This window comes from Thalia democratica, chromosome 3 (genome assembly GCF_965202585.1).
Source record: "Thalia democratica chromosome 3, ktThaDemo2.hap1.1, whole genome shotgun sequence".
Lineage (NCBI taxonomy): Eukaryota > Metazoa > Chordata > Thaliacea > Salpida > Salpidae > Thalia > Thalia democratica.
The window spans coordinates 19,560,006-19,704,184 of NC_139167.1; the positions used below are offsets into that span (position 1 = coordinate 19,560,006).

At 23.8% G+C, this 144,179-nt stretch overlaps 3 protein-coding genes across 4 annotated transcripts in view; 1 reads left to right on the plus strand and 2 right to left on the minus strand.

The window, feature by feature from the left end:
• The first annotated feature begins 36,424 nt into the window (after positions 1-36,424).
• On the plus strand, positions 36,425-68,763 carry LOC145831464 (uncharacterized). Its single transcript, XM_082938734.1, has 16 exons — positions 36,425-36,580; positions 38,083-38,307; positions 39,528-39,648; positions 46,860-47,376; positions 47,623-47,733; positions 48,819-49,065; positions 50,921-50,975; positions 51,322-51,389; positions 52,674-52,774; positions 53,829-53,947; positions 54,678-54,779; positions 56,290-56,392; positions 64,078-64,201; positions 64,848-65,068; positions 65,288-65,393; positions 67,751-68,763. The coding sequence occupies exons 1-16, from the start codon at positions 36,428-36,430 to the stop codon at positions 67,973-67,975; spliced, it is 2,598 nt and encodes an 865-aa protein (XP_082794860.1). The 5' UTR covers positions 36,425-36,427; the 3' UTR covers positions 67,976-68,763.
• Positions 68,764-80,569: 11,806 nt separating this feature from the next.
• LOC145831621 (NAD kinase 2, mitochondrial-like) lies at positions 80,570-96,425 on the minus strand. Of its 2 annotated transcripts, XM_082938928.1 has the most exons (12): positions 96,268-96,425; positions 95,341-95,495; positions 95,079-95,102; positions 93,928-94,071; positions 93,255-93,376; positions 89,485-89,568; positions 89,064-89,236; positions 88,629-88,728; positions 86,781-86,903; positions 85,658-85,722; positions 84,822-84,957; positions 80,570-81,025 (listed from the first exon to the last, which is right to left on the minus strand). In XM_082938928.1, the coding sequence occupies exons 1-12, from the start codon at positions 96,404-96,406 to the stop codon at positions 80,905-80,907; spliced, it is 1,386 nt and encodes a 461-aa protein (XP_082795054.1). In that variant the 5' UTR covers positions 96,407-96,425; the 3' UTR covers positions 80,570-80,904. The 2 variants fall into 2 exon arrangements, with proteins under 2 accessions (XP_082795054.1, XP_082795055.1); XM_082938929.1 differs by lacking the exon at positions 95,079-95,102.
• A 45,623-nt stretch (positions 96,426-142,048) lies between these two features.
• The window catches only part of LOC145832106 (ryncolin-1-like), a 2,614-nt gene continuing 483 nt past the window's right edge, over positions 142,049-144,179 (minus strand). Inside the window, exons 2-6 of the mRNA XM_082939463.1 lie at positions 144,031-144,138; positions 143,427-143,634; positions 143,196-143,329; positions 142,776-142,899; positions 142,049-142,154 (exon numbers count right to left, since the gene is read on the minus strand). Of these exons, the coding sequence (XP_082795589.1) occupies positions 142,049-142,154; positions 142,776-142,899; positions 143,196-143,329; positions 143,427-143,634; positions 144,031-144,138 (680 nt within the window). The remainder of the gene's footprint in view (positions 142,155-142,775; positions 142,900-143,195; positions 143,330-143,426; positions 143,635-144,030; positions 144,139-144,179) is intronic.

Here is a 144,179-nt window from a genome sequence, read left to right on the forward strand (position 1 = left end):
TATATTATATATATGTACTAAACATATATACATAATATTATATAATAAAATTTTATAAATAAATTTAATAAACTTTATTAATTAATATATTAACAGTTATAGCAGGTTTACCATATATTAAGCTACTTAAAAGCATAAGTTATATTTTGAAAAGTTAATATCAAACAATTAAAAGTATTTATAAAAAGTTTTATAATTATTTTTTGAATACAAATCATAACAAAAATAGTGTGCCGAGTAACTTTTATTTTAACTGCAATTACAAAAAACTTTTAGCTCTAAGTTTATTTTTATGCTTAGTTAAACTTAATTTTAATTTAGATGTTAGTATATAACTTAAGTTTTTAAAAGCTTATAAAATGAAAGTATATAAGTTATCGTTATTTTTTTTGGTTTAATAGCATAAGTTCAGTGTTTAAAAAAAACTTTATGAGCCGTAATCTTTAATATTTGCTAATAAACACACTTTAAAATTAATTTCAGCAGTTTTTACTGGCTTTAGTTTAAGCCATTTATTTCAGTTTAGCACTCTGTTTTATAAAATTGATGAAAGTATCAATAAAAATTAAACATCTTATGCGACAAATATATTTATTATATCTTACTGACGTAATAGCGTTACCACCAACGAATACTCATGTTCAACAAATTTATACATCCAAAAGTAAAATTATTACCGTATTGCTATTCTGGAAAGCCTTTTGTATATATTAGTTTTGTAGATTGTTACTACCACAATCTTAAATAAAATCATGAAATTTTGATACAAAACCACAAAAGAAAAAAATTGTTTATGTTGTGTTTGTCAGTATAATTAGAATGCATCTTTAAAATGAAATAGTTATAAATAGGTTTTATCATAAATTAAGCTACTAAAAATCATAAACTATCTTTAGAAAAGTTGATATCAAGCTATAAAAATTGTTTATATACTTTATTTTATAACTTTGATCTATAACTTTTAATTTTTTTTTTGAAAAAAATATTATGCGCCGATTACCTTTTATTTTAGATACAGTTACAAAATTTTTAAACTCTAAGTTTACTTTTATGTATAGTTTAACTTAACCTTCATTTAAATATTATTATATAATTTTTTTTTAGAGGTTTATAAAATAAAAGTATATCGGTATAAGTAATTGGAAAATTTTTTTTGGTTATGTAGCATAATTTCAATGTTTAAAAAATAATTTTATCAGTCGCAATTTTAAAAATTTTCTAATCAACAAAAACTTAAAAAGTTAATTTCTGCAATTTTTATAGCTATATTTTTAGCTATTTATTTCACTTTTGCATTGTATTATTAAAAGTACATGGTAGAACTACTAAAAATATGTAATGAATATAAATGTATTATATCTTACTGACGTAATAACTTTATCACTTACCAACACTTGTGTTCAACAAATTTATATATATATAAAAGCAAACTTATCGCCGTGCTTCTATTCTCGCAAGCAGCTTGTATAAATTGGCCAATTTTATAGATTGTTACTAACACAATCTTAAATAAAATCATGAATTGTTTAAAAAAAAGCAAACAAGATTAAAATTATTTGTGGTGTACTTGTCCAGAGATTTATTTTTAGTTTGAACAATTCTATGTTGAGAAATTATTTAAGTTAAGACTATAAGCATAAACAATAAGTAGTAGACTTTATTCAAAAAATTGGCAAAAATTAATCAGAAACTAAACAACAATTATATTAGTATTGTATAAACGATACAATAAATTTGTTTATGTATTAATTTTTTTTTAAGTTAAAAAAAATGGTTTTGGAAAGTTTTCTTTTGTTAGTATCTGTGAGTAAGTTTATCAACTGCTGATTATTGAATTAAGAAGGTTAAATTAATACAAAACTTTTTGTAAGCATTATAGTTATTTTATAATTTGCTGTTATAAGCTTTTAAGTTATTTATATTATTTTGTATATTTTACGTGAACTATTAAAACGTGAAAAAGTTTAATTAATAACTGATTTTGTAAATCAAATGAATAGTTGGTATAAAACTTATTATATTTTAATTTTTTTAAATGCTAAAACATTTTTAATCTAAACTAAAATATTTTAAAGTTAAATGTTTAAGTTATACAACTTGATACAAAAGCAGACTATAATGCTTCTACTTCTTTAGGTGAAAAAAACAGTTTTAGTTTTAATTATAAAAAGTTAGCAACCATTAATTTCTAATCAGTTTTAATTATTCTCATTTAGTCTTAACTGTAATATTTAACTTTAAAGTAGCTTATAAAGCTTAGAATAATATTTAAAAGTACTTAACATAATAATTTATAAAAGTAAAAATTTATTATTTAACAAATACTTTAAAAGAAATGAATCTGTTTTAAACTTAAATTATATTGTAATAATAAGCATTTATACTCTAAAGGAATCTTACTCAAAGTGTGAAAGTTTAAATTACATTTCAGTTATTTGTTTTGATAAATGTTTTGTTGTTGTCAATATTTTTAACTTGTGAATTTTTAGATAATATTTTTTGCGAGTAAACTATTATGATTTAATATTTTATTAGCTGTAAATATTCTTATGTCAAGTAAATTGACATTAAGAAAGGAACAACAGTAACACTACACTTTATTTTAATTAATTTGTTAAAATCAAAAGAATCGCTTTTCAAAAAAGTTCAAATTATCCAAGGTTTTATTGAGTCTCTAATAGTAAACTAAATTTTTATTTTTAAATATTTTTAACAAGTGCAGGGAAATAATAAAAATTCTAAAAATTTTTCTAAAAATTAATTTCAATTAAATTATGTATCGTAAAACAAACATTTGAATAAAGTACTTTGAGCAATAAAACAATTAAAGTGTAAAAAACAATAATTAAACACAGTTAATTTTTTCTTGTTTGATAAAAACTTACTAATATTGAATTGTTGAGTATAAGTCTAAAAAATACACTGTTTTATATAACTTTAACTTTATGATAAGGCTCTTTAAACAATATAAATTAATTTGATAAATCAGTTAACTTAAACTTATGTGATCACCAGAGAATAAGAATGTTCACAAAAACATATTTGTAGAATATACTTTCGTTTTAAATTAAAAAATACTTATTGTTACAACAAAATATTCTAACTTTTTTTATCAGTTTATAGTTAATTAAACATCAAAACAGACGTTCAAAATATTTGGTCCTAAGACCTGGTGTAAGAAAAAAACTTTCGGTTATCAAGTCGCACACCACGGATGTCTTTAAACATCTTGTCCAGGACAAATTAGTTAAACAACATATTAGTATTTTTATTGATTAATGTTTGCTATTTAAGTTATATATATATTTTTTTTTTACTTGAAATTTACAAAGACAAATCTTGAATTGTTAATTTAGATGTTTCAAAACAATTTATCTGTTAAACATGTTAAATTGTTTTTAAATAACAATTAATCCTCAACTAATTCTAAGTTTTCAGTGTAATAATACTTTGTATTCTCCGAATTTTGCTATAAAAGTTATTATCTGCTTTAATAATCCGTTTAAAGGAAAGCAAGAAAAATATACATAAACAAACTGAGCTATAAATTTTATGAATTTAAAATTGTAATTAATTGTAGCTAGCTTATAAAACAATATCCGTATTTTTTTATTATTTGGGCTTTATATTATTACTATATCACATTTAATTTATAATCGTATTTAAGTTCATCATCTTTAGTTAAACGGCATGGAAAAGACGCTAAACTGTATTTAAGTTGTGTAAGACTCAAACAACAATAAAAGTTTTTTCGTACACTAGTCTTAACAACAATTATTTTAAGGGCTTTTTTGTTCAATTCAATAAACTTGATTCTATGATATATATTTTTTTAAGGGGACATCAGAAAGTAACTTGTTATTCATAAAAAATACCATGAATCTTTATTTAGTCAGGTTACGATTATAAAAAAACGAAAACAAATTAAAAAGAAAAGGTGTACTTTCTTAAATCAAAGATCAAAAAAGGTTGTAAAACTTCACTAGGCAATATAAAAAAAGTTGTTATTTAGATCTAGTTAAGCGATTCTTAACCTTTAGTGAACTTACCCCCAAGTAAAATTCTCTTTAACAAAAATTATGTTTATTTTATTAATTGTCGTTTTAATTTATAAGTTAGTATTTAACCGTAGGATAGTTTGAGTTAAATAAACTCTTTGAATTTTAGAATATTTTTATTTAATAATCTCGAGAAATAAGTTCGTCAAACCTTTTTTTTTCCTCTAAATTAAACACTACTTTGTATATTAAAGTAAGTTTATTAATTTTCTTCTAAAAATAATAATAATAAATAACTTTTAAAGAGGTAAACATGAAAAAAGTTTAAGAACCACTGAGTTGATCAAGTTAATGAGATTATAAAAAATGGTAAAAAAAAAAAAAGACAGTTGATGAAATTTCGATCATTAGAATTTGAGTTGTAAGAGTTTGAATTGCTGGTCATTCATCATTTATAATTCTATTTTGTTCAATTTATGTAGTCTAACAAGATTCAGTATAAATTCTTTAGAAAAATATTTTAGCATAAGTTTTAAGGAGCTTATTTTATTATTGAATCATTGTTTCTTAAAGACTTTTAACAAAGTTATTGTTCGGCTTAATTGTAAATGTATATGTTTTTTTTTTTAATTTGTATACCGTAGAACATTTAATGCTTTTTGTCCTTGACTAGAACTTCCAAGGTTTAAAACTATAAATGTCCCGTTCTCAGAGGAGTTTTAATTTGACATTTTTTAAACAGATAGACGGCTAGTTAGATAATTTCGTCCCGGCAATTTAAAAAAGTTTAAAAATGGTTAGATTGTAGTTGTTATTTCTTACTATCAATATTTTTGTTAAATAACCTACATAAATTTATTTCTTGCTTTAAAACATTTTTTCTAATTACGACTAGTTAACTGTTCCTTAACATCGATTATTAAGAGTTTTCAAACCGTTTTTGACATATATAAATATTTATATATAACAAGACCATACAAAGTCTCAATAAATTTTAAAGAGATTTACTCAAACAGAACACAAAGTATATATATCAATTTACTAAGATGAAAAGCTGCTCAACTGAGGCAAAAATTAAATATTAAAGAAGCAATTTTTCCAAAAATGTTAATAATCATTCGAGCGTAAAGCTTTGTATTTCTGCAACTTAGCATAATAAATAGCATGGGCTGGTGTTAACAGGCTTAAATATATAAGATATTTTCATGTCTTAGTAACAATGGATCACTATGATGTGAGTTAAATTATACTACTTTTTTAAATTATTTGATAATTTTCTGTCTTTTTTACTGTTATTTTGGTTTTCTTTTGTTTTTCTAATCAATTGTTTTTTGTATATTATAAAATATTTATTATTTTAAACTGAATTAAACTTAATGAAGGTTTTCTTTAAATATTTATCTTTTTTGGCATGTTTTTTTTGTCAATTTTTATAGCTGTTAATTACAGAATATAATTTTAAATATTTTCATGGTAAATCCTATACTAATTGATATTTTTAATCATCTGTTTGCATTATTTAATTGATAATTTGTAGTACATCTACTCCCCTAACTAATTTCAATTAAGTTCTATTGAAATAGTTCTAAATTTAGAATTTAAAAGTAAGTTTGCATGCTTAATTATAAACTCTTTTTTAATTATATTAATATTAGTAATAAATTGTCATCATTTAAGCTATAAAGTTTAGTTTGACTAGATTTATGTAGTCTAAAGCTCATTCTATTATCATGATTAAGTAGTTTTAAAATATTCTAGAGTTTATAAGTTAGTCTACTGTACTTCAGAACAATATTTATTTAAGTTTGATTAATGTTATTGAATAAAATTTATTATTATTGAGTAAAAAAATTGATGAATATTGTTTTTTAATTACTTTTGAAAGCTTGTGCATAACTCTTTGAAAATTCCATTAGTGTGAAAGTTTCATAACATCATGTTTTCAATTGATTTATCAGGGTTGCCGAAAAATCTAGAATCCTGGAAAAATATGGAACTTTACAATTTTTTGTAAAAAACATGGAATGTGATTAATTAAAAAAAAACTCAAATTTTGACCAAAAATCACTTGTTAAACCTGAAATTTTAACTATTTTTTATTAAAGTAACAACATTTTTAATAGGTACAAAATCCTATCAGAAAAACAAAAAAAAATTGTTTAATTTTTTTTTTCTTTTTAAGTCTTGTCCTGGACAAGACATTTAAAGTTTCCATGGTGCCAATAACCAAAAGGTTCTTTGTGCACCAGGTCCTAGAACCAAATATTTTGAGCGTCTTTTTTTATTGTTCAATAAACTACAACTGAACAGCTTATTTTTAGTAGCTTCACAGTATCTTTTCAATATTGTTATACTGTTTAAAACAGTTATTTTACCTTAAGTTAAATTTTTTATTTAAACTGCACCAAAAAACTTGATTTTTAATTACTTGGAAGAAATTTATGCAGGGTTACCAAAAAACTTAAAATTCTGGAATAATCTGAAATTAAAAAATTTTGGCTAAAAAATTTGGAACAGGGAAATTAAAAAAAGAAAACAGCAGTTTTGAACAAAAACCACTAAATATTCTAAAAATTAAACAATTTTTACATGTAAAGTAATGATGAAAATAAGATTTGACAAAAAAAATCTTAATATAGATAAAAATTTTTGCTTATCATCAATTTTTTAACACTTTAATATTAGCTAACTTTAATAGTATCTTTTCAATTTTGTTATACTATTTAAGTCGGCTTTTTCATCAAACTCATTTTTATACAAAAAAAAAGACTCAATACTTGTACTCTTGAAAACCTAAAAAAAACTTGTTAAAATTACAAGAATTGGTTTTTTATATTGTATAAGTTACTTTAAGCTTCTTGAGTTTTATAAAATTTAAGTTTTTTGTTGTGAAAGCTCTACAGGATTAACCCTCAATTGCTTGAAGTAATATTCTTTTAAACTGTTTAGTATTAAAAATATATTTATTATTAAGTTGTCTCTCAAGCTATACTTTTGTTTTGGCTGTTATGTTCAAAAATCTTACTCAAATAAAGACTTTTTTGCAATAAATTGCCTGAAAGTTAAGGTAGTGATTTCTTAAATTGTTTTTTAGAATAACTAGAAATCACCAAAATTCTATCTCTACATTTTTTGAGACAACTACCTCAAATTTTCAGGAAATGTTCCTTGCAATATTTAGAAAACTCTGTTGGAACAATTTTTTTTTAATATTGCAAAGAACATTTCCTGAAATTTGAGGTAGATATCTCAAAAAATAAAGTAGAATATATATTTTTACTGAAATAGTCTATTATTGTGGTTTTAGTTTGTGCCTCCTATTAGGAACCTATTGTTGCCTCCAAATTTGACTGGCTATATCTCAAAAGTAATTTTGAATTTTTAAATCTGTAAAAAGCATTTTGTAGCAAAGTAAACGCTTTATAAAATAAGATGAAATTGTGAAAAAAGTGTTACACCCCCTATGCCCTTAAACATTTATTTATAGAAACCAGTGTGTTAAGATATAGAATGTCTTTTGTTGTAAAACTGTAACCTAACTCAATTAATACTCACTTTATTTTATTTTGTAGTATTAATAGGTCAATGTTTTGTTACTTTTATCACTTTGAATTTTCCTTAATGTTAATTTCACTTCAAGTAAAAACAATCTTAAGATGTCAACTATCATGGGTTTTTTGAGATAAGGTTTGTTATTTTCAAGTGAGTTATGAGCTAGGTAAAGTTTTAAGATGATAATTGCAATACTAAAAAGTTAGTTTTATTAAACTTGAAATGATCTTTATACCTCAAAAAAATATTATTCATGTAATCTTATTTATTTGTTTCAATACTGTTTATATTTTTGATTAATTAGTACTTGTTGAAAATAAAACTAAATTGGTGTATAAAAAAGTTATTTTGCATTTCATTCTGCATTTAAGCTTTGAGAAAATTAAAATTAAAAAAAAATATGGTTATGAATAAACAGTTCAAATTACTAATTAAAAGATCAAGAATTACCAATAAAGCTTAAAAAAGGCTAAAAATATTGTGAATTCATTGTTTTGCACTAAACAAAATATGTAAGTTTTTTATAATTTAACAACTATTGTTATATTTTGATACTAATTTTCAGTTACATTTTTATTGGAATTTTGTTAATAAATTTTATATATATAACAAAATTTTATCCTGTAGTGCTCTACAGTTATAACTGAAATCTAATTCAAATAAACTTTTACATATAATATAATTTTTTTAGTACAACTTAAATTTTATTTTTATTAAATTTTAAAAGATTCCAGGATCATATAGTTACATAATACATAATTGCTTACTTAAAGACTGTACTACAAAAAATTCTTTGTACCTTTAATCAGTTTACTTTTCCATCCTTAACTAACAATATCAGTTTAATAACTTCTTTAAATTGCTACTAAGCTAATAAATATAACGACAGTTGTTCATAGACTTGGCTGTTGTATAAATTTCGAAAAAGCACACATAGTTATTAGAAAACTCTACAAAAATAAAGTTCTCAAGTTATAATTTTGAAGTTTTACCTTTATATTAGTACCAAGTGTTATTCAAAGTCTTATAATGTAAGTAGTTCACTAGTAAATAACTGATTGTTATAGTTTTTTGTACTTAAAAACTTGTAATTATCTATTTATGTACTAAAATATTTAAAAACTATCAACATTCAAAGAAGTTACTAAAACTGTTTAATAAAATTAATTCTTTATTTATAGGTTTTAATAGATGTTGTTGTAAATGTTGCCAGTAGTAATCTTTGTTGTTCAAAAATGCAGTTTTTGTATTTAGAGATATTTCTGTAATTTAATATAGGCTAAATTAATTATATTAAAATTAACAGATGGTAGGCAAGCATCTATATTTATTATTAATAAAAAAAAAGTTTTATATAAAACGTTAAGAAATGTATTTAATGTTCTTTATATATAAAAAATATTATTTCATTGACAAAGTGCCAAACTGTACAACTTTTAAATTCTCGGCTATAACCCAAATTTATTTCTTAGATTGTTTAAAATATAAAATAGTTTAATATTTCTAATAAAAGTGTCTACAACAACTAAAGAAGATTGCACTTAACCTAAGTTATAAAAAACTTATAAAATGATAAAATATATTCATTAATCAAGTACAAATGTAGTTTTGTAACAGTTTTTTTTTCTATATAAAATGTTTGAAAACTTGAACAAAAGAAAAAAAACTAATCTAACAATTAAGTAAATGAAATGAAAACATTTAAAACTGTTGTTGTATCATGGTTTTAAATTAGAGTTTCATAAACCAAAGCTTGTTTAATTTGATTGAAGTGTAAGCTAAACTTAGAAATCACTGAAATTTGTGACTATACTAATCAAAATAGTTTGTTAAACCATTACTACAAAAACAAAACTTAAACTTAAAAACAGATCTTTAAGTAATATATATTTTTTAGTTTTTGTTTTAATTAAGAAGTAATTCATTGCAATTTAATTAAAGTATTATACAAAAACAATAAACTTTAAAAAAATAAGTATATAAATTTATAACAGTATTTTTTCCAAAAGTTTTTAATTGATTGTTTAGTTTAATCAAAAGTTATACTATAGCAAAATTTGTTTACTAAATTTGTCAAACAATAACCTAGCTTTAAAAAATTGTTTATATTTTTAGTAAGTTTCCAGTTTTTTTTATATCAAACTTTAAATTTAAATTAATGTTGTTTTGAAATTAATTGTATTTTGTACCATTAAGGGCATTAGAGGCTGAAACACTTTTTCCACAATTTCATCTTATTTTATAAAATTTTTACTAAGCTATAAGATGCTTTTTACATACTTCAAAAATTCAAAATGATATAGCTGGTCAAAGTCAGAGGCAATAATAGGTTCCTTATCGGAGGGGCAAATAACAGCAAAAATAGACTATTTCACTAAAAATATATATTCTCCTACGTTTTTTGAGATAACTTCCTCAAAATTTCAGGAAATGTCCCTTGCAATATTGAGAAAATTTTCCCCTCCCCCCTATGCCCTTAAAAAATTTTTGTTTGAGTCTAGTTCAAATTTATAAATTGAAAATTCACAATGTTAGACTAATTATACATACAAAGTTAAAAATAAAGTTTTTTTTTTTACTTGAAGTTTATTTTTATTTAACTTAAAGATAAGCATGTAGATTTAATGATTAATATAAAGTTATAATTTTTGTGTTATCTGCAATAAAACAAGTTTATGATATTATGCCATTGAACTATAAATATAGCTATCTATTGATCAATAAGCTTAATTAAGTAAACAAACGTAGTTTTTTTTTTAAGGTGTAAGCAAAATTTGTAAGTTAAATTTTTTTTTTAGTAAATTTAATGTTTGCATTCATATATCAAATGATTAATTTTTTTTTGCATCGTTTTTTATTTTTTTGAACTCTTACATTATTTTATTATTATTTTATTTATGCACTATCAAAAATAGTCACAGCTTTTAATTTATGAAAAAAAGGGATCAATAAAAAGGTACATTTAATTTATATTTTGTTTATACTTTGTTTTCATAAAGTTTTGAATTTTAGTGTTCACAAGTTATATTTTTAAATGTCTTTGAATTGTTATTGTTACTGAATGTTAGCTAAACGTTTATAGAAATTAATTTGTTTGGATGTTTAAAGATATCTCGTATACTTTTCTTAAAATGCAAAAACACTTTTTGTAATTTTTTGTAAAAAAAAAAACAAGTACATCAAGGTTTTCCAAAATCAAAGTTTTTTTACTTCTAAAGATATGTTATGATATCTTATAAACTGTCTTTTTAAGTCAAAAAGTTTTTTTGTTTATTTAAATGTTAGTTTAAAGGGCTTATGTTTCTAAAAACTTTATGTTCAGAAATATAGTTTTTACTTAAATTTTTGTAATGTTTTTGTTATGGAAATATTCTTCTATATTTGAATTTAATATTTGTTGTAAAATGAGATCACTTAAAAGTTTTAAAATGTTTTTCAAGTTGGTGTACATAATCAAATCAGTCAAGTATTTTCTTGAATTTAATTATTCTTGCTTACAGAAATACTTAACATTAATTTAAATTAAAGCTTTGTAGTTGAAGGTTACTTTCAACATTTATGACATCAAATGTGTTTTGTTTTATAATTACTTACTTATTTTAAGCATTGAAATATCAAGGTACACCAAATATTTTAAAAAACTTCATTCGTATATTTGTTTTTATCCATACCATTGTACTTTTAATTAATTGATTACTAATTTGTATCTTAGTTTCGTTATTTAAAATGTTAAATATTTCCAGAGATGTCCTACCCTTATGAAAAATTCAAATATTAACAGTTCGTAGTACTTTAAATGCATTAAGTATTTAAATTCTCATTTCAAATGTAAATTTAAAGTCCTTACAAAACAATCTGAAAAATGATTTTTTTTTCATAGATATTCAACCTCCTTTTGAGAAGCTTGAAGACTAATCAGCAAGTGGAGCCAAGAGTTTGATCATTCCCTGAACAACAAGAAACATGTGAATATGAAAATTGATGTTTGAAGCTCGAAACCACAAAGGCTTTCGTTTGCAGTCACAGGACACAAACAGGTATGTATTATAATTATTAAAACTTTGTGATACATATGCAATAAAAGTTTCATTTCGAAGTATAAAATGTAACAGACCTTCTTTATGAAAGTAATATTCAGTAAACTAAGTTTCACTCAAAGGAGTCATTAGTGCTTACAGAAAACTAAAAACTTGTTTTAAAATAAATTTAATTTTATGGATTTTTTATTTTATTTTCAATACTGATGAGCTCTTTGAATGGAACTTAGTTTTCCTTTTTAAAAACTTAGTAATTAACTTTGAAAAACAGTATGTGTATTCTCCTTTTACAAAGTAAAGCCCTATAACAGTATATTCAACAATCAAGCCTTTAATATAAAATTTATTAGTAGTTAAAGTTAAGATTTAGGGAGTATATTTTAATTTGTTAACATTTAGTATGAATATTTTAAATATGAATATCAAATGTATGATGTCTGTATCATGGTTCCTTTTTTATTTTATCATAGATTTTAAATTTTCTTTAACAGTTTTTGATTTCTATACAAAACACATAATGAAAACTTTATTTATATATCATACTATGGTAGAGCAACCACATCGGACAAAATTTGTTTACCATTTGTAAATAAACTTTCAAATCAGTGTCATTAAAAATAAAGCTTCTTTAACCCAAGTGGTTAAAAAGCTTATACTTAATAAAATTTGTTATTTGTATACATGTAGATTAGTGGTATACCGGATTCGGATTTTATTTTAAATTAGGATCCAGATCGTATGTAATTTCATGATGTTTTAACTATAGAGTTCAAAACAAATAAATAGGACCCAGTAATTTATCCACAAGGGAGATTGATAACTAATAATTTATTACTTTCGAGAAAAAACAATTACTAAGTTTTACTGCAGAGCGGATTTTTAAATATAAATTTGTAATAAAATAATAATGGTAAAAATGACAAATAATAAAAAATTGGTTTGAATTAAGTTTTCTTACGAAAAAATAAAAAATAAATAAATTAAGAATTATATTGATGCTAAACAATCTTTCATTTAAAAACTACTAAATCATAGTCCATAAACAAATACAATTAAACCATGCTATACAGTGGGGTATTGATATCTAATGGATTTAAATAGACAAAACCTTTTCAGAGTTAGAAATTATGGAGTAGTAAATTAATATTATTAAGCACATAGTTCCTATAGTTAATAAATAACGTAATAATGCTTTAAATAAAACCAGGGAGTAAACACCAGAAAATTTATGAAAGCATTGTTGTTGTTAAACAGTTTTATTATGATGACAAAGAATAAAATGGCTTTCTGTGAAAAATATTTGTTAAGCGAAAAATAGAATGAGGGTTAGATTTTAACTTGATAAATTAAAAAAAAAAGAAATATAATATATTTAGTTGAGAAATAATCAAAGAGAGTATAATCTACTAACAATCTAACTCAAAAAAAAAAATTATTATACAAATTTGAATTAAAAAAAAACTAATAATAGTGAATTACAACTGGAAATGGGTATGTTATAAAGCATGCACAACTTATTTAATATCTTAATAAAATATAATTTACTAATAAACAGACTTAAAAAGAAAAAAAGTTATAACAATTTAAGACTTAAAATGGGAATACTATTATAATGCAAGTACAAATATTCTATTTTTTTAAAAAAATTTATACCTACATGAGATATAACCTATAAATATTCATTTAATTAATGTGGGCATTGGGTTATCAGTTCGTTTCTCTTGTTTAAGGTTTTTCTTTTGTCTGCTCGGGCTATAAGGAGTCTTTCTAAGTTATATAAAGTACACATGTTAGTATGGTTTGTGTTAGATTTTATTAATTCTACTATTTTTTATTCAATTTCGTATTTTATATGGTTACTGTTAAGATCCCATAGGTGATTTGCAAGTTGGGTACAATTTTTGGGTTTGCTTTTAAAAGGTTTTGGGAAAGAGGTTTTGTGTTCATGATATCTGGACTTAAATGTTCTTTTGGTTGAACCAATGTAAATTTTGTGGTCATTTACAGATGTGGAAACTTTAGCTTGATATATGATGTTATTTAGGCAACACTTGTTATACACGGCTGTTTGTTTTTGATCTACAATTACAAAGTTTTACGTTTTTATCTGATTTTTTCATGAGTTTTTTGTTGTGTGAATTTATAGGGCCATAACATTTGGTGTGTGCAGCAGTATGAAATTTTATACAATTTCTGTTAATTATTTTGTGGTAGATGCTGTCTTTGTTAAAATGCTTATCTATTAAATCTAGAAAAAGCTTGCTAATTTTGGTTTGTACAGATTTACAGAAGGGGGGATTGTAACAAATGCAATCTCTCTTTCTAATTTTTTTATTGTTTGTACTATTGAATTGTTTGTAGGTTAAATTATATTTAAAATGATTCTTGTTTAAGCATAAATAAAAATGGTAAGAACCATTAAAAAAATCAGTCACAGTCTTTTACAACCACTTAGAATAGATCTTTCGTTTATTAAAAAACAAACATTTTCAATTCTGTAGAAAACAAAAAAATATACTAGCAACTAGAGAAAATTAAGTACCGTAAATTAAATATTTTTAGCAAAATTTAAAATAAAACTAAAAACTACCATATTATTAAAATACTGAATTTCATACTATTACTTTAAAATTAATAGAACACTTATATTTGAGATTAGTCAGTAAAATTTGATATAATTTTTAAATTTGAGAAACTGAAAAAAAGACACTTTGGAAAATTATTGTGTACTGTAACTAAGAAAAACTATTTCTATAAACAACAAACAATTAAAAAATTCTCTAGTATTGTACTTGATAAAAAAATATTTTTTTGATGACATTTTCAATTTTTTATCATTAAAACTATTCCTTAAAAACACTGTTTAAATTAATTTTTGCCTTAGTTTTTTTAATCCACCATTGTTCTGTGTAGTCTAAATTAGTTCTTATAGGGCTTTCTAAAAACTGGACTGTGTAGGCATTTTCTATTTTTTCTGGTATATTGTTTTTGTGAAATTTATTATAATGTATAATTAGAGCAAATTGATCTTTTATTTCATGGTTTAGTTCAGTTTTATTGTTTTTCCATATGTTTCTGTGGATTAAAAAAACTAAGGCAAAAATTAATTTAAACAGTGTTTTTAAGGAATAGTTTTAATGATAAAAAATTGAAAATGTCATCAAAAAAATATTTTTTTTATCAAGTACAATACTAGAGAATTTTTTAATTGTTTGTTGTTTATAGAAATAGTTTTTCTTAGTTACAGTACACAATAATTTTCCAAAGTGTCTTTTTTTCAGTTTCTCAAATTTAAAAATTATATCAAATTTTACTGACTAATCTCAAATATAAGTGTTCTATTAATTTTAAAGTAATAGTATGAAATTCAGTATTTTAATAATATGGTAGTTTTTAGTTTTATTTTAAATTTTGCTAAAAATATTTAATTTACGGTACTTAATTTTCTCTAGTTGCTAGTATATTTTTTGTTTTCTACAGAATTGAAAATGTTTGTTTTTTAATAAACGAAAGATCTATTCTAAGTGGTTGTAAAAGACTGTGACTGATTTTTTTAATGGTTCTTACCATTTTTATTTATGCTTATCTAAAATTCAATCCTGTCCGGTCTTTAAAATCAAAAGAGGAAGACTACCTTCATCCCATTTTAATTTGATTCTTGTTTAATGCATTTTGGTATAAGCCTTTGATGTTATTGAAAACTTCTTCATTTTTAGATAGTTTGCATAATCTTTTTTCAATCATTCTTGGTATATAGTAAGTATATTTTTAAGATGGTTGGAATTGTTGTCATGTAGTTAGTTTTGGCTTACGGTAGGGACTGTAGGTGTTTAGGGATAGGTCCAGGGAGACGTCATGAAATTCTGTGCTGTGTTGCCAATGTCAATTGTGATTTCAAAGCCAATTGAAGACATTTTTTTTATAAGGAATTTTTTTTATCAAGGGTGGTTCCAGAGGATTGTTTTATAATTGCAAGACCATAATCTCTATATAAGCCTATATTTTGTGGACCTGTAATTTTTCCCTTAGAATATATAATTCTATTAGATCGCAGACTCTAGCGCCCTGGAATGAACCCATAGCTATGTCAAAGTTATTGTTATTTGTTTTTTTGGTCCAGATTCTGTTGTCATAAAATATAATGGCAGGGTTGCCACTTGGTCAGGAAACGTCAGGAAAAATTTTAAAAAAATTACAAAAGTCAGGAAAAAATTGGGGGTTTTAAAAAAAAGTCAGGAAAAGTCAGGAAATTTGATAAAATTAAAAGAAAAGTCAGATTTTGTCAGTTTAAATTTACAAAACTCCTTGTTTTCAAAAGCCTTCAAATGGTAAAAAAATAAATTAAAAGTCCCAAAAAGTCAGAAAAAAATCCCAAAATTTTCCAGAAATTTACAAAAATATTTAATTTTATTTCCAATGCCTTCATCTGGTGTAAATTAGTAAAATATCCTTTATAAAACTGCAAAAATTTTCTATTTTCATATTGATCAAGTACCCTACTTGAACAAGCAGATTTTGTAAGCTTTTTAGTATTGATGATCTGTAGCAAGGACACTTCCATGGTGAAACTGTGATATATACACAAAAGTTTATCTAGCATAATTTTAGATTCAAAGTGTTTTTTGTTTAAGTAAATAATTGAGTTATTTATAACTAAGCATTTAGTTTAGTATTTTATATAACAAAAAATATGTATACTTCATCTCTTTATAATTTTTTTTTTTAAAGTTGTTTAAATTTATAAAATAAGTTATAAGAGAGGTATATGCCAAGATTAAGTTTACTTATTATTTGTATTTTTTCTAGAGTAACTTAAGTTTATAAAGTAAATAAGAGTATATTTGTATGCTACAAATTTTATACTAAATGATAAGAGAAATATTTTATACAACAGATATATAGTTTACTTTTTTATGTCTTGTTTTTACAGTTGGTTAAGTATATTCTTTTTTAAATGATTTTTAATTTAAAAATTTCATATAAAATAGTTTGGGTAGTATTTTATTAAACTAAGTGAACAGTTTATATAAGTAAAACATGTTTTAAGTAAATAATTTTTATTGTTAGATATTTTTAACTTCTAGGATATTTTACAACTTATATGCCAAGTCTGACTAAAGTTTACTTTTTTAATTAGATAAATAGCTTATTACTGGTAAAGAGTAAATTTATTTTTCGTATTAAGGTGTTAGATTAGAATTATTTGTACAGAAAACTATTACTTTATGTATTGGGTTTACAAACTCAGACTAACCATTGTTATTTTTATCAGATCAGTATTTAATTGTTTTTTTATATTTTAATTATGCCAAAGTTTACATATTTTAAGAATTTTTATATGAAAGTTCCTAATATGTTGTTTGTTTATCTAGATACATTTATGCTAGGAAATGCTAAAATTTTTTCAGACAAGCTGTGTTTATAAGGTAATAATACAATGCTGATAGAGCTGTTGTTTACAAACATCGATCATACAAGGATGGTTTAAGTGATGTACTGGAAGTTTGATGATAAAATTCAGCAAAAAACTGTTGTTTTTAACCTGTATTAAAATTAGATTGAAAGCTTTATATAGTTTTAAGTGTTAGGTTATGTATTTTATAATAAGTTTAATTTAAGAGTTTGATTTAGAAAAGTAAGGAAAATTTGGTAAAAAGTCAGGAAATTTTTCTCAGCATGATCAGTGGCAACCATGTAATGGTTTGGCAAGTGTGCATAAGGGTGTCTATTTCTTGTTTGTTGAAAGTTGTGTATTTTTCTGCAAATTTAATAGCTTTGGTGAGGTGTTCTTTTTTTATTGTAGGGTAAAATTTTTTTATATAAAAATTGATGAAGCACTTTCTAACTTCTTGAGAATTTAACCATTAGGTAAGATTTGATTTTGATCTTCTTTTGTCAATGTGGGTTTGTAAATTTACTTTAGCATAAGTTATAAATTTTATTAAGATATTATATTATTTGTACATGCATTATAATAGTATTCCCATTTTCAGTCTTAAATTGTTACAATTTTTTTTCAATTCTGTTTATTAGTAAATTATATTTTATTAAGATATTAAATAAGTTGTGCATGCTTTATAACATACCCATTTCCAGTTGTAATTTTTTTTTTCTTTTTTAATTTAAATTAGTATAATATAATTTTATTGAGTTAGATTATTAGTAGATTATACTCTCTTTGATTATTTCTCAACTAAATATATTATGTTTCTATTTTTTTTTAAATAAAACATCTTAAATCTAACCCTCATTCTATTTATCGCTTAACAAATATTTTTCACAAAAAGCCATTTTATTCTTTGTCATCATAATAAAACTGTGTTAACAACAACAATGCTTTCATAAATTTTCTGGTGTTTACTCCCTGGTTTTATTTTAAGCATTATTACATTATTAATTAATTATAGGAACTATGTGCTTAATAATTTTAATTTACTACTACATAATTTCTGACTCTGTAAAGGTTTTGTCTTTTTTAATCAATTGGATATCAATACCCCACTATATACCATGGTTTAATTGTATTTGTTTATGGACTATAATTTAATAGTTTAGCATCAATATAATTCTTAAATATTTTTTTTTTTTTTGGTCAAAAAACTTAATTCAAACCAATTTTTAATTATTTGTCATTTTTACCATTATTATTTTACTACAAATTTAAATTTGAAAATCCGCTCTGCGGTGAAACTTAATAATCGTTTTTTTCTCAAAAGTAATAAAATTATTAGTTTTATGATGTTCTCCTTATATCTAGTGTGGGTTTCTAAACTACCTTCAAAAACTCAGACTTTTTAAACAAGTACCTTGGGAAGACCATTGCTCTATACAGGGTTCCCACTCCCCTAAAAATTTTCAATATTTGAAAATTCTTAGAAATCCCTATAATTTTTTTTTTCCTTGTGATCGAAATCTGAAGGTCAAAACAGCGACACCGTAAAAAAAACATAAACAAATGACTTATTTTTATAAATCCTGATCTTTTAATTTCAGTCCAATTGTGGCTCTGTGGCACCACCTAGCGGATATTTTTTCTTTATTTATATTAAATAAAATTTTCTGAAGTTTGCTTATTAAACTAGAATTAAGCTCAAAATTTCGTAAGTTTCTTATTAAGACTGTGCTTATAAACGGTTAATGATATATTTCACTTTAAGTACTTGAAAAATATTTTATGACGTTAAATTTTTTTTTGGTATTTTCACTATAAACTTGTTATATTTTATGGACTTCCCTATAATTTTTGTTGAATTTAAGTGGGAACCATATCTATATTTTTCTAAGCAATATGATACTAACTTAAAGGAGCTGAAATTGAAATTCAGTGATCTACCAGATCCATAAAATTAGGATTCAGCCAGATCTAAGTCCAGAGATTTTTTAAAATTAGGATCCTGTGTAATTTAAAAAAAAATACCCTATTACATGTGTAGGTTTCGAAGTTACCTTCAATTACTCCAAAGACTTTTTTATTCAAGCACCTTGGAAATACCAATGCTCTATGTTTTTCTAAGAAATATCATAATAACTCAAAGGAGCTAAAATAAGTAATGTGAATTCATTAAACCACATCCATAAAATTAGGATCCAGCCAGATCTAGGTCCTATTAATTTTTTAATTAGTATCTGGTCGGTTTTGAACTTTGTTTTGTAATTAGGATCCAGCCGGATCTTATTTTCAAAATGGTATCCGGCTGGATCTGGTTACTGTTTAAAAACTCAGATCCTGATACTAGATCCAGTAAGTCTAAGTGTAAAACGAAGCGCATATCATTTATAACAGCTAGATTTACTAAGTCTCAAACTATGGTAAATTTGCTCTCTAGTTGTTTTTGTATGAAATAAGGCTGAATTTTAGTTAAATTAAATTTTTGAAAATAAATTATCCAGTCCAAAATAGTTTTATACATATCTACTCTAAAATTAAAACACTACATATTGGTCATAATTATTTATTAAAAGAACTACTTGAAGGTTTTTTTTGTTTTTTATAATAAAATTTTTTGTATAATTGAAACATGTTTCTACCTTTAGGATATTAAAAGTTAAACTTTTAATCACCATAAAAGTGTCTACTTAATTGTAAGAACTACCTCACTTTTTACTTTTTGTGTAAGTTTGATAAGTATAAGAAAATAAAATAAATAAAAAATGCTCTAAAAAAGAGAAAAAAGCTGACCTTTTTGCTTAATTATGTAATTTAAAAAAAAAGTATTTATAATTTCAAGTTTAATTTCAAAAAAATTTTTAAATCATAAAAGCTAAATATTTTTCCAAAAAAATTACAGTTTTTGTTAAGGGGATTTTTTTAATAGAATTATTATTTTCTAAAATCTAATGCTATTGTGCTTTTAAGCAGCATTTCTTGTAAATTTCAATTATGTAGCTAATTAAGTCTTTGATAAGGTACGTTGTTTTAGTATTAAATAAGCATACATTGAAATACTAATTGAATTATGGAGAAATGGTTATCAGAATTTTAGGTCTACTTAGTCATCATTGCTACTGAGACAACAATGTTTTTTCTTTAATTTAACAATTACTTTTAAAAATCCTTCAAGTTTCAGACTTCTTAAAAATTATCATCTAATTACAATTTCAAGTGCTTAATAAATGTATTTTAGCAAATATTATAAGAAATTGTATAACAAAATATTATTATTTTGTTAAACCTATTTCAAAATCCAATCTGCACTGATTTCTATTGATTAATTAATTAGAATTTACTAGCTCAAGGTTTTAAAAGATTAACACTAAATAATTTTAAAGTAGTTTTAAATTATTAAACGTTTTTATCAAAATATTTTAATTGGTTTTAATTAGTATTTTAGTTATGAGTGCCTACTCACAAATATATCAAAAAGTTTCGAAATATAATATTAAAAATTTAAAATTAAATCAGTTTAATTTAAATCTCTGTAATATTAATCATACTAGTGGGTAGCTAGTTTTATTGAAATAACAAGCAACAATAAAAATGAACCTCTAAATATTTTATTCAACATACTTTTTTAAACCAAGAGATATTACTGCTTAAATTAAAACATATCCTGAAGTAAACGTTGTAGTAGAAAAAAAAACAAAGTTCATTGTTTAAACCGTTTATGTTAAAATACTGTAAAACGTTTAAATAAAGATTTTTGAAGGTTTTTATCATTTATTTAAAAATCAATAATAAAAAGGTAAACCAATAAAATATTGGTCGAAGTATAAAACAAGCAACTCATTTTTTTGTTCAAAAATAGCCAGACTTTTCAAAGCAAAATGGCACCTAATAATACATAATAAAAATTAACAATTCTATTAAAATATTAAAGAACTAAAACCATAGTGTGTAACAAAATAAAATAAACATTTATAATCAAGTATATTTTAATAAAAAATTGATTGAACCATTTAAATTAGCATTCAAAATTCAAACTGTTTAAATAAAATGTCCCTGTTGATTCTTACAAATGACCCTTTTCTCCTTGTTCAATGAATTGAAGAAGTTCTTCTGGAAGAAGACATTGACGATGATTTCAATGTCTTCCCCCATATCAAGCCTCACTTCATGATCTGGAATGTTTGTTACGTAATAAGGGCTGTTGATACGGTTGATATCGACTGTTGAACCAACATATACCATATCTGTTTAGAAATAAATAATTAATTAATAACTTGGTAACAAATAATAAGGGTTGTTGATGTGATTCGTGTAGACAGTTGAATATACATATACCATATCAGTTTAAAAATACAAAATAATTACATACAATTAAATAATCATTAGTTTAGTCTGTTTACATAACAAATAAAAAATAAACTAAGTATCTAATAAATGATATTTATTTACTACCATGCCTGTTAAGAAATAAAACTCTCAAACGATAAATTAAAACAATTAAAATAAAAATGTTTTGGTCAGATTGTATTTATGATGTTAGTTGCCCAATTATCTTACTGAAAAAATGTGTCATATAAATATAATGAGTCACATGTGCCATGTAATAATTACTAGTAATTTATAGAAAAATTCTTATTAATAATAAAATATCTAATTTAATATAATGTCTATTGAAAATAAATGCTTGATTAGTCTTACTGGATTGATAAATTGTTTTTTTAATCATATATGCATTCACATTCAATTAGTATGGTGGCTACAAGTTAAACTTTATGTCTGTTATAATAACTAAACTAATAAACTTGTATTCTATAAAAAAAAGTTTAATTATTATTTTCTGGTAACACTATGAAATTTATTTATGCTTGTAGCTCATTTTCTGACACCACCCCACATTACTTATGATGTCACTGTACTTATTATGAACAATCAAAAATGTGTTTATGATGTCACACATGGTGTTATAATAAATCAGATTTTACTTCGTTTTATAAACCCTATTGCAAATTAACTACGAATTCACTCCATAAAAAAACTATGATGTCACATGCTATTTATTATGACTTCACACTTCCCATCAGGAATCCCACAATATTAAGCATTACTTTCAATTATGACGTAACTAACCGTCAGGGGTCAGCAGTCTGTCAGTAATTATCTCTTGAATTTGTTCCACAGTGTAGTGTTCCTTCATTACTTCTTGTTTCACTTCCGTTTCAAACATCTCCATCTAAAAATAATAACTATTGCTTATATGTAAATTGTTTTAAATTATTTATTTAAAGTTAATTTATCTTGTCATTGTTATTTTTTTAATTTATCATAAATTTCCTCAAATTAAAATACTATCATAAGTATTGCCTTGAAGTACATTAATAAAACTGTATATAAAATAATCTAAATAGTTAAATTTTAACTGAAATTTTTTAAGTCAATATGATCACCACAAACATTTTTTTCTGTATGCATCATGTAGTAATTACAGACTTTTTGATTGAAGATACGCCTTCCATTTTCATCTACTTCTACCTTATTTTCTTCTATTTTGATTGTCATTTTATGATCCTTAAGAATATTTTTTGATTTGATATTGTTTATTAGTTTGTTGTCTTTTATATCATTTTTAACCTCAAATCTCTTATTTGTTAATAGCAATATATGTAATATAGTTGTTGAAAAAAAAAACTGGTTTATTTTAGTTTTAAGTTTGTTTAGATATCACTAAATAAAATCAAAATATTTCATTAGGTTTTCAAAATTTTAGTTTATTTATAAAAGCTATTTAACAGATTGATGTATATAAGTAAATTTAACTTTATATGCAGTAAAATTAAAACCAAATCTTTTTCAGATTTTTAAATTTTTTTGTCAATAATTTTTCAAACTGACAAAGTTATCTAATGTGAATTTGAATTGTAGATATATAACAAATGTAAATAAGTATATAGTAGTATTTAACTTCACTTTTGTGTAATACTTATAAAATATTAATTAATTTGTTTATTTACCTCAAAATTTATAGTGGTACCAAAATTCATACATTTGTATATATATAACAAATGTGTAGACAATGTAAAAATAGATATATATTAAGTTTTAAGTAAAATCAAAGAATATTACATCATAAAGGTTCAGTATTCTATTGTAATGATTAAACAAACTTAAAGTACTATTTTGCAGATATTGGAATAAGCTGAAAGAATAACTTGGATTGTTGTGACTTTTGTTAGTAAAATGTTTGTTTTTCTTGAAGTATGTACACTTTAATTTAAATTGTTGTTCATCACAAGTTTAAAACTTTAATGTTTTAAGAATACATTAATGTAAATTGTTCATTTGTCTTATTTTTCAAAAAACACATATTGACACTTGTATTTATAAGCATATTTGTGTTTTGTTTTTTATTTAACTTTTGATGAATTAATTATATAATATTTTTTATTATTTTTCTTTAATGTTTGTTAAAAAAAAATTTTACAATTTACTATGCTCAAATTTTGTTGGCAGTTTAACAAACAATTAAAAAATAACATTTTAAGCTTTTTAAAGCAAGTAAAATATCTTTGTTATCGAAAATTTTGAAAACTTAAATTACTCTTTTGAGAAGTCAAACAAATAATTGTTTTATTAATGTTACTCTTTATTGTTGATTATTGTCTTTTACGAAAAAAATATTTCTATAACTCTTTTTTAATGTTTATTATTAATCATGAATTGCTATTTCAATGATATTTCTGTAGTTCCATTTTGAAAATATATTAATTACTTACCTAATGTAAGTTTTTATTAGTAGTTTTTGGTGTTATAAATTCTTAGAAAAAGTTTTTTTTACAAAGCTCTGTAAATAGTTCTTATTGAAAAAAAAACTTTGACAACAATGTGTATATTTTGAAATGGTATTTATTTAGTTGTGTTAATTTTGAAAATATTTTTCTTTAAACAATATTAATTCATGAGATATATAAATTGAGCTTGTAAACATTTTTATAGCTTATAAATTTTTAATTGACTCAATAGAAATTGCTTATCTTAATAATATATTTGGACTACAAAATAAATACTTGATAACAAACTTAAATGTTACTTTATAATATGTTTGTAAAAAATTATAAAATTGAGGCTTTATTTTTCAAAATCCTTAAGAAATTTAACAAAAACACCATCACTAACATATTTATTTTAGAAAATTGTAATATAGTTTATTTTGTAGATTCTTTTATGATTTATAAGCTATTGAACCAAAACTAAGCAAATTGAGAGATATTTATGTTTAACATTGGTATAATTTTTATAATTTAAATACTTTTCACTAAATAAATCAAATTACAAGTTAAAAAAAAATTCCTAGAACTACTGAAATACCATATTTTTAAACTTAAGTGACTAAAATTTTTAAAAGCTCCAAAGATCTAACAAATTGAATAAATATAAAAGCGAATGAAATTTTTGCTGCCTCTAACTTTCTAATAATTTAAAACTTTATATCTGATATTAAAACAGTTGAAAACTTAATGTAACCTCAAAATTTTATAAAATAAAAAAATTGAGCTATTAGTTGTAAGGCTTATTTTTTAAAGTACTAAAACAATGATAGTACTTACAAAATTTAAAATAATTTTAATTTAAACCAGATTAAGTTAGAAGTTATCAATTTAAGTACTGAAACTTTATATTTAACACAATTAATCATTTAAGTGCACTTAAAAAAGCTATAGTTTTCATTTAATACATTTATTAAATTTATATTTTGTATGATAAAATCAACTGGGAGATTTGCTTAAAAATTATACTTATTTTATTAGAAATTTTATACAAATTTTTTTACCAAGAATTGATTTTAAAAACTTTTTTAGGATTTTTTCTTTGAGAAAATTTAAGTTGAAACCAATAAAGATTTATAGGCAATAAGTTTTTATAAAAAGCTACACACTTTAGTATTATGATTTTTTTCAATATTAAAATACTTGTATGATTATTTCTTAGCAAAACAGTAATTTTATTTATTCGGTTTTCTTGACCTGGAATTTTATTTTTCCATAATTAACTCAAAATTTTAGCTTTTTTTATAAACTATTTATACAAAAATAAACTTACAATACAAACGTGCTTTCCAAGAAGAAGGTTGAAATGGTTTAAAAATTTTAAAGCAAATTTAAAAAGCTCAAAAAGTTGTAATTAAAATTAAGTATTATCAAGAGAATAATTAAGTGTATTAAAACCAAGCTTTAAGTGAAACTTATACTAAGCTAATTGAAAATAATTTCATATGATGAAGATAAGTTTTTCAATATAGTGTTTTAACTACTAAAAATTAATTTAAGCTGATTAAAAGTTTATAGTGTTTGTAAGAAGATTATTCTAAGCTTTTAATTAAAATTTATTAATAAAACACTATTATAACTTGTACTAAACTTAATTTTTAACAACATTTAAAACTGTTTTTATACTGTTTTCTTAATAAAGTTTAAATATAAGCCTTAAAGTACATAACTTATTTTCATAGTTTTAAAGATTTTTTTTGTTTTATTTACTTAAATTTTTGTAAACTTTCAACACTTTTGGGTATGCAACTCGATTTTACTTCTTTTGTGTACCAAGGTCCTTGAACCAAAAAACAATTTGAGAAATTTTTTGTTTGTTCAATAAATTTGTAAACACTTTCACAATAAAAAGTTTTTCATTTAATCCTTTTATGAAACTTACCTCGATAGTTATACGTAAGGCTAAAAGTAACAAACAATTGTTAAAAACTTGTAAGTGTTCAGTTCATCTAAAGCTGTAAATTAGAGATAATAAAATTATGCTTTTCTGAGTTATTACTAAACAACTCTGTATTATTACTCTGTAAATAGTTTTTGGTCTGTATCAACTTTACTTCAAAAAAGGGATAAGACAAGAATAAGCTTACAAAAATTATTTTCGTTTTTCAAACTCATTTTTAAAATCGTTCAATTGCTAAAAGTAAAAAAGAATATTTGCGATTACAAAATATTGCACTAAGATAGTAAGTTATTCATTTAATCTTTTGCCTCTTTACTAGTTAATGTCCCTTTTTAGCAAAAATGATCTTCGCTGGGAGGCTCTAATCTTCTTTTAACTGAACAGTTTTTAAAGAAAGTCAAACCTATGTAAATTGAATTTAAGTTAATAAAGAATGTCGTGTAAAACTCTTAAAATAAATTCAACTTTTCAATCAAAAATTTAAATGAAACAACAATAGTTCATTATTATAGAGTTAATTTCATTGAGCAAACAGAAAATATGTTGTTTCAAAAAAAAACTACTCAGTTACTCTTCCAAGTATGTAATGTGATAGTTACAAACTAATACCCGTATAACAAATTTAATAGATGATTGTAACTTTTTGATTTATTAAAAAACTTTTAATTTAATCAACTTAGTGTAAAATTGATAACAAACTTCAACATCTATATTAGTAACCATAGATATACAAACTAATTTTTGTGTTACTTTGAAAAATTTAAAGTTTTATTGTTGTAAAGCTATTGTCTTAACTAAGAATATTGCTTAATTTATTGAAATATAAACAGATTATTTAAAAATAGTATAAGTGCAAATAAAGTATTTTATTTACTACCAGATTTAGGTAACAAAAAAAATTACGACTTGTTTTGTATAACAAAATAGCAAACTTTAAAATAGGTTTTATTGCTAAAAAATACATAAACTAACCAGGTAAAACTTTTTCGTTGATGCTATAACCACAAAAGTTTTAAAAAAATTTTACTAACTTCAACTTATGGTGTTAAATATAACTATTTCGAAAGATTTTTTTTAAATCAGATTTTTTTTAAATTTTACCAAGCCAAAGTAATTAAAGTATCAACTACCTTGCTAAATTAACTAAAGTATTATCCTATTAATGATAAAAGTAATTTGAGAAATTAACTAAACAGCATAAAAACACCTTTTAAACAATTATCGAAGTTTATTTCAAGATTTTTTATGTTAAGCTAGTTTTATACATGAGTTTAGTAAGCTGTATTAATACAACAATAACTTTTACAGTAAAAGTTTTAAGTCGAGAGTAAAATATTTTTTTTTCTTTAAGTAAAACTCAACAACGTATAGGTACTTTATTACCATTCAAAACTAGCATTCAAAGTTTTAAAACGACTAAGGTACTTAAATTGTTTTTATGCTAAGAAAATTCGTTTTTCTTATTGAGGGTAATAACTTGAAGTCATTTATAGAAAAAAAGATAATGGAGCTAGATATTCATTTTAAAAATATATGACTAAGTTTCTTTGGGTTGGTTAAAAAACAAAAAGGCTTCTATTATACAAGTCAACCACTATTAGATATATTTATAGTGTTTTTAATGTATGTAAGAAAGAAAATGACCAGTAAAACATAGTTTTTTGTTTTGTAAAAGTGTTAACAGGTTTCTTTTGCTAATAAAACAATATAATTTTGTTTTAAAAACATTTTAACATAACACCCCTACTTTGTTTAGCTATGAACATAAAGTTGTTATAAAGATCTTTTATAAACTATGAACAAGATTTCAAGTATTTACTTAAAACAAGTTGTTTACTTGATAATTTACATTAGCTTACTAAGCTTTAAGTAAAGTAAAGCTATAAATAGTATATTTATAATATCAAAGGCTACTTTTATGACTTAAATTTTTTAGTTTAAGTTTTAATAAAAGTACGCTCGCATTGAAATTTTATATTTGAAAGCGGTTTAGTTAACTTATTATTAACTATTAAAGGTTTATTTAAGCTAAACTTTAAACTAAATTTCTTTGATAGCTTATATAAGAGATAAGTTGTATTGTAATACAAAAGAAAATAAAACTATTTACTTAAGAAAAATAAAAAATGACTATGATTTTAAACTATTTTAGTATTTTGTAAATAAATTTTATCAACTAAATCTTATTATGTTTTTTTAAATTAAGTAATTTTTCATAGATCTTGGCTTTGTGCTAAATTTATTTAACTGAAGCATTTCAAAAGCAGATCTAAATACCTACTACTTATAAACCCGCTTCACTTTGTAGTTTTGAAACAAAAATAAATTTTTGTAAAATTGATAAATATGTTTTTAATGAGTTTTTAGAGTATAAAAATCCTCGTAGCAGCTTATACATAAAAATATACTATAAGTTTTCCTTTTAACAAGTAGTATAAAGTTTTTGTTAATAATACTTTTTTTTTCAAATGAGGTAAATATCATTGCAGAAACAAAGCGAAGATAATTAACTTAATATTTTTTGATTGCAACAGTTTATTTTAAATCTTGTCGACGGGCCACATTTACTCGAAAAACTTTTTAGTGGGCAAGAGCTGTTTTAAAAAAATTGACATTTCGAATAAATGTTTATTAAATTGTTTCGAGATACCTTTAAACACAAATTTAGATAACATTACAATGAAAACTTTTAAATAGTCCATTATGTTATCAAAAACTTGTACAAAATCAAATATCTTAGTAATTACATTCTTTTTTTTTATTTATTAAGATTAGCTTAAAACTTTAGTAGAATTACTAACTCTAAGAAGTACAGTTATTTAATAAAAATGGGAACTTATTAAGTTTTATAGAATAAATTAACAAACCTAGCAAAAATTAATAAACATTCTATTATGATTTTACGAACCTCAAATAATATATTTTTGTTTAAACAATTTCTACATTCTAAATTTATATACAAATAGTTTAGCTTAATAGCTCTTCAGTTAAAATTATTTGTAAAAACAAAACAACAAATAGTAAAAGACAATTTTTTATGCACTTTGTCTAAAAATATATAAGAATTATTTTTTAGTTACTAAGTTGTATAAATTAGATATTGTTCAACTGAATCTTTACTATAAATTTTTTACACTCATTCTGATAAGCCTTCTTTCTACAGTTCTCTAGTACTATTAGCTACTAAAAAATTATGTCAAGTAAAGAACAGCTAAAATCTGATAAAAATGTTAAAAGTAAAAACAAAATTGTTGGAAACTATCAAGTTGTTGATAGTGGTATCCGAAATCCAGGTTCTTCATTCAATGATGAAAAAAATTCATCTATGATCCACAGACTAGTGTCTTGCCTAATGTTAATGATAACTCTTCTAAAAATTATGAATTACCGACTGTTGATGTTACCAGACGCAGTAAAAACTACCAGCTAAAAGATCGCTTGCTGATTCTAATAATAAAGTAAAACAAACTGAAAATAGATTCAAAAATAAATTGCTTAATGTAGAAGAAAAACCTTCTGAAAATATGATCACCAGACTAGTGAAAACTCAGACTCATCTGCTAATAATAAAAAATAATCTCCTGTTGTTTCGCAAAGCGTAGAAGTTAGAATATGCGAAGGTTGAAAAGAAGATAGCATGGTTTAAAAGTAAACGTGCTAAAACTCTACCTTATCATTTTGACGCTCGAACCCAGTAGTTATGAAGCATAATACAGCTTTAAAAAGGAAAACAGCGGAAAAAAAATCGATAGGTTATAAATAAAAGTAAAAATAAAAATAGTTAACTTTCAATCGCTAGATTCTTCATCCAAAGCGATTTAATCTGAGAATAATGATCTAAAAACCACTGTCTCTCCAAATGTGGGAAAAAAACTTCTGAAATTGTCAGTTTAAACAATCATGATATTTTTGTTTTTTTTTTGTTTCACTAATTTGGTTTCCAATGCAAGGCTATACTTTTCAACTGCTAGCAGCTCGAAATGTTTCTCAGGTGAAACCTCAATGATCAAAAGTGGCGAAAGTTCTCTCGACCCAAATGTTTTGGTTTAACCATTGCAAAGAAAACAAATATAGCTTATAAAACAAAAATAAAATTGATAATAATTTCCTAAGACTTGCTTTGGCAACTTGTCTAGCTGTATTTGATTATACTTTTTTGTGAAGTTATACAGCAGTTGTGATTGTAAATGTGATGTAATATTGTGGTGATTTTCACAAAAATTTAGTTGGTTTTATCTTTGTTCAAATGTAGCTAAGCTTTCTGAGTGTCTTCTTAATTCTATTTGACTTCCAGTGTGTTTTTTGTTTTGAATCCATATTTTCTATTTTTGACTTCAGTATTTAATAATTTGAAATTTTTGAGGAATTACTTTGTTTATATTCCTAATTTCTGTTTTATTTGAAGGTTTTATTTTACTTTGCCCACAAACGGTCGCTTCAGTACTTCGTACTTTAGCCCGCTTGGTCAGATCACAACAGCGGTTTCTCGCGACTATTCCTGCCTGTTGAGTCCTAATAAGGACGAAGGATTGTCTCGGATGCTGTTGTTATAGATCTCGCGGTGAAGTTCATTGTTTATATGTTTTATTTGAATAAATATTAGTGAATAAAATATCAATTATATTCAGTTTTAAGTTTTAAGTATGAATCAAATATTAAATAAGTTTGTTTGAGACAAGCTTATAAATCAGATTCTATTAAGTTGGAAGTTTTGAAGAACTACTTTAATTTTTTTTTACATAAATTTTGTTTACATTACTCATTTCTGTATCATTTAAATAAATTTTAGTGCATACATCAACCAATGTCTATTTTACTATATATAAGTAAGTAGCTTACAAGTTCTAAGCGCGAACTAAATAACATATAAGTTTGTCTAGACAAGCTTTCTAACCCGAATTTTAACCAAATTGTAAACATGCGACTAATGATCATAAAGAATTTAGTTTGGTTTTAACACCATTTTGATAATTTTTTAAAGAAAAAACTAAACTATTGTTTATAATAAAAAAGCATATTTTAATATAAAAAAACTACTACGGTATTGAAATAGAATCGAAAATTATGATGCTTAGTTCTTAGTTTGTTGGAAATTAAATTTAAACCAGAACATAAATTAGTTAAAATTTAAATTTGAAAATTAAACATATAAAAAGGGTACTTGTAAAAATAATTTTATTGTTTACTGGTGTTACTTAACTAAGCACAGTAATATAAATAGAAAAGTTAATAAAAGTGCTAAGTTTATAATAAAATAAAGTTTTAATACTTCATACGTTTGTTTAAAAAACACTGTCGAGATTTAAATATTTTTCAAACAAGTTATTTTATGACAAAAAAAAAATTATAAATTACTAAATATTAATCAAAATGTGAATAGAGAAATTTTTTATTTGAAGTTTATTACTACTTTTTCTAATTAAATGTGATTTATTATGAATGTAACAGAATTGTATTATTTAAGCTTTTATTAGCACTTTAAATTGTTTGATATAAAGCACATTAGTGAAAATGAGGTTTTTAAGTTAATTGAACACAAATATAAAAAAGTGTTATTGTAGTTTATTGAAATGCAGCTTTTTTTTCAAAAATTTGTACTTGAGTTTTAAATAAAAAATTAAGCAAAATTAAAAGACAAATTACCTTAGTTAACGTTAATAGTTTTCATGTAAAAATGTACAACAAATACTATAAGAAAATTTTACAAACTCAACTTGAATTTAAAAAAAGTATAGTATTTTGTCGTTATTTTTATCAGTTTACTAGAATACTCTTTAGTGATTTTATCTAATTAGACTTATTGTTATAAACATCTTGTTATGTACAATCTTATAGACTACTTGAAAGTTCTTTTTCAGTCCACTCAACTTAACATTTAGGAATTTTAAAAGAAAACAATAAAGAAAAAGTGTTTAATTAACCTGCTTATAACTTAATTTTTTTTATCTAGATTTCCTCTATTACTATTTAATCAATTTAAAATTTAGTTTAGGTAGTAGTCTTTTACGAAAAAAAAAAAAAACTGTACTTAAATTTCTTCTTCAATATAGTTTATATACTTAGATTTGTTCGATTAACATTTAGTTGTTCAAAAAATTTGTTTGTTGATTACGTGTAATGAAATTAAAAAGAAAAACGTATTTTATAATAGAATATGGTAAGTACTAACAAATTGTTTTCATATTATTTTAAAGATTTTGTACATTTTCCAAAAAAAAGATCTCGAAACTTTTCGTAATAGCCTAACTAAGCTAAAAAAAGGGCTCAAAATGACATAAAAATATGAAAAATTTTAAAAGTCAAAACTAGCATTCAAGCCAAATACAAAAAAAAAAATGCTAAAAACATAGCTCTACTTCCGTAAACTTTTAAAACAGAAAAACATATTTAGTTAATATTTTACCTAATAACCAAGTTAGCTCTCATAAAAAAAAATTTTAAGAAAAAAACACTGCTATAAGACAATTCGCACCATAAGTCTGTTTGAACGCATTTTTGAACATTTGCACTTTCTCAAACTATTTGTAAAAACCACTTAAACAAATCAGCACTCTGGGAATATATAAAAATTTCTCAAGTTAATTAATTGTTCAAACTTGTTAAAAATGTCCAATAAATAAAATGTCATACAAGTAAATTTTTATGCAGTTGATAATTTCATTCTGTATTTTAGAATAGGAGAAAAAGATATGTACATTTACTGTATAAACATTGAATAAAATAGTTCTTAAGTTTTTTATATTAAGTAAGTATCTACTAAAACAAAAGTGAAAGTTGTAATAATTTTTAGTATTTATTATGATTGTTGAATACTACATAAATTTATTTTTATACTTATGAAATTAGCTCCAAAGAATTGACATTAAGTTTCTTTTTTATTGTTTTAATTAAAACTCCTTAAAAATAGTTATAAAATAAATGGTGTGAGGCTTGATGACCGAAAGGTCTTTCTCCACACCAGTCCATTGACCATAGTTGCGAGTGTTCACATTTTTTTTCTTACTATCCAAACAGTGTTTAAAAGAAAATGGTCTGCAGATTGAACCTTCACATTGACCATTTATATTCCCTTTTGATTCTCTAAAAATTTATTCTGATGTTTAAATTTTAAAACATTCACATTTCATCCTAGTTTTTTGCCCCATTTAAAAAACAAAATTTATTAAAAAGCATTATATTTTATTTTTTAAAGGTTTATCCAGAAATGAGCGTTTACATTATAGAAAATTTCTAAAATTGAAACTTTCAAGTGATCAATAATAAATTGTAAAAGAAGAAATCATAATATTATACTTATAACATTTAAAAGTTATAAGTATGATAGCCTTCAATAAAAATTGCAACAACTCTTGACTCTTGGTTACTATTTTAATTATGTGTATAATATCCCAGAAGTTAATAAAACTTGTCAGGTTGGTTGTTTGCATCAAAATCTCTTTTAAATTCACTCCACAGCACTTTCATAAAGTTACAATTATGTTTTCATTTTCACACAAAGCTAACACATAATGAGATATATAGATATAAGGTTGAATTTATTAAATGAAAGCAAAATACAGCCACAAAGTACACAACCAAATGTCTATAACTGTTTTTTCTTAGTTTCAGTTGTAAAAAAAGTATAGTCTATATAATTTATAGATTTCTAAAAACTTAAATCAACTATGCAACACATCAAATACTAAAATAAATAATAATTTTTTTTTAACCTATTAAAGGCACATAAGGAGAAAAATATAATATAATAGAATAAATAAAAAAATAATTAATAAGTTATAATTTATTATTTTCATTGTTTTTTTAAGGTAAAACTAAATTTTGATACATAAAAACACTCAACTTTCTTTGTTTGCTAGAGGAATCCAAAACCCAGTACTAGAAAAATAAAACTATTTTATTAAAAATCTATTATTTTCATTTTCAAAGCAAATGTTTTAAACTTTTTCAGTTTAATCTTTCTGTTTTAAAAGTAGGGTTGCCAAAATAACCTGGAGTATGAATACTTAGGTACAAAAAACCAGAATAACCAGAATTAAAAGTTGCCAAAAACTTGTTATCCTGGAAAAACCTGGAATTTCAGAAATTTTGAAAAAATCTGTAAAAACCTGTAATTTAAAATGAACTTAAAAAATATACCCTAAAAACTTTTTTTTTTTAAATTGAAATAAAATAAAAAACTTGAAAAAAAAACAACTTTTAACAACCCTGATTAGATTTTTTTTGAAAAAACCTTGAAGTTAAAATAAATTATGTGTAAATTAAAATAAAAAAAGTTGTATTAGATACAAAAATATATTTTATAATAGTTTTAATATACTATTCAATTATTTTTCATAATGGAGCAAACTTAAATGAGCATTACAGTAACTTTTCAATATCTTTATTCAACTTGACACTGCTATTTGCTTTAAATTAAAATTTATAATAAAAACTACTAAAAATATATTACTTTCAAAATCCTGGAAAAAGAAATCAGAAAACCTGTAAATTAAAAAAAAAAACCATTAGGAACTCTGTAATAAACGTTCTTATACTGTATTAAATGAAAGCAACTAGTAAATATCTTTAATTCAAAAAAGACACTTTTGAAAGTCTTGTCACAAAATTTTTTTGTAACCTTTTTTTTACAATTGCATAAAACAAATTTCTAAAACTTTCAAGTTTCTTTTTGCCTGAGGAGGTAAACTTTTATTAAAATTAATTAATTATTAAGGTATTTAACAATAATTATTTGTGCAGTTATTTTCCTCTAGAGTATGAACTTTGAAAAACATAGCCCAAAAATGCTTATATAGCAAGAAGTGCGTGCCTAAGAAATACCAATCTAAATGGCAAATTTCACTTTAAACATAAGTGTTTTGGTTCCAAAAAAAGCATACTTTTCAGAAAGTGTGTTTTAAGATGTGCACACTCAACAGGAAAATTATTATTTAGTAGATTTGCAAACTAAGTTCTTAAACCCCCCTATTGCTTTAAGTTCTAGTTTGTGTAGCTTAAAACTACTGTAGTGTACAGAATGTTTTTAAAAGTTAAGTGTTTCATCAACTTTAAAATTTTAAAATATAATCCTTCAATATTAGCCTTCATAAAGAAAGTCAAAGTAAATATCTCATAATTTAATTGTTAATAAATTCTTATAAGTTGAACTTTAAAATGTAAGTAAAAAAAATGCAAAGAACACAAAGTTATACTGTAGATAGTTGAATTAATTTGTCAGTTCATTAAAAACTATAAGATAGTTTTTAATATCATATAAATGAAATGCTTTTAAAAGCTGACTAAAATCATATTTTGTAGTCAAGTTTACATTTAAAAGTTGTTATAAATTGACGTAAACTTCTTATTTAACATTTTAGTTCATTTAAAAGTATAATGTAGATATATTGATGTATAATTAAACTTTTTTTAGAGGACATTAAGAATGCTGTTTTGAATAAGACTATTTGCTATTTCCAAATTAAATGCACATAGTTATGAAAGTATGCATGTTGTTTAAGTTCACTATTAAACTATTTATTAATTAAAGGTTTTAATTAGTTATGGTATTTAAAAACAATAACCAAGTTTTATTTTTATTTATTTTTAGTTCAATATTTTTTGTGACATTAAAATTATCTAATAGATATACTTAAAATTAGAAAGTAACATATAGAATATTCAGTAGAACATAAAGAATTTTTATAATTTTATTTACAGTAACTTTATCAAAAAAAAGATTCTTTTTCAAAATTGCACTCTAACTGTCCTCCAAAAAGTTTAGTTCAAAATAAATTTATCTCTTACAAAATACACTTATCTAATACAGGATAGGCAACTTTTGTAGTTGGCAGGGCAAATTTACATTTTCCATCTCTCATCTAACAAAGTGTTATAGAGTTTTATAGCAATCAACTTGCATTTGTTTAAAGATTATTGTTAAATTAGATAAACCTATAAACTAGTATATTATTTGTTATGCAATTAAAAATGTTAAAATCAAATTTTTAAGAATAAAAAATATTGTTCAAAAAAAGATACGAATTACCTTTGTTATGTAAGATTCACTACTTTTTACTTCATAAGTTTGAAAATAAACTTATTCCTTTCTTGGGCAAAAAAGTAGTACTTTTAGCATAAACAAAAAATGGTTTTAATTGGTAAAAAGTTACTTGTAAGTATCATCAGCGTTGTTAAAGTTTTAAGAGTTTTATTTTGTATAATTTTATAATAATTTTTTGATAAGTTAAGGGGTTTATATATTATAATATCTTCATTTACAATAATTGTTTTTATTTATTCAATACTTGCACACTCATACTTTTAGTTGAAATAATATTCCAAATGTATGAAATTAAATAAAACAATTTTTTAAATTATATTAGCTTTTATAAAAAAAAATATAATTATTTGTCAGTTCTAATTTCTAATTTCAGAAAATAAATTAAATTACTCCAAAATTACATCAAACCCTTTATTGAAAAATGTGAACATAATACCATGTGTTTAAAATACATTTCTTTTGTCATAAGTAAAAATGATAAAAAAGTAAAATCTAAGTAAAATTTCACATTGAAATAAATTTATTGCAAATAATTTTTAACTTCTTTCTTAAACAAAACTTTTACCAAAATAAAGTTATTATATATAATTAAACTATTCTAAAGACATCAGACTTTTAAATGAACATATAAAAAGTATGAGCATGAATTTTCATGCAAATATTTAAAATGTAATTCTATTCCAGCATAGTTAAAATGAGCAATTTAAGTGAACTTAGCGATGCAGAACTGCGGAAAGAGCTGATCAAGTTTGGTCAAAATCCCGGTCCCATAGTTGTTGCCACCAGGGCAGCTTACATAAAAAGACTGCAAAGGCTGAGAAAGGAAAGCACAACTAGCAGTAAGACTGTAAGTTTTGTAAATTGCAGTTTTGGTTTTAGAATTTTATTTATCATTCGAGTACAAATATTACTGATGTGTAACTTTAGTTTAAGAATTTTGTTTGTTATATGTGAAACAAAAGTACCAATAGTACTGTTATTTGAAAATTTATAATTAGAGTTTAATATCTTGGTTAACATTTAATAAGTACAAGTATTATGAGATAAAAGTTGTTGACTTATTTTTATGCAAAATTTGACATTGGCTTTGTATGAAAGTTCAAAGTATAAACTACAAGCCAGATTTTTAGAACATACAAACTTTTAAGCTGATGTAATTTCTAAAATTTTTTTTATACATATATATATATGAAATGCGAGTTTTTCATGTTGATTTTCTCTGAAATAAAACAAATTACTAAAAACTTATTTTGTTCTTCATTTATTGATCTACGTCTTAAGTTTTTAGGAAACACTATTTATATAGTTATTAAGACTTTGTACATAATAATTTTAAAAGTATTAAGAAATAAAAACAAAAAAAAGAAGTTTTTGTAAAAATATACTAACAAATAAAATAATTCTAAATTGAAATAATTTAAACATTAGTAATAGACTTACAGTAAACAATTGAAATAGATTAGTTAAATGATTGAGGTAAAGATAAACTATTAGTAAAATAGCATGTTTTCACTTTTTTAGTTAGACTTCTATAAAAAGAACCCATCACACTCAAAAATTACTTTGAATCTTGTCAAGTTGTAAAAATTGTCTGATAGCTAAAATAAAGCCTTGTAAAAACAAAGTGGACCTGTTAAAAAAAATTGTGATCTTATGTTTAATTGAATGTGTTTTTAAGGGCTGCTGCTGTAAATGTTGTTCAATTGCCATAAAGAAGTTAAATTTATTTCAATTCCACAAAATAAATCAAAAAAAGTACAACTAGAGTCAGAAATTAAAATAGTAATTTAATTGTTATTGTTTTTGAGTTTAACTAAGTTTGGTTTAGTAGTTTAAAAGACTTGTGAGGACAAGTTATGACAATATAGCTTAATTTAAGTTCATTAAAATTTGTATAATTCTCTGAACTATTTTTATAATAAACTTTTTGAACTAATTTGGCAATTTGGTTTGTTTATGTATATTTGCTTCTAATAATTTTTTCACAAAATTATTCAACTAATTTCTTTTTACATTTGTACAGTTTCTTGACAATGGGGTTATTATGTTGCAAAACTTATAAGTTTCTTTCAGTTTTTGTTTGTATTTGAAGTAAATACTTATGCATTGCACAATTTATGTTAGGTGAATAACTATTTCTTTGTCTTTAAAGTTAATTTTTTTTTTGTATAAGTCAAAAACAAATTTGAACTACATAATATTAGGCTTAAACAGTATGGGGTTTATACCAGTTTATGCCACAAGTTTGAAATGCTGTACTCAGGCTTTAGTCTGCTACTCTTGAAATAGAACTCAACACAATTTATACACCTCTATTTTAACTAGTTGTTTTACTATGTATTTTTACAGACTCCACCTCCAAAGAAAGCCATAATAATAAAAAGCAACAACAACCATCACACACCCCCTACAAACAATGCAGTTACAAACACAAATAACAATAAAGATGAGGATTTGTCTCAACTGAGCAATGAAGAGCTCAGAAAGAGGCTCAATGAAAACGGCATCAAACCCGGTCCACTCAGCACAATAACAAGGCCGTTGTACATAAGGAAGTTGCAGAAGAAATTGGAAGTGAGTTCAAATGTTTTATACAAGTTTGGATAAGTTTGTTTGTCTTCATGTTGCCACAAAAACAGTTTTATAAATTTAATTTATAAAATTATATTTGTAGTTGAATGTTAAAAGTTTAAGATAAAGTAGAGGCAAGTTGTTAATAATTGTTTATAAAATAAATTTTGTTGTGTGAAAATTTTAAAATATGGTTATGTAAAAATTTTACTAAATATGTCTATAAGAACTTTCTAATTTCAAATTCGTTCTATAAAGGCTACCACACAACCAGGATAACTCAGGCTTGTTTTAACTTGTTTAAAAATCTCTAGCTAGATTGAATGTTTTTTTTTACTTAATCTCAGGCTATTTTTTTGACTTATAACTTTTATAAATTTTGTTATTTTTTTTAAATACTAACTTTCTTTGTTATAATTTTTTATTTTGCTAGATAAACATTGTTTTTTATTGTTAGCTCTTTTTTTTTCAGTTTTCTAATAAATCCAGGTGAACTTAGGCTAGCTTGTTAGAACCCAGGCTTATAATTTTGCTTTAAAGAGTGCCCCTGCTACATTTCATTTTTAAAAATTACATCAATATTCAAAACTTCATATTCAAAACTTTTTGTCTATAAACTATGTTGCCTGCTCGCTAACTAATACTAGACAGTTAAGTTTTATCTACATAGTTTGTATACATTTTAAAAAATACTACTTTTGTACTTATATAAACTTATTTTTAACAAAAGTTAAATACTTTGTGTTTGTATTTTAATTTAGATGAACTTTCAGTGAAGTATAAATTAAAATACTGACTTTAGTGTTAAATTACCATTTTTACATTATGTACTTATTTTGTATGTGGGTTTGGTGGTTTACAGATGAAAAATGGTAAGTAAATTTTAACGAAAAAATTAGACTTTCAACTTTGGTAATTTGTCATCAATTTATGTGAAAAGAAAACAAGTAAAGTTTATATAATAAAAACAATGTTCAACCAATGCAAAGTCTTCAAAAAGTTTACAATAAGTTTTAATTACACAACAAAGCTTTATATTTTTTACAATTAATATGCCTGAATAGAAACATAAAATCGCTGAAAATTCAGTGTAAACACAATATTCGAACAGAGTTCATCAAAAGCATCGAGCAAATCTTCAAAAAAAAGTATATATAGTACAAACTTTTTTATATAAACTTAATGAAATATACAAAATATAATTAATGAATTAATTTAAACAGGGTTCATCAAAAGCATCGAGCAAATCTACAAAAAGTTCTTCTGTGAAGACATCCACTCCAGTGAGACTTCCCAGGAAAAGTTTTGATTTCAGTTGCGATGAAAGTGAAAGTAACAATGAAGGTATGATATAAATAGTTATTTTGAATAAAAATAAAATGGTTACAATTAAAGATTATAGATATTAATGTAATAATGATGGTTTATTTAATATACATATAGTATTAAATAAAAACTTGTTAGTGTACAGTTAGTTGACATAAAAGGTAATACAAAAATGACAATGGTTATGTTTTAACATATAAAAATTTCATTATATATAATTTAAAAAAAACAACTAATTTTCGAATCCTTTACTTAGTTCCAATGCTTTGTGCATATTCTCAGTACGAAATAAAGAACGAATCAAAGTTTTTAAAGAATCACACAAAAAAACACATTGTGACGTTTCAAATAAAATTGAATAATTTTAGTTAGCCTATTTTAAAAACAATTTATGTACAAGTCAGCTTATTTTTGCTTTGTTTTTTCTTAGTTTTTAGTTAAAATTTCTGTATATATTTTTAGTTTATTTCAAAAATCACAATAAAAGTTTTCAACTTATATCTAACACGCATTATCATAAAAAATACTTGTTAGCAAGAATTTTGTTAATATTATGGATATTAAAGAAAAAAAATATATATAGAAATTGTTTAATAATAATTTGTTAGCAAAGAATTGATTTATATTACAGACATTAAAAAATGTTTAAGATGTGTCGTATATATATAGTATTATTGAATTAAATTTGTATGCATAGATTAATTAAAATAAAAGTAAATACTAAAGTTTGAATGATTTTTTGTATGTTAAAGTCATTTTAAATAAGCTTAAAATTAGTAAGTGTTTAAAGCATTTAATGCTTGATATGTGTTTAGTATTTACTATACATATATATGTAAAATAGTTTGTTTAAGAATATTTCCATTCAATTTAACTAATAGTATTTAACTTAAAATTTACTCAAGGGTAATTAGTGCTAAAAATATAAGTTGACATTCATTTTGTTTAGTAACAACAAATTTAGATACATTTCCAATCTTCTTAAAGAAAAAAAAAAGTTAACAACTAATGATACAAGTTACTTTCTTTCTATTGAAAGTTTTGATAGTTATCAGATGGTTAAAAAAATATTATTTAAGTTTTTTAAGTCTTGTTTAGTCTGTTTAAAACTTAAACATGTAAATTCATAAATTTAAAACGAATTGTTTTGTCATATAAAGATGTAAATTGGTTTGAAAAACTGACAAGATACATATTATCAGGGTTCGTGCGCGTCAGGCTAAATCAGGCTAAGTCAGGCTAAATCAGTTTTTTTGAAAAAAGTTTAAAAATGTCAGGCTAAATCAGTTTTTTTATTTAAAAATTTGAGAATCTCAGTTTTTCTCAGTTCAAATGCTTCAAATTTTTTTTGAATTGAGGAATCTTTTTAAGATCAAATTAAGATGTGAGTTTATTTCTAAATAATGATTAAGTTATTAGAGACCAAATCAGTCAGTATTTGTTAAATAAATGCTTAAAACCTTTTGTTGAATCTCTATCTTCGTTATTTTGTTTTGAGTAGATTATATACGTCATAATTATGAAAATTAATAAAAAAAAATACAGTTTAAACGTTAGAGTTTAGTTCAACAACTTAGCTGTTTGTTTGAATTTCAATACTCGTGCAAGCATTTCATTTTAAATTTTAATAAAACACGACAATGCACACGTCGTTTTGTTAAAAATCTTCTGTTTATAATGTTTTTACTTAGTGCTTAATTAAATTGAACAATTGTGTTTAGTAATATATTTTTACACTAGTATTAGATATAACACTTGTTTTAAAACTTATCACTGAATTTGTTATGTTAAGGGCATAGGGGGGGGTCAATCACCTTTTTCACAATTTTCTTATTTTATTAAGTTGTAACTAAGCTATGAGTTGCTTTTTGCAGATTTTTAAAGCTCAAAATGTTTTTGAGATAAAGCTAGTTGTAGTCGGAGACTACAATAGTACTAATTAAGACCCCTCAATATCTAAAATGACTTCTAAAGAGGATTTTCCTTACTTTGAAAAAATGTCAGGCTAAATTGGTCCCAGTCAGGCTAAATGAAAAAAAATTCGCGCACGAACCCTGATATTATACATATGCTCTCATCAAATAGTATTAAATTGTCAAACTAATAAGTTTTAACTATAAATGCTGTTAACTGATTTTTAACTACTGACAATTAAAAAAAATTATATGTAATGACAGGTTTAATGGATATGATAGGTTTTAAAGTATTCACAAAAATATTACAAAAAACATTTTAAAATGACTAGCGATTTACCTGAAATTAAGGTATTCAAAAATTGAGTTTTAAGATCTTTTTTTTTAAATATTTTGAACTATCAAAGACTATATAGAACATTTTAGTTCAAACTTTTGTTAAATGAACATAATTCAAAATGTTAATGTGCAAAAAATGCTTATATTTTTGAGTTGAAAAAAACTTAACGCAAAAATTAGATATTTTATTTTAAGTTTGATTTAATTACTGATTATCTCTTAAAAAGCTGTCAAAATTTTCACCATCAAAAAAGACACATTAAAGCACAAATCTTTTGTATGCACAAAACCTTAGTTGCCACTTAAAAATTTCTTTCAGCATTTATATTAAAAATTTATAATTACTGACTTATGCATTATATGCTGCAGTTTGATGGGTTTGACAAGTGTGATCTGATAAGTTCAACTTAGGAAACAATTTGTCACTTCTGTATCTGATCTGTGTTGAAAATATTTTATTTTTGCATCAAGAATGCATTAGTGCCTTTTCCTTTTGACATAGCTTATATGAGTTTAGTTTAAACTCAAGTTTAAAAACTTAAATGCTTGGTAAAGCTAAGATAATTGTATACTGAAATTTTTTGCATAACTTTAAATGTATTTATACTAAATTATGTGTATTTCATTGAAAAAAACTTGTAAAATTTAATTATACGTTTAATAAGTTGTTAGTTTGTAACAAGTAAAATTTACTACAAAGTTTTTTATAACTTAAATAACTCAATTAAATTCAGTATCTCCTTATGAAAAATTTCTATTATAATAAACTTTTTTAATGAAAAAACTTAGAATAAAACTTTATTTTTTTGTAGTTATAGACGCTAAAGTAAATAAATTTAAAAAATTATAAAAACAGTCACATAATATATTTTAAAGGTTTTATAAAAAAGATTTGTTGATAAGATAAGATTCCTTTTATGCAAATATGCATATCAAACTTTCACGTACATTATAAAAATAGATAAGATTATAAGATTGCTTTCTTAGGCCAATCAGTTTTTTATTACTGCTTTAGTTAAATTAATTTATTCAGTTTTCAGAACTTCATTAATAAAAAAAATGTTTTTTAGACTAACATATTTTAAACTAAGAAGTTTCTGTTAAAACAAAAAAGTTTAAGTGTTATTTTTTTCAAACCCTAAATTTTTATTAAAAATAAATAAGAATTTTTTTTTGAAGTTATGAATAAATAATCTTGTCTACAAAATGAACGTTTTAAATTCGGCAACTTTTTGTACACACACAACAGATGTTGAAAACAATTAGCATAAATATTTAATATTTCCTTACCCGTGACACCTAAACTTTTCATTTATTATTCAAGACTCATTTGGAGTAACTGAAGACATCTTGCGAATCTTTGTTTTTGAATTAAGTTGAATTAATTTGATTTCCATCAACATAAAGTTTATTTGCCTTTAATAATAAAATTAAAAATAAAAGTTTATTCAAATAACAATTTTTGCTTGAGTAGTCAGATCACACAGTGATTTAATTAATTAAAAATTCTTTTGAAATACTGTGTTTTTGAATAGTTCAAAATAAGTCGTTAAAACTTAAAATTGAATTTTTACAATTCTTATTTAAACTACTTCACAGACATTTATATTGAATAATTTGTTTTATTTTTATCTTTTATTTTCTCATAACTGAATGCAGCGTAGTTGTAGGTTTAAGAATTTATTTTTAGAACAAACTACTTATTCCAATTCCCAACGAAATTCTTAAAACTGTTTAAAATATTCAAAAAAAAAACTTAAATCTTTTATAAATTCTCCACAATTTCTAAAAATTCCTTGAAAATTTTTTATGTTTAAAAGTATATTTAATAAAACTAAAAATATCTTCATTTATTTTGAAAAAAAAGTATAATTATAATATAAGTATTATAACATAACAAAAACCAAAAGTTTAATCATTAAAAAATAAATTAAGAATAAAAATTAAAATCAACTAATATAAAAACAATATACTATTGGTTCTAAACTTCGTCATATATACAATGTCATCGTAATTATACATAATTATCTGTTTAAAAAGTACAATATTTGTAACCTTAAAACTATATACAAATAAAATTAAGTTATATCATGAATTTTTTTAAAATTCTTATTTTAAATTATTTTAAATACAGTTTAAGTTTTTCAGTTCTGTCATTTTAAACTTCCTTTTATAAATCTTAGTTGTATATATATTTTTTTGTTATTTATATTTTATCATACCGTAAACCATGACTTTTAATAATATTTTTAATGTTTTCTTTTAAGCCTTAACTTGAAGTTAAATATTTAAAACATTTTTTATTTGTTTTTTTATAATTTATTAATTTTTTTATTACTTTTTTTAGTTTCAACAATTAAAAAACTTTTTTATTGCTTAATTTTATTTACTCAGATTTTGTGTTATTTCATTTTGAACAATTGAATTTTTTTTTTGTTTAATTTAGTTTATACTTCATTTTAATACATTTTATAAAATTGAATCCTTTTTGTTATTTGATTTTATTTATTCAAACTTCATGTTGTTTAATTTCAAACAATTTAAAAACTGTTTGTTATTTATTTTTGAACTGTTAAAAGAATTTTTTAAATTTAATTTTATTTACTCAAACTTTATAAACTCAAACTTTATTTTATTTCATTGTGAAAAATTCAAAACCTTTTGTTATATAATTTTATTTATTCAAACTTTGTGTTAATTCAGTTCGAAGCAATTCAAAAACTTTTTGTTATTTAATTCTGTTTACTCAAACTTTTTGTTATTGTATTTTGAACAAATGAAAAACTTTTTGTTATTTAATTTTCAACAATTCAAAAATTGTTTGTTATTTAATTTTGAACTATTAAAAGAATTTTTTAAATTTAATTTGATTTACTCAAATTTTATAAATTCAAACTTTATTTTATTTATTTATTCTGGCGTCTAGACGCTTTAAACGTGTGTTTTCAAATATTTCGCACAGCGCGCAAATATTATCGTAATTTCGTATGAACCCCATTGTCTTCGGGGAGTTATCACTTCAAGTCAATTTAAATATTTATTTTGTTGTTTTACTTCCAGATGTGTATAGACCCCAAAAACGTGTGCTAGGAATTCAGCATTCTTGACGACTTTAATGTTTTCGTAGTTGATTTTATTTCAATTTTTGTTTTGAGTGAATTGTTGAATAACTAGTTTTTTGTATTTGATTAATTTGTATACAAAATTTTCACATATTTATACCAATGTTGTAACGTTAATTAGTATTCTAATTTTCAATAATAGATTCTTCAAATATTTTCTTATTAGGGGCTTGAATTAGTGCACAAAAATTTGAAGTTAGATGTTTTAATACTAAACTTTATAAGGGCTTGTTTGAAGTGTTGAATTGCCTTCTAAGTTTGTTTTAGTTCAATCATCCTGATTTTTATATAAGCAATAGACACAAAAAAAGTGTTTTAAAATTTAAAATATTACTTTATAGTCGCAACAACTTTAATTTTTTCCGTAACTTGTATCTATTTGAACTCTAGGGAGTTGTTAAATAATTTGTTATTCTACTAGTTTTAAAAATTTTGTACAGCATATTTTTAGCGTAGATCAAATAGTACTTGGAACATTTTTCTTCTATATAGTTCTAATTATGCACAAGTTTTATTTTCCTTTGAACTCTAATACCTTTTGGGATTTGCATTAAAGTGATTATTTCTTATACATATGAAGTTTAAATCATTAACTAAATCTGGATAAAAATATGTTTTGTACATGAGGTAATTCTTATACTAATTCCAATAAAAATTACTCTAGTTTATTTATAACTTTAAAACAAATAATGACTTTTTGTGAACTAAAAGTTTAGTAAAAAGAAAACAAAACGATAGTAATACTACTGCTTAAAAAATAAATAATAAAAACAAAACAAAATATTTTCAGAAGTTTTCGTTTGTTGAATTATACTTTAAAAGCAGAGATAAGTTTAAGTATTCAGATACTATAATGTTTGTTGACATTAACTTAATTAGTCTACTTAGGTAATTGTTTATAACTCTTTAATCTAATAAAATGCAAACATTTTATTAACTTTAATGTTGAGATTTAAGTTTCTTGTTCTTAAGGGAGTTGCCAATTAGTTAATATCTTTTGAAGATTATTATAGATATGTTATCCTTTGTAATAGTTATACATTTAAAAAGTTTTATAATATTCGTTTTAAAATTTTATAAGATTGTTTTATACAGTAATCTAACCAACAAATTTTTTTAACTCTTAATTTTCAAAAACAGTTTTACATTTTAATTTCTTAAACTTGTAAATGTTAATAAAAAAACTGTCTAGGTTAATTTGATTTCGATAGTGAAATAAACCAACAGAATATTTTCTCATGCATTTTTTATGTTGTTATGAACATCAAAGCTTTTTAGTCAGTTGTTTTAATTTTCTTTGAAGTTAATTGAATTTCAATAAACTGTTTTATAAATAGATGTGTATTTGAAAATTTTTGTGTGATATTTGTTGTCTGTTGTATTGATTAATCACGTTGCTTACATTTTTGTTTGACTGTAATTATATTGAAATGATTGCATTAAAAAAAAAAGCTTTGCAGTTATAACAAGTATGTATGAAAGATCAAGACGTTTAACTAAATAAAATGTATATTTTTCCTCTAAATAAAATTAAACAGCAATTAAATGTAGGTTATTGCATCAAACACAGATTAAAAAATAACAAAAAGTATATTTTTAAGCACTTTTCTAAAAGAGTTACTTCATAAAAAAAATACATTAAAAATGAAGTTTCAAAAAATGTGCTCAGCAAATGTTTAGAAATTTAAAGAAGCAAAAAATGAAATAAAAAATGAAAAATATAAATAAAAAATCAGTTGAAAATATCACACAATAAAATGATAGTCATTGTTGTAATTAAAAAATTAATAAATAATATATGTATCCTTATTTTTTTAAAATAAATTACATAATAGATAAAAAAACTTTTTTTCAGAACCAAACACTCAACCGTCGCCGAAACGGAAGCCCATCGTTTTCAAAAAACCCGCCACCCGAAAATCAACCAACCGTAAAAGCGTCCTCCCTAGCAACAACCACCACCGTCATCACCTTGACAACAACGGTTACAGCGACAACGGCACCACGGACACCGAAGCAGCGACACCCAACGGCGACTCCCGCGAAATCGACACTTCCACCAAGCAGATACAGACCTCGCCCCAAAAAACCCCCGAAGTCGAGACACCTTCGAAACCTGAAATTTCGAAAATCCCCCTGATCGAGAAAGACCTGCCGAAAAGCCCCGGGGTCAAGACCAGCACTCCGAAATTTCCTCCTAGCAAATCGTCGAATCCCAGGGCGGTTATTAGCAAGCCGAGGGGAAGCCCCATTCCGATAAACAACCAATCGGATGTCAGGATAAGGTTTGGCGGGAACAACAAATTTGGCGGGAACAATAACAAGTTGAACAAGAGTGGGAATAATCTGCAGAGATTGAGCCACTTGAACAGGTAAAATACTACAAATTTAAGGTAACTAAAGTAAAACAAAAATTAGTTAATTTTTGATTCAAATTGTCACACAATAAACTAAACAAATTTTTTTTAAATATTAATATATTTAAGTAGTTTTGTTCGTGTAAAATATATCATACTGTTAATAATGTACAAAAGTATTTGTACTGATTAATGTAATTTTTGTTAAGAATAAAAACCACCAATTGACACTTTGTTTTTATTATACAAACTGTCAAACAGATTTATGAAGAACACAACAACATCTAATGTGACGTCACAATTCAACAACGGTCACAATCACCACAACAATGTAGTCACCAGAGTCAGTAGCAACACTAATGTCGCACAGGGGTTTGTCGATTATTTACCAATAAAGTTTGAAAGTAAGGTTTATGGTAATGATTAGTAGCTCGAATTGAAACAAGCGAAGTTGATTTTACAACAATTTTTCTAATTGTTAAATTTGTAATATCGTTGTATATTAATTTATATTTTCAAGTTTAAATTATTCGAACAGTTTTTCAAATACTAGTATAATTATTTTCATCCACATCATTCAATGAAAAGTTTATTGATTTTCTATTAAACTGAGATGTTTTTTTGTTTTTTTTCTACAATCCAGATCCAATATATACATATGGTTTACCACATTGAATGACAACATTGTCGATGGGTTTGACGACTTTATTAATGGGTATGACTACTGAATTACTGTATAATAAATATAGATTTAATTTGTTGTCAGTTTTTATTGCATTTAAATTACAGGAGGTATAAAGTCTATAATGTTGTATTATCGAAAAACAAATATATTGACATCATTTTATCTATTGAGAGCAGTATATATTATGGAGATAGTTATCAAGATTTGTAATAAAAGCGAGTAAAATTTAAAAGTGCTGTTTTTACTATTTCGATTTTCTTTTTGGGAAATTTTTATATCAGGGTAAGTCTGTCACATCATGTTGAAGTTACTGACTAATTATTTGTGTGACATAATTCATTAGTTATACTAAATTTTTAAAAACTAATTTTTGTAACTTATTCTTGTAACTAACTACTGTTTTTTGTACTCTTGCTCCAGGCCCAGTTTCCACTCGTTTATTGTGAAGACGAAGAATTTTTTCAACAAGTTTTACAATGGGTTTGATACTAATGTTTGAATTTTTACTTGAAAGTAATTTTTTTAAAATCATACAAAGACTCCTGGTTGACAAGGTGATGAATATTAAAAAAAAAGATTACAAGTGTATTTTTATTAAAATTTTTTTTTTTAACCAAACTTTTTGATTCTTCTACCCAAATTTTGACTGGGATAAAATATTTTAATTGACCTATTTTTAGAGTTGCTACAGGTGTAAATCAGGACTTCATGATTTAACCTAAAATAACAACCTTAATAATAACCTTAATAATAACCTAAAATTCGCTTACAGAACAAACAAAGACACGTGGTTCGCAAAGGTGAAGAAGTACTTGGGCATGCAACCGAAACCCTCAACACACAGCAAGTACCAACCGTACGTGAGAAGCAACAGCAAGTCGAAAGTGAAGCAGTCTTGGCACGTGTACTGCTCCAACTTCCTGCCCTACATCATCATGCTGTTCTTCGCCTTCATCGGGATACTCTACTGCACCATGATCATGGACCATAAAGACAGTGAGACGCCTCTGTTGAAAGGGGTTGGTTTTATTAAACATTTTATTGAAAATAATTAGTATACATGTACTTTGTATAAGCATTTTATTGTAATCAAGTATCAATAAGTAGAGAAACCTCCTTTGAAAAGGTTTGGTTTATTATTTGTTATGAACTATAAAAATTAATCGGTATAATAACTTAGCATGTAAATACAGTGAAACACCACTGCTGAAAGGGGTGGGTTTTATTAAACATTTTATTGAAAACTATTAGTATACATGTACTTTGTATAAGCATTTTATTGTAAATAAGTATCAATAAGTAGAGAGACCTCTTTTGAAAAGGTTTGGTTTATTTTTTGTTATAAACTATAAAAAATAATCAGTATAATAATTTAACATGTAAATACAGTGAGACACCACTGCTGAAAGGGGTGTGTTTAAGAAATAAATTGTAAAATAAAAATAATGTATCTGTGATGTTTTTGAAGAGAATAATTCTGTAATGAATTACCACATTACAAATGAGACAACATTTTTGAAAATACAACTAATATATTTTTTTTCAATGTGATAAAATTTTGTTGATATATTACTACTTAACTGAAGATACTACTTAATAATAAAGGTGTATTTAGCCACCATTGTTCCAAGGGTTTGAATAGTTTTTCAAATATTAGTAGTTGTTATTACTAGGCATGTAATTTTGTTACCTTAAATATAACCAAATCCCAGAAGGAATAATTCAAATAAAAAACTGAAAGTTTGTGGTCGCAGAAATAATTTTATTAAAAGTTGTATTTTATTTTATTTGGCATACTTCTTTAGGTCTGTATTCTTTAAAACAAAATTTGTTTTAATTAAAGAAAAAAATGTTTTATAAAATACCTGTATACTTTTTACGTAAAGTATTCTTGTTATCTTTTTAACTATATCTATAACGAAATGCTTTATTTTCCAATTTATTAGACTTAAGGTAAATTCTATAAATAAAAGGTATAAAGTACTTTTTAGATTGTTTATAAACGTAGTTTTATTAATATAAACATTGTGTTTTTCTGTCTAGATAAAACTTTCAAAATTTCTAATAAAATTTTTTTCAATAAAAATCTTCAATGACGTTTGTATACAGATAATTTCAAAAATATTTTTTACTTATAATAACATAAGTATTTTCTATGTGCAATTTCAAAAATATTTTTAGAGATATTAACATAAGTATTTTTACAACAATATTTGCACGTATGCACTTTATCGTGAGAATTTTTGCAATATTTTTCTGTCTAAACTTTTATAAAAATCGTACTTTAAGTAGAAAAAATTAAACAAAGAATAACATAATAACATAAGTATTTTAAATTAAGTTTGCACGTATGCAATCTTATTGTAAATTTTTTTTGCAATATTTCTGTCTATGTATTTTAAGTTAAATTTTAAAGTAAAATAAAAACAAAACAAAAATAAACATCATGCATAAAGATTTATACTCTGTTTAGCTTTAAAAACAGTTTCAATAAATTTTCTTTTGTTTTACAGTTTGTTTGTATCTACTGTTAAAGCTACCTGTGAGAAAATGTTTTATTTTTCTGTCTGCTAAGTTACACACTTTATAGCTTATGAACTTTGCAATTTTAAGTCATTATAGTTCATGGAGTTTGGCACTGTGGTATTTGCAATTAATTAAAAAGATCGTAACTAAAACAACACCTGTTAATGTTTATACTTTAAATAATATTGAAACTTAATCATAGTTTGTGTTATTAATTGATTTCGCGTAAATAAAGCAGTTTTGTTGCAGTTATAAACGTTTACAGCTATTTTGAAGAACACTGATATATTTATACCATTTATATAATGATTTCATGTACTTAAACTTATTATTCTCAATATTTTCTAGGACATCAGAATGAAAACGGTGAACAAAATATTTGAAATTCTTGGAACGGCTGCTGGTGATAAAATAGATTTTTTACTAATTATAAAAATATTTGAAAAAGTTATTTTAACACAAGTTTTACTTATTGGTTTTGTAGTTACAACAAAACTTTTCAATTTAATCTAACTATTTAGAACTTTGTAAAAAGTCATATAGTCATACAGTTTTTGAAAATTCATTTAAGTGCGTTATCAAATTTTGAACTGAGTGTTAATGAAACGTAGTCACTGAAAAAAATAAATTCTAACATAGACTATTGTTTTATTACTAAAATAGTATTTTTAAAACTATGTATATAAAATACAAAAAGTAAAAAGTAATTCTATGCAACAAATACGTTTTTATTTAAAATTAATTTATAGGCAATAAAGTGTGTGGATCCTCAACAGAAGATAAACTTCGTATTTCAGATGTGCAAAGTATGGCTAAGGTTAGTGAAAAATATAATTAGTTAGAGCTATATAATTAAGTATATCATTATAGTTTTATAAATATGTAGTTTTTAGATATTAATTAAAAAAAATAAGTTATAGAAGCAGTAAGAATTAAAAAAGTGTAAAAGTTTAAATTATATGATCAATAAGTTTTTAATGTTTAAAAAAACAACTTTCTATATTTCTCTTTATCACATTGCTTACTTGAAATTTACAAAATCTATAACAAAGTTGTTTTTGTTCAAAGTTTTAAGATTAAATTTTAAGAGTTTGTTGTTACATGCAATTAAGACATGCACAATTCTTGAAATTTCTGCGACATCAAAGTTAATTTCTGGGTGTAAATAAATATTGGTTATATGCCAAAGACAATAAAATATTTGTGTTCGCATTTGATTGTTACATGTTATTTTTTATAGTAACAACATTTAAAAACATTACATGGTTTTAAACAGTTTGTAATTATATAATAAATTGTATTTTTTATTGCACCGAAACATCAATTATAAAACTAAATACAAATGATATAATTATGAAATAAACAATTTCGCATGCTTGTTACTACTGTCTATTATCAAAAAAATTTCAATTTAACAGTTGTACTTATTATAATTACAAGCTTAACTAAAATAGATTAGATCAGAAAACACTTGTCGTTTAAACGTTACAAATTTTTGTTGTTGCCAACAAAAAAAAAGTGTAATTAACTTGTATAAAAAAATAAGTTTTTGTAGTAAAATTACTAGCTTTACTTGGTATTTGTAAATAGAAATAATAAGTAATAATAAAAATAAAACACTAACGCGAAAAATTAGATGGTTTTAATTTACAAATGCACTATAATTAATTTCAATGAATGTTTTTAATAGGTATCTACTAGTTTTTTTGTAAGGTTTGAAAAAATACAACCTGCACTTACAAATGCATGGCTATTGTATGTATGTATTTTACCATTTTTTACATGAAAGTTATTAAGTGTTAGTAAAAACTAAACTCTTTTTATTTTAACAATTTATTAAGCAATGCAGATAAAATTACCATCAAACATATTTTACATTTATTGTGTAACATATGTATTATAATTTGTTAGATACAATCTATTTTAAATTTATAACATTTATTGCAATTAAGGATAATTTTTTTTAAGTTTGAATAAAATAACTTACTACCAATTTAAGCAGCTTGATAGGTGCAATAGAACTTAATAAGCTGTAAAAAAATATTAATAATTTGATTTTCAATATAAATTACTAGAAAAAAAAACAAAAACTTATTAACAGATAGAACGAACTGAACTAACAGACGCGCTACAATTAATTTGTTCTCATCAGAAAAAGTGGATGATCAATCTGTTCAGTGGTGAAAATAATATTATTGATGAGTTAGTTTGTTTACATAATTTTTATAACTTCTTTGATTTTATTAATGAGTTGGTTGATTTAAATATTTTATCAAGTACTTTGATATTATTTAATTTATAACAACTTGATCATTCATTTATGATGATGCTAAGCGAATTATTCAAAAAATATAATAATTGATAAGTTTGATAATTGTTTGTTTTTACAACTGGTAGTAAACAAGTACGTTTATAAATTCGTTTAAAAAAGCGTTTCGATATTAATAATGGGTTTGTTTTTATTGCTTTTTACACAAGTTTTAGATCTTTTAACATTAATTGATAATAGTGTTTGTATTACTATAAACATGTCAATGTAAATATTTGTAATTTTTTTTTAATTTATAAGGTCAAGTTTATAAACACTGTTAGTTTAAAATTATTATGAAGTACACTTTAAAATTAAAAAATTTACACAAAAAAGTGACCACAAGCTTGAAAAGTTAAATTCATTCTGTATCAGGTATGTAACTGACAAAAATTGAATAAACATAATTTTAATTACGTTTATGATCATCGATCTTTGTGTAAATCTATTTAATTTATCTTAACATGTATTTATGTTGTGTGGTTTAATAAAATTATCTTTAGTGTTTAATGTTTTTCACAGAAGTTATCTCTAAGATATCAATGTCTTAAGTTAAGACTACAAGTTAAACTTTGATTACATATTTTGGATTTATTAATTGAAAAATTACTGGTAAATGTAAGTTTTAAGCTTTAGAATCCGAACACTTTATTTTATTTATTTATTAGATGTAACTCATGAGTAATTTTTAACTTGTAATTTTACCGCTTTAATAGTGATATTTTTGGTTAAATCTTAACAAAAAATGTATGCTTGTAATTTTGTTATTAGTTTTTACAAATATGTTTTTAAAATACCTACTCACTACTAATATTAATTAATTAATTAATTAATTAGAATTCAACTATTAATTAATTAATTAATTAATAGTTGAATATTTAGTTGAAGAAAAAATCAAATTAATTAGTAATCACAACATAATAAATTAATGTGAATTAATCAACACAGTTGCACAAAATTGAACGAGGTAACTTACATGTCCTCACAACAAGCCTTCTTATCGATAACTTGCAGACTGAAAAGAGCTGTTTTCAAAATTCTCATGTACACGCTTATGGCAGTATTGTGTGAGTTTGAAATTTAAATTACAATTAATAGTAGTGTTTTCTTAGTTTTAACATAGTAAAATTTGATTTTATTTTTTTTAAATGTTTATTGTTTTACAACTTTTTACTTTTGTCTATTTGAATGGTGCTAAGCTTGTTTTTTTTAAATATATCTCATTAGATACATAACAATAAAAGTCAGTTTCGCATATATTGTGTAGTGGTTAAAATTTTTCAGTGTAAAGTATTTTTTCCACATTTATAATACTTTTTTTTGCTTAAATTAAAACATACAATACTGTTTTTATCAAAAATAAATAGTTATGTTTAGAAGACAATAAAAACTACTTTTAATAGTTTTAAAATGTTGCCAAGCTAGATCATTATTTAATATAAACTATCAAAAATATATAACATATGTTTTAGTATATGTTTTTGTAACACAATTTATTTTTTAAACAGAATTATAGGTAAATACCTATTAGTGTTGTTTTTCTTTTTTATACAAACAATTTTTTTAAAACTATGTTATTTTTTGTTCCTACAAATAGACATATTAAAATTCTTGTTTCTACAAATAGACATGTTAACAGTATTTATTTTCGTTTTTACTAATAGACATATTAACAATTATAATATTTTATATTTTTACCAATAGAAATATTAAACATTGTAACATTTCTTGTTTCTCGAATAGATATATTAACAGTTATTCTTTTTCTTGTTTCTTCTTATATAGACATATTAACAGTCGTACTATTCGGATGGGCCTGTTATTTATATTACAAACATTCCCAGAAGAAAAAACAGCAACTGAACCAGCAAATGTTCCGATTCGTCAATGAAATTATTGGTTAGTTTGAATAATTATGAAAATAGTTTTTATCATTAAAGTTTTCAATGAATTGCTGTAGAGTAGTTCTTAAGTGAGTTTATTTTAAGTTAGTTTAAATTTCGTCTTTAATTTATGTATTGTGCATTATATAATAAGCAAAAATATTATTTAGACTATAAAATTGAATAGTTTTTTTGACTTATAATCTAATTAACTTAGTGCCTAGTTGAAATTAATAAATTAAAACAATAACAAGTATAGTTAATCCGTGTTTGCTATTACTTAAATAGTGTAAAACAATAATTTTTTAAAGTAGTGATGTAGTAGTTATCTATAGACTTATAGGTTTGTACAGCTTTTTAACATGCAAAATAAATCACGTATATCCCAAACATATTCATAGTTTTGCATAAAAGTATATGTTAACATTTTTACTACTTTTGCAATTGTCCCTGTTTAATACTTGTATTGCCTTTAAATTTCTGATTGAGTTTTTTAAAATGCATTTAAAAATGTGATTGCTTTAAAAACTCGTGTTTGTTTTAAAACTTGTAAACATTTTTTATTAAACAATTAGTTTGTTGTTTACAATTGAACGTCAAACATTTTTTTTTGCGGTAAAAATTGTCGCCGAGAACTTTTTTATTGCTCATAAAAGATTAACGATAACTTTGTTGTTTTTCAAGAAAAAATTCTCAAGTTTAATGGGTTCAAAGTTTGCCAAAAAAATATTTTTGAATATTTGTTATCATTTATAAATAAGAAAATGTTAAAGTTGAATTTTGCAGAGTTTACTAAAGTTTTAAGCATTTAAAACTTTGTTATAATTGTCTTTAAATCATCGAATTAGTTTAAAAAGTAGTATAGAATAAAACTGTTTTTAATTTTTAAACCTTTGAGGAAACAGTTTAATTTGAACGAATTCTATATTTCAAGATCAGTTAAAAAACAAAATTATACACATAAAAATTTAGTGAACAAAATTTACTTGTTTGTTTTGTTCCAAGTTATTTGTCACGGGTATCAATTAAATCCCCATAACAAAGACTGAATAGGGTGGGGTTGATATTTATTACTGATTAGTCGATAATAGGATTTAATAATTCTTTTGTACCATTAAGCACAACTGCTGTATTTTGAGTTTTTATATAGTTATAAATACCATCTAAATACCAATAGTTTTTTATACTTGTATCATCATGCGTACAATATTGACAATGCTAGCTCAAAATGAGAGCTTAAAAGCTCAAAATATTCTTAATGTATAATAACAAGCATAAGGATTAAACTTTTATGACAAATTGGTTTGAAAAAGTATAAATAATAGGGTTGCTATATTTAGTTAGAGCTTTGTTTGTTTTTGGACAAATTAGCAACTTTCACTCACTGCCAAATGGTAACCATACCTTTTGTAATTACGTCTCACTCTATACATATATATTATTACTAAACCAATCCGGACTAAATTGGTTCAAGCCCTAATATAATATAACAAATGATTATAATAACATTAATACACTATTAACAGGAGTAGTAAAGAGACAGCATGATTTGAGTGAAACAGATGAAACCGTAGATCCGTTTATTCCGATTATACAAGCCAGGGATATGATTATTGATGCACAAAATAGGTTAGAATGATTAATAATAAATACAATAATAAATATTTGTTTGTTATTATAATATAAGTCAAGGGTATGATAATTGATGCACAAAATGAGTGATTATGTTTTATAAGTACAGAAGTAAATAGTTATTTACTTTTATTATACAAGCTAGAGATGTGATTGTCCATGCTCAAAATCGAATTTTTTTTAAATTATAAACTAAAAAAGGTTCTTTATTTATTTTAGGAACAGTTTATTTTTCAGAAAAATAAAATTTAAAATACCAAACTTCAGTTTAAATAAATAAGAATAAATTCACGTATTTGCTCATATTAATGTAAATACAAGACTCTTACACGTTCATGCATTATCCATTGTTCAACTAGATAATATAAAGACAATTGAATGACAACAATTAAGTGAGAAGTTAAGTTTCACCAATATTAAAAAACACTTATAACTTTGTGTTGACTCTATTTTTGTTTAAACGATTTGACATTGAATTATTATTTTGTAGATCATGTCTTGTTGAAAACACAGTTTTAACCTGATAATTATATTTGATAATGTATTACTTTTAATATAAGTATACATTATTAAAATGCACTTACAACTTTAACCTTGAAACTTGTGTTGACTCTAATCATCTTGAATTTATCATTTTGTAGATAATATCATATTGAAAAAACAGTTTGGCCCTAAAAATAGTATTTAGATATGATTTTACTATAAATGTTGTAAATGAGATTTTGTCGTTTAATTCACATCCATTTTTTAATTAAAACCACAGCTAACCGTTAAATAAAATAATATGTAAATCAATTTATATCAAATATAGATAAACATCAAGCTTGTTAGCTTGTGATTTTAAAATTTCTCAAAATAAAAATAAGAGTTATAGTAAGGGTATTTAATATAAAAAGTAGGATGATAATTAAAGATATACAAATAATTATGACGAAGTAATTGAATTAAACACGAAGGTAAATATTTAATTTTCAACTTGATTATAAATAGAGTTAGTGAAAAAATAATTAAGTTGTGACTTTCAAATGGTTGCCTCTTAAAAACAAAAATATCATGTTAGTTCAAAACTGCTATGCAAAATAAAAAAGAATATTATTATTTGACAAAGTTAACAAAAACAATAAGTTTAAAGATCTATAAAACTAAGAATAAATTTATTTAATAATTTTTTTTATTGAGTGTACAAAATAAAATATTGTCACAGTGTTTAACTAACATTTTTTATATACAATAATCATACAGTTTATTATAAATTAAAGTGTTTTGCGGTAATTTAAGGGAAGAATATAAAGGATTGTATTTTGTTCATTTTGAACTGTAATTTTCTTATAATTTGCCTACTTCAAGCCGGTTTTACATCATCCTAGGTATTGAATTAGTTCTGCTTTACTAAGAAAGGCAATTTAACAGCAATAAAAAAGTAAAAGGTAAAAAGTGAAGTATTGCTTGTTGATAAAAAGAAACCTTGTTTAACTTACTTTGGTTTTTTATTGTTATTGAAGTTATGTTACCTCTTGTTGACTTTAACTAAAAAAATGACTTAAAATATTACTGTGTGAATCAAATTTTAAAACCTAGCTATTTAAAAGCCTTCAACTTTATAAATATCAACGTTAATTTATTTGTTTCGATCCAAACTAAAAATCAGTCCTAAGAGTTTTAAGTATAGTAGTACCTTGTAGTAATAGAATTTTGAAAATCCTATTACTTCCTTTCAATTTTATTAATATTTTATAATCAACATGTTGTGACTCAACTGCAAAGCGGACATGTTTACATCATGTGTTGGAAAGTACAGTTTCACCGATAATACGTCTCAAGTACTATTGATCTATCTAGAAATTGTTTGAATCTAGCTATCTTGTCTACATTGAGTTGTTTACTGAATAATTTAGATCTTTTCAGTAAATACATCTCTAGTATTGTTGCTTGATACCAAAATTTTTGTGAATTTAGCTGTATTGCCTAAATTGTTTACAGAGTACTTCAGTGTTTATATCATGTTGAAAAAGTAGTTTTACATGAAGGTGAAAAAAAAACAGAGTTATGGGTTGTTTGTGTTATCGAAATTTAAATTTCGATTTGATTCAAAAGAGTAAGTTTGTAAAAAAATATTTCGTAAAAAATACATTTTTCCATGTTTGTTTCAATTTATATTACTTTTATTAATCACAAAAACTTACTTACAGTATTAACGCCAAAAATATAAAACTAGATTACAAAATAATAGTAAAAAACTACATTATGTTTTTTAATGATTTAGGTTTTCACTGAAGTAAAAACTCAATTACAAAAGCAAAATATTTCTCACTAATGTAGAGTATTAATATTTATTAATAAACTTTTTGAAATACATAATTTTGTCTACATAAAACATGAAAAATTAAGATTCATAAGTATGAGTTATGAATATTTTTTAAACTTTACTGTCTACGTGACCAACTGACAGTTAATTAAAGGTACTTGAATTTAACCTTATAAATAATATATTTTCCATTTAATTCCAATTTACGCATTTCCCGTTATAAATGACTCGTTAAATTTGTGAAGAAGTAGAGAGTTTGGTTCTGAGGTTTTGCATAATTCATCAATTTTTTAATTTTTTATCTTGTTGAAAATGTTGATGTTTGAAGTATGAAATACAAAAATTATTTAGTTCATGATTATCGTGATTAAAAGAAAATTGTTATCATTATAAAGTCTTGTGTATAGTCTACCTGAGTTGAAGAGCTATTTATAAGTAAAAAGCAAAACCTTTATGATTTATATTTTCCTATTCAAAGCAGACCTTTATACTATAATGTATTGGTAAAACCATATGAAGAATTTTGTGGTAAGCATTGTCACTTAATAGTGGCTATTTGAAAGTAAATATTAATAAAATTTAGTTTAAAAATAGATAGTTTGACCTATGTCCATTATTTGTGATACTGCTAAGATATACAGATAGTTTACCATGAATAGAATAAAATGTTTTTGTTTATTTATTAAATGTTTATTTACATCATCTTTATACCTAGATATCTCAATATTTATAAAATGTTTTATAGTAGTCTACCTAAATAAAAACTATATGTATGTGAAAGACTATAACTTTGTACTAGTTTTTTTATGCAAAACTTACCTCTATACTTGTATATAAATAGAAATTAAGAGATATGATATTTTGTGGTTACCTTTTTTGACTTGATAGCTGCATTTTAAAGTAAACACAAATTCAATTTAGTTTAAATAAATATAGACAAGTCAACCTTTATTCACAATTTGTTTTATTGCTGAGATATAAAAAAGTTTATATAGGTAATTTACCATAAATAGAAACTATACAGATATTTATTTAAAAATATGTGTGTATAGAGTTTAATCTTTGTTAACAATATCTAAGAACGTTAGAAGGCAAAGTGTACTTATTTTGGTTAAGATAAGTGGAGTTCAACCTGTTGTAAATAAATTGAATCATTTTGTGTTTAAATTCCTTAACATTAATAAATAATAACTAAAATAAACATTTGATAGATCAAATGCATAATAATCAAATTATAGTATATTAGCATACTAAGGTAAATATAGTTCTGTTTTTGTTTAAAGTTAGATCAATACTTTAGTTTACAAAAACTTCAAAATAATGTTAAACTTGTATAGATAAAATATAGAATCAAAACATTGTAGTACAATTTGTTATTTTGGTATTTCTAGGTTAACATATGTTGTTATTGTTGTTTTGTAGATATCAGCAATTCAACTGACATACTTTGTTTTATCAATTCTTATCTGTATGTGTATTTATTTAATCTATATCTATACAAAAGTTGTAATAAAACAAAACCCAGATAAACTTTTCTAAATTTTTAAACTTTATGCACAGACAAACAATGATATGTTGGAATTTGTAGTTATACACTTCTATAATGTTTAAAATACTTTTTAGTTAGTAAAGCTTTCAAGTTAGATTTGTGTAAACAATTAAGATACAAATTTATGTAAACTTATATAATTTCACAAAGCTTTTTTTCTAACTGTATCAACATGTCTACTCGTAAGATAAAACTTGAATGAATTTTTTTATAAAGTTTTTATAAAACTATAAAGAAATTAAGCATACTACTAAGTACAGCAAAACGTTTCTGTAGTTCTGAAAAGTTTAAAATTGTTTTTTTTCTTGAAAACCGTTCTGACCATGCATCAAAAACTTCGTGACTTATTTTCGAGTTAGTGCACAAGAATTAGCATATTGTGTGGTGAGTCACATAATTTCTGCTGATTTTTCAAAGAAATTGTTACTTCAGGCTACTTAAAAGTAATCCTATTACAAAAAATTACGAAAGTGATTTTTTTGAGTGGCTATGCCGAGAATTTTAGTTGAGAAAATTAAGTTGCATTTTTGATAAGTTTATAAAGTAAGCATTTGATTTTAAACAAGTGTTGGATAACACAATAGCTAAATAGCTTGTTTAGTTATTTTTTTGTTTTTCAACTTTAAAATAAGTTTTACAAATAGACTATAAAAAAAAACTAGTGAAACTATTAAATAATTAAAAGAAAAAGTTATGCACTAAAATTAATTGCAGATTTGTATAAAGATTAATTTTAAGACGAAAACTGATTATTATACTTTTATCTATAAACTTAATATTTACATAGCAAGAATATACAATGCTACCCAAGAGTTTTATTTTGACAAAAAATAAAAAACAATTTACTTGAATATTTTATTCAAACTTATCTTGTTCGAGCAATGTTTTTTTAGAAACAAACTGCAATCATAATTTACAAGAAGTCAGTTAAATATTTCAGGTAAAAAATAAAAATAAAGCAATTAGCGGCGTGTAAAGTGTTTGATTGCAGCAAATTTGAAATTTATGTACAAAGTTCAAACCAATTGTTATGTATTTCCTATTGTGTTTCGTGTGGTTTTTATTTGCTTACTTTTTGTTGAGAGGGGTATTCAACTCAGTTCATTAGAATTGATATGTGTTTAAATTTTATTGAATAAAATTTGAATATAATTTCTTTTATTAAGTAGGAAATATATAAGCATTTGGTACTTTATATAACTTGACGCCCTTTATATATTTTGACATTGAATAAACTTGCTTTAAGTTTAATTTCAATTTAATTGCGAAATGTTGTTTTTTAAATTTGTAAATAAATGCTAAGTTGATTTAGTTAAGATATGTAGTAAAAAGTAAAATTTAAAACAATGAAGAGTTCACTGATTAATAGGTGAAGAAAATAAAAGTTATGCATATCTAAACAATCAGTAATATTTAGGTCATTTAAGTGTACGAAAAAATTGAATAAAGATATTTTGAATTATAATGAAAAAGTGTAATTCAGTGTGTATATTTAAAAAATATTAATTTTAATTGAAGTTATTTGAAATAATGAACCTAATAGCTTTACTTTATATTTTTGCTTTTGATATGAGTTAGTTTTTTAAATTAGAAAAAACAATACGAAGACAGATTTTATATAATTGTTATTTTTAGTTAAATTTTATAGCAAAATAATTTCTAAAAAGTTTTATGAATACATAAAATTTGATTTTTACAGTGATAGATGTATAATGTGTGTTTTATTAGTTTCAAAAAAAGTAATAAATAATTGTTCTTCAAAGATTGAATAAAGATAAAAACTGATTTTATCACCTTTTACAAATAACAAATTATAATCCCTACAAATTTACTTGAAAGTTTAAATGACATTTTAATAAGATAATATTATCAAAAAATGTATTTTTAAGTTAAAAGAAAAGAGTAATTTATTTTAGCATGTTTTTAATTAATTAAGTTGGATTTAAATATATTTGTCAAAAAGGTGTGATAAGATGTAAAAAGTAGAGTTTCAACTAATAAAATATTTTACATTTTTATTTTCTTGGCAAACATTTGATATTTACTTTTATCTATGCAGAGTTAAACTGTAAAAAGCAGTTTAAATTTTATAGTTTCTCTAAATAACATTTTAACCTAATAAATTTTTCACAGCGTAGTTAGGTTTGTATATAGTAAAGTTTTGTTTAAATTAAAAATTATAAATTTAAAAACTAAAATATCTTTTAGAGTTTGACTCCTAAGTTGTGAAATTTTGTTTTTAAAATTTACTGCATAAATGTTAAATTAAATTATTGAAGACAATTTAATTTTATTAAAAACTTAAATTTTTAAAACAATGTACACTAATTAGTATGTAAAGTAATATAAATCAGTAATATTTACGTCCTATTAGTATATGAAAAAATTAAAATAGTATATTTTGAGTTTAGTACTCAAAATTAAAAAAATGTAATTCTGTTTGTATATAAAAAAAGGTTGATTCTGGTTGAAGTTATTTAAAACGATAAAAATTAAAGTTTACTTTAAACTTATTGCATTTCAGTTAAGTTAGTTTTTCATATTAAAAAATTAACTTATTTGTGGTAAATATTTATTAGTACGAAAAAAATTGCAAATGATAGTTATTTTTAGTTAAATTTTACAGCATAGTTATTTTTTAAAAATTGTATGTTTAAATAGAGTATTATTTTTAGAGTGATAAAAGTAAAAAGCATTTTTATAAGTTTCAAAAAAAAAAAGTAATAAATCATTTTTCTTCAAAGATTTAATAAAGATAAAAACTGATTTTATCACCTTTCGTGTTATAATCCCTACAAATAACAAATTTAATTGAAAAATTAAATGACATTTTAATATAATAATATTCTCAAAAAATGTATTTTAAAAGTAAAAAGCAAAGTGTGTAGTTTATTTTCGCTTGTTGGTTAATTAAGTTGGATTTAAGTATATTTGTCAAAAAGGTGTGATAAGATGTAAAAAGTAAAGTTTCAACTAATAGAATATTTTACATTTTTTGTTTTCTTGGCAAATATTTTGTATTCTTTTTATCTATGCAGATTTCAACTGTAAAAAGCAGTTTAAATTTTATAGTTTCTCTTATTAACATTTCAACCTAATACATTTTCCACAGCCAAGTTAAGTTTGTATATAGTAGAGTTATGTTTAAATTAAAAATTATAAATTTAAAAACTAATATATCTTTTTAGGTTTGACTCCTGAGTTGTATAAATGTATATATTTTTAAAAAGTTATCATCCAACGCAAAGAGCAAAATAGTTTATAAATATATAAATTTACAAGTTGGATCAGTCACTAATAAGCAAGTTATTAACAAGATGTTGTTATTTACATTTGCAATAAAGAGTATACCGCTCCTAACAGTACAAATTTCTCAAAACATAAAAGTTAACATCAATTTTTTTCGGTTGATTTTATTAAAAGTTTCATAAATTTAACTTTTTATGATAATGTTGAGGTATTTAAAATAATACTTACAAATCATTTGATAATATAGGTATCGAATAGGCGTAGCGTGGGGTGGAGCATTGGAGCAGTGCTCCATCAAAACTTTATATTTTATTTACAAAAATGTGAAAAATACTGTTTTTTAAGCAAAGTTTTTTTCAAACAGTTTGTTGTAGCTTTATTTACTAAATTAGTTCTAAAAAGTATCAAAGTAATTTGTTTCTTAAACGCTAGTAAAGTTTCCCTTTAACAAAAGTACCACACGTCGCCACTGGTATCAACATATCAAAACATTAAAATAAAATAATAGTTCGTATTTGTAAAATAGTATAAAATGATACTATTTATTACCACCACTAACAAATAAACCAATCACAACAGAGGACGGATGTCACGTGCGTGGAAGCTGGCTGTTGATTGGGTGGCGAGTGAAAACGAGAGCAGATTGAGAGTTGAAACACAGAGGGTGAAGGGGCAAGATCATATTGTTTGGAGATGGATACAAGTTTGTTAATTTATTTTTAATATATTTTTTTATCAGTATTTAAACAACGAGCAAATACGTAAGATCAAATTGTTTGGAGATGTGTACAAGTAAATTGACTTAAATATATTAAAGCAAAAATTTTTTAAATAATTTAGTCTGGCAATGGATACAAGTAGATTCCTTTTTTATATTACTTATAAGTGTTTAAACAACGGGCAAGATTACATAGTTTGACGTTGGAATTAAGTAAATATTTAAAAAAAAAGTTTGACGTATTGTATTTAAAAAAATAGAAACAGCTAAAATTTAGTTGATATTATTTTATCTGTGAATAGATTATATTATATACAAAAGTTAACCTTGACGATTTAAACATAGCAAGTTCTACATGATCTTGATGTATAAACTGACCAACAACTAAAATCTATAACTTATTACGAGCTTACAATAAACTATTTTGAGATCGTTGCAAATAAAAATAATTAATAATATTAATGCTAATTGACATTGCTAATAAGTTAAATGAGTATAAACTGTGTCTTTCTGTCAAAAACTTGGAACTTTTAATATATTTGATTTAAATTTATGGTTGTTAGACTTTTCACTTACAAATCTCAAAATCTAACATTTGTTTTTTAAGTTTTAAATTTCATTCTCAAACCAGGTAAAGTCCCCAGTCAAGCAACTGAACAACAGTAACAATCTTTCGTTCAAATCAAGCAACGGATCTTTCAACCAATCAGCTACCAGCAAATCTGATTTCATCCAATCACAGACCAGAAGAATTTGGCAGGGAGAAGCGTTCGTCACTAACAATCATTTCAACGCTCCTAATATCAGCCCGAGCAGTTGTTTGAAGATCAGGAACGTTTTTAATGCTGAGAGGTAAGACAACTAATTTAAGTATAATAATTTAATTGTTTGCCGTACTTCTCCTTATGAAAAAGTATATGTATAGTATATGGTGGGGCTCAATTGTTGATTTCATTTAAAATCTGTATAGTTGATGATAAGAATTTTTTATTTTAATTGAAAGTGTGCACTTTAAAATAATTTAAAGAATTATGTATTTCAGACTTTTACTTTGAACATTTAAATTTTTAGTGAAAGGAAAGATAACTGGGAACATGAAATAAAAGATGCAATTTTGGAAAAATGTGCAAATTGCACAAATATACTGAGCATCAATGTTGAGAAAAATTCCACTGAGGTAAGAAAATGTTTATATTTATTTGTTATGATCGCTACTTTTTCTTATTTTTTAAAATTCTAGCTGTTAACTGATCGATAAGGTGTTTAATTTTAAAATGCAAAAGTAAAATTTTATAAAATTATTTCATAAAAGTAGTAAGATTTAAGTTTAGGTCTGACTGTAAGTTTATTAATCAAAAACTAATTAAACTGGACAAAAATACATAGCTATTCTAGCACAGTTTAAATAAATAATTGAATTTGTTAGGAGTTAATGTTTAAACGGTTCAATTATTTAACAAAGCAATAAAATATTGAGCATAAAATTTTAAATAGGTTTTAAAATAACAAAATGGTTTATAATTTAAAAAAAAAAAATTCATTAATTTTTTATTAAAGCCCTCAATTATGTTTTAAAGTACATATTTCCTTGGAGAATTGAAGTTAATAGAAAAGTATAAATTTAAGATTTAGATTTATTAAAATGTTTTTATTTAATACAGTTCCTGTAGGTTACTGTTAATGTAGTTAAATACTTTTTTTTTATTAAACACTAATTAAAATTTATTTTATCCAAACGTACAAACTTAAATATTCAAATCATTACAGTTTTGTTTTTTTAGCATTTTTGACTTTACTAAAATCAATAAGATTTAATCATCAGCTAAGTACATAAGTGGCTTTATAATTCCATGTACAAAGATAACTATCCATCTGTGTTAATGTTTGTAAATAATTAACAATAGGTTTAAAAATCTCATTTGTAACTTTTTAATAATTTAATAAACAAACATCACATTTCCCACCAGTCTGGAATTAGTATGTATACCTATAAACTTCCAAATTATTTAAAATAAATAATAATTTGGGATGGTTCAATATGCACGAAGGGTCATTTTTGCACGTCAATATGCACGAGAGCAGGGTTCGTGCGCGTCAGGCTAAACCAGTTTTTTTATTTAAAAATTTGAGAATCTAAGTTTTTCTCAGTTCAAATGCTTGAAAATTTTTGATTGAGAAAAATTAAGAAATCTTTCTAAAATTAAATTTAGATGTGAACTAATTCTAAATAAAGATTTAGTTATTAAAGACAAAATCAGTCAGAATTTGTAATAATAAATGCTTAAAACATTTTGTTGAATCTCTAAAAAATTTTAAGAATCTTCCTTATTTTTTTTGAGTAGGTTATATACGTCATAATTTTGATTATTCACAATAAAAATACAGTTTAAACATTACAGTTTACTTCAACAACTTAGCTGTTTGTTTGAATTTGTTTACATCAACTATGTTTTTCAGAGCTTAATTGGTTAAACTGTTTTAATTTGTAATTTAAAGGCTTTATACTAAATATTTTTTAGATTAAAACTCTTAGCGTTTATTCATGTATTTTACTGTTTGTTAAAGTTATTAGAGATATTCACAACACTAAAACTTAGCTTTAAGATATAAGTACTAAGTTTTGTGAAAGTACAAATTTTAGGTAAAATTCATTTTTTTTTATAAGAACAAAATATTAAATTTTTTTTTTTAAATTTAAGTGTAAGCTTTTTAAATCTGATATGACATCAACAATCACTGTTTTTATTTAGAGTTTAGGATTTAGAATTATGTATCAGTTTTAAGTATTAGTCAAATCAAAATACTATAATAAATATTTTTTACTTATTTTAGTACTCGTGTAAGAGTTTCATTTTAAATTATAATATAACACGACAATGCACGTTGTTTTATTATAATTTTTTTGTTTATAACGTTTGTGCTTAATTAAATAGAACAATTGTGTTTAGTAATATATTAAAATTTTACACTAGTAATAAATTAGATATTTCACTTATTTTAAAACTTATCACTAAATTTGTTATGTTAAGGGCATAGAGGGGGAGGTCAATCACCTTTTTCACAAATTAGTCTTATTTTATTGAGTTGTAACTAAGCTAGTTGCTTTTTGCTGATATTTAAAACGCAAAATATTTTTTGGATAAAGCTGGTTGAAGTCAGAGACTACAACAGTACTAATCAAAACCCGAAATACCTAAAATGACTTCTAAAGGGGATTTTCCTTACTTTGAAAAAATGTCAGGCTAAATTGGTCTCAGTCAGGCTAAATGAAAAAAATTTTGCGCACGAACCCTGCGAGAGTGAAAGAAATACCGATCAAGGGTAACAGTAAAATAAATAAACAATAAAAAGAAAGTTCCCTTCTTCTCCCAAAAGTGTCCCTTCGTACATATTTGACACTACATATTATAACTACGTATTTAACAAAAAATCCCTTAAAATGTCAAAAATTAGAGTTGTATTAATTTGTACAATCAGGAAAAAGTTTTCAGTCAATTAAGAACCCTAAAAAAAATTCTTATATTAACCAATCAGGGCCTGGTGTACGTTCGCTGCTCGACCAATGAGGAGGCGGGAAAAGTTTTCGGCCAACTGCACGGCGCGTGGTTCGACGGGCGACTCCTGACGGTTAAATTTCTCAAGTTGAGGAGGTTCCAGGAGAGGTATCCCCATCAGGCGGGTCACCTGGCCCCCATGAAACATTTCCACCCCAACAAGGTTTCCACCGTGTCCCCGTTGCCGAGCGCTCCCAGTAACTGAAAATGGATAAAGTGGCTTTTTGATGAGTTGGCACGTTTTGGCGGGGAATATTTTTGGCGCCAAAATTTTTTTGAATGAAGGAGATAAAAATTAAACTTATAATTAACTAATTAAGTTTTGTTACTACTTATAAATTATAAATTTGAGGTTTTTTTAATGTATTTAAATAAAAGTCTAATTTTTGAACTAGTTTTTGGTTAGAAAATTTTAATTTTTTAGTTGGTATGCTATTAACAAATGTACAAAGACTTCTAAAAATATATACAGAATATTTAATTCATAAAATTAATACTCTTGACCAATTCAAGGTTTTTGTGTGCCGTGTGTTTTATAGATATTATGTTTTTGTGTGTGTTCACTAATTTTTATGTAAAAATGTTCATGTACATAATTTTGTTGAGTTCATGTGTATGCACTTTTTCATGTGTATTTTCTTGTATGTATATATATTTTTTCTTGTTCTAGGCCTTTAAACGTTCTCTTACATATATAAAAGTTTCAAGTTTTAAATGACCAAAGTAGTAGATTATTTATATGCCTGCTTAATAATGTGTCTAGAATTTTTTGCTTCTTTTATTTAGGTATTCGATTTTTTTCATAAAAAATATAATACAAATTTGGTGCTATAATCTTAACGCAAAAAATTCCTTAAAACTAACTTTTTTTTTACATTTTTAAAGTACGGTATTTCGTTAGCATTTATTTGGTTTGCCTAATATTTTCATACCAAAAAATATCTTTCAGCCTTTGATAATTGTCTTTTTGTTTTTTGAGATTTTTACTATTACCTCCATATTTGTAAGCTATTATTTATTCAAAATTAATTGTTCAAGTATTAAAGTAGTTTTCAAGTTTTATAAATAAATAGTTTAAAAATAGAAATATAATTATTTTTGATTAATTAGATTTAATATGTTTAAAGGCTGCTTTGAATTCTTGCATTTATTTCTTTAGTGAAGATATTTTTAATAAAACAAAAAATCAAGTTGTAACTGTTGTTTTTAACGTTTAGTTAAAATTAAGTTAATTTTTAATTTAAGTTACATTAAGTTTGTGTAATAGTATTTCATATTATATTATACAGTTTATATTACTTTTCATAAAAGATAGAAAATTATTTTGTCTTTTTATTTTGTTACAAGTTTAATACTTTTTTGCTTTTTAGTTACTCATATAATGTAAGTAGAGTACCCTCTCGCTTATTTGAGCCAACAAAACGTAAACTATACATATATTAAAAAAATATTTAAATTTATATAATATAATAAAACTTGTAAAAAAAATTTACTAATTTAATTAATAAGCAGTATTTATCTTTATTTATATGCGACTTATTTGATACTTAACATATATATTCTATTCTACTTAGCAAATTCAATTTATATTTAAGCATTTGTTTACAATTAAGAAATGGTGTAGTGTCTATATTAAATTTGTTTCTGTAGCCTTTTACAAAAATATGCATTTGGTGCTGTAGTGGATTTATTGTTTTGAACAAAAATATATAAAATATAATAAAATGTTTAATGAAAATAAAAATTGTTTATGTTACTACGCTTGCTGTGCAAAGCAAGTGTTACAGAAGAACTTAAACTAAAAAAAAACGTCAAATGAAAATTAGTGATATGTTTACTAAAAAATACAATTGAGATTTGTGTTAAGTGTAAGCTCTATATTTATCAAGTATAACTGCTACTTTTTCTAGGAAGTTTCATTAGATTTATTTTTAGATGTTTATTCATATATAGTGCAAGAGTGCTGTAACATTTATTTGTATTTTAAACTCTCATTATTTCATTATACTTTTATTACTCAACACAGTCATATTTCTTTCAGAATTTTGATTTAATCTCTTATTGTTAACAAAATTTCTGATATACTGAGGTATAACTAAATGTTTATCAATAAGTCAAGGAACATAAGTTTACAAAGTATAAAGAAATAGAGAGGTGAATTGGCATTTAAAAACATATTTTAATTTAAAAATCTACTATAAACCTAGTTTGTGCAATATTGAAAAAAAATAATTTTTTTTTTTGAAATTTTTAGAACTGTAAAATGCGTAACTAAACGAGAGTGCGTAACGTCACGAATGCGTAAAGATGCGAGAGGTTACTGTAAAGTATTTACTTTTTTGTTCTTATAATAACCATTACTGTTCAATATCTTAATATCATTGTTTAATATTATTTCTCAGCTTTAAAATCTGTCAAAACTTTTAAATGTCTAAAGAGTAGCTAAAATTATAATTAAATAAAGTATAAAAACTAACTAGAGTAATTCAGTTTATTTTATTGTTATATGGCTTTAAAAATCAACATAGCGGAATATAAAAAAATAAGTCTTAAAAAATCAAAATTTAAACAATCGAAAAATTTAGTCTCTGGTAAAAAATGCTCTAAATATTTCAACAAAGCGCTTTTAAAAACTTTATGCAATATTTAAGTAAAAATTAATTAGAAAATTACACCTTTTAACAGATAGTGTTCAAGTTTAGTTCTATGTTTAGCATACTGGTTTTATGGAGACATTGTTAATAAAGTTTTTACTGTTGCATTGTCTATAATTTAAGTTGTTGCGGACCGTACAACAATGTACTTATTGTTTTTTAATATATGAGTGATAAAAATTATTTATTTAACATTCAACAAAAACAAGTTGTTATATAATATTTAGCTATGAAAATAAATTTATATTAAAGACTGGGAGAGACACTTTTAGTCAGCGGGCCAGATGTTGAAAAGTTGAGTCCTTGTAGGGCCTGAGCACTTTGACTTTAACAAGTTTACGAAAATTTAGTAATCAATTTTGTCAAACTAATAATTCTATATGATTCTTTTTTTCAAATTTAAAAGTGATCTACGGGATCCACAAATTAGGATCCATTTTTAAAATCAGCACACTTTCAAATCAATAAAAAATAACTTATTATAAGTTAAAAGGAATAAATGATCATGAACAAATTTTTGTTTAAATTAACTACGTTATAAATTAAAAGGTTTTGTACGGTTTTTTTCAATGATAATGCTCAAAACAGTGTGTGTTCTAATAAACTCTGTAGTGTAAAAATGAATACGTTATATTTATAATTGGGGCTTTGTCTGGATACAACTTACTTATAAAGAAAATCCTCTTAAAAATTTTTTACGTCGAATAAATATCGACTGTTATGTACAAAACACTGCTATATTCGGTCTATTGACTAAATAAATTGCTTAACCTTATTAAAATCATTGAAAAGAGAACAGAAGTCGTTTTATTGAGGAATAAAACAAATAATATTAATCTAAAACGCTACAAAGTAAAGTATTGGTTTTTCATGTGAAGAATCAGAATTACTATGAATTAAGCTATGCTTTTATTGATAAAGCTGTGCTTTGGTATGCCAATAAAGAGCTAAGTAAAAGTGCAACTTTGTTTTTATCATGAAACATTTTTTTAAATAGCAACGAGAAAACACAAACAAGTATTTGTAAACTTTGACTTACTTCAACTACAATCTTTAAAATAACGGGTATTGTAAGTTTTGTGAGTTTATTTACGCTCGATAATTTATTTGTGTTTTTGATGGAGTGTTTTTTATAAATTTAGTATGTTTGCTTCTTTATATAAATATACTTCTTACCAAAAGACTTAAAGACTATTGTTTGTTTTACACAATTTTTCTGATCCTGTATAACATATTCTAAATCTAGTGATCTACCGGATACATAAAGTTAGGGTTTTTGTAGACTAACATCCGGCCAGAAGCATTAGAAGTGAAAAATGCAATACTCTATCAGATCCGGTAGATCACTAATATTTAGTTTAAGTTTCAAATTTTTCGTAAATTGTACCTATGACCATTGATTATACTGTGTTTTAAATTCCTAGAAACTTTTGTGTAGATTTAAAAAACTTGGTTTACCAAACCTGATTTACATGCTAGCGGGCTACAGTTATAAAATTATTTTTAAGAAATACTATATAAAGTTTTATTTGTAGCTAGAAATAAATGTAAAAAAAAGAACTGTTTATTTATAAAGCTAGCACCGGAAAAAATATTGCTATTTATTAACAAGACAGAAGTAAGCAAAATTTAAACTTAATTTACAATTATTTTAAGTTTATAAATTCAGGAATTACTTGCTTTAAAGATTTTTATCATCTTATGTTAATATCTTAAATATTTAAATGCTACTTTTTCATTGTGAGCTGAGTTAACACTTTAAAATTCAGTGGTTATAAAGTTACCTAAAAGTCTAACAGTAAGTGTTGCTTATAGCAGAGGTCGTCAGCTTTTTAAAATTGACGGGAATTTACGAACTACTGAAAAAAATATATCCATATTAATATTAAAAACTATACTAAAAATAAATATAAACACTATTTAGATACAACTTGTAGTTAACTTATGTTAGTACGAACTCTGCTGTTACTTATAGACAAACCAAGGGAATGTTTGTTATATAAAGGCTCATTTGTTTGTTTCCAAGTTAAAAAGTACGTCTCTGGCCACAGATTTCTACTAAGATTCAAATTGTCCCTCCCTGACTTAAATGTTAGTCTGAAAACTAACAATTATGACTACTGTGTACCTAAATAATATAAAACTTTTTTGTATATACTTTTTAAAAGATTTTATTAAAGTAATAAAAAAAGACTGAAACATTCACTTGCAACTTTTGAAATGAGTTTCTTAGACTTAAAAAAACGTTAAAAGCGCTAACTTATAAACCGCTAAATAAAAGTTATGACTACTTATGTATTTAAAGAATATAATACCTTATTGTATGTACTTTTAAACCATTTTATTAAATAAATGTAAAAGAAAAGTTTAACATTTTTTTGTAGCTTTTGAAATGTGTTTCTTAGAATTAAAAAAAAAAATTAAAAGACCTAACTTATAAATTATGAATCTTTAAAAGCTAAACAGTAAATATTTTATAAACGCAAAAAATAGTTTCTAAACCAAACATATTATTTTTTTTTTAAATACTGCTATAGATTATCGATTTGTTATAATTATAGTTACTTAAAAATTATTTGAAGTATAGTGGTTTACGACTCGACAAGCAAAAGGTTCCTTTGTGCACCAACCAGGTCCTTAGACCAAACACTTTGTGCGCTTTTTTATCGTTGAATAAACAATATATATAAAACGTTCTTACTGATATAAAGTGAGTTGGTAATACTAAATCTTTATTTAACTAAAACGTTATAAAGTTTACAATGAATCACCAGCAAATTACCTTAAATATTGTCAACTTAGTGACAGTTTAGTTGAATAAATATTGAGCTATGGTATTAATATAATTACAACAAGGTTATATTGGATCTAAAACAAAGTTTTTAAAGTTGCTGTTGTTTTAAGTACTATCAAGTAGTAACTCAAAACTATTTCTTGAATTAAATACTTGTGTCTTGAGAAAAATTTGAGCCATAGTACAAAAACTTATTTACTTCGTAAATTTAAAAGTCTTAGTCAACTTAAACTTTTGGCATACCGATTTTATAAATGAAATATTTTAGGAAATCATCAGTTGAGCTTGTGCTTTAAACCCAAACTTATAACTAAACCTTAATTTTCTTTTGATAGCTAACAAAATTATGCTTACTTTTTAGTTTTAATTTTTCTGTCCGATGTTTATATAAAACATACTTGATGATCAAAGAAATTATTTATTTACATGTGTAATTTTACTTATACTTTTTTAGGTTTTGACACAAAAATTTGTAACAAATAGTTTATATATGTATGCATTAAATAAAAAATACACAATTTATTTGAATATTGCTTTGCTGTACTGTAAGTTGTTAGTATAAAATACGATTTTATACGAAATAATGGTTTACTTAACCATTTATGTTTAAAAATGTTTAGAGTAGTAAAAAACATTAGTGATAAGTTTGTTTAAATTTGTAATTTGTTAAAAAAGCATACTTTTAAAACGAAGCATGATTTATTCACATTCTCATTACGCAAAGGCAAAAAAAAAGTTTCTGAAAACTTAGTATTTATTAAAATTTGGGTTTTGTGAGAGTTATCTACTCTATTTAATAAAATATTCATTTTAAAGTACTAAAATCGCACCCTAATTTCTAACTAAAATACAATGTTATAAAAATTCTTGTAATTTCTATCTATAAACTATGCTTTGGCTGTTATAGAAAACCATTGTGCTTGTAGATTATAATGTCAAATAAATTAAAGTTGCAACGTTTTTTTTTTGCATTTAACAAATATTTTTGTTTAAAACATTACTAAATTATGGTTCTGTTGACAATGTTTATTAGCATAAATTCTGCAGAAGTCTTGCTTTATAAGCTTCAAGTGATCTTGTTTAAATAAAGTATTCTCTTTGTTGAATATCAAAATAAAAAAACCTAAAAAAGTTATTTAATAAATTTGTTTTATATTTTAAATTGTTTTACTATTTTTAGTTGTTTATGAATGTAGTAGAATGGCTTTCAAGTAAAAGTTGTAATTGTTTTACAAACTAAGACCTTAGTCACAACTGTTAATCAAAAAAACTTAACATTAGTTAATTGCTATTTTCTTTTAGTTGAGGTAGTATCAATAAATTTTTAATTTGCTTTTAGTAACAGATTTTTATTTTACTTTTAGTTCTTTTAAAACACACATAAATATGACATAGGTGTAAGTGATTAGTTTCAAATGTAAAATTCTTGTTTTGTTATGTACAAAAGTTTTTTGTTCATTTTTCGATTAGCAGATTTCGATGATACAAAATTTAACTATTAGAGGTTTGAATATTTTTATTTAAACCGCTGTACTACTTAACCAAACAAGCTATTGAGATACAGATAAAAAAAATATCTAGGGTACAAAACTGTTTGAAAAAAAAAACTTTTTATGCTTGATACATTTTACTAATTAAAATATTACTTAATATCAATAGATTCATATATAGCTTAATTGATTATATTAGTTTTCAGGTACATGAAAAACCTAAGATTATACCAAAACTAGTCTTACTATAGTAATTTTTCTCTTTACACTAGCTATCATCTACTGAAATTTTATTAAAAGAAACTATTATGAATTCAGTTTATCTATTTTCAATAACAAAAATAACAATATATTTTTTTAAACTTTTGTTTTAGTTATTTATATATATATATAGCTGAAGAGTATATTACATATAAATAACGTTATGGAAGTTAAATCAAAACTACAACAAGACAAAGTATAAATGGTAAAAAAGCTTCTAAGTTCCTAAACAAATAAAGTGTATTTATTTTATGTTTTTGACAAAAAAATCATTATTTAAATACAGCATGGTAGCCTAAAACTAATCTAAGACTTGTGATACATATAGTTTATTGAACGACAAAACAAACGATCAAAATATTTAGTCCTAAGACCTGGTGCACAAAAAAACTTTTCGGTTATCGAGTCGCACACCATGGATACCTTTTAACGTCTTGTCGAGGACAAAGATTTGTGGTGGGAAAAGTGCATTTTGTATAAAAATTATCACTAACTATCTAGTTAATAACAATAGTTGAATAGTGTAACTTTAAAAGTTAATTTAATAAACCTATACAATTTTGTTACCTTTATGTTGACAAAAATTACTTGTAGTGCGTGAATTGAAACCAGATTAAAAATGAAAACAACCGGATGTTGGATAATAAATCAAATAATACCTATTTCTTAACAAGTTTTATTTTTGTTAATATACTTTTAAAAGTAAAAACATATCATGTTGTTCGGTAGTATAATTAGAAGTTTGTTTCGAATTTTCTTTAAAAACAACCGTATTTCTAAACTATCCCAGTAAAATTACCTTTGAAACTTTAATTTCACGGGAGGGAAAAAAATTTATAGTCCAAAGGTTGAAATTTTACTTAGTTTTAGGTTTAATCCTTAAACTGTATCAAGCAATTAATCCATGTCATTTCGAAGTTGGCATCGAGTAATTAGTTTTTCCTTAATTGTTTAAACGCAAATAAAGTAATTTATTCTAGACTATTTATAAAAAAGTTTAAATTAAAATAAAGGATTTTTATCTTTTACTTCATTTATTGTTTAAAAATCACTGTTTTACTATTGTTTAAAACTTTCGTCTTTTAAATGTTTTCAAAGCTGAAAACTTGATTTTGAGAAGTGTACATAGAAAGATATTGTTTATATGGAGCTAAGAAATTATAAAGCAAAACTGCCCAGTTGTAATTTTCTTTAAAATTCCAACTTAAATAAACAAAAAACTAAGCAAACTATTGGTAAATTATTTTTCAAAACTTTAAGGATTATTATTTCTCAAATAAGCATTTCATATATATTGTTTATTGAACGATAAAAAAAGCGCTCAAAAAATTTGGTTAAAGGACCTGGTGTACAAAGGAACCTTTCGGTTATCGAGTCGTATACCACATGCTTATAAAGTTCCTTACGAGCTATTACACATAGTGTTTTTACCATCTAAATATTCAAATCTTTAGAAATGAAACAGTCAATTAAACGAAGTGAAAAAAAAGAAAACTTAACAAAAATTTTCTGAATATTGTGCTTAAGAATGTGCTTAAAAATTGTGTAAGAAAATAAGAAGTAAAAAACATCTATAACTTTAAATTAACTTATAAAAGTAGATAAACAATACTAATAGCAAACATCTGAATACTTGAATGTTAGGTTACAACTTCAGAAAAGAAGGTAAAAGTGTAGTACCTTGAAATATTTTTAGGTAAAATTTTATCAGTATTTAGTGCTAAAAGTGTTATTTTTATTTTCATTTGATAATTTTATTTCAACAGTAAAAAGAATTTCTCATTTGAATAGGTGAATAAACTTTTGTATAATTTTTTTAACAACCTTAAATAAGTGAATTCTACCAGAACTGAACTTTTATAAATAAAAATATAAATATTGTAACATTTGTGCACTTAGTAAACATACTGAAATTGAAATATCTTCGTTAAATAGCGACCTGTTTACTTTACTACATTTTTATATCTTTTTGTTTTACAAATCTATCTAGTCAACAAAATTTATTTTTAATTTAAAAGTAAGTTTTATTAGAAATTTTAAAAACCGAAAACTTTTTGTTAAACTTAATTTCTTTCTCGTTAGATAACACTTTAAATGATCTAGAGTACTATTAAACACATATTTTATTAGTTTTCTCTTTTGTTTAACAGTTACATTTCATTACTGTCTGTAAGATACATTTAATAATTTTTATTAATTCATACTAGCAATATTATCAATGGTCTGGATAGGTAATTGAAGTAGATCATATTAAAAAAGTCAAACAGTAAAGTAAACGTTTTATCTAAAACATAGTTGTAACTTAAAAAAAGTTTATATCCTACTAAATGTATTCATGATGGTAGTATATACTCAGGCTTAGAATATTTATACTTCTTAAACTCAAAAATTAGAAAAGTAACTATAATTTTTTTTTGCTCACCAAGTTTTATTCTAGCATCTTAAAAAAAATTTAGTAAAAAAAGTTTTAAACCAAAATATCCAAAGAATATGTTGTAAATTTTCATCAGTTTAAAGAATTATTATTTTCTCAAATTTTTACTATTTTGTTCTCAATAAAGCAAGTACATATATAATGATTTTTTTTTCTCAAACAACTTTAATTATATAACAAAGCATTTTGTTCAATCATTCTGTATAATCAATGAGTTATATTAAAACTTACTCATGTAGTTGTATAAAAGTTGCAAAGACATAAAGCTTAGTAAGCTCATGTATAAAAAATGGAGATATTGATTTCATGTAAACAGAAAATATTGACTGAAAATCTTTCAATATATGTAAAAATTTTAATCAGATTTAAAAGAATAAGTGATTATTATATTTTCTTTGTTTGAACATAAAAGCTTTATAGTATTAACTGTAAAATTTATTAAAAAGTGAACTAACATGAAATGATGCTAGTTAAAAAATGAGTACTATATTTATCTGATAGTTAAACAAAAAAAAAATTGTACTAAATCTAATTAAGGTAAAACCATATTAGCTGTCACTTGTGAACAAGTCACATCAATACCTAATTTCAAAAACTAATTCTGTTACATTTATTTAAAAATATAGTTTACCAAATCAAATCAGTTCACAATAAAATCAGTTTTTAACTATAATCTCTAAATCATAGTATATAGATATTACGTTCATTCTAGGGGCAAGCAACTTTTATTGTCGGCAGGATTAGTTTAAAAGAAAAAAAAATTATGGGCCGCACAACTTAAAGAAAAATACAATATTTAAAATTATATTTCATTAGGCACTGATATGCAATGAAAACTAAAGTTTTTTTTTTATGTTTTATACCAATAAGTTTTCTTTGTCTTGTACGATTCATTTTAAAGCTAAAACGTTAAGTAGGAAACTTTACCGTAAATTTTATCTATAATTACTTACATTTAACCATTTGGTCCTAATTTTAATCCTATACATTCATTTAACAGTGCAAGTAAAAAAGTTAACAAGTTTCATTCATGCATAAGTAGTATGAAAATAAATAGTTTTGGATAGCACTAACTACTCTAAAAGTTTAAGTTATTTATTATTTGTGTCAAAGCTTTAAACAATAATTGAGTTCCCAAGTCTTAATAGTCAAAACAGACAAAAAAAATTTAAAAATAGTTAACAAATAAAGTTACAAAATACCTTTTTAAATGAAGTTAATAAAAATAAAAATTATATTGAAGAATTTCTAAAAACAATTTAAAGACATAAAAGGAGAATTTAACTTCTAAGACCAAGTAATAAGCACATCATTAAACAAAAAATAACTAAATAATAGTTTATTAGAAACAATGAAATATAAAAATCAAACATAATGAAAAGCATAGTATGAATTTTAAGTAAAGAAGAAAATAAAATGCATTGATAAGTATAAATGAGCATATAATTTTTTTTTTTGACTTCATGCATAATATCTGCATAAGTTAAAACAATAATGAAAATTAATTGTATAGATAACATAGCTGCATTATATAGTAATTAACATTTAAAGATAATCAAATTCAAAGATTACATAGTAATTTCATAAAAAATATCAAAAAAATGCGATAAAATTAATCATAAATCATTGAAACTCTAAAAAAAAACAGTATTAAATTTATACTTATTTAATACAGTTTTCTTAAAAGTATAATATTCAAAAAATATAGCTTTTAAAAGAAAAAACTATATATAGGTAACTTTAGTTTCTTAAGTACGAGCATAAAGTTAATTTTATAGGCAAATTTTTTAATTTTTCAAAAAACATAAAACTTTAATGTCTATTATTTTCCTTATCTTAAAAGCTATCTAAAAAATTTTTTTTTATCTTAGAGAACGCACCTTTGTCTTTAATTTTAGAAAAAAAAAATTTGGTTTGGGGTTTGAATTATTTCATGGGGTCCCTCCAAAAATAAAGGTTTTTTTTTTGTTTTTTCTATTAAAATTGCTTTAAAACCAAAAATAATTTTTTTTTTAATTTTTTTTTTTGATTTCCCTTAGTTTGCATCTTATTTAAACTCTTAAATAGTTATTTTTTAAATAATGTTAATATCTTTTACGATTTGGCCCCAAAACAAAATGATGTATATTACACTATGATTTGCCTTGGTCATTTCCTAGATAAAAAATTGATAAAAGGAAAAAAACAATTAATAAGAATGTAAATTACAACAAATTTAATTAAACTATAATAATTTAATTACATTTGTTGTAATTCACATTCTTATTAATTGTTTTTTTCCTTTTATCAATTTTTTATCTAGGAAATGGCCAAGGCAAATGATAGTGTAACATACATCATTTTGTTTTGGGGCCAAATCGTAAAAGATATTAACATTATTTAAAAAATAACTATTTAAGAGTTTAAATAAGATGCAAACTAAGGGAAATCAAAAAAAAAAATTAAATAAAAAATATTTTTGGTTATAAAGCAATTTTAATAGAAAAAACAAAAAAAAAACATTTATTTTTGGAGGGACCCCATGAAATAATTCAAACCCCTAACCAAATTTTTTTTTCTTAAATTAAAGACAAAGGTGCGTTCTCTAAGATAAAAAAAAACTTTTTAGATAGCTTTTAAGATAAGGAAAATAATTGACATTAAAGTTTTATGTTTTTTGAAAAATTTATAAATTTGTCTATAAAATTAACTTTATGCTCGTTTCTTAAGTACATACCAAACTATAGTTATTCTAGAATTTTTACTTTCTAAATCATTTTAGTTTAAAAAATAAAATATTACACATCAAATGAAAACGACAAAATTGTTTTAATCTAGAAAACTTTCTTGGTAAACCTTTACGTAGTAAAAGGTAAAAGTTTAATTTTATAAGTCATGTCAAACTAAAATTAAAAAATATAAAACAGTGTTATTCAAAAATAAAACTTTAGACATTTTTAATATTACTTTTTGATTTTAAAATGAATTTAAATAGTCAAAAAACATCTGTACAAAGGATATCAAACATTTTAGTTTTTATAATATGTGTGAAAAACATTTAAACTCTAACCAAAAGCAACTTTAAAAGTAGACACCAAAAGTTATTATTAATAAAATATTTTATTGATAAGAACATTTATACTTATCAAAGTTTATATCAGAGTTTTTATGCAATTTTGTTCTTTTTAAAAGTTTAATTAAAATTAATTTACTTTATATGCAGAAAATCTGAAAAATTTTAACTAGATATTAGTCTAATTTAACCATGCACTATGGAGTTTAAAAAGAATTTAAATGAAACCGTTTGTAAAATTTGCAAATTTCTAGAATTAAAAGCTAACTTAATAATACCAAAGAGTCACGTTTAGCTGTAAGACTGTCACTAGTTCAAATTAAATCAACTAAATCTGTCACCATTTCAAGTATCAATAGCTAAATTTTCACTATAATAGATAACAAAAATTAAATTGTCAATAGTTCAAACGAGAGTAATTGAATTTTCACCAGAATGACAACTGAAATTCAGATGACAATAGTCTTCAGTTGGTCTTCCTGGTGAATTGAAATGTCGCATTGAGCACCGTCGTTGAAAGTGAACGAAGTTGAACCGTCAATACTAAGAGCTGCGTCCCAACATCGCGACCTAGTGGATAAAATAAACAATTCAAAAATTTATAAATAAAAAACTACCATAAAAAATTTTAACAAAAGAAGAAGCTTTACAAAATTGCCACCTAAGCTTGGAAACTACTGACATAAAATATAAGTTTATCATTGTTTAAAAATTATAAATAAGTTTTATGGACAATTTTATTAGGGATACAAACTTTGAAAAGTGGGGTTTTTAAGGATTTAATATTTCAAAAACACATCCGATTAATGATGTGACGTTTTTCTTTTAATAAGCAAATATTTGTTATATTTCACTCAGTTGATTTTAATATTTTTTTAGCAACAATTTTCATACCATAATGAATTATATTTTATTATACATTGTCTTATAGTTATATAGGGGCCTCATTTTAACTTGCTAAAAATTAATTAAAGAAAATTAATTTAACTTTTATAGTTATTTTTAAATATTAGTTGTCGAGTCATAAAATTTTTAGTCAAATTTAAAAACCATTTTTACCTTAATTACTTTTTATTGTAACTGCATGGTAGATAATTATGAAAATCTCCTTAAACAAATAAATTGAAGAAATTTTGAACCGAAAACCAGATATAGTTAAGTATACTTGTTATATAATATTTAAATACAAAATATCATAAAAATAGTAACCTGAAAAAAATAGTCAAATTAAAATATTGTTATCATGTTTAGAATTTTTTATATTAAATAACATTAACAGTAGCTATTTTTATTTGTAAAATATAACTAAAAACTTTTATTTGACTTTTTGATGATTTTTTTTAAATTTTATTTTAATTATACATAATAAATTTATTTCTTTTTCATAGTATAATGGCTTAAACTTGTAGTTATACTTTGAAACAACAGTATAATTTTAGATTTGTATGTATACAAACTTATAAATTATACTAAAATTAAATTACATTAGATAAGATTGTTTGAAAAGGATAACCTTTTTTGATATTAAGTTGTATCACTAGTACATAAAATAAGTAAAAAAATTAAATTGATTATTTTATTTAAAAAAGGTCAATATAATTGAATATATACATTTCGTTATTAGTAAGTAATACTACATTGCTAACTTTAAAGCTTTATTAAAACCAAAATCATTATTTTGCTCGCAACAAAACAACTAGTAAATAAAATATTAAAATATTAGCTTTTTGGTTTTTGACATTTAAAAAATCATTTATCCTGTATAGTTTTTAAAAAAAATTCAATTACTAAAACATATACTAATTAGTTTATAGAGACGTCAACCATAAAATCTCCCCAATACACAAGCTTAAGTCAAATCATAAATCAAATACCTTTAATACAAATTAAGTTATTCAATAAATAATGTATTTTACTTAAAACTTCCCTTATAAAACAATCGATTAAAATTACAATTAACAAAAGTTTATTAAATTTATCAAACAGTTTAAACTCAATAGTTTTTGCAAAAGTTTTTATTTAAAACGGAAATTACTGCAATAAATAACAGTTGTTTATAGTTTATTTAACCTTTACTCTATTGGTTATTTAATTATTTCTATACAAGAAAACTAAGAATTTATGTAAAAAAGAATTAATTAAACTAAATACTTCGTTTGAAATGTGTTTTTTGCTAAACATTTTAAACATTGTAAGAAATAACTAATCTTGCCGAGAAAAAGTATTACTTATAAAACTAATATTTATCTATTTTTAATTATAAAGCAAAATAAAAAACTATAAAAAATATTCATTTTAATTTTTAGTATAACCGTACATATACTTCTTTTCAATAAGCATTAACAATTTTTGAATAGATTGAGTTGGTTAATTCTTTTTCTGTATACTTTTCAAAACATAAATTTTATAATGCATTGTTATAAAAGCACATTAAACTTGTATAAAAAACTAGATGTTTTATTCAAACTATGCTACATATAAAACTAAAAGTTTATTTTAGAACAGAATTGAATATAATGAAGTTATCAAACAGAGCCAATAAAACTGCATTAGAGTGGCTACTTAAGTTTTGATTAACACAACATCACTGTATGACAAATGTGTTAATTATAAAGTTGGCATTTGTAGCTACTTTTATACGTACTTTATAATCTACATTGTATAACCTCACTACATTGGTGTAAGTTCAAATACTTCAATACATATTTGAAAGATTTGTAACAGAATTTATTTTAAAATTAAAATATCTTCATAATTGATTTTTGTAGAAGTACAGTCGTTAGCATAAATTTACTTAGTATTATACTGATTAATAAGTTTAAAATCTCAAAATGTTATTAATTAATCAAATTATAAGTCAAAAGTTTATGCTATAAGTTAGTTAGTATAAATTAGCTTTTAATGATTTATTTAATGATTTTGATTTTAAAACTGACAACTGGTAATTTGATAAATTTAAGAGATTGAGTTCTGCTTATAAAATTACAACTAATTAAGTTTTTATTTAAAACACGAGTTTACTTTTAAACAAAATTATATCTGTGTAGATAAGTTTTTTAAACATACATGCAAAATAATAAAAAACCAATGCAAAAGATGTTTTTTATTAAAATTTCTTCGTTTTAATTACCTTAATTTTATTAAATTATGTATATAAATTTTCTAAACTCATATAACTTTAAAAACTAGCGAGCTAGGTTTTATTGTTTTTCAAAACAAAATCCACACGCAAATAAAGTTGCTGCAATTAAATTTCTTATCAAACCTACAAGCACATAGCCAATAACTTGGTAGCATTTGTGTAAATATAAAGTTAATATTTAACTTGTGAGCTACAATGTTTTACAAAGTATGTGTTGTACAAATAAGATAATATTTGCAGCAAACTATTTGCTACTAAGTTCAAGCTAATTTTATTTTTAGAGTTTAAACTAATTTAAAACATAATCACTCTAAAATGATCAAATGATATGCCAATTTCAAAATGTTTTAAAGAATTTAGTATAAATAAGAGAGCGTTTTATGTTAAACTTTGAAAACAATTTAGGTAGATAAATTAAACTAAACATAACTGACAACTTTGATTGACTTTAAGAAAAGTAAAATATTTTTTATACACAAAATGTTTTCAAAACGTGATGAGTTTTAGTATAAATTGATTTATTAACATTAAGCTAATTTGTAAAAAATATTGTAAAGAACTTTAATTTATAAGTGGCACACCAACAATGAATTTATAAAAAAACTATATTCTAAACTATTTAATTGATTTGATTAAAATAGATCAAATTTTACAGTTGTTTTTCCTAAAAATAAGTTTAGCAACTTAAACAAGCTTTCAAATAATTGTATCACACACTTATTTGAAATACTGATATTTTTTTTTATAGTTTTCCAATTTTAGTTTTTTATTAGTACATCTTTGATATGAATTTATATATAAATAGTTTGGTTTTATTTAAAACTAAATTCAATTCTTCACATACATTTTAATTTTTATATAAATACTTATTTTTATATCAAATAAAACAAACTAACTTAAGTGATTTTTTTCACAAAATTAATGAATTTTTTACATTGTATTAAAATGTTTTGCATTAATATAAAAACAAACTAACTTAAATGTAATTTTTTCACAGAAGTTATTAGGTTTTTCAAACTTGTATATATAATTTTGTATTGAAATAAAAACAAACTAACTTTAGTGTTATTTTTTCACAGAAATTGTTAGGTTTTTCACACTTATAAATGTTATTTTGCATTAAAAATACAAACAAACTAACTTTAATGTTATTTTTTCACAGAAATTGTTAGGTTTTTCACATTTATAAATGTTATTTTGCATTAAAAATAAAAACAAACTAACTTTAGTGTGATTTTTTCACAGAAATTGTTAGGTTTTTCACATTTGTAAATGTTATTTTGCATGGGATCTCGAACTGAATACATCATTTTTGTTGAGTCGGCTTCAAATATATGTTGTGAAGATATTCTCTGGTATACTGTTAATTACGTTTGTAACAATTTAGGTATATAGTAAAACTTAAAAACACTTTACTACCTTAAACTTAATTAAAAATTACTATATTTATTGGTAGTTACATTGATCAGTCTTATAAAAAATTAATAACAAAATATATCAGTAAAAGTTTTGTTCAGATATTTAATTAATTTTACTTTGGTATTAAAGTTTGTTAAATAAAATACTATATATAATTATAGAAACATGTTTTAAAAATCAACTTTTAATAAAATAAGAAAATACAAATCATGCAAGATTTATACAAAGCTTTGAGTCATGGTACATAACTATTACTAATACTTTAAATTTTACGATGGTGTTATTTAAAATAATCTGTCATTACTAAAAAAAAGTATCATATTTTTATAAATAAAACTGTTACAAAATTTTATTAAACAACTTATTTGTATTCATTATCAAAAAACCTTTATTGTACCAGGTTTATAAAAACTGTAAGAAAAAGTTATGAATAAATTTTTGTGATAATATATACCTTACTTAGAAAAAAGGTAAAACTAATTAAAACTGACTCAAGCTGATTTTTAATGTTAAACTGAATAAGGTTATTTTTTTTAAATTAGTTGTTTGAATATTTTTAAAAACAGGTTTGTATTCAAACAAAATTTCAATTGTTCTATTTGATATATAAACTTTTTTAAAGAACAAAATTTAGAACAAACTTTCATCAACAGTTTTTTCATCGTGTTTTTCAGGTAAACACCTCAAAACTTTTCTTATTGTATCCCTGTTAAAAATTTACAAAAATATTTTGATAAACAGTATCAAACTTTTTAATTTAAATATTTTAAATTGTGTGAAAATTTTTAATTCAAGTACACTTAAGAATACTTTGATAGACCCTTAAAATTTATTCGACTAAAAAAAAATTTTAAAACGTAACATCAAATTTGAACTATGAAACTTTTAAAAGTTTAAGTTATTTTAAATCAGTTATAAGCTTTTAATAAAGATCTACATAAAATTTAATTGAAACATTTTTTCACACTTATAGAAAATAAAATTAAGCTATTAAATGAGCATTGAACTATACTTTTAAAAAATTTAATTAAAAACTTGCCAATAAAAAGTATTAAAATGTCTATTTTTATATACCACGTGCTTTTACCAAGCATTTAATAATATAACAAGACTGACACATTTTACATCAATGTTATTTTATGTTATTTTGATAAGATTATTAATAAAATAAAACCAAGGTAAATACATAATCATGAAAAATCAATATGACATAGTATATAAAAGCTGTTAAAGACGTAAATATTTGAACTCATGTTATTAAAGTCATGAAACTAACTTTATTGAGTAAAACGTGCATGTTCTTTATAATTTAAACGATTATTAAATTTATAAATCCTTATGTAATGTATATATTATACAAAGCCGAACAATCGGTTTTATACAAAAATATTTGTCGATGAACAACAGCAACTTCACAAAGAATAATATGCTAATTTGAACTGTTATTTCCAGACTTATATATTTAAACTTAGATATTTTATTCAACACATATACCTATGTAAGGTACAAATATTACAGGACGATATATAACTCACTTAAACAATTTTATTGAGTTATTATTTTCAGCTTAAATACTTATATTAAAATATATCTTAAACATAAATACCTGACCAAAATACATATACACAGTAATATATTACAATAAAATTCTATTTAAGTTGCTTTTTTACTAAAAATAACGTAGTGGCCCAGGAATTTTTGCTACACAAATGGCTACCTTGAGTTAAATAAAAACTTGATATTTTGTTATAATGTTATTTTTACCTGTGCAATGTGCAAATATTACAGGACCAAGCTGTACTTCCGGTACCAGTGGAAACCACAATTCCTGAACTTTTCTGTTTTTCTTCAACTGATCCGTCAACAGATATGCTGTAGTATGTTGGTCTGTGATAAAATAAAAATATAAGTTTAATGATACAATTCAGTATGTTGGTGTAAAAAAAAGTTTTAATGAATAAAGTTTACTGATATTGTTGTATATGGTCTGTAGTGAATACAAATATACAGTTATTTATAAAAACATATAAAGCTTAATGAAATACTGTAGCATGTTGGTTTGTGAACAAAAAAATGAAAGTATATTGATATTGTAGAATATGTAGGTTAATGTTGTATATAAATTGTAAATCAATTGTCAAAACGAGTAGTGCTATGTTGGTATGTGGTATACAGTATTTAATCTACTGGTATAATGTAGTTGTTAGTCTGAAAAAACGATACAAATATTAAAATAAATGAGCATCTAACAAAACACTACAGAAAATAATATATTTAAGTGTGGTAAATATAAAAAAGTTTAAGTTTATTAATATTATACCAAAAAGTAAAAGTTATTGGTATGTTAAAGCCTGTTGGTCTACATAATTGCAAAATATATTAAAAGCTAATTTAAATTAGTGAAATAAGAATAGAGTAAGAAATGGTTACAAAAAGAAACAAACCATGTATGTTTGAAGAAATTAAATGTTGTAATTTGATTTGATAATCTGATAATATTGCGACATATATAAAATAAAGTTTAACAGTGTATTTTATTGAATTTGGTCAATACACATGAAAACATTTATATGTCTGACTAACTGAATTTTTAAACTTTTAAAAACTGTTTTTGTAACTTAAACATGCGAAAGATTTAATTTATGTAAACTGTTTTTATCAGAGATCAAAAAATAATACTTTGAACAATTAGTATATTTATGCATCAGTTCAAAGTGCTTTTTTGTAAAAAATAAATTACTTTTAAGTATCATTTTTTATAAAAAACCCTAAAGTTTAAAAGTTACTTTTAAAAACTTTTCTTTTTAATATTAATTTTTTAAGTGTAAGTAGGCTAAAGTTTAATACTAAAGTATTTGTACTTAATATTTTTATGTTGTTAAAAAGTACAATTCACAACATCTGTGAACAATTTAAAATCAATAAACTCATGCATAATAAATGTATTTTATTGATTAGGAACTTATTTTTTCAAACTTTATTGATTCTGAAATTGTAGTTTTTTTTATATTGATTCTAAAAGTTTTGTTTGTAGTTTATAGATTAAAAATAAATTTGTTTGTAATTTATTGATCTACAACTGTCTTTTTTTATGTATCATTGATTATTTAATTAACTATGAAAATTATCGATCTTTAGATTACTGATATATTTGATTTATGTTTAAAAACAAAACTTGGCGAAAAAACAGTTAAAAAACTATATTGTTATTATTTTTCTTTAAAAAATAGTGTTTTTTTTTTAACATCAAATATTCTTAATATGATCACATACTAAACTTATAAAGCGATCGAATACAAATTGTTGAACAATTTAAAATCTTATATATGTAAATAGACATCAAAAAATAAGTTCTAAAGATTTATTAAAAAATAATATAAATTGAATAAATACAACTTTAGTTGGTGTAGTTCTCATTTAAAGTGTTGATGATGAACTAAAGATACTTTCTACTTTATCTTATTTTGAAGATAATCTTTCTCTATAATAAACTTTATTTAAATCAAAGCAAGTATTGGTAAGATAAAATTTTCAACTTAAATAGAAGATAATAAATCACCATAATAAACTTAGTTAAATGTTATTATAACAAGTAAAAACTTTTTAACTAACACAGAAGACAGTAGTTCTCCATAATAAATTTCATTCAATGCTAGTATTGGTAATGGTGTTTTTTGCTGGATTTCCCCTCCAGGTGCGTTTAATGGTTCTCCTTGTAAAAATAAACAGTTTTAATAAATTATATAAAATAAAAGTAAAACATTATATTATTATCATTTAGTTCAACACTTTAAAATTTTATAAACACTGTATTTAATATAAAGTCTTTTTTTTTGCGGCAAATTTAGCACTTTAGTTTTTTTACGAAACTCTTTCTAATATTTAGCAACGCTTTTTGTAATTAAACTTTAACTAATTAAAAGTATATTAACTAACTATCATGATATTTAGAAGATTTTTTGCCAATACAAGACCATATAAGTAAAATAGAAATCTTACAAAAGTTTTAAATAAAAGAAGCTAAAACTGTAATAAATATCAACTAACTATCGTGATATTTAGAAGGCCTGTCCCCAATGTATGAGTCATCATTCTCACAGCTTGCTCCTATATAATTGTGGGGTCTCGTATTTCTCTGCAGGTCCAAACTGTTCTTCATGGGAACGTAGCACTCTGGTGGTCCGGACACCTCAACTCGCAATCTGGTTCGATGCAGCCAACTGTTTATTGTAATTATTTTTGAAAGAATTTATAATATAAGTTTAACATACGGAGATATAAAGCTAGTTTTAAAATGTAACAAACTGTAATAAGTCTTATGGTTTGATTATCTGTTGAATTTTTAGATTGAATGCAAACAAAAGAACTAACAATTAATCAACAGTTGTAAAAAAATTTGTCAAGTTTTTACACTTAGTGTTTTGAAACACAATCAATTTTTTCTTGTACTTGTGTTTAATCAACTAACTTGAAAATATTGTTGTTAATTCTGTCCAACACTTGGTTGAAATCTTCAGAACAAATAGCAGGTAGGCACAGGTGGCCTTCAGATCTGTCGTATAAAAAATACTGAAAATTTACCAAATTGAAAAAGTTAGTTGTCTTATTTAAAAATAGTGAACATTCATAGTTGGCCATACGATTTGTTGTAAAGATAGTTTTTATGTACATTGTTAAACAGATGAAACAACAAAGCAACATTTCATGTTACAAACATATTAAATTTAGATTATATTACTATAGTTATAAGAGCTTCAATGAGAAAAAACATCTTTATCTTTTTGTCTTCCTTAAAAGTTCTTAAAGAAAATAAGTCCAAACTACTAAAAGTTCAAACTTTAGAACTGTTGCTTAGAAACACAATTGCTTAAAGATATGTTCCAGTTTTAATTACTTTTGTTAAATAATTAATTATGCAGTGTAAAGCTTTTTAGAAAAGCCCTTATTAAAGCATTCGGCAAACACTTAAGCAATTAAGTCGTTTACGACATGCTAAACAATTTTTTTTAAAGTAAAATAATCAGACAGCAATTTTAAAAAACTATGAAAACTATTACATTATTTACTTTTGATTACAAGTTCATAATTTTTTTTTGCTGCATTAAGTTTTTAAAGTTAACTCTTTTATTTACAAATAAACTCTGTATTTTTCATGAACTTAAGTCAAAACATTTTTAAGTTATCTTGTTGAACAAATCTTATATATTATAATTCAGTACATATTTTTTCAATTTTCAAAACTTTTCTTAGTTAAAAATTAATAAATGACTAGTTTTGCTTTCACAAACTTCTAAAGTTTAAACCTTAAATGACTATCTGAGCATATGTTTTTTAAAAAGTGTTCCAATTTTAATTACTTATGTTAAATAATTAATTAAGCAGTGTAAACCTTTAAAGACAAGCCCTTATTAGAGCTTTCAGCAAACACTTAAGTAATTAAGCGGACTAGGATTTACTTAAAAAAAGTTTTCAAAAATAAGTAATATAATTACACAGTAATTTAAAAAAAACACTGAAAACTATGTATAACTTATTTTTTTTAAATTCCCACCATATACAACTTACACTAGTCAAGAACTTTAAAAAGTTGTAGTTTTACAATCAACAAGGACAACAAAATGTTTTATGTTTAACTTTTATATTTTTTATTTTATAAAAACAGTAACAATTTTTGTTCATTACTTTGAATTTAAATTTAAACTCTTCTTTTAGATAAACTTTAAACTTTTCAAACAATTTTTGCCAATTCGATCATCAGACCACAGGTTTCGGTAGACTGAGACCGGTTTCGTCCTTATTAGGACTCATCATTTAGATTTGATCAACCCTTTTCTTTCTTTAAGTAAACTTTAAAATTTTCATACACCTACTAGTGCCAAAATACTTCAATGCTTGAAATTATGACAGACAACATTTATTGTCAGCTTTCTAACATTGTAACAAATTTTTTAACTATTCTTTAGTGTGAACAACTAATTCAACATTTCGATAAATTGCAAATACTTTATACCAAGTTGAGTCACATAAACAAGATTAAGTTGACAGAAATTTAAAAACAAGCAAATCAATAACTTAGAGTTTGACAGTATTCATTCCAGACATAGGTTTATTTTCAATGTTTGAAGTTGTAAAATTAGTAAAGGCAGTTTAGTTAAAACCTAGTTTTAAATAATAAAAATGACAACCTAGTTCGATTGTAACATAACTATTGTAAAAAATACAATATTGCTTCTACTGTCTTAAAATAAACAAATAACACGCTTTCTATTCACTAGTACTTTCGTTTATTAAAACATTATCAAGCGATAAACGGCTAAAATTATAAAAAAACAATTAATAGTAACTAATTTATAAAGAAAACAAAATTAAATAAAAGTTAAAACTTAAATTTTTACTTAAACTAGTTGGATTAGTATTAAGGGCATTAAGGTTAATTTTTTTTTCACTACTTGATCATAGTTTGTACAGCTTTAACTATGCTACAGGTTGCTATTTACAGATTGTTAAAACTAAAAATAATTTTTGAAATACAGCCAGTTAAAGTTGGAGGGTAAAATAAGATTCTTAAAGGAGGCCCATCCTAAAAAAGCAAAAAATTTCTAGTTAACTTAACACCTATCGCCTTCGGTTTTTGAGATAATTACCTCAAAGTACAGGAAATGTTCCTTGCAATATTTAAAACAAATTTCAAAAAAATAAAAAAATATTATAAAAATAGACAAAAAAAGTCTTTTTTTGCTTTTTTGTCATAATATTTTTAACAAAAAAATCTAAAAATAAACAATAAATATTTATATAATTATTAACCTAGTAGGATCAGTGTTAATGCCAATGATAGGTTTATTCCCGTATCTAATCAGTGATGCAGTAGATAGAAGTTAGTTAATATTTTAATTTTTTTCAATTGTTAACTCAAATGTTCAATTTTATACAATTGATTAGTTACATTTGCCTGAATTTTGTACTCTTTTGAAAACTATTTTAAGTACTATTTCACTATTTTTAACTACTATATTTTGTAGAACAAAACTTATTTAAAATAATATACTGTATAACTTTTTAATTTTCAAAACTTATCTTTATGAAAAATTAATAAATGACTAGTTGTGCTTTTCCAAACTTTTAAAAGTTTAAGCACTAAATAACTACCTGAGTTTTTTAAGATATGTTCCAGTTTTAATTACTTTTGTTAAATAATTAATTTTGTAAACTTTAGCTTTTAAGACGAGCCCTTATTAAAGCTTTCAGCAAACACTTAAATATTTAAGCAGACTATGATACGCTTAAACAAAAATTTTAAATGAAGTAAAATAATTACATAGTAATTTAAATGCAACATTGAATACTATGTACAACTTTTTTTAAAATTCCCACCATACATAACTTACACTAATCAAGTATCTATATGGAACTGTATTGTTAATATCAACAGGACAACAAAATATTTATATTTAACTTTAAAATATTTAATTTTTTAGAAACAATAAAAAATTTTGTTTATTATTTTGTAAATAATTTAAAAAAATCTAACTCTTTTATGAATAAACAAACTCTGAATTTCTAATGCACCAACTAGTGCCAAAACATTTTTACGCTGAAAAAAATACTATAAATAACATTTGTTGTCATATTTTATTAAAATTTTTAACTATTCTTTAGTGCAAAAAACTAATTTTATTTTATTTCAATAACCAAAAACCAACCTAGTTTGACAGTATTGATACCAAACAAAGGTTTATTTTCAACTTTTAAAGTTGTAAAATTAGTAAAGGTAATTAAGTTAAAAACCTAGTTTTAAATAACAAAAATTACAGCCTAGTTTGATTAGTATCAAGGGCTTTGGGGGGGGGGGCATTATTTTTTCAAAACTTGATCATAATTTGTACATCTTTAACTAAGCTACAACATATTTGTTGCTATTTACATATTTTCTTACATATTTACTTTAATTAACTTTTAAGTTCAGCCGGTTAAAGTTGGTGGGTACAATAGGATTCTTGAAGGAGGCAAAAACTCAAAAAGAAAATAAACTAAATAAAACTATTTAACTTAACACCTATCTCCTCCGGTTCATGAGATAAAAACCTTAAATGATCAGGAAATGTTCCTTTCAATATTTAAAAAAAATTCAAAAATCTAGAAAAAAAAAAAAAAAAGAACTTTTTTTTGTTTTTTTGTCATAAGATTTAAAAAAAAAAAATCTAACAAATGAAAAATGAAAAATAACTAATTGTAAACCTAGTTGGGTCAGTATTTATTCCAATAATAGGTTTATTCCTGTTCCTAATCAGTGATGCAGTTGATAGAAAAGTTCCGTCTCCACCAGCAGATAAAATGGCGTCCGCCCATTCAAATGTGTCCTGGGAATAAATAATTTTTATTTACTTATTTTCATTTGATTTATGTTACTAGCTTTTAAACTATTTTCTTGTATTGGTCATTGTAATATTTATCTTATATTTGATAAAGGTAGATTAACCCAAAATATCTTTATATAAGTGTTTTCACAAATTTTAAAATTTGAAAACCGTACATTATTGATTTTAATTTGTATGTATAAAAATGTAGATAATTTATGATTTTAATTTAGATTATGTTTAATTAGTATCAAATAATTATTTAAACATTAAAACCCAATAATTTTGGTTTTCTAACTAAAATGTTACCATTAACTAAAGAATTAAAACAACTAGTTTTTATAAAGCATAAAAATTACAAGCAGTACATCATAAACACTAACATAAACTTTTTTTAGTTTTGAAAATCTTTGTAACTTTTGCATGAAATAGTAAAATTGTATAATTATAAACAAGGTAAAGTTATGTATTTTAGACTATCTTATTAAAGTGTAGTTCTTAGAACCAAATGATATAAATATTTTTAGTACACTTTTTACAAACTTTCAAGCAACCTGATTATTGTTGAGATCAGTTCTTGAGAAGACTTCAAACTTAATGTTTTTCTTCTTGAGTACAGACAATATTTTACCAATTGCTTTTTGGTGCATGTTGTGCCGTTTGAGCAGTTTGTCATAAGAAGAACCCCTTCTTCTAAGCTGTTGGTTTTTGAAGTAATAATAAAATAATGATTTTGAAGTTTTGTTATAAAATAACTTAAAATTTATACTAGATAGATTATATAGATTTTTATTAATATTTTTACAAAGTATTTTACTTGTTTGAACAAATATCAAAAATTTTTGCAAGTTTTTGTTATTTATTCTACTGTAAATTACTTTGTAAGTGATATGTGACTATTTTTTATGCTAAAAAAGGAAATACCTAATTTATTGAAAAAAGCTAAAAGTTCAAAAAAATTATATTTTGTGAGCTAGTATGAGACAACTTTAAAAAAACATTCACTAGTTTAAGAAGTATAACTTTTTAAGTAGTATTATAAAATCAAAAAACCACATGATTTAAAACTCTTAGAGAGTTTAAAAAAATAACAATTAAATAAAAACTTTTCATTTAAAAAGTGTACATAAAAATTAAAAAAAATACAAAAAATGTATTTAGCTTTGCCAAAAAATAAATAAAATGTTTAAGTTTTTAATTTTTGAATTATACTTTTTTACAACATAATTTTAATAAACAAGATTTAAACAAATTATGCCATACATGAATCAACAGAAAATACCTTAACTACAACTAATTTAAAATATAGTTTATTCAAACTTAAATAGTATTTACATAATTATCACTTCAAAAACTAAAATTAATTTGACTAAACTAAGTTTATTACTAATCACACCAACACAATATAAAAATAAATAATTACAACACAAAGCTTTGAAAAACTTATAAGTTGTTATTGGTGAAGTTTAAGTTTAATATTATTAACTTCTTTGGTGAATTAAAATGATTTAGAGTTTAAGATATTGAATAAAAAAGCATATTGTAATGTTTTTTTAATGTGATACTTTGATGGCTTCTATTTTAGCACATTATAAATACGCCTGTGCAAAAAACTGCAGGTTACTACTGAAGCAAATTTAAAAACAGCAAACAAATAAAAGACCAAATTACAAGATTTAACATTTGCACTGCAAAATCAAATAACCTTCTGGGGATTTTGTTCATTATTCTGTTGATTTTTGTTTAAACTTTAAATATTAGTTTTGATAACAAAAAAATAAAAATTTTCTTAAAAATATGTTTTTATATTTAATTGACCACTAAACGATTAAAATATTTTATAATTTTTTTTTTATAAACATAAGTTTTACAGATTAGAATGGACAAATAAAGTTTCTTTTAAATATTAGTATATATAAATTTGAAAATTTTAAACTTCTATTATCAACAGCTTCTGTAAAACTAACACTTTTTTCAAACTCTTCATTGTTACATTCTTGGTACCTTTGTCTTTCAAAATCGTATCTGGTTGTCTTGCCAACAATAACAACTTTCTTCAGCTTCAATGCTTGTTCACGTTCTTTTTGTTGACAGTTGTTGTGGTATGATGATGTTTGTGAGTCTGTAAAGCAATTATAAACTTAAAGTTAAAAAAAAAATTGAAGAAAATTTACTATGTCATATGGTCATACCTACCTATAAATCATAGAAACACTGTACTATTTTAAACTAAACAACACTATACTAAGTATAAATACTTTATGCAACTCAATGAAACTAATTAACTTGCAGACAAACACAGTAAGATATAATCTTCAATATTATAAACACAATAACTATTTCATTTAGTAAATTATCTATTAATTTTTAGAAGTGGTTCTTAACCCAGGATAAATATCCCCTGAGGAAAAATTCCTTTGTTTTAGGGGGAAAATTTACTTTATTACAAGTAATGTAATGTTTATTAATAGTCTTTTTAATTTATAAGCTAGTAACTAACTGTAATATCTTTTAAGTTTTTTAAATTCTTTAAAATTTATGATATTTTATAACTAATAAGGTTTAAGTTCAAAAATCTTTTTTTTTTCTCAAAATAAAACACTGTTTTGTATATGGGGGTAAAATTAGTAATTATTTTCCAAAAAGGGATAAAACATGAAAAAAAGGTTAAGAACCGCTGATTTAAAGGGTTATTAAATTAAGTTGAAACAAAATTTTAACAAAACTTATTCAAAACAAAACTTAGTTTGAATTTCTTTTTTTTGCTTTATAGTCAAAATACTTTGTTAACTACTTTTTTCTAATTACATTTTAAAACTTTAAAAACATATTATTTAAAAAAAAGCATGAATATATACCAATGATTTACTTTAAAATAATAAAGCAATACTAACCATTGTTTGGGTTGTAAGCAAAGTTTTTTCCACAACAAAGAAACTTCTTTTTAAATATACTTTTGAATATGTGGGAGTCACAAGAGAATATTGAATCATAATTTCTTGTAAAAATACAAGCTTTGTTCATTTTGTACATGTACTTTTTTTGTTAATCTAAAAACTGTAAATCAGTTATGACTGCATTATTAGTTTTTTATTTAAACAATACTTTAGTAGTGCAAAGCTAGTGCACACCAGTTAAAATTTCCTTTTATTGTTGGCTATTAAGCTAAATTTTGTTAACTTAAATGTTATAAAATCAAACTTTTTCTTTTGTAATGTAGTTAAACAAGAAGTTAAGTAATTTTCAAGTATGTATTTTTCTCAAATTTTACTTATTTTCTACAAACTTTTAGCTAAAAATTAATTACACAAAAGTAGTATTCATAAAAAAAAACTATAAGTGGTCTTAACATTTTTCAGAAGGTGTTAATCATTTAGTATGAACTTGAAAATAATAACACTGAAAGATAACTGTAAAAAATAAAAAAAAATAAAAACTTTAACTTTTATAACATTAATTTAAGAAAAATATTATTTGAGAAAAAACAATTTGATGACATTTATTATTGGAGAAATAATTGCTGGTTATTTTTTACTAGAAAAATATTTTGTTTAATAAAATGAATTGCAAATTTTCTCAAATGGCTTAACAATATGCATTATTATGTATTTTATTTAACAACATAACTATGTTATTGATCAAAAAAATAGCTTTGCAGACATAACTTTACAATTCTATCCAAGTAAATGCTTGCTAAATTATTTGCTAGCATAAGTTTTCAATGTTTTATAAATTCTTTAAACTTTATGTAAGTCAAATCACCTTTGATTTTGTGATAGCTAGAAAAGTTTGTTTTAAGGTAGTTTTTTGAGTAAAATGTTTATAAAAACTTTATCATTTAAATTATTTTCCATATTTTAAAATACAACAATAAGTTTTAAAATAAACAAAATAACACATTTTTGCACCTTTTACCAAAAATTAACCTTATTTTAGGCCATAGGGGGGGGGTAAACCATGTTTTTTACAAGTTGATCTTATTTTATAGAGTTTTTTCTAAGCTTCGAGATGCTTTTTATTTTTTAAAAATTTTGAATTTTTTTTGAGATATGACCAGTCAAAGTCGGGGCGCATAATAGGTTCCTTATGGGAAGGGAAAACTAAAACAGCAAAAAAAGACTATTTATTTAAAAACACTTTTTTTTTTAATTTTTGTGATAAAATTTTAATTTTTTTTAATTATTAAAATTCTAAAGTAACTTTTTTTCCTTTTATTATAAAGAATGTTTCCTGAAAATTTGAAAAGATTGCTTGAAAAATAAAGGAGGAGATAGATTTTTAGTGAATTTTAAAATTTCCTGAGAAAATTGACCCCCTATGGCCTTAATCAATAAGTTTTGTTTACATTAATATAAAGTAATGTGGATTAGCAAGTTATGTAATTGCTTCAAAGGTAATGATTACATGAATAAAATGCTGATACCCAACTTTATTTTTTACATAATATTTTGTATAACTTTTGTTTTTTGTTATTTTTAGGATTTTAACAAAGACAATATTTTTTTTTTAATTCTAACTCCACCCTTTGCAACAATAAAAGTTTTTTGGGCAATGTGAAGATTTAATCTTAAGTTTTCCCACGCTGGAAGCTTTTGATGTTGACATGAATGAATATGTTTTGATAGGTAGATTAAGGTTGAAAAGAAAAAGTCTTTAAACTTATTAAAAATTAAAATAAACTAGAAATCATTTAACTTATTAGATTAAACTTTGAAAATATTAGGTTTAATAGTAAAAACAGAGCAGCTGATATTTTTTTAACCTTTAAAAAACTTTGAAATACAGTAAATCATTAAAATTGGTATTTTTTAAATGCTGTAAAATGAACAAATTCAACTAAAAAGTTAGATGTAAATTCATTTTATTTTACTATTTTTGGGAATTACTTTAATTTCAATATAAAGTGTAATCTATATTAAGACTAAATCTTCACATTCCCCAGAAAACTTTTATTGTTGCAAGGGGTAGAGTTTGAGACTGATGTTTTTTTACCATAAAAAATCTTTTAAAAGGTAATAACCACTAAAAAGTGTAAGTAAGGTTGCTTACACTTAAAACAATTATTAAAATTTAATTTGACTTATATTTTGAAGCTGTTTTCTATTTGAAATCTTAAATACCATATAAATATACCATTGAAAATAGCATTACTTAGATGGTTTTATTTATAAATCCATTTACCAACAAACTTATAGAACAATAAATTGGTAATGTTAATATTTTTTTAAGGAAACTAATTCTCAAGTAGAAATATACTAACTATTACAGTATGAAGTCTAATAACTACAGTGTTTTTTGGTTTAAAACAAAAATTTTGAAAGATTTAAATACAGTTTTGTTTTTTTTTTTATGATTACAAGCCATCACCATAAAGGCTACTGATTTAAAAACTTTGTATTAAATAAAATATACAATTGTAAAATCTTTAAGAATTTTTATTAAAACATTTAAAGTTGTCAGAATTATTCCACCTGACAACATTCCTTGTTAATTGCATTTATGAAAGCAATATTTGCAAGCATTGCTGATCACTATTTGAGTTTATTATTTTTTTACTCTAAGTTTCAAAAAAGGGTATTTCCAAAATATATCTTCAGTTGGAAAAGTCACGTACACATTATCTTAGTAATTTTTTTTACCTAAACATTTTTTTTATTAATATTTCTTGCTACCTTAAATTCAGGAAGTAAAATTGATAAATGAAAAATGAAAAAAACTTGAAAATATTTAAAAATAAATGTTATCAAGCGTAAAAAATCTCTTTAAAAAAAATCGATTATAGAATTTCTAGCGCAGGGTTTCTAAAGTGGGCAGTATGTATGGCCCCCTGGTAGCTTTTTTTTTAAAATTTAGAAAACTATAAGCTGTAAAATTTCCAATGGCTCGGTTATGTTCTGAGGATGAGCGAATCCCAAGGTTGTATAGGGAGTTGGTCGTTGGGTAACGCAACCGAGGTTGTCAAAAACTTTTTTCAGTCGTTTAAAGGACATTTGTATGGGCGAACTAAAAAGCTTGAATCTGATGAGTTAGACTTGCTTGCAAACGACCGTGCCAAATGGAGATTTACTGTACACAAAAGTGCTTAAAAGAGAAAAAATAATATTTTAACAAAACCGAAAAAGAATGAGTTTTATTTATTTCTATCTTTACTATTTGTATTTTATTTATTTTATGTTGGTTTTATATATTGCATCACTAAATTTTTTAATTTGTTGTTATCATTAATTTTTATTTTTTATGCACAATTACGCATAGCCGATCACGGCTGGGCTTATAGCGGGCCTTTATTTTTATAAGGTGTAAAGGGACCAACAGGCCATAATAAAAACCTTACTCTAGATATTCTTGAGTTGAAATTGAAGAGCAAAAAACAAAGTAGTCTAACTAAGGGTTAAATTTCAATAATAAGGGCCTTATAAAAAGGCTTAGGAAACTTTCTTCTTGAGTATGTTTACAGCTTTACTAAAATACTTTCTGAAAAATTTTGAGTAATTTCGTATAAAAACAACTAAAAGTTTTAAAACTTAAGTCTAAATACCTTTAAATTGATAAGCTTACATTACAAGTTACAACACCTGAATAATTGTAAATTAATATTTAATAAAAGAATCTATCTTTTGAATTTTTCTATTTTTAAGTAATTGATTTATGCTAGATATAGCTTTTTAAAGTGTCAATATTTAAAAAACAAAACATTGTTATTATTTAGTTATGATCATTTAAAAGCAATGTTCATCGCTTTTTGTTTATAAGAATCATTAATTCGAACGTAGTTATTTAAATAATTTTGTTTTGAGCTAACGTTGCTTATAAACCAAATTAACAAACTACAAAGCAAAGCAATTGTAAAAATAATTGGATACAACGCTAAAAAGTATTTTTTTGCCTTTTTATATAAGGAAGACAAAAACAATAATTACTAATGTTCAAATTAACTTAAAAGTAAAAAAATTTTACTTTTAAATATGTTTTACTTGGGAAATTACACTTTTACTTATATTATTTTATTTACATAGATACTCATTTTTGCACGGATGTATCATTTTTCTTAAGCTTACCTTTTACTTAACTTATTATTTCATTCTAAATATTTCAGTGTTGAGCCTTTTACACTATACGTTATACATTAACCACTTTCTTGGTTGTAAAATGTTATATCGTTTTACTCTTATCCTTTTAGCTTTGTTCTTTGAAATTATAGTTTAAAACACTGAATATACAAAGTTTCAATTTTGAACTTAGAGTTTAATTTTGTTTGTAGTTTAGACCATCAGCACTTGTACTCTTACCTTAATTTAGAATATTTAACTCCTCCCTATTTTTACTTTATCAAATACTAAGACAACAACTTAATTTTGACCTATACACCAGGTTCTCGGACAAAATTTTATGAGCGCTTTTTTGTCGTTAAATAAACTATTAATGCTACAACCTCTAACTATTGGCAAACTAAACTAAATCTAATAAGACTTGTGCGAAAGTCAACAGTAAAAAAACAATTAATTTAACAAAACACAAAAAGTTATAATTTGAGCTTTGATTCATAGCTTACAACAAACTTAATATTTTTCCAAAGAGTGTTTGTCTTACAAAAGTAAATTTTCTGCACATCTTAGAGTAAAGAAAAAAATTTTGGTAAAGGGTCAAGAATATAAGCAACTACTGTACTACATTATATTACTAACATACAGAATGGAAGCGGAGTCATTTTTAAATAGTTTAAAATAAATTCTTTACGTTTATACATAGTTTTTTGTGTATTGTTAGGTACGATTCCAATAAATTAAAAACTTTGAGTATTATTAGTTTACTTAAGTAAAAAACCTTACTAAACATAAAGACTTCAAAATTAATAAGTTCTAAGTACTAAGAACTACAGTTATCATGTCTTAACTTTATTCAAAAGTTTCAAATGTCAAATTTTATTACATCATTTTGAAGAGAAATCAGTTTAAATTTGTTTTAAACTCAAACAAATGTTGATAGTTACAACAATTCTAATGCTAAAATAAATATTTTTATTATATGTTTATTTAGAACCAAACTAAGATGATTTAGGGAACTATTTGTTTTTGACTAGTTGTCAATTTGGGTTAGTTTTATTTAAGCTTAACTCAAAAAAACTTCAAACTGTTGTGATTATTTATTTAAAAAGATTACACTTATATTTAAATTAAACGTTTTATAATATATTGATGATATAAAGGGTAAAAAAAACCTTTTTGTGTCAAATGAATATATTGTTTTTCCTACTCTTCAATAAAAAATTAGTAGTTCACTCATTTTAAACCTACTTCAATTTCTCACTGCTTCAAATAAAGTTTATACTCAAAGTAATTTTGTATCTGTGATTTGAAACTTATGTAATGATGAGAATTGTTTAAACAACGTTTTAAAATGAAAAACATTATAGTACACGCTTAAACTTATTACTTATTTTATTTCAGTTTTTAAGGTTTATGTTTGTTTAAGTGTTAAAAAAAAATTGTTAAAAAATGAAATAACATACAATTTATAATAAAATACAGTGTTGAAAGAAATTTTTTTAAAAGCTGAAATAAACACATTTAAATATAAACAGTTTAATCGTTATTTATTTAAATAATTTTGTTCAACAACTCTTTTTGGTATAGAATTTTAACCTTTTAATTTGACAACGTTAAATTTATTTTATCATTGAGTTTTCTTAACTTGCAATATTGTTTGAATACGATTGTAATTTGTTTTACATCAAACATCTTACAGTTCTTGACTTAATTAGCTTTAAGGAGATTTTTACAGTTTATTATCAACAAAACAATGTTTCACTCCTTTTTTTACTACTTTAACTTATTTAGTTGTTCTTTTTTAGTCTGTAGTACCAACAAAATTTTTAAAAAAGTAACATAAGTATTAAATTTGTATTTAAGTTTAGTATCGTTAAGTTTTGTTTTTTTGTCTTTGTTAAACCACAAGTTTTTAAAACATAAGTCAATACTTTGGTTTTCATTTTGTTTTACTTAATTTTGTTACTTAACTTCCATATATTTTGTTCAAAAACTTTTTTCAGATTTTTTCATAACAACTGATGATCTCATATATCCCAATACAGGAGTGAAGCATTGTTTTGTTGATAATAAACTGTAACAGTATATAAAAGATATTGTTTGTATGTCAAACAGAACTGTTTTTAAATACTCGTCTTGTTGTTAAACATATTTGGCTTTGCTAACTATTATTAAACAAGATTATATTTGTAAAAAAAAACCAAACGTAAGTCGCAAAGTTACAAATGTATGATGTTGTGAATATGAAATGACCTTTTCAAATGGTTGGGAGATCATAGAGATGTAGCTATAGTTTTAAATATGGTTTTAGACAATTACAAAATGTATAAAAAAAAGTTAGTTTTAATGAATGGGTTAATGTTAAGCTAATATCTTTAACTCAATGTTCATTAGTCTTGAAAAAATAAAATAACACGTTTTAGACAATAAGAACTTATAATAAATAGAACTAAAGTTTTATTAAAATAGTCGCATTAACAGGTTTGAGTCAAAAACAAAACTTTAGGGCAATAACTTTTGAAACTTTAGTTTGACATGTATAAATACTAGCTTTTTACATTATAAAAACAAGTTAATTAGTATCTAAAATAAAAATAATACTAAAAAACAATTAATAACGAATAAGAGATTATTAATTAATTTAAGAAACTTTTATGATAACTAAAAAAATAACTGAAACTGCATTTAAATTAACTTTTTTTCAAGTAAAAACAAATAATCTCCTAATTTTCATCATTAATTTCTAAACTTTATGAATCATACCAGAAAACAGTTTTCTAAATAAATTTAAATTTCTACTACAATTTTTTTTATTGTAACATAAAAAAACATAACTCATTCATAAGTTTTATACGTTTTGAGTTTCCGTTTAATGTCGTTGTTGAGTTAACAGTTTTGTCTATTATTTTTACTTGATTGATGTTTAACACTTTAGGTTTAATAAGTTATCAGTGTTTAGAAAATATTACATTCTTTCCTCAACAATAAGTTTAATAAATAAAACATTAGTGAACTTGATTTAAAAAGTCTAAATTTAATTGATAAGCCAATAGAACATAACTTAATTGTTGTAAAACAAACGTTTTTTTATTTTATAAATTTATCTTAGCAAAATTACAGTAAAAAAAAATTAAAAATGTTTTACAATTATATTTCTTCTTCAATTTTATTTTCTAGGATTATTCAAACAGTAAGGCAATGTTTTAAAAGTTTCAAAATAAAGTTTACAATAAAACAAGTTTTCATAACACATCCGTACCTATTAATACAAAATCTAAAGTTAAAAAATAGAAAAAAACTTTAATAAATAAAATGCGAACGTTTAATTCATGCTTTTACTAGGGTTAATGAAAGTATTTTAAAATACAGTATGGTCTATTGTTAACAGGTTAACAATAAAACTATACTTTTCACGTTTTGTTAACATGCTCAAATTATTAAATCCTGTGAAAAATCGACTTTTAAAAATAATTTTGTTATCATAAGTCTATTTTAAAATTTTCTTTTGTTTAGACAAAATTATAAGCTTTTCACATTGAAGTAAGGAAAACATTAACATAATTCAGAAAAATCTTATAAATAACTTAAATTTTACTAAACGTTCATTTAGTACAGGGGTCGGCAGGCAGTTGGTGCTCGCGGGCCAAATTTCAAGTTTCTAAAATCTTCGCGGGCCGCAGTTTTAGTGACATTGGAATGATCTTTTGATTTTAGTTTTAGTCACATTAAAAAAGTTTTACTTTTGTTCACTTTATTAATTTGATGATATTTAGCTACACATAGAATGTCTATTTTATATTTAAATACTTATCGGAGAAAAATTTACATTGACAAATATACTTAAGTCTTAATTAACTGTGTACTTTTTTTAAACATAATTAAGCTCTAATACTCTAATAAAATATCTTATTAGTAATTAATTAGCTTTTAACTTGGTTTCCACTTTTAAAAAAGTGCAAAAACTTGCAATTAATCAAGCTTGATACCTAACTAAAATATCATCAGTATAAAATGATAATAGACAATGTATAAGTAAACCAGCAAAAAGTCACAATTAGTAAACTACACTACAATCATAAAAACTGTTCTGAAAATTCTAAGATTTATTAAAAGTATTTGAAGTAAAAGTTTACCTGAGTTTCCTTTGAATGCCTCAAACAAGTTTAACCTAGTTTTAACTTTTCAAATTTTTAAACTAGACTGTATGTTTGACTACCCTTTTTAAAATTAAGTCCCAAAATAACGAAATAACGAAGTTTATCAACAGTGAACTAAATATATAGCAAAAATAATATCATAAGTCAGCTTGAATGGACAATTACGTTTCTTAAACATTTTTAAGAAAATAAAAAATTTCATTAAGCCATTAATAAAGAAGAAAAACTTAACTTTTGATCGAACATCTTTTACTGCAATAAAGATGTTGTATTTAAAGAGTAAATGTGAAATATAAGACGAGTTATAAAAATTAAAAAACGTTAGTTAGGAGTTATTGCGAGAAAAACAAAAAAAAAAAACAGCTATAGTCAGTTTCAACAAAGCAAATGGATTTTTTCAGTAACTACAGACTGATCAGAAAAAACTGTTAAGTTATAAAGTAGCAGAAAAATTACTAAAAAGAAGATACTGTTTAGAATTAAAAACTTTTTTATGAATTTATGTTGGCGGTAGTAAAATATTTTCTTTATTTCTTCAATGACAACAAAAAGTCTTGTTTATTAAATCTATGAAGATTATAAAGCAGTATAAATCAAATAAGAACTTAAATCAATCTGTCAAGATGAGAGAACTAGTACAATAAATATTGCTCATCTGAGATTTTTATTAGAGGTGTTTTTACTGACTTTGATTTTTTAGAAAAGGTTTCTAGGTTTAGTTCCAATGCACAACAATAGGTAAATGCGTTTTAAAAGCAAAGAAGCAATGCACTTACATAAAGTTTTTGAAGGTATAATTTTCTGCTTCTTTTTTAGGTATAAAATTAAATTACATCTAATAAAAAACTGTCTCTAGTAATTTAGCAATACTAAATAGATACTGTTAAGCGACTTTTAATGTGTTTATAAAAGTATCTATATAGTAATTTTTTTTTGTCAAATCGAAATTTCATTACTTTACACGTAAAAATTGTTTAAAATTCTAGTTTTTTTCACAACAAATTCTTAAATTCAAGGTTTTTCAAGAATTTTTAAGCATAAATTTTTAAATTCCAAGCTTTTCCAGGATTCACTTTTTTTAGCAATACTAATTGTTCACACCTATATGTATACAATTATATAAATGTAATTTGAAATTTTATTAGCTGCAAGACTTAAAGTTTAAAATACATTATAATTCAAACCAACACTGTAAATTGAACAAAACACACATCATAAATTTAATTTTCCACTCATAAAGCAAAAAAGCCTGCCTAAATGACCAAAAACTAGCCTAATATTTTAGTATACAAATATTCATTCAAACCAAAAACCGAAAAAATTACTAACTTGACTTGAGATTTGAAATCTACAGAGAGTCATAGTTTAAGTGTGTGGCAATGTTCAGTTGCTTATTTGCTTGAATTTTAATTTTTTTGATTAACAATATACAAACCTTATAAATTTACTATCCCTAAATTTAGTTTGTATTAAAAAGGTAGTTCAAAAAAACAGTAACTGTGTATATTAGTGCATAACAATTTACTTAGTTTGTCAAAAAACGTTGTTTGAAAAATTAAAATGTATACCTATCAAAAAATATTTTAATTTATATCATGTATTGCTTTAAATGTGTCTTTAAACACCTAGATACTACATGTATAAACAATAATTTAAAAAATTTTTAACTAACTAAACAGAATCTAATTTAGGGGTCGGCAAACTGCGGCCCGCGGGCCAATTGCGGCCCGCGAAGGGTAAATCTGCGGCCCGCGAGCACGTTATTTTTTTAAATGGAATGCGGCCCGCGAAAGAAAATTTTGTGGCCCGCGAGCATGTAAAAGTGGCCCGCTGAGCAAAAATATATTTCAAGTAAAATTTTTTTTCGGTAATTCGATTTAATTTGTTTAGTTTGGTTTTAAGTCTCTGTATAACATTTAAAAATAATTAGAAGAAGTTGCTACTTTAATTTAAAAATGTGAAAAAGACAGATTAGCATTCTAACAGGATATTTTTCTGAGTTTCATAATAACTTCTATTTTACAACAGCAAGTAATTATCTGAAAAAGGAGTGCTTGAATTTAAATGTTAGTTATATTATACCTATTTATCAAATAAACTAAATGCAAATGTTTTCCATTTTGTACAAAAGTAATGCACAGTAATTAACTAAAGTGTCATTTCTTTATAGCTTAGATATTATTTCCAATATTTTTTATATTTTTATATATAGATTTTTAATATATTTATATTGAGACTCCGTAGATCTGTTCTTAAATTTATTTGAGAGCAGTGAAACGCCGTTAGTTGAAATAAAGTTTTAGCACAAGAACATCTGTGATATACATTCCGATAAGCTTAGCTTATCAGGATCTCCAGGATTTAACGCCTTATAACGTTACATCTTATAAGTTTCTTTTATATATTTTTTATTTGTAAGTGTTATGTTTTAGTGTAAAAACATTTAAAATAACATAGTAATAAGAAAAAAGGTTTATTTAGGTTTTGTTTTGACACATTTTAACTTTTTAGAAGTTTTCTTTGCACTTGAACTAATTTATATGCACACCAACTTAAAAAAAAGCTCATATTTTAAACCACTTTTTATAAAATACTTTAGTTAGTTTAAGTTTAGTTCATGCATAATTTTCTAAGTTTGTTTTTTCTACATGTAATATCTAAATTTGTACAGACACAATTAAAACAATATATATGACATAAACTAATATAGTTTTTGTTAGGTATACATTTTCATTTTTCAAACATTGATTTTGTCAAACTAAGTTAACTTTTATGCTTTGCATATCAATACACACATTTGCTGTTTTTTGGAGCTACCTATTTAATATAAACTAGACTTAGGGATAGTTTATAAACATTGACACACACTCAGACTATCACTATTTGAAGACTTTAAATCTCAGGCCAACTAAGTAATTTTATAAGTTTTTGGCTAGAATTGTTTTTTGTATACAAAAATATCAGGAATGCTTTTGTTAATTCAGGCTGGCTTTTTTGCTTAAAAGAGTGGCAAATTAAACTTATGATGTAAGTTTTGCTCAACCCAAAGTGTTAGTTTCAGTTATAATATATGTTATAATATATCAAGTTCAAGCTTTGAACTTGAAAATTTATGCTTAAAAATTTTGGAAAAAAGCTTGAATTTGAGAATTTTTGAAAAAGCCTGGAGTTTCAAACAATTTTTACATGTAAAGTAGTGAAATTTTAATTTGACACAAAAAATTTAGCAAATAAACATTTCTTTAATAAAAAATATATTAAAGTAGCTTAACAGTGTTTTTTAATATTGATATACTTTATAAGACACTTTTTAAACTTTAATTAAACTTTATACTAAAAATAAAAGAAGGAATTGTACTTCTAAAAACTTTTGGTGCATTGCACCTTTACTTGTAAAGTTTCACCGATTGTTGTGCTTCGTGTTTGAACTAAACCAATAAATTATACTAAAGTGTCAAAGTTAAAAAAACATCTGTAATAAAAGTTCTCAGATGAGCAATATTTTTCCTATTAGTGCTCTTTTCTTAAAATATTGATTAAAGTCATAATTTGATTTATGCGACTTTATAACCTTTATGCATTTCCTAAATAGGACTTTTTGTTGTCATTGAATAAATAAACAAAAGTTTTTTATTACTGCCAACAAAAATTCTTTAAAAAAGTTTTCAATTATAAACGGTATCTCATTAATAATAATAAATTTTGCTACTTTATAACTTGCCTTAACAACTTTTTTCTGATAATTCTGTAGTTACTGAAGATAATCATGTGCTTTGTTGGAACTGACTTAGGTGATTTGTTTTTTTATCGTTTCTCGCAATAACTCCTAACTAACGTTTTTTTTTTGTTGGTCGTCTTTTATTTTACAACTAATATTTTTAAATTATTATTGCAGATAAAGAATTGTTGTAATGCTTAATAAAAAAGATGTTTTTTTCTTCGCTTATAACTCAATTAAGTTTCAACTTTTATTAAAAATGTTTAAGAAAGTTAATTGTCCATTCCAGCTGACTTATATTATTTTGGCATGTAATTTGTTTACTGTTAATAATTTTCGTTATTTCTTTATGCTGTGAACATTTTTTAACTGGGTTGCTACACAAACAGGCTATTTTAAAAGCTTGAAAACTCAGATGTGTGTGAAACTTTTATTTCAAACACTTTAAATAAATCTTAGAATTCCCAGAAAAGTTTTTATGACTGTAGTGTAGTTTACTAATTGTAGTTTTTTCTTGTTTTTTTTAAACTTTGTGTACTTTTTAATGATGATGATATTTTTACTAGGTACTTGAGCTTAATTTACAACGATTTACTAGATTTTTAAACTTTTAATGAACTTAGGCTGGTTTGATACAACTCAGACATTTTGCTTTTTAAGTGACAACCATGTAAAAGACTAGTTACTAATAGGATATTTTATTTAAGTACTCGTGAATTAGTTATGTTAAAGAATTTGTTCTAGCTTTCTATAATACAAACAGGTATTAATTTTATTAAATTAACTAATTACTAAATTTTACTTAAATTACTAAAATGTAAACTATCTAACACGCAAAAAATTTTTTTGAAGTTAATATTCTTAGAAATATGAAAAATAGGGGTTGATAATATAACAAATATATAAAAGTAACTAATAAACTGTCTTTCAAGTGTGGTTTTTATAGAGAGTTAAATTGCATGTAAAATTACAAAAGTATTAAATTTAACTTAGTAAGTGCTTATGAAAGTACATAGTTTATTAACACTTAAGTATATTAGTCAATGTAATTTTTATTCTAATTTTATTTAATTTGAATAGTCATTCTATGTATAGCTAAAAGTTATTTAAAATGATAAGGTGAATAAAAGTAAAACTACTCTCTAGTGTGACTAAAACTAAAACCAAAAGATTATTCAAATGTCACCAAAACTAAAACTGCGGCCCGCGAAGACTTTGTAAACTTGAAATTTGGCCCGCGACCACCAACTGCCTGCCGACCCCTGATCTAATTTAAGTATTAAATAAAACGTGGTTTAAAATGGGAACCGCTCATTTCCAACCCACTTTCATTTCACACCCGATCAAATCCGAGAACCGCTTACCAATCAAGAGTAAGGGGTAACAGTGGTAGTAAAACATAAATAAAAATAAAACAAATATACTAGAAAATAAAGGAATAGATAAAGAAAATATTTTCGAGTTGGAATTGTGCGCGGAAGGGATTTGATCGGGTGGGAAATGATCCTAATAAGAACTGTCAGTATGCCGATTAAAATATGAGCATTATTGTACATTTTTGTGCATAGGAATTAATTTAAAGTGCTAAAATTACTTATAAAAAAAATTAAAATGTGTAAAAATGAAAATAAAATAATCTGTTTTTCTTACTAATATGTTATTTTAAGTGTTTTTGTGCACACTAAAATACTAAAAAAAAATGTAAAAATACCTAAACTTGCTGTTGTAAGAAGAAAGTTATTGTATGATTTTAATATGATTGATACTTTTAGTAAAGTTTTTATAGATAAAAAAAGCCTTAAGCATTTATTTAAGTTTTAACAATACAAAGTGTTAAAAGTATTACCTTAATATTTAGTTTGTAATTTACTTTTATAAGTTAAGTTTTTATTTACTTATTTAAGTCTTCTGATAGTATAATATTATTTACTATCAAAGATAGTTTATTAAGAATTATCAAAAAGTCTAAGATTAAACATTTTATAAAAATCAAAAAACTAGTAAATAATTATGTTTTTTTTTAGTTAAAAAGCTATAGATATTTTGATTAGCGTTTTGGTTTTACTAAAAGTAAAAACTTGTTTTGACAATTTAATTAAAATTAAAAAATATATTTTGATTTTTTAGCACTTCAAATAGTTCTATTACAACTTTAAAAAACTGTTTTTTGTTTAATAATAATTTTTTTAAAACTTATTTTAAAACAAATTATGCAAACACACATTATTAAAACTAAATGCATAATACTTTTGCTTTTATTAAAAATTAATTTTTAAAGCAGACATTCAACATTACATAAACTATTTGTAGTCAATTTTAGACCACTTCTAAATACTAATGTTTAAAAACATAAACAGATACTAACGTTTAAAAACACAAAATTAATTTGATAATTTTTTATCTGATTGAATAATTAATCAAACTTAGTTGTAGTTTATTTGTTATACTAACTTTTTATAAAGAATTGTAGAAAAAAAAAATCTAACTCAATTAAAGTTATTAAAAAAAGTAATACTTTTTGTGCATTTTTAGTTTTTGTAATAATACTGTTTACATTTATTTGTAAATTCACTATTTTTAGTAGTGTAAAAGGTATAGCTATATTTTTATTTACTTAAAACCCTTATAATTATAGCTAATTACATTTAAAAGTTTTCAAATATAAGAAAACAAGCCTCAAAAACTAGCTGTTCTTCGATTTAAACCTTTTTGTAGTAAATAAATATAAACTCATTAAGTAGTTTTAATAATTTTCAAAATGTAATAGTTTGTTTACATACACTAAACTTCCAAGCAAAATAATTAGCTTTGATAACAAATTACGGTAACATCACTTTTAAAACTCACTTTTTCGGTAGGCACTTCATGTTGAGTAGCTTTTTTTTGCTGTGTTCAAAATTTATAGTTAAAATGAAAAAAAAAAATGTTATTTAAGCCTCTTTAGTAAAAAAAATCCTCTATAAATGTTGTAACATTTTTTCGTAAAAAATTATTAAAATAAAATTAATAACGTATAGATAAAATCGTTAAAATAATAAAATACAGCTAGTCTGTGTTTATCTTTTTTGTATTTAACTCAAAGAAACTCTTTTTATTGAACGTTTTCATCTATTTTTTTGTTTACCATAGACGGTATTTACTAAAAAAAAAACAACCACAAACGCTAGGTAATTTTTCCATAACAATATTAAGAAAAAAATAAGCATCCTGAATAAAATATTTTGAAGAGAAATATCTCATCGTGATCTTAACTTTTACAGTGTAATAAAAAACACTAGCTTACTAAAGGTAAAACTAAATATATATACATAAATATTTTTACATAATTTTTACATATATACATAAATAAGATTTTTTTAAATTAAGTCTTTAGTAATGTTTAAAATCATAACTCTTAAAAAAAGTTTTTAACTCTAAATGTGAAACGAGCATTTTTACATTCATAGCCCAAATTTTTTAAACTAATGTATTTAATATTGATTGTACTTACATTTGACAAATTAAAATTTGTAAAGTAAAAACTTGTATACCGTTAGTATTCTTGTTTAAAATAATATGTTTTTTAAAAAGTAGCCTCATAAGTGGGGAATGATATGAGGAGAAACATATGCAAAATGAATCTGAAGCTATATTATAAGCAAAACATAAAATGCTTAACTTTTAATATTCTTAGTGTTGCTAATAATTATAATAATTTTACTTATTTTTCACATTGTGTCTATTTTTTAAGTCTCGGTGATTGTCTTTACATTCTAGTTCAACTGAATTAAGTACAACTTTTTTTTTATGCATTACATAAATTCTTAGTTATTATACAATTTATTAGTTTAAATTTTTATAAACGTTTTATTGTTTAAAGTACTGTAAACTGTAAAACTTACTAAAATACATAATCATGTAAAAGTTATATACAACATGTCACTTTTTGAGTTTTGCTGTCTAACAAAACTGAATATAAATTTTTATGTACTTTTTGTTTAACTTTGACTTTAAACATAAGTCTTAGAATTAAGGTTTAACAAGTGTTTAAAGAAATTAATTCGTTAAAATTATTAGTCAGTAGTTATAATTTTAAAAATAAGTACAGTAAATCTCCAGCATTTCTACGATCAATTCATTAGCTCAATCCAAATCTCAATCAAACGTTTTGTTCCAATTTTTTCTAAAAATAACAAAAGTAAAAAATATCCATCTCATATTAAAGAGTTATTAAAAGAAAAAGCGAATCTATACAAAAAAAGTAAGACAAATAAATCACTTTTGATAAAATACAAAAACAAGTCTAAAGAATATCAATTAGCTGTTAAAAAATACAACTTTGAATATAAAAACAAATTCTGCAAAAACCCAAATTTAAAAAAGTTTTATAGCTACGTGAAATCTAAACTTAAGTTAAATAATTCCATACATCTCTTATGTGATAATGATAAAAACAAAACAGTAACCTCAGATTTTGAAATAGCCACACTTTTTAACATAAACTTTCAAAAAGTTTTTAAAAAAGACGGGAGTTTCCAGTTTTTTAAGCTACTCCAAAAGAATTGTAGTAAAATGCAAAATTTTTCATAACCTATGAAGACATTATAAGTTCAATTAAGCATTTAAAAGATAAAATCATTAGAACGCCAGAAAACATTTACCCTATTATATCAAGCATGTTATCCAATCAATAATTTTTCACTATCATTAATATTTAATTGCTCTCTAGAACTATCTGATGTTCCTAAACAATGGAAAACATTTTTTATTATTCCTGTGCACAAGAAAGGTAATACACACGATGCGTTAAATTACTGACCAATATCTCTAACAAGTGGCTTTTCAAGAATTTATAAACATATTGTATCTGTAAAAATTCTCAATCACCTCTTTGATAACAAATTATTAACTAACAAACAGTTTGGTTTTGTCCCAAACCGCTCATCAACCATTCAACTGTTAACATGCTTACATTCTTGGTTAGTTCCTTATCTCAAAAATGAATTTACTAAAGTAGTTTAGACGGATATTCAAAAAGCCTTTGATTCAGTATCACACAAAAGATTATTAAAAATTTTAAATCAGTATGGGCTACATGAAAGCTTAGTTGATTGGTTTGATAACTTTTTAAATAATAGATCACAAAGAGTACTCATCAATAATACGCTTTCTGACTCTTTAACAATCTAAAGTGGAGTACCACTAAGTGGTGTAGTTGGTCCCCTTCTCTTTTTAATTTATATTAATGGTATTTGTTCAAACATTGATATTAAAAGTGAGTTAAGCTTATTTGCAGATGATGCCAAAATCTTTAGTCAGTCAAATACTTCATTACAACTATCATTAGATAATATTTACATATGGTTAAAAACAAGAAAACTAAACTTAAATCCTAGCAAATGTAAAATTCTAACCATTAACAAAAAAAAATCTTCTCCAACTGACCTCTTAATCAATAACATCAAGTTACCAGAAATTAAAGTTTTTAAAGATTTGGGAATTTATATTTCCAAAGATTTAAAATGGAATGAACATATCAACTATTTATATAAGATTGCAAAAACTACATGTTATCAAATATTAAAAAGTTTTAAAATTAATTCTGCTTCAATTCTGACAAAAATATTTAAAACATACGTTCGCCCTAAACTTGAGTTTAGTACCCAAGTTTGGTCACCCCATTTAAAAAAGGATATTAATAAAATTAAATCTGTGCAAAGGAGTTTTACCCGTCATATTTGTAGTCGTTGCAACATATCTTACACATCATATAATGATAGAATGATTAAATTCGGCTTGAAACTACTGGAATATAGAAGATCGGAATTTGATTTATTAACTCTTTACAAAATTATCAATGGCAAATATAAAAGTTTTTTTAACCAGTTTTTTAATTTTTTGCAAAATAAATATCAACTAAGAGGAAATAATTTGAAAACAAAATGTAAACATAATTTTCAAAACAGTCAGTGGCAAGGCGCATTTTTTCAAAGAGCAAAAGCTATGTGGAACAGACTACCTCAGGATATAGTATCTTGTGGATGGGTAGAACAATTTCGTTTAAAGCTAAAAAGATTTGATTTAAATACAATAAATACCAGTAAAATTCACTAATTTTCCACTATAAACAAAAGAAAAACTATTCGTTTCCCTACGCCTCCCCCCTACAAACTATTAGTTTACTTATTTATTTTGTAATTATGAATTTTGTGTTATAAGCGATGATTTTAGACAAACTTCTTTATTGTGTGTATTAAGTAATATATGAGTTTAAATTTTTTGAATTTTTTGAATTGAATTTTTTATTTAGTTCATTTGTATATCATATTGTGTTTAACTTTGTGTTTTCATTTATATTATGTTTATATATATATATATATATATATATATAATTTATCTTAAAGTTTTGAATATAAGTTTACTTTCTTTTTCTCTTTTTATGTGTCCTGTTTAAGTGGCTCAGGTTTTGATGCCTCAGTCCAACATTGCACAATAAACAATATAAGAAAAATAATATTTTTTTTTTTGACTTACAAAAATGTAAATTTTTTGTTATGTTATTAAAATTATTAAAGTAGCTAAACTCTTCTATGTACAACTTTGTTCATTGAACAGTTTTCAGTGATATTTGACAAAAAAATTTTTTAATTACTTTGATAGTGTTTTTTTCATTTTTGAAACTAAAAAGTCAACTAAAACAAGTTTCCCCTTGATTTATAACTTACTAACAATGTACTGTAAAATGAAGTAGTTGAAAAGCTAGTTCAGATAAAGAATGCTTAAATATTGTTTAGCTGAATCATAACACAAAAGCATGCATTTATATTCATTCAAAGTTGACGAACATATCATGCAAAATCAAATTATCAGGCAAAAATATCATGATCAGTTAAGCTTTTTTGGCAATTTTTACCAGCAATTTTAATAAAATCATCAAATATAGCTTTACGTTTACTTAAATAAGATAAAATTTATTTAACATTAAGTAGTTCGCGTATTCGTTTGAAATTTTCAGCAAACATGTAAAAATCTATAACCCAATTCAAACTCTCTGTATATAAAAAAAATAGAGTTGTAAATTTTGATTAGCTGAAGTAAAAACTTTAAAGGTCAAGTTTACTACATTTTTTGTGGGATAGGAATTGATATTTTTTCAACAACAAAAGCCCGAAATTGATACTTTTAGCTTAATTATTTTGCTTATTTTGATTTTTTTATACAAAATGTTATAAAAATATTGCAATTGTAGTTTTAATTGTAAAATAGGTCTTAAAATAAATTCATTCAAGATTTCAGAAAACTATCTAAGGGGCATCAAAATAAACTTTTACTTTTTTGTCACTCTGCTTGGTTGATATGCTTTGTTTAGTAAAATTTAAGGTAAGGCATAGAAAAATTTGTGACAAAATTAGTAATAAAACAAATATAAATATTCAAGTGGTTCGATTATAATATCATTTTTAGTTTATTTTATATTATTTATTGTTTAAAGTATTGTACTTGCTAAATAATTTCCATTGAAATAAGCAATTCTTAACTTAGTTTATAAGTTTAAAATACTTTTTTGAAAAAAAAAAAACGTTAAAAATAGGAAAATTGTTAACGCAAAACTTAAATACAACAAACATATAAAATTTTAAGTAATGCAAGTATAAACTCAATTTGAAATGGTAAAAATGTGATAATTGATAGTGATCATTTACAGCTTAAACAGAATATAACTATTTGATAATAAGTTGTTTTTTTTAATCTTATTTTAATTAATATTTCTACATATATAAAGTTAAGTGTTATTGAAGAATTATGTTCCAATTAATTTTTAAAGCCTTAAAAGAGTCAATTTACAACAACAATTGTAACACAAATGCTTAACGAGTTAGTTTGTTCGTTTACAGATAATCGATTTTTTTAAACCTAAAGCTGTAAACAGTAAATAAAAAGTAAAATGTATATAAAAAGTTATTCACATTGTAACTGCAAACGAGCCTACAGCTGCCAAATTTTTTTTTCATTTAAATCTAGCGGTATTTAGTAGTAAAGTATTTTTAGCTTTGTTTGTCAACTTTTTCGTATAGCCCGGTAAATTTAAAGCCAAATAAGAAAATTTCTAGTACACAATGAGATTTAATAAAACTTCATCCATAATGGTTCTTATTTTAGAAAATAGTTATACACGTTTAAAAATATACTTTTTATGGTAAGTATTTTAAAACCTCTTGAATAGAGTTTGACTTTTATGTGTTTTGTCTATTTTGTTTAGTACTTTTAACAACATAAATAATCTTACACCTTTTCTAATACCTTTTGAAACGACTTAAACAACTTTTAGATAAGCTATCACGGAAATATGTCATCATTTACTTTTCATGTTAGTAAATTTTGAGTTTTTACTTTATTTCAAATTAGTTTCAAAATGCAACCTTTCGTTGTAAAAATTTAACGGGTGTTTTATTCTATTTAATATACATATTTAAGCCATAAGAAATGCTTATAAGATAATAAAAATTCTGGTTTTATTAAACACAATAAAAACATTTAAAAATATAATAGAATTCAAAAAATATATATTTTGTCTTTTATTCCGACATCCAATGCTCATGGATTCAGCTACTTTCTGAAAATGAAACATGTTTGTAAAATTAATATTTTGTGTTTAAAATAATTACAATTACTTTGATTCATTTAGAAATAAAGCATTTTTATTTATACCCTGTTTTTATATTTAACTTTAATATTTTTATTGACTTTTCACTCAATTTAAACTTAAAATGGGTTCTGTCTACAAAGAATATTCTGTAAGATTAAAAAACTTTAAGCTTTAGTGGTTTTAAGTCAGTTTTTAAAACAAATAACTCTGTCGTAAATAATTGTTTACGAAATGTACTAAACTGTAAGTTCAACATGTTTTATATTTCATCAGTATTCTTAAATGTATGAACTCAAAAATTTATTAATGTAAACAGTCTCAGTTTTGAAAACTTTTACGTTTTAGTTGTATAACGTATCAATTCGAGTCAAACATACAACATCAGTATGCTCACAAAACAAACACCAGTTGATAGATAAAGTGTTAGCTGCTACGTCACAAACCACACGCTATTATTACGTCATACCTGCACTCTTTAGTAAAGACATCGTCCTCTTTCTCATAGCAAACTTCGTTCCACTTGCACATGTTGGCCACGCCACCAGTCGTGCACCTTCTCCAACCGTCGCTCTTTATCGCTGTAAAGATAAATCAGTGAATTACTGCTGTAACAAATACAATTTTTTGAATCTTTCTTTTTGTAACAAACTATTTAAAAGCCCTCTAAGTGGGCTCAGTGAAAAGTGGTCTGGTTAGGCTAGTTTTATTTTAACATATAAATGTATATTTTGTTATACACAATATTTTTTTGAGATGTTTTAAAACTCTAACGATCAGCTTCTCGCACTTTTATATTCGAATATTTTTTGTCTGATTTTATTGAACAAAAAAAATAAACGAATGATGTTTTTGGTTATATTAAAACTGTTAATTTGAATATCTATGAACATATATCAATACAAATTGTTTATATAGATGTATATTTCATATCTGTTTACTTACGAGTAAGAATATCATCTTTAGCCGTTTATTGCTTTTTTAATATCATAGATATTAAAAAAAAAAATTTCATCATTTTAATTAAACTTCTCAAAGTTGTTTATTTAAACTGCGTTTTTGACTACCATTAAAATTTATTTATATTTTAGGACTATGTATTTGTACCTTGACTTTAGCAATTATACTGTAAGGTTGTTTTACAAACAACATAATACAAAATAACTCTAAGTTTAAGTAATATAGTATTTTAAATAATTTTAATTTATCTAATAATAACAAGTTTTGATCAAAACTTTACGTGAACTTGAGCTTGTATCATAAGTACAAGCTTTTGTTCAGACAACCATCGCCATTTTGACCGGTTAAAAATTTAGTTTTATATTTTAAAGAAGAGGAAAATTACGTGTCATTAACTTTGAAAATCTTTAAAAAACACAAATCTGCTTTTTTCTTTTTTATTAACAGTTTATACTGTATGACCCAAATTAAATTGATTCGAGATATAATGACGTAACAAAATACCATGAAACAATAAAAAATAATAATTCAGATTTAGTTTGATTTACCTATTAACTTTTAAACTAAATTAGAATAATTCAAATACGCTTAAGTTATATCTGAAATTTCATTAAATATAATTGCTCACGTGTACAATCGCCACAAGGTCCCTCGCAATCTGCAACAACTGGTTTTTGTCGAGCGCATTCTAGATTTTTAACGCAGTGTTCATTGTAGTAAGTACTGTAATAAAAAAATTACAATTTTTTAACACCTAATTTCTGTTTCAGTGCAATGTTCATTTAAATATATTATATGAAAAAAAGTATTAAAGTATAAAAATCAAAAAATTTTATACAACTAACTTTTAAAAATCACGATAAAAACATATCTAAACTATTTAAACTTATTCATAATATATTTTATTTATCTTAAAGTAGCAAAACAAGTATTGAAATACAAAAAACTCAACTCACTTGTTTTTACTCTGATCGCACAAAAGTCTCCTGGGCTTGTTATAACAATTATATTCGCAATAGCAGGCCAAATCGTCCAATCCCTGGTCATTGTAATGCATTTTAATAAAGTCGTAGATAATTCTTGGCTGTTAAAAAATTGAGTAATATGCGTGTAAATATGTTTAAACACAAATGTATAAAAACAATCTCGAGTAAACCGAAATAAAGGCATTTTTCGCCCGTTTTCAATAACTAATTTTTTCGCTACAAACATTGTTCTTTGCAAGTTTCAAAAAGTATTTAGTCTTCAAAAAACCTTTGTTTTTGAGATAGACAAAAAATTTCATTTTGGTTAGAAAATAATTCATTTATTTTTTATGTGTTAATTGGAAACTTTTTACAGGATGTAAAGATTAATGTTAAGTTTCATTAAAAGTTACATTTAGTTCGTGGTTCTTGAGACAAGAAAATTCTTCTTTTAAAAATCAAAACAATCATAAGTACTTTTTTTATTTTGAAAGAACAGTACTTCTCATTAAAAAAAAAAGTTAATTAAAAAAAAAAATCGTATGCAAGTAAGTAGAGATGTAAAAATTTTTTAGAACTAGATCATTAAGAAGCTTTTTCATTAAAAATATTAATTTTTTTTTTGAATTTTAAGTATTAGTAATTTCTTATGTACGCAACTTTTTTACACTCAGAGTGATATCCGCACTCAACAGGGTTTGAGGGATCGCATGAATCTTTGGAAGAAGCCACCAGGAACATCGTTGCTATGACGAACAGTTGCATTGATTGTGACATCATAATTTTAAATGTTTTTGAAATTATTTTTTATTAACATAAATAAACAAGCGTTAATGACTTGTAATACTGCTGAAAATAACATTTTTCGGTTAGAAGTTTAATTATTTTATTGTTCGTTTTTTTGGTAAGAAAAATTAATATGCATAGTGTCTTAATCGTAAAAATTATGCTCATTAAAAAAACTGTGTACAATTGTAGCAATAGTGATGTCATACTTAGAAAATAAATTGAACTTTAATAAAAAATGATTTTTTAAACCTATAAAATACCAACACTTTAGAAAAATGATCAAGTTTTAATAAACTAAACTATAACAAAATTGTATTGAAACAAAGATTAATTTAACTACTTTCACTACAAGCTATATAAAATTACTTATGTATAATTACTTTTTAAACCATACAAATCTTTATTTAAAAATAGTCCTTAAAAAATCTATCATAGTTTTAAAGCTTAGTAGTTATAACAACAACAAAAAAGTTATACAATATTTAAATAAAGTACTAAACGAAAAAATTTTCATAATAATTTTGTTAATTTTTTCATTTTAAAAATGTACTTCAAATACTTTTTGTCCAACAAAGCTTGAGGCACTTTTATATAAAATAAAAATTATTACATAATCAACTATTTTCCGTTTATATTTCCTCATTTGGCATAATTGTGGTATTAATTAAGTGTTACTGCTAATTTAATATTGAAATACATAATTATGTGTAATGACATCCTGCTAAACCGTTTTAAACATTTAATTTATACTTTTTCTTAATAACTCAATGGTAAGTTAATAAATCTACGCTTCTTTTTAATTTCACTTTATATTTCTAAAACATTAAAAAAATATATCTGTATTCAATAATCAAAAACCTTTTAAGTTTTCAATATCTGTTTAAACAAATTTAATTTACAAAAATAAAAGTTTAAACTTAGTTCATATTCAATAACATTATGACATAAAATATCATACCGCTAAAGTACCAGTTACTTAAGTAAGAGTGCTAAAAGTTATTAAATCTATATCTACAACTTGGTATTTTAATATAGGTTAGGTTTGATAGTTTTTAAAACTTGTAAGTATTGTCTTATTTTCCGAATAGCTTAAATTGACCGTTAGTAACAATTAAAATTAATAAACATGTACAATACTAAAGTGTTTAAAATGCTAAAATTCAGCTGCCAAAAATATGCTTGTGAATATTATACTAGGAAGTTTAAATTTTATTTTTTTGTTTATAACAGGTGTTTCAAATATAATTGAAACTTTACGAGTTTAATGAGAAGATTTATGACTAAGAACGTAAATACAAAATTAAAATATACACATACATAAAACAACTAGGGTATTTAATACTTAGTTAACTAATAATTACTTTTAAAATGTTTTAACTATTATTATTGTTTGCTAAATACAAATTACTAACAACAATTTTACAAAACTAACCTTAAAGCTTTGTTAGAACATGAAAAAAATTAATAAATATAAGTTACAAACCAATTTATTTCACAATGAAATGAAACACTTACGTAAATGACTGAGTTAAGATAGTTTGGTCTTTACATTCGTAACAATAATAAATAACAAACTAGCTTTTATGTATTTTTAATAAGCTACGTAGATGTCTTTATTGAAAATTTTAAACTGCACTTAAACTTATACTATTTTTAGGATTTCCTTAATAAACAACCACAAATCTAACTTTCAATTAAGTTTTTAAGCCTTAAATATTACAGCAATTGCTAAATATCTACCAAAAAAGTAATTTAATGAACAAACTTAAATTTTTGGTTAAATAAAGTATACACAAAAAATCAATATTTTTTTTTACAATACATTTTGAAGATTTGTTTAAACATTGATAACAAGTTTTACTTTAAAAATTAAAGTCATTATGTTGATTTAGAATTACACGTAAACATAATTGCCATCTATTGACAATTTAAAGAATATTTATTTTTATAGGCAAAAGTCTAACTTTTGAGACTATACCACGATCGCTAGAAATAACTATTGATTTTACATTTTAAACTAATACTACAAATTATTTTATTTTATCTTAATTTTCTATTATATTTATTACTACTTTAATCTTTATTAAAAGCAAATGTAACATTTTCTTTTTTTTTTTTAAACGGTTTAACTTCAAAAGTTGTTTTTAAGTATTGTTTATTACATTTTTTTTACTAGTACATTGAAAGGGACATTGAAATAACTTGTGAATAATTATTGTGGTGATACTATATAAGTAATTTGTAAGGCTAATCTTGTGCGCATTGCCTAACCAAAAGTTTTTTGGTTTAATATAGAAGTAAGAAGGGGTTTGGAAAATATTACACTACCTTTAGATGGAAATACTGTTGTTGACAAATGGACAAAATAAAGGTATTTAATTAAGTTTTCGACAACAAGTTAGTTTTAAAAATCCTAAATATAAAAAACACAACACCATACACTATGGAAGTTTATTGTGGCAGAAAATATTAAAATTTGATCACGAAAGTGTAATAACGTAACACCAAAGTATTATGACACAACACTGAAGCATTATGACGTGACAGCTGCAACTAAGTGCTGTTCAGTTCATTTCTCAAGTTTTGCACATCTGTTCTTCTCATTGTCATCTTTATAGACTGAATACTATTTATATTTCCCCACCACTGCTGGTTATAACTATGAATTGTTAAATAAATTATTCATTTTGACTATAATTTTTTTTTAGATTAAATATAAACTTTACAAATCTAAATGACTTTAATGTAGCTTAAATCAAATTATTTAGTCTAAAAGCTCTATCCTTTTTATAATCGAATTTTTTATATTCTTCTATACAAAAATTCATAACTACTGCTATTGTCAAGTTTTCAATAACGTGTTGTTGTAAAAGTATAGAAATACAAAATGTACAGACAAAATCAAAATCATCCTAATGAGATGACGTATACACAAAAGATCAATATTATTTTTTACAATACATTTTGAAGATTTTTTTAAACATTTTTAACAAGTTTTAATTTAAAAATTAAAGTCATAATGTTAATTTAGAATTACACGTAAACATAATTGCCTGGAACTGAAACAAACATATGAGATTATTAAGGTTACAAAATTCTAAGCTAGTTATTTGCATTTACTTGTTTTATTAAACTAACAACTTTGATCTGACGCCAAAATGAACCATTAATTGTTATTTTTATGCATTATTATTCAAACTAAGTAGCAGAAAAGATTTATTTTAAATAATTTGCTGTTAGGTTTTTGGTTAGACAATTTTGTTAAAAAGTTTTAACTTACGGGTCATCTGTTTTGAAACCATACATGAAAGGAGACTCATCGAAGCCGCATAGATTTGTTTTTTTGCGCGCATAGCTATTCGACTCTCTGTCTTTGCCATACCACCAACTAGACGGCCAGTAACCTGCAAAAAAGAATGATTAAAAAAGACGTGCAAGATATTTTTATAAACAATAATGATTAAAAAAGACGTGCATAATATTTTTCTAAACAATAATGATTAAAAAAGACGTGCAATATATTTTTCTAAACAATAATGATTAAAAAAACGTGCAAGAATTTCTTAACCTTTAGAAAAAAAATTACAAAATAAATTTTAAATACCTAAGATGGTCTCAGCTAGGTTCAAACTTTTCCTTCATGGTAATGATTTAAAAAGAAGACACCCTAAAAATTGACCTTAACTAAAAAAATGCTCACCATCTTCTTCACCGTCTCCCCATGCCGTGTCGCTCGTGCAAGCTCCACCCGATCTTTCGCGATCCCAAGAAGAAAACTGGTATCCCTTGGACTTTTTCAGCTTGTCAGACATATCACTCTGGCCTTGAAGGAAGCTGAAAAATATGTTGTAAAATTGTTTGAAAGGTTTTAGTACATTTTGCTCAACCCGATTTATGGGCATCAGCGTTAACAAAAGTGAGCACAACCAACTTGTCATAATCCAGAGTGTAGTCGGGATACTGAGATATTCTGAAACCTGAATACTTGGCGGTGAGCGTTTTTTCTACCTTCTTGTAGTTAATGTATTGAGGATTTTTCACGACCTGCACCGTCAGCTGCCACTTTCCTTGTGACGTCATAGTCGAGAGGGGATCAAGCCCCATAAAAAAGTCGGCATTTTCTTTCATCTTTCCAAACCCTTAAACACCATAGAAGTATGACATAAATACTTTTTCTTAACAATAAAGTCAAGATAACGTTTTTAAACCAAGGTTTGATAGTTTTACTTTTTCAAAACTGTTTCATTTTAAATTATATTCGTTTTAGTGTAATGTATTTAAGTTTATTTTTTATCTCTTTATAGTGAATCTGTCTAGCTACTTATTTGTTTGTTACTTAACAAGGAAAAAATGAATATAACAATGAAGTAGTTTAGTGCAAACTGCACAATTTCCCAATTTGTTACATTTTTTAAACCATGTAATTATTGATTGAAAATACTAGTTATGTGTTAATTAACTTCTTCAACTTTTTATTGTAAAAATTTTAAACTCCATTTTTTGTATTTAAGTAAACTGTGTCTTTACACTTACCTTTCATGTACCATTCAAAGTGTTGTTTGAAGTCAATTTTCCTGTTTGGAACTTCATCGCTACCGTATCCCCTTTGCTTGATCACTACTTCCTCCCCTTACTCTCTCAGAGTTTTCTGTAATACAACCGATGATGATTTTTTACTGTAGTGTTTATTACATTTGATAAGTTCTTACGCTTATTCTAAAGTTTTCTATAAATTGGTAGAAAAATAGTTCTCAAAACAGTTCTATGTATGAAAACTTACTGCTTAGTTAACATAAGTTTAATAACGTAAATAGTTGAATTTCTCTATTATCTTTTTTTCAATTGAAAGTTTTAGCTGAAACACTTTATTTTTTTAGTTTTTACTAAAAAAAAGTAGTTTGTAAAAAATGATATCAAAATTCAATGTGGTATGAGTTTATTTTCCAAAAAACAACAACAATAACATTAATATGGTTAGTTTTATTAAAGCTTAACTCAAAAAAACTTCAAACTGTTGTGATTATTTGTTTAAACAGATTACACTTATACTTAAATTAAACGTGTTATAATATATTGATGATATAAATGGTAAAAACAAAAAAAAAACTTTTTGTGTCAAATGAATATATAATTTTTCCTACTCTTCAATAAAAAACTAGTAGTTCACCCATTTAAAACCTACTTTAATCTCTCACTGCTTCAAATAAAGTTTATACTCAAAGTAATTTTGTATCTGTAATTTAAAACTTGTGTAATGATGAGATTTGTTTAAACAACGTCTTAAAATAAAAAACACTTTAGTACGTGCTTAAACTCATTACTTATTTTATTTCAGTTTTTAAGATTTATGTTTGTTCAAGTGTTAAAAGAAAACTTGTTAAAAAACCAAATAAAATATAGTTTACAATAAAATACAGTGTTGAAAGAAAATTTTTCAAAAGCTCAATTAGTTTAATAAACACTTTTGAATATAAACAGTTTAATCGCTTTTTATTTAAATAATTTCTTTCAACAACTCTCTTTTTGATATAAAAGTTTAACCTTTTAAATTAACAATATTAATCTTATTTTATCATTGAGTTTTCTTAAATTGCAATATCGTTTGTATACGATTGTAATTTGTTTTACATCAAACATCTTACAGTTCTCGACTTAATTAGCTTTAAGGAGGTTTTCATCTAACATTTATTTTTACATTTTATTATCAACAAAACAATGTTTCACTCCTTTTTTTACTACTTTAACTTATTTAGTTATTCTTTTTTAGTCTGTAGTACCTATAAATTCTTAAAAATGTAACATAAGTATTAAATTTGTATTTAAGTTTAGTATCGTTAAGTTTTGTTTTTTGTCTTTGTTAAACCACAAGTTTTTAAAACATAAGTCAATACTGTGGTTTTCATTTTGTTTTACTTAATATTTTTACTTAACTTCCATATATTTTGTTCAAAAACTTTTTTCAGATTTTTTCATAACAACTGATGATCTCATATATCCCAATACAGGAGTGAAGCATTGTTTTGTTGATAATAAACTGTAACAGTATATAAAAGATATTTTTTGTATGTCAAACAGAACTGTTTTTAAATACTCGTCTTGTTGTTAAACGTATTTGGCTTTGCTAACTATTATTAAACAAGATTATATTTGTAAAAAAAAACCAAACGTAAGTCGCAAAGTTACAAATGTATGATGTTGTGAATATGAAATGACCTTTTCAAATGGTTGGGAGATCATAGAGATGTAGCTATAGTTTTAAATATGGTTTTAGACAATTACAAAATGTATAAAAAAAAGTTAGTTTTAATGAATGGGTTAATGTTAAGCTAATATCTTTAACTCAATGTTCATTAGTCTTGAAAAAATAAAATAACACGTTTTAGACAATAAGAACTTATAATAAATAGAACTAAAGTTTTATTAAAATAGTCGCATTAACAGGTTTGAGTCAAAAACAAAACTTTAGGGCAATAACTTTTGAAACTTTAGTTTGACATGTATAAATACTAGCTTTTTACATTATAAAAACAAGTTAATTAGTATCTAAAATAAAAATAATACTAAAAAACAATTAATAACGAATAAGAGATTATTAATTAATTTAAGAAACTTTTATGATAACTAAAAAAATAACTGAAACTGCATTTAAATTAACTTTTTTTCAAGTAAAAACAAATAATCTCCTAATTTTCATCATTAATTTCTAAACTTTATGAATCATACCAGAAAACAGTTTTCTAAATAAATTTAAATTTCTACTACAATTTTTTTTATTGTAACATAAAAAAACATAACTCATTCATAAGTTTTATACGTTTTGAGTTTCCGTTTAATGTCGTTGTTGAGTTAACAGTTTTGTCTATTATTTTTACTTGATTGATGTTTAACACTTTAGGTTTAATAAGTAATCAGTGTTTAGAAAATATTACATTCTTTCCTCAACAATAAGTTTAATAAATAAAACATTAGTGAACTTGATTTAAAAAGTCTAAATTTAATTGATAAGCCAATAGAACATAACTTAATTGTTGTAAAACAAACGTTTTTTTATTTTATAAATTTATCTTAGCAAAATTACAGTAAAAAAAAATTAAAAATGTTTTACAATTATATTTCTTCTTCAATTTTATTTTCTAGGATTATTCAAACAGTAAGGCAATGTTTTAAAAGTTTCAAAATAAAGTTTACAATAAAACAAGTTTTCATAACACATCCGTACCTATTAATACAAAATCTAAAGTTAAAAAATAGAAAAAAACTTTAATAAATAAAATGCGAACGTTTAATTCATGCTTTTACTAGGGTTAATGAAAGTATTTTAAAATACAGTATGGTCTATTGTTAACAGGTTAACAATAAAACTATACTTTTCACGTTTTGTTAACATGCTCAAATTATTAAATCCTGTGAAAAATCGACTTTTAAAACTAATTTTGTTATCATAAGTCTATTTTAAAATTTTCTTTTGTTTAGACAAAATTATAAGCTTTTCACATTGAAGTAAGGAAAACATTAACATAATTCAGAAAAATCTTATAAATAACTTAAATTTTACTAAACGTTCATTTAGTACAGGGGTCGGCAGGCAGTTGGTGCTCGCGGGCCAAATTTCAAGTTTCTAAAATCTTCGCGGGCCGCAGTTTTAGTGACATTGGAATGATCTTTTGATTTTAGTTTTAGTCACATTAAAAAAGTTTTACTTTTGTTCACTTTATTAATTTGATGATATTTAGCTACACATAGAATGTCTATTTTATATTTAAATACTTATCGGAGAAAAATTTACATTGACAAATATACTTAAGTCTTAATTAACTGTGTACTTTTTTTAAACATAATTAAGCTCTAATACTCTAATAAAATACCTTATTAGTAATTAATTAGCTTTTAACTTGGTTTCCACTTTTAAAAAAGTGCAAAAACTTGCAATTAATCAAGCTTGATACCTAACTAAAATATCATCAGTATAAAATGATAATAGACAATGTATAAGTAAACCAGCAAAAAGTCACAATTAGTAAACTACACTACAATCATAAAAACTGTTCTGAAAATTCTAAGATTTATTAAAAGTATTTGAAGTAAAAGTTTACCTGAGTTTCCTTTGAATGCCTCAAACAAGTTTAACCTAGTTTTAACTTTTCAAATTTTTAAACTAGACTGTATGTTTGACTACCCTTTTTAAAATTAAGTCCCAAAATAACGAAATAACGAAGTTTATCAACAGTGAACTAAATATATAGCAAAAATAATATCATAAGTCAGCTTGAATGGACAATTACGTTTCTTAAACATTTTTAAGAAAATAAAAAATTTCATTAAGCCATTAATAAAGAAGAAAAACTTAACTTTTGATCGAACATCTTTTACTGCAATAAAGATGTTGTATTTAAAGAGTAAATGTGAAATATAAGACGAGTTATAAAAATTAAAAAACGTTAGTTAGGAGTTATTGCGAGAAAAACAAAAAAAAACAGCTATAGTCAGTTTCAACAAAGCAAATGGATTTTTTCAGTAACTACAGACTGATCAGAAAAAACTGTTAAGTTATAAAGTAGCAGAAAAATTACTAAAAAGAAGATACTGTTTAGAATTAAAAACTTTTTTATGAATTTATGTTGGCGGTAGTAAAATATTTTCTTTATTTCTTCAATGACAACAAAAAGTCTTGTTTATTAAATCTATGAAGATTATAAAGCAGTATAAATCAAATAAGAACTTAAATCAATCTGTCAAGATGAGAGAACTAGTACAATAAATATTGCTCATCTGAGATTTTTATTAGAGGTGTTTTTACTGACTTTGATTTTTTAGAAAAGGTTTCTAGGTTTAGTTCCAATGCACAACAATAGGTAAATGCGTTTTAAAAGCAAAGAAGCAATGCACTTACATAAAGTTTTTGAAGGTATAATTTTCTGCTTCTTTTTTAGGTATAAAATTAAATTACATCTAATAAAAAACTGTCTCTAGTAATTTAGCAATACTAAATAGATACTGTTAAGCGACTTTTAATGTGTTTATAAAAGTATCTATATAGTAATTTTTTTTTGTCAAATCGAAATTTCATTACTTTACACGTAAAAATTGTTTAAAATTCTAGTTTTTTTCACAACAAATTCTTAAATTCAAGGTTTTTCAAGAATCTTTAAGCATAAATTTTTAAATTCCAAGCTTTTCCAGGATTCACTTTTTTTAGCAATACTAATTGTTCACACCTATATGTATACAATTATATAAATGTAATTTGAAATTTTATTAGCTGCAAGACTTAAAGTTTAAAATACATTATAATTCAAACCAACACTGTAAATTGAACAAAACACACATCATAAATTTAATTTTCCACTCATAAAGCAAAAAAGCCTGCCTAAATGACCAAAAACTAGCCTAATATTTTAGTATACAAATATTCATTCAAACCAAAAACCGAAAAAATTACTAACTTGACTTGAGATTTGAAATCTACAGAGAGTCATAGTTTAAGTGTGTGGCAATGTTCAGTTGCTTATTTGCTTGAATTTTAATTTTTTTGATTAACAATATACAAACCTTATAAATTTACTATCCCTAAATTTAGTTTGTATTAAAAAGGTAGTTCAAAAAAACAGTAACTGTGTATATTAGTGCATAACAATTTACTTAGTTTGTCAAAAAACGTTGTTTGAAAAATTAAAATGTATACCTATCAAAAAATATTTTAATTTATATCATGTATTGCTTTAAATGTGTCTTTAAACACCTAGATACTACATGTATAAACAATAATTTAAAAAATTTTTAACTATCTAAACAGAATCTAATTTAAGTATTAAATAAAACGTGGTTTAAAATGGGAACCGCTCATTTCCAACCCACTTTCATTTCACACCCGATCAAATCCGAGAACCGCTTACCAATCAAGAGTAAGGGGTAACAGTGGTAGTAAAACATAAATAAAAATAAAACAAATATACTAGAAAATAAAGGAATAGATAAAGAAAATATTTTCGAGTTGGAATTGTGCGCGGAAGGGATTTGATCGGGTGGGAAATGATCCTAATAAGAACTGTCAGTATGCCGATTAAAATATGAGCATTATTGTACATTTTTGTGCATAGGAATTAATTTAAAGTGCTAAAATTACTTATAAAAAAAATTAAAATGTGTAAAAATGAAAATAAAATAATCTGTTTTTCTTACTAATATGTTATTTTAAGTGTTTTTGTGCACACTAAAATACTAAAAAAAAATGTAAAAATACCTAAACTTCCTGTTGTAAGAAGAAAGTTATTGTATGATTTTAATATGATTGATACTTTTAGTAAAGTTTTTATAGATAAAAAAAGCCTTAAGCATTTATTTAAGTTTTAACAATACAAAATGTTAAAAGTATTACCTTAATATTTAGTTTGTAATTTACTTTTATAAGTTAAGTTTTTATTTACTTATTTAAGTCTTCTGATAGTATAATATTATTTACTATCAAAGATAGTTTATTAAGAATTATCAAAAAGTCTAAGATTAAACATTTTATAAAAACCAAAAAACTAGGAAATAATTATGTTTTTTTTTAGTTAAAAAGCTATAGATATTTTGATTAGCGTTTTGGTTTTACTAAAAGTAAAAACTTGTTTTGACAATTTAATTAAAACTAAAAAATATATTTTGATTTTTTAGCACTTCAAATAGTTCTATTACAACTTTAAAAAACTGTTTTTTGTTTAATAATAATTTTTTTAAAACTTATTTTAAAACAAATCATGCAAACACACATTATTAAAACTAAATGCATAATACTTTTGCTTTTATTAAAAATTAATTTTTAAAGCAGACATTCAACATTACATAAACTATTTGTAGTCAATTTTAGACCACTTCTAAATACTAATGTTTAAAAACATAAACAGATACCAACGTTTAAAAACACAAAATTAATTTGATAATTTTTTATCTGATTGAATAATTAATCAAACTTAGTTGTAGTTTGTTTGTTATACTAACTTTTTATAAAGAATTGTAGAAAAAAAAAATCTAACTCAATTAAAGTTATTAAAAAAAGTAATACTTTTTGTGCATTTTTAGTTTTTGTAATAATACTGTTTACATTTATTTGTAAATTCACTATTTTTAGTAGTGTAAAAGGTATAGCTATATTTTTATTTACTTAAAACCCTTATAATTATAGTTAATTACATTTAAAAGTTTTCAAATATAAGAAAACAAGCCTCAAAAACTAGCTGTTCTTCGATTTAAACCTTTTTGTAGTAAATAAATATAAACTCATTAAGTAGTTTTAATAATTTTCAAAATGTAATAGTTTGTTTACATACACTAAACTTCCAAGCAAAATAATTAGCTTTGATAACAAATTACGGTAACATCACTTTTAAAACTCACTTTTTCGGTAGGCACTTCATGTTGAGTAGCTTTTTTTTGCTGTGTTCAAAATTTATAGTTAAAATGAAAAAAAAAAAAGTTATTTAAGCCTCTTTAGTAAAAAAAATCCTCTATAAATGTTGTAACATTTTTTCGTAAAAAATTATTAAAATAAAATTAATAACGTATAGATAAAATCGTTAAAATAATAAAATACAGCTAGTCTGTGTTTATCTTTTTTGTATTTAACTCAAAGAAACTCTTTTTATTGAACGTTTTCATCTATTTTTTTGTTTACCATAAACGGTATTTACTGAAAAAAAAACAACCACAAACGCTAGGTAATTTTTCCATAACAATATTAAGAAAAAAATAAGCATCCTGAATAAAATATTTTGAAGAGAAATATCTCATCGTGATCTTAACTTTTACAGTGTAATAAAAAACACTAGCTTACTAAAGGTAAAACTAAATATATATACATAAATATTTTTACATAATTTTTACATGTATACATAAATAAGATTTTTTTAAATTAAGTCTTTAGTAATGTTTAAAATCATCACTCTTAAAAAAAGTATTTAACTCTAAATGTGAAACGAGCATTTTTACATTCATAGCCCAAGTTTTTTAAACTAATGTATTTAATATTGATTGTACTTACATTTGACAAATTAAAATTTGTAAAGTAAAAACTTGTATACCGTTAGTATTCTTGTTTAAAATAATATGTTTTTTAAAAAGTAGCCTCATAAGTGGGGAATGATATGAGGAGAAACATATGCAAAATGAATCTGAAGCTATATTATAAGCAAAACATAAAATGCTTAACTTTTAATATTCTTAGTGTTGCTAATAATTATAATAATTTTACTTATTTTTCACATTGTGTCTATTTTTTAAGTCTCGGTGATTGTCTTTACATTCTAATTCAACTGAATTAAGTACAACTTTTTTTTTATGCATTACATAAATTCTTAGTTATTATACAATTTATTAGTTTAAATTTTTATAAACGTTTTATTGTTTAAAGTACTGTAAACTGTAAAACTTACTAAAATACATAATCATGTAAAAGTTTTATACAACATGTCACTTTTTGAGTTTTGCTGTCTAACAAAACTGAATATAAATTTTTATGTACTTTTTGTTTAACTTTGACTTTAAACATAAGTCTTAGAATTAAGGTTTAACAAGTGTTTAAAGAAATTAATTCGTTAAAATTATTAGTCAGTAGTTATAATTTTAAAAATATGTACAGTAAATCTCCAGCATTTCTACGATCAATTCATTAGCTCAATCCAAATCTCAATCAAACGTTTTGTTCCAATTTTTTCTAAAAATAACAAAAGTAAAAAATATCCATCTCATATTAAAGAGTTATTAAAAGAAAAAGCGAATCTATACAAAAAAAGTAAGACAAATAAATCACTTTTGATAAAATACAAAAACAAGTCTAAAGAATATCAATTAGCTGTTAAAAAATACAACTTTGAATATAAAAACAAATTCTGCAAAAACCCAAATTTAAAAAAGTTTTATAGCTACGTGAAATCTAAACTTAAGTTAAATAATTCCATACATCTCTTATGTGATAATGATAAAAACAAAACAGTAACCTCAGATTTTGAAATAGCCACACTTTTTAACATAAACTTTCAAAAAGTTTTTAAAAAAGACGGGAGTTTCCAGTTTTTTAAGCTACTCCAAAAGAATTGTAGTAAAATGCAAAATTTTTCATAACCTATGAAGACATTATAACTTCAATTAAGCATTTAAAAGATAAAATCATTAGAACGCCAGAAAACATTTACCCTATTATATCAAGCATGTTATCCAATCAATAATTTTTCACTATCATTAATATTTAATTGCTCTCTAGAACTATCTGATGTTCCTAAACAATGGAAAACATTTTTTATTATTCCTGTGCACAAGAAAGGTAATACACACGATGCGTTAAATTACTGACCAATATCTCTAACAAGTGGCATTTCAAGAATTTATAAACATATTGTATCTGTAAAAATTCTCAATCACCTCTTTGATAACAAATTATTAACTAACAAACAGTTTGGTTTTGTCCCAAACCGCTCATCAACCATTCAACTGTTAACATGCTTACATTCTTGGTTAGTTCCTTATCTCAAAAATGAATTTACTAAAGTAGTTTAGACGGATATTCAAAAAGCCTTTGATTCAGTATCACACAAAAGATTATTAAAAATTTTAAATCAGTATGGGCTACATGAAAGCTTAGTTGATTGGTTTGATAACTTTTTAAATAATAGATCACAAAGAGTACTCATCAATAATACGCTTTCTGACTCTTTAACAATCTAAAGTGGAGTACCACAAAGTGGTGTAGTTGGTCCCCTTCTCTTTTTAATTTATATTAATGGTATTTGTTCAAACATTGATATTAAAAGTGAGTTAAGCTTATTTGCAGATGATGCCAAAATCTTTAGTCAGTCAAATACTTCATTACAACTATCATTAGATAATATTTACATATGGTTAAAAACAAGAAAACTAAACTTAAATCCTAGCAAATGTAAAATTCTAACCATTAACAAAAAAAAATCTTCTCCAACTGACCTCTTAATCAATAACATCAAGTTACCAGAAATTAAAGTTTTTAAAGATTTGGGAATTTATATTTCCAAAGATTTAAAATGGAATGAACATATCAACTATTTATATAAGATTGCAAAAACTACATGTTATCAAGTATTAAAAAGTTTTAAAATTAATTCTGCTTCAATTCTGACAAAAATATTTAAAACATACGTTCGCCCTAAACTTGAGTTTAGTACCCAAGTTTGGTCACCCCATTTAAAAAAGGATATTAATAAAATTAAATCTGTGCAAAGGAGTTTTACCCGTCATATTTGTAGTCGTTGCAACATATCTTACACATCATATAATGATAGAATGATTAAATTCGGCTTGAAATTACTGGTATATAGAAGATCGGAATTTGATTTATTAACTCTTTACAAAATTATCAATGGCAAATATAAAAGTTTTTTTAACCAGTTTTTTAATTTTTTGCAAAATAAATATCAACTAAGAGGAAATAATTTGAAAACAAAATGTAAACATAATTTTCAAAACAGTCAGTGGCAAGGCGCATTTTTTCAAAGAGCAAAAGCTATGTGGAACAGACTACCTCAGGATATAGTATCTTGTGGATGGGTAGAACAATTTCGTTTAAAGCTAAAAAGATTTGATTTAAATACAATAAATACCAGTAAAATTCACTAATTTTCCACTATAAACAAAAGAAAAACTATTCGTTTCCCTACGCCTCCCCCCTACAAACTATTAGTTTACTTATTTATTTTGTAATTATGAATTTTGTGTTATAAGCGATGATTTTAGACAAACTTCTTTATTGTGTGTATTAAGTAATATATGAGTTTAAATTTTTTGAATTTTTTGAATTGAATTTTTTATTTAGTTCATTTGTATATCATATTGTGTTTAACTTTGTGTTTTCATTTATATTATGTTTATATATATATATATATATATATATAATTTATCTTAAAGTTTTGAATATAAGTTTATTTTCTTTTTCTCTTTTTATGTGTCCTGTTTAAGTGGCTCAGGTTTTGATGCCTCAGTCCAACATTGCACAATAAACAATATAAGAAAAATAATATTTTTTTTTTTTGACTTACAAAAATGTAAATTTTTTGTTATGTTATTAAAATTATTAAAGTAGCTAAACTCTTCTATGTACAACTTTGTTCATTGAACAGTTTTCAGTGATATTTGACAAAAAAATTTTTTAATTACTTTGATAGTGTTTTTTTCATTTTTGAAACTAAAAAGTCAACTAAAACAAGTTTCCCCTTGATTTATAACTTACTAACAATGTACTGTAAAATGAAGTAGTTGAAAAGCTAGTTCAGATAAAGAATGCTTAAATATTGTTTAGCTGAATCATAACACAAAAGCATGCATTTATATTCATTCAAAGTTGACGAACATATCATGCAAAATCAAATTATCAGGCAAAAATATCATGATCAGTTAAGCTTTTTTGGCAATTTTTACCAGCAATTTTAATAAAATCATCAAATATAGCTTTACGTTTACTTAAATAAGATAAAATTTATTTAACATTAAGTAGTTCGCGTATTCGTTTGAAATTTTCAGCAAACATGTAAAAATCTATAACCCAATTCAAACTCTCTGTATATAAAAAAAATAGAGTTGTAAATTTTGATTAGCTGAAGTAAAAACTTTAAAGGTCAAGTTTACTACATTTTTTGTGGGATAGGAATTGATATTTTTTCAACAACAAAAGCCCGAAATTGATACTTTTAGCTTAATTATTTTGCTTATTTTGATTTTTTATACAAAATGTTATAAAAATATTGCAATTGTAGTTTTAATTGTAAAATAGGTCTTAAAATAAATTCATTCAAGATTTCAGAAAACTATCTAAGGGGCATCAAAATAAACTTTTACTTTTTTGTCACTCTGCTTGGTTGATATGCTTTGTTTAGTAAAATTTAAGGTAAGGCATAGAAAAATTTGTGACAAAATTAGTAATAAAACAAATATAAATATTCAAGTGGTTCGATTATAATATCATTTTTAGTTTATTTTATATTATTTATTGTTTAAAGTATTGTACTTGCTAAATAATTTCCATTGAAATAAGCAATTCTTAACTTAGTTTATAAGTTTAAAATACTTTTTTGAAAAAAAAAACGTTAAAAATAGGAAAATTGTTAACGCAAAACTTAAATACAACAAACATATAAAATTTTAAGTAATGCAAGTATAAACTCAATTTGAAATGGTAAAAATGTGATAATTGATAGTGATCATTTACAGCTTAAACAGAATATAACTATTTGATAATAAGTTGTTTTTTTTAATCTTATTTTAATTAATATTTCTACATATATAAAGTTAAGTGTTATTGACGAATTATGTTCCAATTAATTTTTAAAGCCTTAAAAGAGTCAATTTACAACAACAATTATAACACAAATGCTTAACGAGTTAGTTTGTTCGTTTAGAGATAATCGATTTTTTTAAACCTAAAGCTGTAAACAGTAAATAAAAAGTAAAATGTATATAAAAAGTTATTCACATTGTAACTGCAAACGAGCCTACAGCTGCCAAATTTTTTTTTCATTTAAATCTAGCGGTATTTAGTAGTAAAGTATTTTTAGCTTTGTTTGTCAACTTTTTCGTATAGCCCGGTAAATTTAAAGCCAAATAAGAAAATTTCTAGTACACAATGAGATTTAATAAAACTTCATCCATAATGGTTTTTATTTTAGAAAATAGTTATACACGTTTAAAAATATACTTTTTATGGTAAGTATTTTCAAACCTCTTGAATAGAGTTTAACTTTTATGTGTTTTGTCTATTTTGTTTAGTACTTTTAACAACATAAATAATTTTACACCTTTTTTAATACCTTTTGAAACGACTTAAACAACTTTTAGATAAGCTATCACGGAAATATGTCATCATTTACTTTTCATGTTAGTAAATTTTGAGTTTTTACTTTATTTCAAATTAGTTTCAAAATGCAACCTTTCGTTGTAAAAATTTAACGGGTGTTTTATTCTATTTAATATACATATTTAAGCCATAAGAAATGCTTATAAGATAATAAAAATTCTGGTTTTATTAAACACAATAAAAACATTTAAAATATAATAGAATTCAAAAAATATATATTTTGTCTTTTATTCCGACATCCAATGCTCATGGATTCAGCTACTTTCTGAAAATGAAACATGTTTGTAAAATTAATATTTTGTGTTTAAAATAATTACAATTACTTTGATTCATTTAGAAATAAAGCATTTTTATTTATACCCTGTTTTTATATTTAACTTTAATATTTTTATTGACTTTTCACTCAATTTAAACTTAAAATGGGTTCTGTCTACAAAGAATATTCTGTAAGATTAAAAAACTTTAAGCTTTAGTGGTTTTAAGTCAGTTTTTAAAACAAATAACTCTGTCGTAAATAATTGTTTACGAAATGTACTAAACTGTAAGTTCAACATGTTTTATATTTCATCAGTATTCTTAAATGTATGAACTCAAAAATTTATTAAGGTAAACAGTCTCAGTTTTGAAAACTTTTACGTTTTAGTTGTATAACGTATCAATTCGAGTCAAACATACAACATCAGTATGCTCACAAAACAAACACCAGTTGATAGATAAAGTGTTAGCTGCTACGTCACAAACCACACGCTATTATTACGTCATACCTGCACTCTTTAATAAAGACATCGTCCTCTTTCTCATAGCAAACTTCGTTCCACTTGCACATGTTGGCCACGCCACCAGTCGTGCACCTTCTCCAACCGTCGCTCTTTATCGCTGTAAAGATAAATCAGTGAATTACTGCTGTAACAAATACAATTTTTTGAATCTTTCTTTTTGTAACAAACTATTTAAAAGCCCTCTAAGTGGGCTCAGTGAAAAGTGGTCTGGTTAGGCTAGTTTTATTTTAACATATAAATGTATATTTTGTTATACACAATATTTTTTTGAGATGTTTTAAAACTCTAACGATCAGCTTCTCGCACTTTTATATTCGAATATTTTTTGTCTGATTTTATTGAACAAAAAAAATAAACGAATGATGTTTTTGGTTATATTAAAACTGTTAATTTGAATATCTATGAACATATATCAATACAAATTGTTTATATAGATGTATATTTCATATCTGTTTACTTACGAGTAAGAATATCATCTTTAGCCGTTTATTGCTTTTTTAATATCATAGATATTAAAAAAAAAAAATTTCATCATTTTAATTAAACTTCTCAAAGTTGTTTATTTAAACTGCGTTTTTGACTACCATTAAAATTTATTTATATTTTAGGACTATGTATTTGTACCTTGACTTTAGCAATTATACTGTAAGGTTGTTTTACAAACAACATAATACAAAATAACTCTAAGTTTAAGTAATATAGTATTTTAAATAATTTTAATTTATCTAATAATAACAAGTTTTGATCAAAACTTTACGTGAACTTGAGCTTGTATCATAAGTACAAGCTTTTGTTCAGACAACCATCGCCATTTTGACCGGTTAAAAATTTAGTTTTATATTTTAAAGAAGAGGAAAATTACGTGTCATTAACTTTGAAAATCTTTAAAAAACACAAATCTGCTTTTTTCTTTTTTATTAACAGTTTATACTGTATGACCTAAATTAAATTGATTCGAGATATAATGACGTAACAAAATACCATGAAACAATAAAAAATAATAATTCAGATTTAGTTTGATTTACCTATTAACTTTTAAACTAAATTAGAATAATTCAAATACGCTTAAGTTATATCTGAAATTTCATTAAATATAATTGCTCACGTGTACAATCGCCACAAGGTCCCTCGCAATCTGCAACAACTGGTTTTTGTCGAGCGCATTCTAGATTTTTAACGCAGTGTTCATTGTAGTAAGTACTGTAATAAAAAAATTACAATTTTTTAACACCTAATTTCTGTTTCAGTGCAATGTTCGTTTAAATATATTATATGAAAAAAAGTATTAAAGTATAAAAATCAAAAAATTTTATACAACTAACTTTTAAAAATCACGATAAAAACATATCTAAACTATTTAAACTTATTCATAATATATTTTATTTATCTTAAAGTAGCAAAACAAGTATTGAAATACAAAAAACTCAACTCACTCGTTTTTACTCTGATCGCACAAAAGTCTCCTGGGCTTGTTATAACAATTATATTCGCAATAGCAGGCCAAATCGTCCAATCCCTGGTCATTGTAATGCATTTTAATAAAGTCGTAGATAATTCTTGGCTGTTAAAAAATTGAGTAATATGCGTGTAAATATGTTTAAACACAAATGTATAAAAACAATCTCGAGTAAACCGAAATAAAGGCATTTTTCGCCCGTTTTCAATAACTAATTTTTTCGCTACAAACATTGTTCTTTGCAAGTTTTAAAAAGTATTTAGTCTTCAAACAACCTTTGTTTTTGAGATAGACAAAAAATTTCATTTTGGTTAGAAAATAATTCATTTATTTTTTATGTGTTAATTGGAAACTTTTTACAGGATGTAAAGATTAATGTTAAGTTTCATTAAAAGTTACATTTAGTTCGTGGTTCTTGAGACAAGAAAATTCTTCTTTTAAAAATCAAAACAATCATAAGTACTTTTTTTATTTTGAAAGAACAGTACTTCTCATTAAAAAAAAAAAGTTAATTAAAAAAAAAAAATCGTATGCAAGTAAGTAGAGATGTAAAAATTTTTTAGAACTAGATCATTAAGAAGCTTTTTCATTAAAAATATTAATTTTTTTTTTGAATTTTAAGTATTAGTAATTTCTTATCTACGCAACTTTTTTACACTCAGAGTGATATCCGCACTCAACAGGGTTTGAGGGATCGCATGAATCTTTGGAAGAAGCCACCAGGAACATCGTTGCTATGACGAACAGTTGCATTGATTGTGACATCATAATTTTAAATGTTTTTGAAATTATTTTTTATTAACATAAATAAACAAGCGTTAATGACTTGTAATACTGCTGAAAATAACATTTTTCGGTTAGAAGTTTAATTATTTTATTGTTCGTTTTTTTGGTAAGAAAAATTAATATGCATAGTGTCTTAATCGTAAAAATTATGCTCATTAAAAAAACTGTGTACAATTGTAGCAATAGTGATGTCATACTTAGAAAATAAATTGAACTTTAATAAAAAATGATTTTTTAAACCTATAAAATACCAACACTTTAGAAAAATGATCAAGTTTTAATAAACTAAACTATAACAAAATTGTATTGAAACAAAGATTAATTTAACTACTTTCACTACAAGCTATATAAAATTACTTATGTATAATTACTTTTTAAACCATACAAATCTTTATTTAAAAATAGTCCTTAAAAAATCTATCATAGTTTTAAAGCTTAGTAGTTATAACAACAACAAAAAAGTTATACAATATTTAAATAAAGTACTAAACGAAAAAATTTTCATAATAATTTTGTTAATTTTTTCATTTTAAAAATGTACTTCAAATACTTTTTGTCCAACAAAGCTTGAGGCACTTTTATATAAAATAAAAATTATTACATAATCAACTATTTTCCGTTTATATTTCCTCATTTGGCATAATTGTAGTATTAATTAAGTGTTACTGCTAATTTAATATTGAAATACATAATTATGTGTAATGACATCCTGCTAAACCGTTTTAAACATTTAATTTATACTTTTTCTTAATAACTCAATGGTAAGTTAATAAATCTACGCTTCTTTTTAATTTCACTTTATATTTCTAAAACATTAAAAAAATATATCTGTATTCAATAATCAAAAACCTTTTAAGTTTTCAATATCTGTTTAAACAAATTTAATTTACAAAAATAAAAGTTTAAACTTAGTTCATATTCAATAACATTATGACATAAAATATCATACCGCTAAAGTACCAGTTACTTAAGTAAGAGTGCTAAAAGTTATTAAATCTATATCTACAACTTGGTATTTTAATATAGGTTAGGTTTGATAGTTTTTAAAACTTGTAAGTATTGTCTTATTTTCCGAATAGCTTAAATTGACCGTTAGTAACAATTAAAATTAATAAACATGTACAATACTAAAGTGTTTAAAATGCTAAAATTCAGCTGCCAAAAATATGCTTGTGAATATTATACTAGGAAGTTTAAATTTTATTTTTTTGTTTATAACAGGTGTTTCAAATATAATTGAAACTTTACGAGTTTAATGAGAAGATTTATGACTAAGAACGTAAATACAAAATTAAAATATACACATACATAAAACAACTAGGGTATTTAATACTTAGTTAACTAATAATTACTTTTAAAATGTTTTAACTATTATTATTGTTTGCTAAATACAAATTACTAACAACAATTTTACAAAACTAACCTTAAAGCTTTGTTAGAACATGAAAAAAATTAATAAATATAAGTTACAAACCAATTTATTTCACAATGAAATGAAACACTTACGTAAATGACTGAGTTAAGATAGTTTGGTCTTTACATTCGTAACAATAATAAATAACAAACTAGCTTTAATGTATTTTTAATAAGCTACGTAGATGTCTTCATTGAAAATTTTAAACTGCACTTAAACTTATACTATTTTTAGGATTTCCTTAATAAACAACCACAAGTCTAACTTTCAATTAAGTTTTTAAGCCTTAAATATTACAGCAATTGCTAAATATCTACCAAAAAAGTAATTTAATGAACAAACTTAAATTTTTGGTTAAATAAAGTATACACAAAAAATCAATATTTTTTTTTACAATACATTTTGAAGATTTGTTTAAACATTGATAACAAGTTTTACTTTAAAAAATAAAGTCATTATGTTGATTTAGAATTACACGTAAACATAATTGCCATCTATTGACAATTTAAAGAATATTTATTTTTATAGGCAAAAGTCTAACTATTGAGACTATACCACGATCGCTAGAAATAACTATTGATTTTACATTTTAAACTAATACTACAAATTATTTTATATTATCTTAATTTCCTATTTTATTTATTACTACTTTAATCTTTATTAAAAGCAAATGTAACATTTTCTTTTTTTTTTTTAAACGGTTTAACTTCAAAAGTTGTTTTTAAGCATTGTTTATTACATTTTTTTTACTAGTACATTGAAAGGGACATTGAAATAACTTGTGAATAATTATTGTGGTGATACTATATAAGTAATTTGTAAGGCTAATCTTGTGCGCATTGCCTAACCAAAAGTTTTTTGGTTTAATATAGAAGTAAGAAGGGGTTTGGAAAATATTACACTACCTTTAGATGGAAATACTGTTGTTGACAAATGGACAAAATAAAGGTATTTAATTAAGTTTTCGACAACAAGTTAGTTTTAAAAATCCTAAATATAAAAAACACAACACCATACACTATGGAAGTTTATTGTGGCAGAAAATATTAAAATTTGATCACGAAAGTGTAATAACGTAACACCAAAGTATTATGACACAACACTGAAGCATTATGACGTGACAGCTGCAACTAAGTGCTGTTCAGTTCATTTCTCAAGTTTTGCACATCTGTTCTTCTCATTGTCATCTTTATAGACTGAATACTATTTATATTTCCCCACCACTGCTGGTTATAACTATGAATTGTTAAATAAATTATTCATTTTGACTATAATTTTTTTTTAGATTAAATATAAACTTTACAAATCTAAATGACTTTAATGTAGCTTAAATCAAATTATTTAGTCTAAAAGCTCTATCCTTTTTATAATCGAATTTTTTATATTCTTCTATACAAAAATTCATAACTACTGCTATTGTCAAGTTTTCAATAACGTGTTGTTGTAAAAGTATAGAAATACAAAATGTACAGACAAAATCAAAATCATCCTAATGAGATGACGTATACACAAAAGATCAATATTATTTTTTACAATACATTTTGAAGATTTTTTTAAACATTTTTAACAAGTTTTAATTTAAAAATTAAAGTCATAATGTTAATTTAGAATTACACGTAAACATAATTGCCTGGAACTGAAACAAACATATGAGATTATTAAGGTTACAAAATTCTAAGCTAGTTATTTGCATTTACTTGTTTTATTAAACTAACAACTTTGATCTGACGCCAAAATGAACCATTAATTGTTATTTTTATGCATTATTATTCAAACTAAGTAGCAGAAAAGATTTATTTTAAATAATTTGCTGTTAGGTTTTTGGTTAGACAATTTTGTTAAAAAATTTTAACTTACGGGTCATCTGTTTTGAAACCATACATGAAAGGAGACTCATCGAAGCCGCATAGATTTGTTTTTTTGCGCGCATAGCTATTCGACTCTCTGTCTTTGCCATACCACCAACTAGACGGCCAGTAACCTGCAAAAAATAATGATTAAAAAAGACGTGCAAGATATTTTTCTAAACAATAATGATTAAAAAAGACGTGCATAATATTTTTCTAAACAATAATGATTAAAAAAGACGTGCAATATATTTTTCTAAACAATAATGATTAAAAAAACGTGCAAGAATTTCTTAACCTTTAGAAAAAAAATTAAAAAATAAATTTTAAATACCTAAGATGGTCTCAGCTAGGTTCAAACTTTTCCTTCATGGTAATGATTTAAAAAGAAGACACCCTAAAAATTGACCTTAACTAAAAAAATGCTCACCATCTTCTTCACCGTCTCCCCATGCCGTGTCGCTCGTGCAAGCTCCACCCGATATTTCGCGATCCCAAGAAGAAAACTGGTATCCCTTGGACTTTTTCAGCTTGTCAGACATATCACTCTGGCCTTGAAGGAAGCTGAAAAATATGTTGTAAAATTGTTTGAAAGGTTTTAGTACATTTTGCTCAACCCGATTTATGGGCATCAGCGTTAACAAAAGTGAGCACAACCAACTTGTCATAATCCAGAGTGTAGTCGGGATACTGAGATATTCTGAAACCTGAATACTTGGCGGTGAGCGTTTTTTCTACCTTCTTGTAGTTAATGTATTGAGGATTTTTCACGACCTGCACCGTCAGCTGCCACTTTCCTTGTGACGTCATAGTCGAGAGGGGATCAAGCCCCATAAAAAAGTCGGCATTTTCTTTCATCTTTCCAAACCCTTAAACACCATAGAAGTATGACATAAATACTTTTTCTTAACAATAAAGTCAAGATAACGTTTTTAAACCAAGGTTTGATAGTTTTACTTTTTCAAAACTGTTTCATTTTAAATTATATTCGTTTTAGTGTAATGTATTTAAGTTTATTTTTTATCTCTTTATAGTGAATCTGTCTAGCTACTTATTTGTTTGTTACTTAACAAGGAAAAAATGAATATAACAATGAAGTAGTTTAGTGCAAACTGCACAATTTCCCAATTTGTTACATTTTTTAAACCATGTAATTATTGATTGAAAATACTAGTTATGTGTTAATTAACTTCTTCAACTTTTTATTGTAAAAGTTTTAAACTCCATTTTTTTTGTATTTTAGTAAACTGTGTCTTTACACTAACCTTTCATGTACCATTCAAAGTGTTGTTTGAAGTCAATTTTCCTGTTTGGAACTTCATCGCTACCGTATCCTACTTCCTCCCCCTCGCACCTCACTCTCTCAGAGTTTTCTGTAATACAACCGATGATGATTTTTTACTGTAGTGTTTAT

Bases quoted from the DNA above. Each gene is read 5' to 3' on its own strand.
- LOC145831621 (XM_082938928.1), bottom strand. From the start codon at position 96,406: ATGTACAAAATGAACAAAGCTTGTATTTTTACAAGAAATTATGATTCA. The intron at 95,103-95,340 runs GTTAGTTTTACA...AAAAATCAACAG, and splicing joins ATGAAGAGTTTGAAAAAAGT to AATAATGAACAAAATCCCCA. The intron at 85,723-86,780 runs GTAAAAATAACA...AATTTTTAACAG, and splicing joins AATATTTGCACATTGCACAG to GGATACAATAAGAAAAGTTT.
- LOC145831464 (XM_082938734.1), top strand. From the start codon at position 36,428: ATGAGCAATTTAAGTGAACTTAGCGATGCAGAACTGCGGAAAGAGCTG. The intron at 65,069-65,287 runs GTAAGACAACTA...TTAAATTTTTAG, and splicing joins AACGTTTTTAATGCTGAGAG to TGAAAGGAAAGATAACTGGG. The intron at 65,394-67,750 runs GTAAGAAAATGT...TTAACCAATCAG, and splicing joins TTGAGAAAAATTCCACTGAG to GGCCTGGTGTACGTTCGCTG.